Source organism: Dasypus novemcinctus, chromosome 31 (assembly GCF_030445035.2).
Source record: "Dasypus novemcinctus isolate mDasNov1 chromosome 31, mDasNov1.1.hap2, whole genome shotgun sequence".
Lineage (NCBI taxonomy): Eukaryota > Metazoa > Chordata > Mammalia > Cingulata > Dasypodidae > Dasypus > Dasypus novemcinctus.
The window spans coordinates 24,667,938-24,789,833 of record NC_080703.1 but is presented as its reverse complement, the minus strand read 5'-3'; the positions used below and the strand labels follow the sequence as shown (position 1 = coordinate 24,789,833).

The 121,896-nt window shown below is 42.3% G+C and overlaps 1 protein-coding gene and 1 non-coding gene across 9 annotated transcripts; one reads left to right on the top strand and one right to left on the bottom strand.

The window, feature by feature from the left end:
* The first annotated feature begins 4,358 nt into the window (after positions 1–4,358).
* CNOT10 (CCR4-NOT transcription complex subunit 10) lies at positions 4,359–77,485 on the top strand. 8 transcript variants are annotated; one of them, XR_011647819.1, is made up of 20 exons: positions 4,359–4,651; positions 25,617–25,711; positions 26,483–26,644; positions 30,158–30,308; positions 32,860–33,002; positions 35,634–35,714; positions 36,258–36,341; positions 38,648–38,765; positions 40,831–40,980; positions 48,402–48,604; positions 51,563–51,684; positions 53,067–53,243; positions 54,203–54,283; positions 68,015–68,128; positions 70,925–71,055; positions 71,620–71,655; positions 71,852–71,979; positions 74,394–74,533; positions 76,048–76,123; positions 77,042–77,485. XR_011647819.1 is itself a non-coding variant. In XM_004471114.3 (20 exons), the coding sequence occupies exons 1-20, from the start codon at positions 4,630–4,632 to the stop codon at positions 77,194–77,196; spliced, it is 2,310 nt and encodes a 769-aa protein (XP_004471171.1). In that variant the 5' UTR covers positions 4,379–4,629; the 3' UTR covers positions 77,197–77,485. The 8 variants fall into 8 exon arrangements, 6 of the variants coding, with proteins under 6 accessions (XP_004471172.1, XP_058146735.1, XP_004471171.1 ...); XM_004471114.3 differs by lacking the exon at positions 74,394–74,533 and adding an exon at positions 18,891–18,971 and having other exon boundaries at positions 4,379–4,651; XR_009184242.2 differs by lacking the exons at positions 4,359–4,651; positions 77,042–77,485 and adding exons at positions 15,064–15,290; positions 18,891–18,971.
* LOC111767260 (U6 spliceosomal RNA) lies at positions 61,556–61,659 on the bottom strand. The gene has a single exon (XR_002799127.1). It is a non-coding gene; the product is annotated as a U6 spliceosomal RNA (small nuclear RNA).
* Positions 77,486–121,896: the final 44,411 nt, after the last annotated feature.

The window sequence follows — 121,896 nt, the reverse complement described above, 5'->3', positions numbered from 1 at the left end:
ATGATCATTTATGTAAGTCATTTTGATAGCAGGTACTGTCTTTAGAGTTTTATTAACAACCTAGTTTATTTTCCAAGTGTCATACTTTCCCAGCTGCTATGATAAAAACCGCACAACGGGGTGGCTTAAGCAGCAGGAGTTTATTGGCTCACAGCCTTGAAGCTGGAAGTCCAAAATTGAGGTGTCAGCCAGGCGATGCATTCTCCCCAAGAACTGTAACATTCCAGAGCTGGCTTCCAGTGATCCCCGAGGTTCCGTGGCTTGTGTCACTGCCCCCGCCCCCCGTACACATGGCAATGGCCTCTCCTTTTCTTCCAGTTTCCATTGGCTTCTGGCTCCTCCCCATAGCTCTCTCTCTATGGGGCTTCTAGTAATAGCTTAAGACCATCCTGATTCAGAGTCACATCTTAACTAAAAATAGCATCTTCACAAGGCCCTGTTTACAATGAGTTCACACTCACACAGAGGGATTAAGTACATGTTTTTTCTGGGGTGTATAACGTACTTTTTAAAAAAAAGATTTATTTTACTTATATTATTTCTTCCCCCCGCCCCTCATCTTTTAAGCTTGCTTTCTGCTCTCTGTGTGTTTGTTGTCTGCTCATCTTCTTTTTTGGAAGGCATCAGGAAATGAACCTGGGACCTCCCGTGTGAGAGGGAGGCGCCTCATGGCTTGAGTTGCCTGTACTCCTGCTTATTGTGTCTCTCATTGTGTTTCCTTGTTGTGTCTCTTTGTTGCATCATCTTACCATGCCAGCCCATCACATCAGTTCCCTGTCTTCTTGGAGAACCCAGGAACTCAACCTGGGACCTCCCGTGTGGTAGGCTGGCGCCCAACTGTTTGTGTCATATCTGCTTCCCCATAAGTTACTTTTGTAAGACATCAGATGTTCAAAAAGTGCATCTGAACTTAATACTGCAGTGTCCCTTGATAAAGAGTCAGACTAAAACTGGCAATTGTCCAGCTTGATGATAGTGAGTGGTCAGTGGTAAATCATCCTCTACTGAATCACTTTTTTTTTTTTTTGCCAAGTCCTAACGTGATAGGCTTAAGTCAAGAGTGAGATTATAATTTAACTAGGATTTGATGTAAAGAAATCCCTTCCCCTATTCACCAAAGGGATATTGCAGTTGTGTTACACACACAAAAGGCACACAATGAAGAGCAGAGCTTATCCCTAAGGTTTTATGCATACTAGCTCCCCAGTAAATGATAATTTAACAAGAAAATTAGCCATGTCATACGTTCAGAATGGTCATGGCAAAGAATCATTTTGCATTTCTGCAAATAAAATTGTTTTCCACTCTAAGCTGGAGGCAAGTGTAACTTTTTTGGTAATAAAGTTTTTATTTTTATGTGTCATTTATATAAACGTGTATTAGTGTAGAAATCTTCTGGTGGTGTAAAAACTTTGAATTGCACACATTTCAGTACCCAATAGCCTGTATGTTATTCATTTGTTTTTTTTTAATGTTATCTTAATAAACCATTTTAGTATGTTGTATATCAGTTACTGGGATAGCTGGAATATAAAGTGTTATTTAAAATGTGTTAATAAATACTCACTGGACTACATGTAAATGTGTTTTACTGGTTATTGAAACTTACTGACAAAATGAGCATGGGGTGACAAGAATTAGTTCTTGGGTGCTTAATGAAACTCTCTGCCACTGATTCTACATATTACCCTGTGGTTTTTAAAAGTACATCTCCCTCAAATCTTAGCGTTAAGCCCGAGGGCTATGCAAAACATTTATATTTCATCCTAACATGATAAATATTATTGCAGTAAATGGGTAAACTAAATGCAGCCTTTGGTAAAACTGAATCTCCATGTGATCATTGGTGCTGGCATCTTCCAGTGCCAAGGAGTTAAATGATCCCATCAAAGATGGCATTGTTATGCCTATTGGCACTTTATGTCATAACATTTTTTAGGGACACTGTCAAGGTGTTTAAATTATTATGTTGGGGTTTTAGGAAATTTGTTTGACTTAAACAGAACTTGATTGTTTTTGTTGAAAGAGAAATACTTTTGTGAGTTCACAAATGTGTTCTTAAAACATTAAAATATTGTGGAGCTGTGGGTTTCCAAGGCTATTTGGCATTCCTAGTTTGGGGACGTGGGAGGAAAAAACTGACGATATGAAGAAATCGTGAAGAATTGAGGGTTATTCTTAAAGAAGGATAATGTAAACAGGTGGTGATATATACATATTCAAGTGAAATTACTTGACACTGTTCATTTGAATGACTTTTAATTCAAGCCATTATAATTTTAAAATTAAATATCATTTGCACTGTTCTATAACGGGTGCACTTTTTGAACAATATAATCAGAGCCAAATATGCATGTAGTGATTAGTGATGTGAACAATAAATTCTAAGAAGAAATACTAATTGTGGTACTTTCAAACTTAAAATTTTTGCAAAAAACTTTTCGCAGAAAGGCCGAACTATTTCAACAGTGGTCACACCATTTTACAATGTATGAGGGTTCCAATTTCTCTGCATTGCTGTCATCACTAGTTATTTTCAGCTTTTAAAATAATATACATCCTAGAGGGTGTGAATTCTTATCTTGTGGTTTTGACTTACATTTCCCTAATGGCTAATATATTCTGAATATTAAATCCTTATCAGATATATGATTTGAAACTATTTTCTCTTATTGTGTGTGTTGTCTTTTCACTTTCTTGATAATGTCCTTTGATGCACAAAAGTTTTAATTTTGATGAAGTCTAATTTATTTATTGTTTCTTTGGTTGCTTATACTTTTGGTGGCATATCTAAGACTCCATTGGCAAATACAAGGTTCTGAAGATTTCCCTCTGTGTTTTTTTCTCAGAGTTTTATGGTTTTAGCTTTTCTGTTTGGGTCATTGATCCGTTTTGAGTTAATTTTTGTATATGATACGAGGCAGGGGTTCAACCTCATTCTTTTGCATGTCGTTGAGCACCATTTGTTGAAGAGACAATTCTTCTTCCACTGAGTGTACTTCGAACTCTTGCTGAAAGTCAGTTGGCTAGGTATGTGAAAGTTTATTTATGGATTCTCAATTCTATTCATTGGTATAGTAGCATGTACTTTTGATATGATATGATGAAAGAGATGTGTAATCTCTGTAGACTTCCTCCTAAAAATCTATAATCTCAGTCAAACCATAAGAAAAACATTGGATAAAGTCAAATTGATATATTTTTCTGTAACATTTACGTAATCTAAGTATCTTTAAAAAATTAAAAAGTATATTAAAACAATCAAATTGAGGGACAGTCTTCAAAAAATCTGACTAGTACTCTTCAAAACAATCGGGGTCATCAAGCCCAAGTGTAATGGTTAAGTTCATGTGTCAGCTTGGCTAGGTTATGTGAGTATATTTCATAGATTTAAATCATCATTAAGTGGATTGCATCTATGGCTGATTTCATCTATAACCAACAAAGGAGATTGCCTTCAGCAGCGAGAGAAGTCTCATGTAATCAGTTGAAGGCCTTCAAGGGAGACCTGATGATTTCAGCAGCCAGAAAGAAAAAATTTCCATCTCTGTTTCAGACAGACAGCTTTTCCTGGGGAGTTTATTAATAACCTTCATCAGAGTTCCCAGCTTGTAGCCTGCCCTATGGAATTTGGACTTTCCCTTCCCCAGTCATGTGAGCCAATTCCTAGAATAAATCTTGCAATAGATACATTATTGTATATGTGTGTGTATATATATATCCTGTTAGTTCTATCCTATTTCCCTGGGGAACCTAGACTGATGATTATAGCCAAGAATAGCTTAAGACATGAAGAATAAATGAAATGTGGGATTCTGGAATAGAAAATGGACACTGGGGGGGGGGGGGGGGGGCGGGGCGAGAAATGGTGAACCCTGAGTGAAGTTCCGCGATAAAGGTGTCAGAGTAGTTTGATGGAGAGCTAAGAAGCTAACAGTAGGGGATACTAGGTGAGCAGCACACAGGAATTCTATGGCCGATATTTACAAACTTTTTGTAAAATTAAAACTAAAGGGTTGTGAGAAATAAATGAGTCAGTACAGGTCTAGCGCAAGGCTCGGTGCTTGGCACATAAACGTCAAGTGTGGTTACTGTGATTTCCCACAAAACGAGAAACGAAGGCGCTGACTTCGGGAGTCTGAGCAGGGATATGCAAGGGACACTCTTCCCGGGCCGCCTCACGACCCACCCAGCACAGCTCGCCAGGCCCCGGAATCGCGCCTGTGCGCACGTCCAGCCGGGCGCGCGTGCACGCAGCGTCGGGGGCGGAGCTCTAAGGGGACGTCAGCGTGGGGCGGGTCTAGGCCACAGTTCCCACGCCGGCGCCTCCAGGTCCGCCGGCCGCGGCCACCGGAAGTAGTGTTTCCCGGGGCGCGGCGGACCGGAAGCGGCGTATGGCGGGAGGCTGTGGCGCCGCCCCGGCCGAGACGCTGCTGCTGTTGCTAGACGACGCGAACTGACCCTCGTCACTTCCTTAACCTGCCGTCTTCCCCTTCCCTAGGCCGGAACCTAGGGGACCGGAGCCGGGTGGGCACAGAATCGCCGTCCCAGGTGCGGAACAGCGGCCGGCGCCGCGGCGGGAGCCCGGGACGCGCCACCTGCGGGAAGACCCCGAGCCGAGGCGGGAAGATGGCTGCGGACAAGGCGGCAGGTGAGGCGGCGGGCCACGCGGGGTCCCGCAGACCCTGAGCGATGAGGCGGCGTGGCCCCGCGGTGGGGACGCAGGGGCCACCTTAACTTGGGCGTGCATTTTTCTCTCTCATCCCCTCCTTTAGCAGTCGCTGGCGTGAATCTTGAGCCTCAGGTCCGGTCGTTTTTCACTCAAGTGCAGCATGAAATCGCCACCGATCGCCTTTGCCCCGCTTTTCGGATATCTCTGACCTAAACCTTAAATTTATTTTACAGCTTCGTAGACTTTCCGGCCTCCCAGGGGGAAAGGCAGGCGAAGGGAGGGTCACTCCGGAGCACACGGCTGCCTTAATGTCCTATCAAGGCGGGACTCACCTGGGCTGCTCCGGTCCCATCAGAGCAGCCTGGTCAGCGACCTCCTGTAGGAACAACTTTGTAAAAACAACTTAAATGTCATAAAAGTACAGAGTCTCACTGTGTTCTGTGCTTTCTCCTGTCTTGCATTTAGGATCTGTTTTCCTCCGATTCCTCAATATTGAGTAGTGAATATTGATTAATTTCTTTATGGATCGTTGCCTCCGTTCCTAGTATCTTCCCCGTTAAGGAAAACCACATCCTACACTGTTTACCTCTGGAAAGGCCTGGCATATATGTTACCTGCAAGAACATATGTTAATGTTCTTTGTGGCATAGTTGTTCATTGGAAGGAACTTAAGTGACAGGACGTAGAAGTGGTTGACACATACATTTTTGCAGTGACCCTTAATACATTTTTTTTTTCCTTTAATCTCAGTGTGCCGTAGATTTAGTAGGTCCTGATCTCAGTAACTGACAGGTGAACTTTGATTCGAAATTAAAGGGAGCCAGTCCTAATACAGGTACAGATGAATAAGATTGTCCGAATATTTTTTCAGACACTGTCTCCTGCTAAGAAGAAAAACAGAGAAAGGGGTTAGAAAATGAGAATGATAGTGTGTGCTTAGTCAGGTCCCTGGTGAGGGAACCTTTGAACAGAAACCTGAATGAAATGAAGGAGAGCGGTATGGAAAAGAGAAGCGACAGTGGCCTGGAAGAGTGTTCCAAGCAGGGAACAAGCATGGCCTGTCCAAGGCTGGACAAGGAGACAGACCAGTATCCTTCCTTATTTAAGACAGTGTCTCCGTTCCCCAGGTTTACTGTTCCTCCTTGTCCGTACCATTACACTTGCCTGGAGTGATCTCTTCAGGTTGGAAACCCATTCAGTTTTCTAGTCCTGCTTCAGCCATAAAGCCTTCCTCTACTTGTTCATTTGTTCATTCACAGACATTAAGTGTCAGGTGCTGCTTCAGATGTTGAAGAAGTAGGTCTGGCATTCTTCCTGCCTTTGAGGACCAGTCTGTTAGCGGAGAGAGACCTTAGTTGCACTCTCCTTTGGTAAGAGGTGCATAGTATGTATAGTGGAAGTATAAGATCTAGAGTGATTTGGGGGCGGTTCCTTTTGTTGGCATATGTTTATAGGTCATGTGGTAGGAAGCATTTTTCCTCTCTAGATAGTAAGGTAGAATTTGTGTAATGTTGAGGAGTATTTGGTATGGATTCCTTGAACCTCTCTGCCCCTCCTCTCCATCCCCATCTTAACTTCTGTGGGTCTGGCCTTTATCTCTTAATGTGGTCTCCAGGTAGCCTTCTGAGTGGTTTACTGTCCTCAGTGTTTGTCTTTTCCTATCCAGTGCATCCTCCTCACTGTTGCCCTTTCATTTTATTTCACAAACTTTCAAAGACTCTACCATCACTTGGGCATCAAGTCGGCATTCCTTAATGCTACTTCACAATCCATTTCCAGCTGATGTTTCTATACCAGCACACCCAGCTCCTCACACCAAAAATGACTTCTTGGAATTTAAGAGTCTTCTTTTGAGCTTCTGAGCTGCTATGCCCTTTTTTCTCTTATCCATCTGGTGACCCCTCTTCTCTTTCAAAATCTAGTTTATACACTGCTTCCTCTGTCAGCTTCCGAGGTTGGAATCCTTGTCATAGAGGGTCTTGTGTGCTTGCTCTTCCTTAGGGAAGGAGACCAGTGAAAGGACTTCAGAAGGTTAAGTGACCAATCAAACAGACTGTATTAGAGGGTGGATTTAAGCTAAACAAAACTGGAAGCCCAGAGACCAGCTTTCAGTAAAAATCAGTGCTCTGCCAGGCACTTCTTTAGACACTGGGCAGGGAACAAGACAGAAAAAGTCTCTTTTATCATGGCACTTGTAATGAAGTATGAAAGACAGAGAAACCTGTAAACAAAATGAAAAATAAATATGCTTTCAGGTTGTGATAAATACTACAAGGAAAGTAAAACTGGGTAAGAGGATAGAGGATACGAGAGGGCAAAGGTCTTGTTTTGTGTAGATTGGTCAGAGAAGGTCTCAGAGTTGACATGTGAATAGAGACTCAAAAAATAAAGAGCCAGCCATGGGGTTGGGGGAGTGATGATCCAGGTAGAAAGAATAAAAATATACAGACCCCTTAGTTGGAAAATGAGCTTTTCTTGTTTGAAGAGCATCAAGAAGACCACTTGAATAGAAGCTCCTCAAGGACAGGGATTGTCTTTTGTTTTAGTCATGATTCTCTGCATTGCTTAGAACAATGCCAGGCATATAGCAGAACTCAATACATACGTGAGCAAAGGGAGCATGGCAAGAGATCAAGTCAGTTGTGGCAGGAGCCAGCTCCTGTTAGGCCTTGTGGAGCATGGAAGAAGTCTGAATTTATTCCAGCTAATGGGAAAGACACTGGGGTTTTCAGTAGGGGCATGGTGAGAGCTGATTTATGTTTTACCTGGGCCAGGTGAGAAATGATGAAGAGTTGGGAGGCTGGGCTTTGATGTTAGGCAGCCTAAGTTCATCCTAGTACTAGCACTTAGTATTTGTGTGTCGGTGGGCAAATTTTAAGAAACCTTTTTTTAAATCTCAACTTTTCCTATATGCAGAACGATAATTAAGATAATATCTACCTCACAGGGCTGGTAAAGGGTTAGATGAGATGATTTCAAGCCATGATTTAAAAAAAAAAAAAACCTGGCTCTTATTATTATATTAGCATAGTGATAAGATAGAGGAGAGAAGTGAATTGGAGAAATGTTTAGGGAATAAAATCGGTAGAATTTGGTGATTGATTGAATATATTAGGTGAGCAGAAAGTCTTGCTCCTTAGGAAAGTTTCTTAGTTGAGCCTCAGTTTTTTCTGTTTGTAAAATGGAGGAAAAGCTAACAGCTTTCTCATTTCTTCCTACTATTAATAGTTTTAAGTTTATTTACCTCATAGGATGTAGTTTGTGAGGATCAATATAGGTAGGGTGTATGTCTTAGTCCAGGTCCTCTGGGGAATAGAGCCTGACTGAGGCACTAATTTCTCATTTGAAAGGTGTGTAAGCCCAGGGTGTGGAGAGTGAGGTAGAGAAGGAAGGAAGGCAAAGGAAGATGCAAAGCATTATATCTGGCTGCTGCTTCACCTTGAGCTGTGGTGAAGAGACATTGCAGGCCACTCACTTGGGGGATTTTTCCAAAAGTGTTGTGAGAAGAAACTCCACTTTGGAATAGTCCATAGGGGAGAGAAAGGAAGGATGAGTCTTCCCTGTTCCTGTTTCCAGTGGGTCAAGGCTCATCCCATGGAGAGCTGATGTACCTGTGTCTCTGAGTTGCATGACTTCTTTGTGATAGATCAGCCTGCGGTATCTAAACAAATGTGGGGGGGGGGAGGTTGGAGGTGCGGAGTATCCCAGTGTGGGTGGGGTACCACCCAAAGACAAAGATTGAAGGAGGAGTGGAAAGCTCACAAGAGTTGTGTCCCGCATATAAAAGTGCTTGAAACAGTATCATAGTTGACTGAAGAAATACTAGCAGTATTTTGTAATCATTTATTTTGACTTCACTTTTTAGGCCTTTTTGATGAAAGGGAGAAGGGCCTAGAGTAGGACAGCAAAAACCTAGGTTTGAAGGTATCTGAGAATTGGGACATTATAAAGAAGGAAAAGATAGGACCAGAAGACTAGTATGAAAGCAGGAGAAGGGTACTTAGAGACAGCTTCAAAATTGTGTGCCTGGATGACCAGAAAAATGGTCAAAAGAACAAACAAATGGGACCATTTTAAACCAAGTCTATTTTTACTTTGTTAAGACATGGAAAACTTTTTATTGGTAGTAAGTATAAAGGTAAAAAGCCCTTATCCAGTCCCAACTCTCCAGGTACCATTACAAAGTTTATGTATTCCAGGTAACCAATCCTGAGTTTTGTTTGACTTTTTCTATGCCTACCCAGACTCACATTGACTTAAAAATGTCTTTATGCCAATGAAGAGATACATTATATAATACTGTCTTGCCATTTGCCCTTTTTTTCCTTCTTCTTTTAACATATATTATTGTGGACATATTCCAAGGTTAGTAATCAAGATGTTGATTGATTCTTTAACAGCCTCCTAGTTGCTGGTTTTAAAGGAAATATGGTAACATTGAATTAGAGGTCATGAGTGTTCAAGCAGAAATCTTAGCTGTGCAATTGGAGATGAAGGACTGGCGCTAAGAGAGAAGGATAACAGCCAGAAGTACAGATTTGGGAGTTAAATATACAGTAGAAATTGCTGAAGGTAGGAGAATGGGTGAATTATCCAGGAGCGCAGTTGTAATGAGAGAACATCGTACTCAAAGGCTAAATTTTAAGGTATTGTGTAAAAGGAAAACTTAGTCAGAATTCCCTTAGAAAAATTGCTTCAATCACCTATGTGTAACAGTATACTTGGTTTTGTGTGTACAACTCTATGTTAATGTGAAATATATACAATAATGTTCTCGAGGAATTGTATTTCTCTTATCAGCTTTGCCTTTTACTTATTTCTCTTCTGTCTCTTGTCTACGAAGTATTTCTCTCTGGCTCTCAACTAATTCCTTAATTTCTTAAGGTTTATGGAGGAAATTTTCAATACTCAGTTGCCTTTTTACTACTCTCTCAATGGTGGAAATATTTAGTGGTCATTGGTTAGCTATATAAGAATGCTATTTCACTTTATAATCCTTTACAAATATGAGAATGATGAAGACTTTTATATAGCCCTGTTAATCATGGGGCAGATTGTGACAGAACAGTCACAATCATGAAGGATACCCAGAATTGAGTTGGGTATACTTATAATTTGAAAAAAACACTTTATTCAGAGTTAATTTCAGTACCAGAAAAAAGGTACAAAGTAGTATACCCTTCACTCAGACTCATCTCTTGTTAATATCCCATTTACTTTATCATGTACATACTTTTCTGTATGTGTATGTGTACATACAGTACTTTTTTTTTCTGCGCCATTTGAGAGAATTCATGTACATTGTGGCCCTTTACCCTTAAATACTTCATAGTATATTTCCTAAGATTAGGGATATTATATAACTAAAGGAGAGTTATTACCCACAATAAATTTAGCACCATTACAATAATTCCTATTGTATTAGTAAGTCAAAGGAGCACTAATGCAAAAAAAAACCCAGAAGTCTGCCGGTCAGTATAAAGGGTATTTATTTGGGGTAGGAACTTACAGATACCAGGCCAGAAAACATGAATTACTTCCTTCACCAAAGTCTATTTTCATGTGTTGGAGCAAGATGGCTGCCGACATCTGCGAGGGTTCAGGCTTCCTGGGTTCTTCTCTTCCAGGGTCTTGCTTTCTCTCTGGGTTCAGGGTTCCTCTCTTTCCAGAGCTTGCTTTTTCCTAGACTCAGGGTTTCTCCCTTCTAGGGGCTTGCTTCTCTTTCCTCTGTGTGCTTACTTCCCAGGGCTCCAGCCTAAGGCTTCAGCATCAAACTCCAACATCGCAAACCCTCAACTCTATCCTTTGCCAAGCCTTTTATCTATGTGTCCCCATTCACCAAGGGGTGGGGACTCAACGCCCTAATGACATGGCCCAGTCAGCCAATCAAAGCCCTAGTCATAACTTAATCATGCCCGGGTACAGACCAGATTACAAACATAATCCGATATCTCTTTTTGGAATTCATAACCATATCAAACTGCTATACCTATCTAACCTGTCACTCATATCCAGTTTTGCCAACGGATCCAATAATGTCCTTTATGGCATTATTTTCTTCCAGCACAGGATCCTGTCTAAGAGCAGGTATTGCATTTAGTTGTCATATCATATGTCACATGTATCACAGCTTTTTGAAAAAGCATATCCATTTTATTGATACATATTAATAAAGCATACAATTCATTCAAAGTGTACAATCAGTGGTATTTGGTATAATCACATAGTTGTTCATCACTTCAATCATTTTTAGAGCATTTTCATTATTTCAATAATAATAAAAAACAGACAAACAAGAAAATTCCTCACCTCTCAGTCTCTGGATGCTTCCCCCACTGTCTGTAGTTGGTGTTTCTGGCTATTTGATTCAAAGTTTATAATCAATGGCTTTTAGCATAATCACAATGTTGTAATTCATCATCTCAAAAATTCTAGGACAATTTCATTACTCTAAAAAGACTCCACACCCCTTAGCATTCCTTCCTCAGATCTACATAACCATTTATCTCATTTCATTTTTACAAAATGATTTGTATTTACATTTCATATAAATACAGTCATACAATATGTAGTACTTTGTCTGGTCTCCCTCACTTAATATAAGGTATTTATTTTGTCTCATATTAACATTTTATACTATTAACTTACATTTGTTCAGCTTTAAAGAAAAATAGTCATATATGCATTTCTACCTATATTCATATTTCACATAATATATTTAGTTCATAATAGGGTAGTCATACAGTATTTGTTCTTTTGTGTCTGGCTTGCCTCACTCAGTATAATGTCCTCCAGGTGTTGTCATGTTTCATGACTTCATTTCTTCTTACTGCTGCATAGTATTCCATCATGTGTATACTCCACAATTTATCCATTCATCAGTTGATGGACACCTGGATTGTTTCTAGCTTTTGGCTATTGTGAATAATACTGCTGTAAACATCGGTCTGCAGCTACTCAGTTCTTCTGGGTATATACCTAGCAATGGTATTGTCAGGTCCCATGGCAAATGTATATTCCTTAAGAACTGCCAAAATGCCCTCCATAGTGGCTGTACCATTCTGCATTCCCACCAGCAGTGAATAAGGATTCCTATCTCTCCACATCCTCTGCACATTTACAGTTTTCTGACTTTTTAATGGCATCCAGTCTAATAGGTTTGAAATTGTATCTCATTTTAGTTTTGATTTGCATTTCCCTAATTGCTAGTGATGTTGAACATTTTTTCATGTGTTCCTTTGCCATTTGTATTTCTTCTTTGGACAGTTGTCTTTTCAAGTCTTTGTCATATTATTGTTGAGTTGTATGATCTCATATATCATGGATATTAAACCCTTATCAGATAGGTGGTTGCCAAATATATTCTCCCATTGAGTCGGTGGCCTTTTCACCCTTTTGACAAAGTTCTTTTTTGGTTAAGTACAACTCTTTTTATATATATACTTTTTTATTTTTAAAAGAATCTTAGATTACATAAATGTTATATAAAAAAATAATAGGGCATTCCCATATGCCTCACTCCCTAGCCCTCCCACATTTTCCCACATCAGCATCCTCCTTCATTAGTGTGGTACATTTGTCACAATGGATGAACACATCTTGGGGCATTGCCACTAAACTAAGCGAAGATTATAGCTTACATTGTAGTTAACGCTTTCTCCCACACATTTTTGCAAGTTATTACATGATACAGTAGCCTGTATCTGTCATTGAAATGTCACTCAGGATAATTCCCAAGTCCCAAAAATACCCCCAAATTATATCTGTTTTTTCTTCTCCCTCCCCTCAGAACCTCCAGTGGCCACTGCCTCCATGTCCATGATAAAAGTTCTTCCATTGCTAGGATCACAAAAAGTCTACAGGAGACTGCTGTAAGTCTACTCTAGTCCATCATCCATTCCCCAGTTCTGAGGATTCTGTGATGGTGATGCCCACTCCACTCTAATTGAGAGGGGGAAAGCTACAACTTTTAATGTTGAATCATTACGTGCATTTTTTAAAAATAACATTCATTTATATAATCACAATATCATTATCATACTTAAGATTAATTCTTCAGTATATTAAAAATTCCCCATTAGCCCCCATAATGGTCTTTAAAACTGTGCTTTTCAAATCAGGACCTTATCAAGATTCATACATTGTATTGTGTTATGTCTCGAGTTTTTTTAAATTCCCAATATCCTTTTTTTTGGCCTGACACTGATATTTCTGTACGACTGATTAAGTTGTCTTATAGAATGTCTCACGTTCTGGATTTGTCAGATTGTTTCTTCCTGCTGTTCTTTAGTTAGTTCATTTATCTGCATTCTCTGTACATTGAAGGTTATTTCCATTGCTTGATTAGATTTAGGTTTAACATATTTGGCAAGAATGCTTTGTAGGTGATACTGTATATTTTATGTTCTATATAAAGAACATAATGTCATTTTCCCCACAGTTAGCAGTGCTAAATTTGATCAGTTTGTTAAGGTAGTGACAATTAGAAGTCATGTATAGGGTAATTATTTGGCACTGTTTAATTATCCAGTAAGGATGATAATCCATTATATCATTGGGGTTTGCAAAATGGTAATTTTCCTAATTCTCTTACTGGTTCTACATTATTAGCTGGTATCCTTCTGTAAAGAATAGCTTTCACAGATCATCTGGGTATGATCCATAATTCTTCCCAGAAAGGTACTTTAAAAGCTTATTCATACTTTTCAGTTACGAGTTTTCAGAATAAGGAGCTGAAATAATCATGACCTAGGTTTGATATGTTAAGTGTTGATAATATTTAAGAATTTAGAGTAACATATTGGTCTTATAATCCCAATTTAAAATATGTAATTGAGTAATTGATTTATACTTGTGAATTTAAGTTGAAACTTTACTATATTTGTGTTATTATATGGAACATTAAAGAATACCTAAGAGTCTCTGTATTTATACATTTTAATTTTTTAGATTTGTTATTTAAGTTTTCAGCAATTTTTAAAGTCAAACAGTTGTTAAAATTGAATATATTCAATTTCTAAAAGTTGTTAAAATTTATGTCTCGAAGATGTTTACCTTTGTAAAGGAGATCAAATATTCATCACAAATCTTTAAATTTTTTTTCAAGAATTTATTTATTTCTCCCCGCCATCCCCTGCTGTTTTGCACTTGCTGTCTGCTCTTTGTGTCCACTTGCTGTGTGTTCTTCTATGTCTTCTTGTCTTCTCTTTAGGTGGCTCTGGGAACCAATCCTGGGACCTTCCGGAGTGGGAGAGAGGTGCTTAGTCTCTTGGGCCACCTCAACTGCCTGGTCTGCTGTGTCTCTTACTGTCTCTCCTGAGTCTCTTTTTGTTGCGTCATCTTGCTTCATCAGCTCTCCATGTGGGCCAGCACTCCTGTGCAGGCCAGCACTCCTGCACAGGCCAGCTCGTGTGCAGGCCGGCTTGCTGTGCAGGCCAGCTCGCCTTCACCAGAAGTCCCGGGAATCGAACCCTGGACCTCCCATATGGTAGATGGGAGCCCAGTCACTTGAGCCACATCCGCTTCCTGCCCTTTAAAATTAATGAATGCTTCCTAGACTTCCAAATAGAATAAGATGTCCAAGGTGAATATGAAAACCTGAGGAAATACAGGCTTTAATAAATCAGGTATTAAAGTTTAAAGCTTAGAGTAAACCTCAGATTTTTTCTATGCATAAAAACTGCTCTCAGATAGAAAAATGAAAGTACTCATCAGCAGTGGCAGTGGCTTTGTCCATTTTCTCCAAAGCATGCGGCCTTTCTTGATTTGTATTTGTTCCTTTATTTCTGCAATATTGGACAGGGTGTTCAAGTCTGTGGCATTGCTGGTTATGAAGGGGCTATTCTTTGGCCTCTGGAATCTTTGATCTCCCAGCTCTCCAACTCCTCTTGTCCTGGAAGGAGACAGCATGGTTAGGGAATTCTTCTTTTGCAGCAGAAGATATTTCCATTATTTCTCTGAACTATGTAGAGATCAGCCATTTATGTGTGGAATTGTGAAAAGTCAGGTATACTTGTTCAGGTGATAGAAAAACAAATACGAGGTGTGCAAAGCTCTGCTCTATGGTAACTTTGATGAACCCGAGTTATATTTCCTTGAAACGGCATCCTTGTTATGGAAAACTTTTATCCTCAAAGGCATGGTAAATATTTTATGAATGTAAAAGTAGGTTTCATTTCATTAGGCTTTAACATTCCTTTTTTCTTTGGAAAAATTTTATTCACCTATACGTCATTGGGGCTGTGTTTTGACAAGCATAGCTTATAGGGAAGCTCATCCTCCAATCAGATTTGAATTGTTAACATTCTGTATTGGAATGTGTCTAAAGTTTCAGTTAACTGGCTGCTTTCCGTTTTCAAAACGCATTGCATTTCTTTTCTACTTAGTTAAAACCTAAAGGGAATTGTTTGGTTAGAAATGAAGTCTGTTGGCTTAAAGAGTGTCAAGGTTTGTGGGCCAAAGAGCTCTCTACGCTTAGAAAGTCAGCCATGTTCATTAGGTCAGAGTAGAAGGAAAGTCAAGCTTATAGATGAACGGTCATATACTGTTTCAATTGGCAATGGGGACTACTTTTGGACAAACAAAGATTCCTTGTGGAATTACGTGCAGACCCTGTCTGGTAAGAGGTCATCACTTACAAGTAATGAATGTTTAAAAAATATTTTTAAAACTGATTACACAAGTAATATCTATTCCTTAACAGAAAATTTGAAAAATGCATATAGATAAACCAAGGAAAATAAAAATAGTGATTCCATTGAAGTCTGTTTTTAAAAAAAAGGTTTTTTTCATCCTTAAGTAAAAGAATTTAGGTAAAATAGTGGTTGGTTAACACGTAAAAAGGGTTTTTATTTTGTTTTGAGCTTAGTTCTCTAGAATATATGTAAAAATGGTTATTTCACATTTTCTTGTCAGCCTTAGAGACTAGCTTAGTTATGTGTCTTAAAGTTGGCTTCTTTCTTTTTCTAGAGACTATTAGGAGACTTTTACAGTTCATAGGGAATAATGGTAATGGTGGCCACATGAGCCACTCTGCTTTAGTAAAAAGTAGTAGCTTAAACTTCAGCTTCTTGGTGAATTAATGGGTGTTTCCCTCTGCCCTATATTTACTAATATGTAAATAGTTGATAGTCTTGCAATCAAACTTATTTTTACTGCCTTAAACAACTGAAGGTGTTCAACATTGTCTATTAGTCTTTCCTTCTTCCCTTTAAGAGTGAATTTTTAGTATTTATCTGAATATGCTGAGATGGAAATGAAATACTGGTTTTAAGTAAAATGCTGATGCTAACTTTAGTTATAAGAAGTAATACTTCTAATAAGCACTTCCAATTTTTAAAAAATGCCTTTATATAGGGTCGATTTAAGTCTTAAATTAGGTTCCTTAAGCATGGTCATGATTTTTAAAAGGGTTTGTGATCTTTAAGGAGTTTCACAGTCGCCTAAAAAGCTGTTCCATAATCAAGTCACATTAAATTGATTTGTTAATTTGTATGTTTAAAGTGCAGAAATCAGTTCATTTAAAAAGGGTAAGTGCAGTGATCCCTATTTCTGGCAAAAGGAAAGGGGAAAGGGAGCTAATATTTATTTAGTTTTTCCAGTGGCGGACTGGACTGCAGATGTGACTGATTCCAAGGCTTGTGCTCTTAATTGTATCATGTTGCCTTCTTGAGAAAGGGACTAATTACTGATAGATGCCGGGCCAGGATTTCCCTCAACATGCTGAGGATGCTGGTACTTTGAGATGCTCCTAGAATACAGGTTTCTAGATAATTATCAAAAAGTGCCCAAATCATAAGTGCACATGGCGTGTAATGCACTGACCACACCCATGTAATCACTCAAATTGAAAACCAGATCATGAGAAGCCCTCTGCGAGAGTCTTCTGGTCACTAGCCACCTGAAGGTAAACACTCACCTGAGTTTTAAAACCTTACATTAATTTTGAGCAGGTTTTTTTTTTTAACTAATCCATGCTCATTATAAAAATTTAAACATTCAGGATCTTGTACTAGACTTTACACCAAAAGCACAAACAGCAAATGAAGAAAATAGATAAATTGGACTTTTGTGCATCAAAGGAAGTTATCAAGACAGTGAAAAAACAACCTACAGAATGGGAGAAATATTTGGAAACCATTTATCTAATAAGGGTTTAATATCCAGAAGATATAAAGAACTCTTAAAACTCAACACCAACAAAAAACAATGCAATTTAAAAAGTGCAAAGGATGTGACTAGACATTTCTCCAGAGAAGATGTACAAATGGCCAATAAGCACATGAAAAGATACTCAGCATTGTTAGCCATCAGGGAAATGCAAATCAAATGATATACACTTCACACACACTGGGACGTATATTTTTTAATGGGAAATAACATTTGTTGGTGGGAATGTAAAATGATGCAGCCGATTGGGCAGTTCTTCAAAAAGTTAAGCATAGAACTAACATATGACCTGGCAATCTCACTTCTAGGTATAGATCCCCAAAATTCAAAAGCAGGCACTCAAACAGATATTTGTACACCATTGTTAATGGCACCATTGTTTACAATAGCCAAATGGTGGAAGCAACCCAATTGTCCATCAGTAGATGAATGGATAAACAAAATGTTACACATATGTACAATAGGACATCATTTAACTATTAAAGGAAATGAAGTTCTGATCGATGCTACAACGTGGATGAACCTTGAAGACATGTTGAGTGAAAGAAACCAGACACAAAAGTATAAATATTGTATGATTTTACTTAAAAGCAGCTTTGTGTCTTATGTATGTATCTTTTTTAGGGCATATGCTTAGAAGTGGAATTATTTTGGTCAAAGATTATGTGCACTATAGGTATTGCCACATTACTTTCCAGAAAGGTGGTGCCAGTTTGCACTCACACCCAATGGGATTTCTTCACACCCCACCTAAGCTGATTGTTACCAGAAATCTTTACAACCCGATTGCTGATAATTATATATTTTAATTTGCATTTACTTAATAATTAGATTGAATTTCATCTCATGCTATTTTTTAAAGTCAACTTTATTGATACATATTAATAAAGCATACAGTTCATCCAAAGTGTACCACCAATGGTCACCTCATGTTATTAAATTATATGTATTTACTCTTCTTTCAAAGTTTCTGGTGTTTGAGAAAAACCATGAAGTACTGTGGCAGTGAGGCTACCTGTGATGAAAAGGCCAGAAGTTGGTTGCAAATTGAGGGAACGGTAGGCAACTCCTGGGGAGCCATTTTGGAGGTCAGGGTCACACTTCCTGGAAGTGGAGGTACTGCAAATGGGGTTGTCGTGGGTAGAGTGCGGAAGAGCGGGCTATCAGGAAAGAACGCTGGGGGAACATTCTGCTATCTCTAGCTCCAACCCAGGGTCATACAGGCAGTCCTATTGGAAGAAGGGAAAAGTGGGAAGGAGACTGCAGAGCACTCCGGTGACGGGTATGCTTCTCAGTGACCTTCTGGAATGTAGGAAGACTAAGAAAGGCAGAGAAGTGGACTTGGCCCAGTGGTTAGGGCGTCCGTCTACCATGTGGGAGGTCTGCGGTTCAAACCCCGGGCCTCCTTGACCCGTGTGGAGCTGGCCCATGCGCAGTGCTGATGCGCGCAAGGAGTGCCCTGCCATGCAGGGGTGTCCCCCGTATAGGAGAGCCCCACGCGCAAGGAGTGCGCCCCATAAGGAGAGCCGCCCAGCGCGAAAGAAAGTGCAGCCTGCCCAGGAATGGCGCTGCACACACGGAGAACTGACACAACAAGATGACACAACAAAAAGAGACACCGGTTCCTGTGCCGCTGACGACAACAGAAGCAGACGAAGAACACACAACAAAATGGACACAGAGAACAGACAACTAGGGTGGGGGCGGGGGGGGGGGAGAGAAACAAAAAATAAATCTTTAAAAAAAAAAAGAGAGGAGGCAGTTGGACAGAGTGGAAAGAAACCAACTTTAAGTTCAAAGTTCACCTTTGCTGTTTCCTCGGTGACCTTGGGCAAGTTATTTTACCTCTCTGAGCTATAGTTTCCCTGTCTATAAAGTGGCATTAAGGTTTGTCTTACAGGTTTTAATGTAGTGGTAATTTACATATAAAGTTCTTAGTATGTGATGGCATATATTAAATATCTGGTGTTTACTATTGTTACCAATAATAAAGCGAATGTCTAGCTTTTCCCAGGAAGATAAACAAGGGCTCCAAATCTCTCTTACAAAGGTCAAAAGACTGGGGAGCATGAAACTGATGAATATCCAGAACCCTGTCACCCTGGAGATGAGAGCAGTAAACCCCAAGAAGGTAACTGGCACAGTGAGTGATTTGTGCATGACCTTTTAGGAGGGGAACTGACAACACTAATTCCTTTGTAAGTGAAAAGTCTCTGAAGTTGGCCATCCCTTCCTTTAGGGCCAGTCAGAGCAACTTAGGAAGGAGAGGAGCTCGGCAGTGCTGCAGACCCTTTCCATCCCGTTCTAGAGCCTGTGCTGAGGAGGAGCTTCCCTCCAGGGCCGTGCAGTGTAGTGCTCCAGCGTTTGCAAGCAAATCTGCTGGAGTTTGAGGCTGCCATCAGAATTGATAGCTTTGTGACCTTGACTCACAATTGTTACTTATTTGTGTTTTGGTTTCTTCAGCTACAGAATGGAGCTATCCGCCTCAGGATTGATTTGAAAATGAAAGGAGTTAATCCACATGAATTGCTTAAACATGCCTAACACTAGTACGGGCTCAGTAAATGTTAGCTGCTATTACTGTTTTTGTTACAGTTAAGTAGAACTTCAGGTAGTGTAGGAATTGGGGAACAAATAGTATGTTAAGCAAGAATCTTGCCTTCTTATTTCAAATTCCTCAATCTAGAGAGCCTGATAGATATGATAGGGGCCAGAAGGAATGATGGTTATTTCAAAGCTACAAGCAATTTTTACATATACTTAACTTTTTTGTAAATGTATGTAAAATGTTTTTTGGCTTTTGGTTTTTTTTACTCTTCGGCAGTGACTGTACCATTTTACATTGCTGTCAACTGTGTGTGAAGGTCTGTGCCTGACTTCCTCTTGTCACTTAGGCCCTCAAGGTTCTGACCCATCAACCAATCTCACCTCTTGCACATATTCTACTCTCTACCACAGCCTGTTTTATTCTCATAGCATTATTTCAGATCTGGAGTCTTGTTATTTGCATTCTATATGCCCAAGAGTCTTTGAGATTCATGAGTGCTAGATCATTGTCTGTGGTTCACGTCTGTATCTCCAGCACTTACAAAGGCATTTGGTCCATAGTAGGCTCTTAGCTGTTTTTTTTAATTGACTGAATAGCCTGAATTTATCGTACACAAGCCAAACTTAAAACTAAAAACAACTCCCCAGGAAGGGTTGTGTGTTTCAGCACAGCCTAGGTTAAAGAGTGAAGTGTCTTCAGGGAAACTTGGGGTGATGGTGGTGGCGGCTGTAGGAATTATTGGGGGTCGTAAATGTGAGGGGCAAGATGGTTTACTGCGTCTCCCCACATGGAGATTGTTCCAGTGCTACCGTTGTTAGATGTGTTACTAACTTACGATTAAACATGTCAGTTTCTTTACAGTAGCTTGTTGGGGGTTATTGAATTTCTGATTTGGAAGGGGCCCTGAAAGCCACCCAGTACAGACCCTCATTTTAGTAAATATGGAAACTGAGATTTGCTCCAGTTCTACTTTTGTATCATTTATTTAATTTCAAAAGTGGTACTAATAGTCTAATTCTTCTTAGTTCATTTCCACCTCACTGTGTAGGTGCCTCCTGTCTGCATGTTGAGAATGAATAGAATCCTCAAGTCCCGTGCATCACACTGGGGGCTTACTTTCTGCCCACAATTACTTTACACGTATATTCACTAAAGCCTCCAATAACTCCAAAAAGGGATTTTTCTTATCCCCATTTTACATAGGAAGAATAGTCTCAGAGAGGTAAGTGGTTTACCCAGAGGTAAATATTCTGGAAAAAAACAGATTTGTATCCAGTTCAGTCAGATTCCAAAACCCAGATGCTATATTGTGCATAGCAAAAGGTTACTTATTAACACTAGTCCTTCTCAAGATCTGCTGAAGATAGAAGAGAAACACTTCCTAACATTCTTGGAGGCCAGTATTACCCAGATAACAAAGCCAGAATAAGATATCACAAAGAAAACTGGGAAGCAGATGTGGCTTGAGTGATAGAGCTTCTACCTACCATATGGGAAAACCTGGGTTCAATCCCTGGGGCCTCCTGGTGAAAAAGACGAGAAAGCATGCCTGCGTGAGTGCCCACATTGTGAGCCGGTGCCCTACACAAGTGAGTCACACAGCAAGATGATGACGCATCAAAAAGAGAGACAAGGGGGGAGTCAAGGCGAAGCACAGCAGAAACCAGGAACTGAGATGGTGCAATTGACAGGGAACCTCTCTCCATCACAAGTTTCCAGGATCAAATCCCGGTGCATCCTAGAGGAGAGAAAATGAAAAGAGAAGACAACACAGACAGCAAAAACAGGGCAGGAGGAGGGGAAGGGGGAAAATAAATCTTTAAAAAAAAAAAAAGAAAACTACAGATTATTATCCCTTATGAAAACAGATGCAAAAATCCTCAACAAACTACTAGCAAGGATCATATACAATGACCAAGCGGGATTTATCCCAGGAGTGCAGGGATGGTTCACCATTTGAAAATCAATGTTATAAACCGTGTTATCAGTTGAATTGTGACTCCCCAAAAGACAGGTTAAAGTCCTAACCCTGGCTTAATGTGACCTTCTAGGGTGTTAGCAGATGTGATCAGGTTGAGGTGAAGTCTAAAATGAACTAGGGTGGTTCCTGATCCAAAATGACTGGTATCCTTCTAAGAAGAGTAGAAAAGACAGACACACAGGAGAGAGAAGACTGTGAAGATGGATGCAGAAATTGGAGTGATGGGTCTAGAAGCAACAAAGGAATGCCAAGGATTGCCAGCAAACAGCAGTAACTAGAAGAGACAAGAAAGAATATTCCACTACAGTTTTCAGAGGAATTGTGGCCCTGCTAACATTTTGATTTCAGATTCTAGCCAATAGAACTCTAAGACAATAAATTTCTGTTGATGAAGCCACCCAGTTTGTAGTACTTTGTTATGGCAGCCTTAGGAAGCTAAAACACATCATATTAATAGAATGAAGGAGCAAAACCACATGATCATCTCAGTTGATGCAAAGAAATGTTGGACAGACTCCCACACCTCTTCATGATAAAAATGATGCACAAACCTAGGAGCAGAAGGGAACTTCCTCAGCCACACAAAGGGCATCCGGAAAGCCCATAGCTAACAAGATACTTAATGGAGAAAGACCAAAAAATTTCTCCAAAGATCAGGAGCAAGACAGGGATGTCCAACTCAACACTTCTGTTCAGGGCAGTTAGGCAAGAAGGCATCCTACATGGAAAGGAAGATGTAAAACTCTCTGTAATCACAGATGGGAGCAGCATCTCTTTGTGATTTTAATTTCCCTATTCATTTTCTTAACGGTGTCTCTTGATGAGCAGAAGTTTTTCACTTTTATGAAGCCTAATCACTTTTTTCTTTAGTAGTGTGTACTTTTTGTGTTCTTAGAAATCTTTGCCTACCCCAAAGTCGCAAAGATTTCTCATCTCTTTCCTTTTTTACGTTTTAGAGTCTTAACTACTGCGTTTAGGTGTTTGATCTGTTTTGAGTTTAATTTTGTTTATGAGTTAAGTATCAGAGCTCATTTTCAAAAATCAGTTAACATATGTGTGACTCTATTTCTGGACTTTTGATTCTGTTCCATTAATCTATATAGCTTCCCTTACAATACTACCACACTCTCCTGTTTACCATAGCTTTATAGTCTTTTTTTTTTTTTGTATTGAGATAAAAGTCACATACTGTTCATCCTTTTTAAAGTATAAAGTGTTTTTTAGTATATTCACAAGGTTGTGCAACCATCATCCTAACTCCAGAATGTTTTCATCACACCCCTCAAAATACACTGTACTCACTGGCAGTCACTCCTGATTCTCCCTCCACCACCCCCTGGCAACCATTCCGTCTCTGGATTTGCCGACATTTCATATAAATAATACAATATGTTTCCTTTTGTGTCTAGCTTTCACTTAACATAGTATTTTTCAGGTTCATCTACGTTGTAGCATGAAGTAGTACTTGTCTTTTTTAGTTTTTTTTTAGAGAAGTTTTGGGTTTACAGAACAGGCATAAAACACAGGGTTCCCATATATATAGCATCCTCTTATTAACACTTGCATTGCTGTGGTACATTTGTTACAGTTGATGAAAGCACATTTTTGTAACTGTACTGTTAACCTATAGTCCATGGTTAGTGAAAACTACATTTTTAATTGCTCTGTTTATATTTACAGAGAGGAGGTTTGAAATCTGTGAGAACTAAATAGACATCATGTTTTCTATAGAGTATGGCTTAACTATTTAAATTCCTGTCACCCAACATCAGCACTCCAGATCCTAAGAAGACAGTGTAGAATAAGTTTTGCCAAGTCTATTTCCCCACCTCACCCCATCTACCACAATATATTGACTGGACTTAGTCTAGAAAGATCCACTGTGAACAGGAATAGGTTAAATAATTTGAGAGGGGTTTTTGGGAGTGATGATGACTTTCAGGGAATTAGAGAATTTATTGAAGCATTTATCAGAACATGTAAATGTGCTTGTTCCTACGTGCTTTTGTTTTGAGTAGAGTTTTTAATTTTTCAGCTGAGATTTTGCCTCTTTTTGGGGATTCTGTTTCAAATTAAAAAAAAGAATCTAATTTTTAAAACAGTAAATTGTGGGAGTGGGAGATAGTTTACCTAGCCAAACAATGATTTTTTTTCAAGATTTATTTATTTATTTCCCCACACCCCCCGTTGTCTACACTTGCTGTCTGCTTGTTGTATGCTCTCAGGGTCTGTTCATCTTTTTTAGGAGGCACTGGGAACTGTACCCAGGACCTCTTGTGGGAAGGAGGCACCCAATTACTTGAACCACCTCTGCTTCCTGCTTGTTGTGGCTCTCATTGTGTTTCCTCGCTGTGTCTTTTCGTTGCATCATCTTGTGTCAGTTTGCTATGCCAACCTGCTGCATCAGCTTACTGTCTTGCTTGTCGTCTTTAGGAGGCATCAGGAACTGAACCTGGGACGTCCCGTATGGTAGGCAGGAGCCCAACTGCTTGTGCCACATCTGCTTCCCCAGAACAATTAAATTTTACTTAGAATATATATGAACACTTATTCATGCTAAACAAGCTTTTAAGCTTGTTAATTTTTACCCTTTTCAGTTTTGAGCCTATGAAAACATTTATTCTTTGCCTGGAAATTATCCTTGAACCCTTATCAGTGTCATTTTCTAATTGCTAAATGTTATTCTGTTTCATCTAGATTATAAACTTCTTGAAGACATGGTACCTATATACATATATTTTTATTTTTAATAATTTCTGTCTCTTCTTTTTTTTATTATTTGCTTATTTGCTCTTGTTGCCACTCCCACTTCCCCTCCCCCTCCCTGCTATTATTGCTGTCTTTCCATTTGCTGTGTGATCTTCTATATCTCTTTCTCTTTTTGTCTTCTCGTCTTTCTCCTCTCGGATTCGCCAAGATTCGATCCCAGGGACCTCTGATGTGGAGAAAGGCTCCCTGTCAATTGCGCCACCTCAGTTCCTGGTCTTTGCTGCACTTTACCTTGACTCTCCCTTTCATCTCTCTCTTGTCACGTCATCATCTTGCTGCATGACTCACTTGTACAGGCACTGCCTCGCTGTGTGGGCACTTGACTTGCTATGCGGGCATTCAGCTTGCCACGCAGGTACTCGGCTCACCATGCGGGCACTCACACAGGCACTGGCTCATCATGCAGGCACTCACGTAGGCACTCCAGTTGCCACGTGGACTCTCGCGTAGGCACTCGGCTCACCACGTGGCCACTCGGCTCACCATGCGGGCGCTCACACAGGCACTGGCTCATCATGCAGGCACTCACGTAGGCACTCCAGTTGCCACGTGGACTCTCGCGTAGGCACTCGGCTTGCCATGTGGGCACTGGCTTACCGCACAGGCATGCTTCTCTTCTTTTACACCTGGATGCCCCAGGGATCAAATCCAGGTCCTTGCATGTGGTAGGTGGAAGGAAGCCTTATCATTTGAGGCACATCCGCTTCCCCCATGGTACCTGTGTTTATAATTTTCTTGTGTCTCCAGAGCATGGCATTCTTGAATTTGTGGGACTCCCAGTAAATGGCTGGGTGGCAGGTCCAGTATTTTAAAGAGAGCAGAGCCTTCGCAGCCTGGATGGCCTGATGAACAAAGCTGTAGTCCTTATGTAAGTGGTAGGAGATCTTCGCTATGCTTAACTACAGCCGAGGGAAGCATGAGCTGTTGTAGCTGAGAGACTTCATTAGGAAGCAGGCAGTTAAGAGGACCAGGGAAGCAGATTTGGCCCAGTGGTTAGGGTGTCAGCCTACCATATGGGAGGTCCGCGGTTCAAACCCCAGGCCTCCTTGACCCGTGTGGAGCTGGCCATGCGCAGTGCTGATGCGCACAAGGAGTGCTGTGCCCCGTAGGGGTGTCCCCCACGTAGGGGAGCCCCACGTGCAAGGAGTGCGCCCCGTAAGGAGGGCTGCACAGCACGAAAAAAAGTCCAGCCTGCCCAAGAATGGCACCACACACATGGAGAGTTGACACAACAAGGTGACGCAACAAAAAGAAACAGATTCCCGGTGCTGTTGATGAGGATAGAGGCGGTCACAGAGGAACTCACAGTGAGTGGACAGAGAGCAGACAGCTGGAGGAGGGGAGGGGGGAAAGAGGGGAGAAATAAATTTTTAAAAAATCTTTAAAAAATAATAAAAAAAAAAAAAAAGAAGAGGACCAGGAACACATTCACTGCACAACTTCTGTTTCTAAAGCCTGTAAAACTTGTGTGTTTACAGATCAGGGAGCAGAGAAACATGAAGGGACAGGCCAGTCCTCTGGGATCACTGATCAAGAGAAGGAGTTGTCCAGCAGTGCTTTTCAGGCTTTCACAGTAAGAAAATGCTTTCTCTTGATCTGCTCAGTTTTTATCATTCTGTCACATATGAAGCTTTTCATAGTTAATTTTAAAATTTATAATTTTTGTGCTGTAATATTCAAGAGTTAGGTTTACAGAGAAGTATGTTGAGTTTTAAAGTAAAACCATTTTAGAGTTTGTTTTGACTAAATGTAGTGAAAGGAATGGGAGTAACTGAAGCCATTCCCAGTTTTTCATGTTTTCATAAAAATGTTTTAATTCTCCCACTGTTGTTTTTAAATCTTTTAAAAAGTTAGATTTGTAAATATGTGGCTAAGTCTTTTCATTTCAGTACTCTACTCAGATCTTTTTCTTGAATGTACTTTAAAATGGACTCTAAATGTTCATTATCAGTTTTCATTTTCTGACATTAAATGATGTGGATGAAAACCGTATTTGGTTATCAGGTCACCTACCTATGAACAGATCTTGTTACCTGGATAGTCAAAGTGTATTTACTAGAAATTAAAATTTGTCATATTATTGCTTTTATTGGCAAGTCTCAGGTATTACTCCTCTCTAGCAATATATTTTAGTGTCAGAGTTGGGGGTTTAGGAAATAATAGCCACAATTTCTTAGTTGCCAGAAATACTGCTTTCTTATAGTGACTTCAACTAGTATATGTAGAGGGACTATATCTTTCTTTTTAAGATTTTAAAAATAAAGATGAGTAAAATATTTTTGGAAATAAGTGAATTTTTCTTAAAGCCAGTTTGAATTTTGTGTGTCGTGGTTTTTTTTTTTAGGCTGGAAATTACGATGCCTGTCTGCAACACCTTGCCTGCCTACAAGATATAAACAAAGATGATTATAAAATAATTTTGAATACAGCAGTAGCTGAGTTTTTTAAAAATAACCAAACAACAACAGATAATTTGAGACAAACACTTAACCAACTGAAGAACCAGGTGATACTCAAAGTTTGTTTTAAAAATATTGTGGTGGTCTTTAATTTGTGAAATAAAAATAGCTAAATCACAATTTCTAAGATATCTGAAACATTTATTGGTATTAATTTTATTTTTGTAAAATTTAGGAAATGAAATGTGTTTTGGGATTTTATTTTCTGTTGAGTGTTTTATTAACTTGTACATAATAGACTAATGATACACCTTATTTGGATGACCTTTGGAGTTTTGAAAAAGTATTAAAGTAGAAACATGAGGAAGCTTAGCTGCTGAGTTGTAACTGTAAAGATCTGATTATTAATAATGAAGTCAGGTTGTTTTAGACTTTTTGATTATGAGATGATTAATAAATAAAAGATGTTCTGATTTATAGATGGTTTGGGATTTAACATGTCATTGGTCTGGTCATAACAGCAACTTTTCTTCTGTCACAGGAGACCTGAATGTTCAAGAGAGCTAGTAACAATGGTGTAGACAGGATTGGGTAGTGGTCATTTAGTACTTACTATATGATGCGGGCCCTACGCTAAATAAATAAGCACATCTGTAGGCAACATCTGTCCTACTCTTTCCAGCGGGCCCATGAAATAGCTACTATAGCTTCTCTCATTTTATAGATGGGAAAGCTGACGCCTAGAGAGTTGTGTAAATTGTCCAGAGACACAGTGGTTTTAAGTAGTAAGAGCTACACGTAAAGCCTGTATGCTTAATTACTGCTTCTTGCCATAGAGGGTCTTGAGACATTTTCAAGCCCCTTTCCTGTACTCATGAGTACCACTATATCATTGTAGTATCACTCGAAAATGTGGTATAGTTAAATAAATGACTCCTTTAGGCTCTTCATAATTATATATAGAAATAAAGTAATTTTTAAACTCTATTAAAATTCTTTAATGAAAATGATAATATCCAACATTTATTGAGTGCTTTTCTCCGGGTATCAAATTAAGTGCTTTTTATGCTTTATCTCATGATCTTCACATTAAACCTCTGAGGAATAGTAAGCTGTTATTTCATTTTTAAAACTGGGCCTTATGGAGTCTAATAATTTTAACTTACACAGGTAGAGAGGGGAGGAGCCAGGTTTGAGCAAGGCCTTCTGGCTCCTGAGCCTATGCTTGGTAACTACTTGAGTCTTATAAACTTACATTTATAAACATTTCATCATTGCTGTAGTATTATTAGCCCTGAATTTATCTGGAGCTCCAGAATCAAAGGAAAGATGGTGTTTGCTGATAGATATCAAATACATGTGACCTCTGGTTCCAGGGACATTTTGTTTTAGGACAGATTGTTTTGGTCTCGGAGCTGAAGTTCAGTCTTATAACTTCTTTTAGAATTAAGAGATTCCTGCAGACTTCCTGTTAAGCCAAGAAAACAGCTCTTTGAAATCTTTCCACCAGACTTTACTCTGATAAGAGTTGGTTTAATAGCGCCCCCATCCCCCCCCCCCCCCCCCCATATATGCCTTCAACTCGTGAGATTCCTTGAAATATTCGTACTTGTGTCTCTTTCCTTTTTCTAAATCATACTTCTGTCCAGGGCTGTATGTCCTGGGCCAGTGATATACCTTTTCTACATATTCCACTTTCATTACCACTTTATCTCACTTAACAAATAATATTTGTTCTGGCTGGACATAGATTATCTTGGAACTAGATGAATTATTTTACTTATGTCATAAGTTCAAACATACTAAATCTAAAACACCTTAATTTATTCAAAACCCCTCTATTTTCTGGTTAAGGAGTTATCCCTTCTTAGTTCATTCTCTCTCCATTACAGAACTATCAAGAATAGTTGTCTTTTTTGGAAATTGTGTTTTCTCTCTCTTTATTTAAAATAACTACTTTTAATCACTTGAAGACAGTGACTTTATAAGTGAACATTATGGAGTCCCTAACTCATTGAAATGCACATGCTGTCAATTAGGATCATTTGCTAACACTAAAACCCCCCGCATGGGTGATTGAAGTCTAAAAAAGTCAAATTACAAAATCAGCAGGTATCATGAGCCTTTAGGTTCCTTGCCGATAGGCAAATCAAAGTTGTTAAATCCATGTATGTCAAGGTTCCACTGCCTGCTTTAGGGGGAAATATCAGTCTTAGAAAAAAGTTGTTTAACCTTGCACAATAATTTATTACAGTCTTCAAAATGGCTAAGAAAAGTCAGTTTTAATACAGGTAGAAGTCATTTTCATGTCTTACATGAAATTACGGGATGGTTGTAAAACTTGGTTACAATTTATTTTATTTTATTATTATTTTTTATTCTCTCCCCTTCTCTGCCCTCCCCCCCACATGTCTGCTCTCTATGTCCATTTGCTGTGTGTTCTTCACTTATATTCTTGTCAGTGGCACTGGGAGTCTTTGTCTCTCTTTGTTGCGTCATCTTGCTGTGTCAGCTCTCCATGTGGGTGGCGCCACGCCTGCCTTGTTTGCGCTGGATGGCTCTCCTTATGGGGCGCACTCCTTGCGTGTGGGGTGCACCTTCATAGGGGACACCCCTGCGTGGCACGGCACTCCCTGCACACATTGGCACTGTGCGTGGGCCAGCTCATCACCCAGGTCAGGAGGCCCGGGGTTTGAACCTTGGACCTCCCATGTGGTAGGCGGACGCTCTATCCGTTGAGCCAACTCCGCTTCCCCTTGATTACAATTTAAAAGCCTATTGTTACAGTTTACAGAAACATTATATAGGTAGTCATTAACTTTTTTATTTTATTTTTGAAGTCATTAGCTTTAAAATGCAAAGTATTTTGTTGGTTTTTTTTGCTTTGGTGTCAGGTGTGGATGTTAGAGTTATACTAAAGCCTGTAAAAGCCCATTCTGACCAACATTTGTGGCATAGTATGTTTTTGCTATTTACTTTAAAAATTTTTTTTATTCTTTTCTTATTATGGGGATAATGTGAACATTATAGGAAAATCAGAAAATATAATTCCTAGCCATTTGGCCTTGGGCAAGGTAAATTAAGCTCTCTGTGTTTTCTTACTTATAAAATGGGAAGGACAATATTTTTATTCCTTGTGAGGATTAAGCTTGGCACATTGTAAATAGTTAGCTGTTGTTGTTAATGTTTAAATTTTACTTTAGTTTTCACAAAAATGGGATAACATTTTTATGGGAAAACACATTTTTAATTTTGTCCACTTCCATGTAGCCTCTTGAAGCTCATGAGACTGGAAAGTTCGAATCCTGTTCATAAGCTATTTTAATAATTGAAACAGGAAAGATACCTTCACAGTGGCAAGGAAGAGAAGTACTTGCCTTGTCCTGGGTACTTAATAAAGCCCCACCAAAATGTTTTCTTTGTAACAGAATTTTATCTTGAGTGAAACGGATGAAAAAAAAATTTTTAAATATGCAAGATTAATTAAAATATAGAAGTGCTATTGAAAGTGTGGGAAAATGAAGACTAAGGAATGTAGGCCTGTGTTCTGTGTATTCATATTCACTTTTGCTTTTTATTTCCTTCTTGTTAAAACATAGTCTCTGCTGATTGTTTTACAGGTCCACTCAGCTGTTGAAGAAATGGATGGATTAGATGATGTGGAAAACAGCATGTTGTATTACAATCAGGCAGTCATTCTTTATCATTTGCGGCAGTATACAGAAGCGATATCAGTTGGCGAAAAACTTTATCAGTTCATAGAACCTTTTGGTGTGTTATCTTCCAAGTCAGAAATTTCCTTATCTTCTCGTGCTTGCAGTCAGAGAATTACATGTCAGTGTTTAAAGAAAAAAAGCTGTCCTAGGTTTTCTTAATGATTAGAAAAGCTAAATATTATGTAACTTTAAGATGCACTGTGTCCCCAATTTTTTGTTTTTTGTTTTTTTTTTTAAGATAACCCATTTTTCTGATTGGATAGACTTACTGATTTTTGGTTTTGGGGTTTTCTTTATTTATTTATTGCTATTTAAACACTACCTTCAGTTACCTGATGCTTTCTTACTTGGGTAGTGAATTAAAAAAGAAGAGTGCTCTGGAATGTTAGGGATCAGCAGAGCAAATTTTTGTGGTTACTCATAGAGCAGAGAACTATGTTAGCTTTTTTGTTATCTTAGTATTACTGGCTGCAAGTAAGAGTAGTAGGAACGTTAAGGGCAAATTAAAAGAGAGGGAGCGCATAAATAAATCAGCCCTGGGAAAGCTAGCCTGGGAAATGGTTGTTAGAGGGCTTTGTTTTCTAGCCCATAAACAGGTTTCATTTGTGATTCACATTTTTGCCTTTTTCTCAATTACTATTTTAACTTGTAAGGGAAGTGTTCACATCCATAATTCTAAACAAGTAGTATGCTTAAAGAATACTTTCTTTTTAATTAAAGAAAGGGGGGCAGATGCCTAATTTATGAACAACTGATTGCTGATGTAGTCACTGCAGGAGAGGTGGTGCGCTGTGATGATTCCTCTTCGGTACTTTGGGAAATATACAGTGTTTACAGAGTTACAGGGTCCCTTTTTGCTGACACTGGTTGAGCAGCTGATCATAGCAGCTCTGGGAGGCATTTTCAAATTTCTTGCCCTCTTTCAATCTTGAGGGCTTGGTGATGAGGGCAGCAGAGACGTCAGTTGTAAGGGATTTTGTAACTAGTGATCAGTTAATTTCTTCTGCATAGTTAGAAATTGAAATTCTACTTCTGCAATGGTACAGGTCTATTTTTCTATAAAGTTACCATTACTAATGGTTTTTAGAGTCCCAGAACAATTCACAAAATCCCCTTGCAAAACTGTGACCGAACATTGTAGAGAAAACTCTCTAGTCAGTATTCAAATCTGTTTTTTTTTCCTTCTTTGAAAATTACTTTTTTTAAAACTTGGATTACTTGGATTCTTCATATACTATATTTATTGAGGATGTGCTTTGGACCAGGTACTGTTCTAGGTTCTTGGAATAATGGAGTGAACAAAAAAGAGAAGGTCTTTATTCTCGTTAAGCTTATTATCCTCTAACGGGAGAGAAGGCAACATAATAAGTATATAATGTGAGGCAGTTAAATGCTATGAACTAAATCTAAAATGGGTAAGATAGAGATTGACCGGGGGTGTTATTTTTAGATAATGTCAGGGAAGGTCTTGGATGAGACAGCATTTGAGCCGAGATACGAATAAAGGGAGGAAGTGAGGATGGACTCTTGAGAAGGAAAACATTCCAGCCACAGGGAGTAGTATACGCAAAGGTCCTGAGGTGAGAACGTGTTTGGTGTGTGAGAGGAACTGGAGCTGGGTGGGAAGAATAGCAGGCAAAGAGAGTCAGAAGCAGCCAGTGGTGGAACAGGTAAAGCCTGGCCTAGGAAAGGACTTCTTGGTTTAAGTGTGGTGGAAAGCCATTGGTGATGTGTGACCTTTGCACATCAACTGCGTGGCTTTCTGTTTTAAATGGCCCAGAGCTCTGGCTGCTTAGGAGTAAGTACAGAAACAGCAAAGCCCTTTAGGAGGCTCTTAGGCTTTTTGAAACTTTTCTCTTCTTGGACATGAAAGCTGATTGTAGCCTCCTTTTAGACTTGTTTTTCCTTTATCTTCTTTGGTGTAAGAAAGGATAGTAGTTTTATATCATACCAGGTCACCTTTCCTCTCTCTGTTGGGTCTTTCTCCCTTTGAAGACCTCTCCTCTATAAATTTCCCTCTTGCCCGTCTTCAGTTTTCTCATATACGCATATCCACATCTTGCTTTTCTTTACACAGATATGTAGTCTCTATAATCAAATTGATTCTTTCCCCCTTCTCTGTGGCCTAGAAAGGAAGTCTATTTCATAGAGTCACAGACCTTTCTAAAGTTAGAGATTACCTGGTCTAGCTCCTATCTTCAGGCAGGTAAAAAAAATTCTCCCCATTTTATAGATTAGGCATCTGGAGTCTAAAAAGTTAAATGATTTGTAAAGCCCATGCATCTAGGCAGAGTGGGACCTAAAATTCAGATTTCCTTCCCCCTAAAGTAGTACTCCTCTTTGTGTGCTGGTGTTTGGTAGATATTTTGCCAAAGGAGGTTCAATCACGGGAATCCTTGAAAGGAGAGACCTAGAAGTTCCTAATGAAATGACACAGTTGGCATTGCATGTTGCTTCCGTTCATGGCCCTAGGTGATGTGCGTTTGCTTGAGTGAAAAACTTAAGCTTTCCTCTTTAGAGCTTTGCTTCCTTTTTGTTGCGGGTGGTCTGAAATGTTTATTCCACTTCAGATTATGATTTTGCTTTCTCTGTGTTTTTTCCCCCAGAAGAAAAATTTGCCCAAGCTGTGTGTTTTTTGCTTGTAGACCTGTATATATTAACCTATCAAGCTGAGAAATCTTTGCATCTTCTTGCTGTTCTAGAAAAAATGATTTCACAGGGCAACAATAACAAAAATGGAAAGAATGAGGTGAGTGTTCTGAGGTAATCAGACTAAACCTGAAAATATGGTCAATATTTATCGTTATGAAATTGTTATTTTAACAGCTTTATTATGAGATATAATGCATATACCATAAAATTTACCCTTTTAAAATGTATATTCAGTGGGCTTTGGCATATTCACAGAGTTGTGCAACCATCATCACTGTTTAATTCCAGAACATTTTCCTCACACCAAAAAGAAACCTCATACACATTAGCAGTCACTCCTCATTTCCCCCTCTCCCCCAGCCCCTGGCAACGACTAATCTACTTAGTGTTTCAATGATTTGTCTATTCCAGACCTAGCGTATAAATGTGTGACCTTTTGTGACCGGCTTTTGTTTAGTTACCATAATGCTTTCAGTGTTCATCCATGTCGTAACATGAATTAGTACCCATTCCTTTTTATGGCTAAACAATATTCCATTATATGGATATACCACATTTGTTTATCCATTCATCAGTTGAAGGACATTTGGGTTGTTTCCATCTTTTAACTATTAGGAATAATGCTGCTATGAACATTTGTGTACAGATTTTTTTGTGTGGACTTGCTTTCATTTCTCTTGGCTTTCATTTCTTATGAGGAGGATTGCTGAGCCATATGGTAACTATGTTTGAACTTTGTGTTTTCCAAACTTGCTGCACCATTTTACCAGCAATGTGTGAGGACTGGTTCCAGTTTCTCCACGTTCTTGACAACACTTATTATTGTGTGTAGTGATATCTCATTGTGGGTTTTTTTTTTCATTGTGGTTTTAATTTGCATTTCTCTAAGGACTAAGGATGTGTGTTGAACATCTTTTCATGTGTGAAATATTATTTTTATAGAATGTAAAGATTAGCATTGAGACAACAGAGTTCCATAATCTAGATAAACAGTGTAGCTTCCACTAGGGAAAATTTTATCCATAAAGGTCCTTAAAGAGTCCCTGAATACTGTAAAGATACTTGGGCATACTAAGAATACGTCTTGGGGAGTGAGTGTGGCTCAAGTGGTTGAGCACCCGCTTCCCACATGGGAGGTCCTGGGTTCAGTTTCCATGCCTCCTGAAACAACAAAAACAACAACAACAATCAATCAGATGAAAAAACACCAACTCAGGGGAACCGATGTGAATGTAGCTCAGCGGTTGAGCACCACCTTCCTATACATGAGATCCCGGGTTCAATCCCCAGCCCCAGTACCTCAAAAAAAAAAAAAAGGAATGCGTCTTGGTTAACAGTACACATATGAGAGTGTTCTCTCATGAACTATAACAAATGTACAATACTTATACATGGTGTTAATAATAGGAAGGTATATAGGAAAAATATACCAAATGTAAGCTAAGGACCATTATAGCGAATAGTCATATTTTGATGATGTTCCTTCATAATCTATAACACATGTTCCATAACAATACAAGGTGTTGGTGGAGGGGTGATATATGAGGATTCTGCATGTTATGCATGATTGTTTTATAAGCTCACAACTTCTTTAATAATGTAGATATATAAAGAAATTGAATATACTTTAAAGGTAGAAAAGAATACATTTTGGGTATTATGTTTTTCCTTTTGCTTATGTTCCTAATTGCCATTGGATGGCGCTTCTTCCTTCCCATTCCTGCCCCTTTGTTGTTTTTTTTTAAAGAGGTATATTTGCAGAAAACATTGTCAGTATTGTTGGTTTTGCCTGTATACGTTTTCCAATGTTAAAAATGAACATGTCGCTATTTTTTCAGTTTAATAAGTGTGTGTATGTAGGGGATTTCAATTGAATAATCTTAATATTATTCCTAAATACTTTGTAGTAAAGCATTTCCTTTTTATATTCAGTACTTGCTATTGTTGATGAAATATAATTCAGTTCTACAAATGTTTGTGTGCTCGCCAAAAATCAGAAATTCTGCTAGATACTGTGGTGACGAAATTGAAAAGTTGAAAATGTAGTCCATGGGAGGGGATGTTGAGCAATATTGGAAGAAGGGAGGGTAGGGCTGTTTCAGAGGAGCGTCAGTGTTTAAATTGGTACTTAAAAGATGACAGTGTTTGGACAAACCAGAAAAGGAGGGATGAGCAGAATAACCATCCTGGCTGAGAGACTAGCACAAGCAAAGCCTAGGAGTGTGAGTGCCAGGTGTGCCAGGAGAATTTCTGGTAATCTGGAATGGGTATATAATGTAACATAATGGAGAACAGCAGGAGAGATTTGGCAGCCTGGGTTTGAGTCATATTGTGAAGAACTTTGAATAATAGAAATTTAGGACTTGATCTTGTTGGTAGTGTCTATACCAGAGGAAGTTTTTTGTTTGGTTTGGTTTCGGTTTTGTTTTTTTCCTGAGAAAGTTTTAAAGAAGGGAATGACATGATCTGAGTAAAGAAAGTCTGAATTTTGCCTGAGCAGTATCTGTGCTTTTTAAAACCTGGCCCAGTGTTATGCCCAGTGGTGAGCTTTTCTTTACTAAGTAGAGTTTCCTGTCACTCCAGACTCCTGAACCTCAATCTCTGGGAGTGAGTGAGACCTGGAATTGCAAATTTTGAAAGTGCTCTCTAGTTGATTCAGATTAGCTCAGTTGGAAATCACTCATTAAAAATATTTAATTTTGGTTAATTTTGTTTCACCACCCTACAGGCTAGTAATAACAAAGACGGATCTAACCATAGGCCTGAAAGTGGAGTTCTAATAGAAGCTGCAAAATCAAAGATACATCAGGTAGGGTAAATATTAAAAGGTTATATACATCTTCTGTATTTACTTGTAGTTGTGAATGAGGAAGCAATGCCATAGATCACTGAAAGCAGTAAATCAAGATATGTACGTAAACATTTGGCTTTGATGTGTAGTTTTAGCTGTATATTTATCTTTATAAATACAGTTTGCCTAAGATGATAATGCAGTGAGATTTATTTTATCACTATAGAAGGTTAAGAGAAATGGCCTGGGAATATATTAGATGATGAAATCAGTTTGTGGAATTTAAAAGTTCATTTTTAATTAGCCATATGCATGTAAGAATTGATAGGATTTTGCTTGAAACTCAAGTATAAATTTTATTCTATATTTTTAACTTTTTAGAGTATATTTCAGGAGTACTATCAAAATAGAATATTTAAGATACTTGTAAACTTGCTTTTGCAATTAACTGGTATAAGTTGTAAATAGATTTGATTTAATTTCTTTAACTAGAAAGTAAAACTACTGCATCATGTGTAAATTCATAATAGTTCTTATGTGCTTTCATTTTCCCTTTAACAGTATAAAGTGAGAGCTTATATCCAAATGAAGTCCCTGAAAGCATGCAAAAGGGAAATCAAGTCAGTTATGAATACAACTGGAAATGTAAGTTCCTTCTAGACTTTCTCTTGCTTTTCAGTTTGTGACTTTTATGCCCTAAAACTCGTTTTGAATGCTGAGTACTTGTGAGCTTTAAGTAATTCATCTTAGGCCATTATAGTATACTACCAGATAGAAACCTTGATATTATAGAATTGTGAGGTAGTGATTATACTGTATCTATGATTTAATACACTGTTTCTCACTTAAAATTATAAATAAGCATTTCCTTTGGTACATAGCCTTCAAAACCATCATTTGTAAAAGCTACTTAATAGTCTTTGAGTGGTTTATCACATTTCACTTTGACATTTTGTTGTTAGACATTTTGGTTGTTTAGGGTTTTTTAGTATTATACTCAAAACATTTATTAAAGGGAAACGGACTTTGGCCCAGTGGTTAGGGCGTCCGTCTACCATATGGGAGGTCCGCGGTTCAAACCCCGGGCCTCCTTGACCCGTGTGGAGCTGGCCATGCGCAGTGCTGATGCGCGCAAGGAGTGCCGTGCCACACAAGGGTGTCCCCCGCGTGGGGGAGTCCCACGTGCAAGGAGTGCGCCCGTGAGGAGAGCCGCCCAGCGTGAAAAGAAAGAGCAGCCTGCCCAGGAATGGCGCCGCCCACACTTCCCGTGCCGCTGACGACAACAGAAGCAGACAAAGAAACAAGACGCAGCAAATAGACACCAAGAACAGACAACCAGGGGAGGAGGGGAAATTAAATAAATAAATAAATCTTTAAAAAAAAAAAAACATTTATTAAAGATTAGCATTTAGGTCATAACCGAAACCTGCCCCTTCCAAATCATTTTTGGCTTGCCAGTACCTTCACTTTGGCTAGTGGTAGTGTTTTTGAGATAATTCTCCTTCCATCTGAACCCCTATTATTAAATAATTTTTAAGATGGTATAGGGAACAGATTTGTGATTGTGATCTATCTTGATGCTTTTATGTAAATTAGATGTATGAAATTATGAGGAGATAAGGTTATAGTAGAGTAGTTCAGGTGAATTGACCCAAGAAATCTCAAGCAGAATCCACAATAGCCATTGGGACAGTACTCAAGTGATTTTTTTTTTTAGGAGGTACCAGGGATTGAACCCAGGACCTCGTAAATGGGAAGCAGGCGCTCAACCACTCCCCAGCGAGAGTTGGTTTTTTCATTTGTTTTGTTTTTAGGAAGTACTGGGGATTGAACCCAGGACCATGTATATGGGAAGCTGGTGCTCAGCCACCTCAGCTACATCCACTCCTCTCAAGCAATTTGTGAAGAGAACAGTTGTGGCCTAGACCTGAGAGATTAAACCTGAGGCTAAGAGGGTATGGGCTAACTAACTAGCCAGCCAGCTAGTATGATACCTTTTTTTGAGATAAAAGACATAATCCCTGCCCTAATGGAGGTCAGAGTCATGGGGGAGGAAAAACAGGAAAGCAAATCATGATCGTACATTGTAACAGTCATACCTAAATCAGGGCAGACTTCAGGGGAGAATACTGCCCCCTGCGGGAAGCCTTGAAAGACCTTGTGTCCTGAGTGAACAGAAGACCCTCTGGGGGATGGTGGCAGCACAGAGGGTGAATAAGATTTGGAAGGAAAGCCTGTTCCTAAACTGAAGTGAGTAAGGGACGAGACACAGATCCTGAGAGCCTGCTGGCTGGCTTTCAGATCCCGCGCTCTGCGTCCTTTTGCACTCTGATAGGTGCTGCTTAGAGGACCCTCCACCGTGAGGATCCTCAGAACTGCAAGGTGCTCTGTAATCCGAAACATCTTTGGAACAGCAAGATTAGCTCTTGCCAATAAGGCATTCTGTTAGAAAATTCTTCTGTTTATAGAAGAGACTTTATTTCCTTACTTGGAAGAGTATTTATTATTTGTATCTCTTCAGTGCGTTCTAATGAAAGTGCTTTTGTGGCCTAAAAAATAAGGAAAATCACCAGTCTTTCCAATAATAGGGTAAAATGAAGAACCTAGTTTGTGCTTGTTAACTTGGCTTGTAGTTAGTAGTATAATAGATGAAGACAGATCATTTGATACTGTATAAATTATATTCCTATACATAAATGTTGTGTGTACTTTTTTAAAGCAAACCCTTACTCAAGGTGCTCTCTGACAGGTTCATTTTTTTAGTTTGTGAGAGCAGTGAAAAATTTAGAGACTTAAGATTGAGTGTTAAAATGTGTGTATTTTAGTTTCTTGTGACCAAGACGTAACTGATTCGTGTATGCTCTTGAACACATGCCAGTATACCAGTACAGTTATGGTCCCTCACTAGGCATCTGAAAGCAGATTATAAGTAACTTGTGCTTTCTTTACAGTCCGCACCCTCTCTGTTTCTTAAAAGCAATTTCGAGTACTTAAGAGGCAATTACCGAAAAGCCGTGAAGCTATTAAATAGTTCAAACATTGCTGAACATCCAGGATTCATGAAAACAGGTAAAAGCAGATTGTGAAGTTTTAGTTCTACTCCTTGTTGTTTGATTTATTTCCCGGACTGTTCCTCAAAATTACTGATTTTGGTGATTCATGCTAATTTTTTAATGGGACTGTTTTAATATTTCTGCTGCAGAAAAGTCTTAGAATTTTAGTTTGTGGCTTATGTGCACTTTAGAAGATGCCTCAGCCTCACTCTTCCTTCCCTCCTTCCCAAGTCCAGGGATAAGGTCCTTGGGCTTCTGTCTTGTGAAGTGAGACCTTTTAAGCAAATTTAATGATAATGTTTTATACTTTTTCCCATTCTCCCATAAAAATAGTGAAAAGTAGGATCATTTCATTAACAGCATTAACTATATAAAAATATCTCTATAAAGCTAGGAACGTAACGATTATCTGTTCTTGCTGCTGTATAGAAAGTCTTAAGGAATTGCTTGATGCTAGCTGTAAAGTTTATGGCTGTCATTTTAAGTTTCTGTCACTGCTGTTTTATGAGGAGGGAGGAGGAAAATAAATGTATTCAAGAAATGAAGTTAAGTGACTCAATAAGTTTTTGTTTTTGTTTTGTTTTAGATTCTATTATGGTACATGCTTGAGCACACATACAAACCTAACTTAAACCAAACCTTCCTCCATTTACTCCTTCAGTTTATTGTACTCTTGGAGGATGGAGAAGGGCAGTTTGTTCTAATTATAATTCCTTCTGGGGCCTTTTTTGGTACATAGTATCCATTTTTAATTACACTAAATTTTTATTTTTTATTTTTATTTTATTTTATTTTTACTGTCATACTTTTCCTCAGAGGAAAAACACCCAAACACTGAAATCTCTCAAACTAAAAAGATAATTTGCTTTGAGAAGATTTTGCTTAGGATTGTCTTGTTGTAGATGTAAGAATTGATATTGTCAATCTAAAATGTAGGCAGGAACAAGGAATGTAGTTGACTAATCAGCAGTTACAATTATCTTAGAAATAAGTTATGATATATATTGATATTTTTCATAGCTATTAATTTTCAAATCCTTAATTTGCTTCCCATATATAAACTTTATTTTTTGCTGTTGATAAAATATGCTTATTAGAAAAAATTTGGAAAATTGTATTTTTCTTAAATTGTCTGCAATGTCACCTCCAAAAGCAACCTCTGTTCAACATTTCAGTACATTTCCTACGATCTTTTAAGTGTAGTTTTTCTTTTTTAAAAATAATATCATTGCTTAATTTTAAAAATTTATCAGAAGCCAACCTTTAGCTTTCAGTATTAATCAAATATCCTGATTACTAATTTTGTCCACCTAGTCAGGCATATTATATCATTGAAGGAAAGATGGAATATTAAATAAATTGATTTGGAATGTTTCAGAAGGTATTTAGAAAAATGAAAATAAAGTCACAAAAACAGCAGTAGAAAACTTGGATTTACATTTTAATTTATTCATCATGGAAGGCTTGATTAAACGTGATCCAGAGTCCAAGATCCATAGGGTTGAGAAAAGGTGTCTAAATTTGATCACATAAAAATGTAAACCTTTTCCAGATTAAACATGTACCAAGTCACAAGGCAGATGAATACTGGGAATACTTGATACATATGTGACAAGTTAATATCTATAACATGCAAGTCAACAGATAACCAGTAAGAAAAACACCTTTAACCAAAGGAAAAGATGGGTAAAGGATCGGAAGAGGCATTTCACAGGATAAATGCTCAGCAAACATGAAAAGATGCTCAGCCACACTAATATTTAAATAAGTGAATTTTAAAAACAATGGAAACTTACAGTATATCAAATAAAAACAAGGGTCATTTACCTACAAATATTTAAGTTTAAAAATGGTCTAACAAAATCGGAATACAGAGTTGGTTTCTTTAATATTACCACCATCAATAATAGAAATTTAAAATGAAAAGAACTACTAAATATTCGGATATTTCCTGAATTCCAAATGTCTCATGAACTGTTCCATAGGGATTAAGAACTTGTAAATAGAAGTAATTAATGCTAGATAAGCATGATTCTTGTGTAAGGTGTGTCAATGGAAAAATGTATTTGTCTTTTTCTCAGGTGAATGCTTGAGATGCATGTTCTGGAATAATCTTGGTTGTATTCATTTCGCCATGAGCAAGCACAATTTGGGGATTTTCTACTTTAAAAAGGCTCTTCAGGAAAATGACAATGTCTGTGCACAGCTCAGTGCAGGCAGCACTGATCCAAGTAAGCCTAGCAGTGGGGGCAGTTTGTTCTACTACCTAAAGAAAGCATGTATTTAGAGAACAAGCACCCGGTCAAAATGCATGCCTCGTGTACCTACATACAATACATACTGATGCTGGCCAGCTAGTTTAACTCTGGGAATTTTTGTTACTTTGAGAAGCAAGGTGTTAGGGTGATTTTGAATTATCAGAGGAAACTGAAATAGCATTTAATTTCCCATGGATTTCATCAGAATCCCATGTTATAAATCAGAATATTTGACCAGTCAAAACTAAGATTTCTTGACTATGCCAAATAGCTCCTTTTCATTCAGCATGTAGCAATTTTTTAGCAAATGCTTGAATTTTTTCTCTTTAATAGTCATTGTATATTGATCCTTATATTGAATACTTAAAATCAGCAATTGTTGAAATTTATAAAATATGAGGAAATTAGAATATCTAGACAGAAGATCAGTAAGGAAATAGAAAACTTGAACAATACTATAAGCCAATTAGACCTACCAACATATATAGAACATTTAAACAACAATAACAGAATATACATTCTTCTCTAATGCACATGGATCATTCTCTAAGATAGACCATATGTTAGATCACAAAACAAATCTCAGTAAATTTAAAAAGATTGAAATCATACACATTATCATACACAATGGAATGAAGCTGAAAATCAGTAGTTGAGAGAGAACTGGAAAATACACAAATATGTGGAATTAAACAATACACTCTTAACCAGTGGTCAGAGAAGAAATCACAAGTGAAATTAGGAAATGACTTGAGATGAATGAAAACGAAACACAGCATACCAAAACTTATGGGACACAGCATTGGCAGTACTGAGAGGGAAGTTTATAGCTCTAAATGCATACATTAAAAAAAGAAATCTCAAATCAGTAACCTAACCTCACAAGTGAAGGAACTAGAAGAAGAAGAGGGCAATCAACGCAAAGTGAGGAGAAGGATAAAAATACAAAGATTAGAACAGAGATACAAAAGAGTGAGGAAAGAGTAACTAAAATCAGAAATGAAAGGGGGGGGATCATTAATACTGATGTATGAAATAAGGATTAAAAGAGAATGCTGTGGGGAAGCGGACTTGGCTCAACCAATAGAGCATCCACCTACCACATGGAAGTCCAGCGTTCAAACCCAGGGCCTCCTAACCCTTGTGATGAGCTGGCCCACATGCAGTGCTGATACGCGCAAGGAGTGCCGTGCCATGCAGGGGTGTCCCCCACGTAGGGGAGCCCCATGCACAAGGAGTGCGCCCCTCAAGGAGAGCTGCCTCACACAAAAGAAAGTCCAGCCTGCCCAGGAATGGCACTGCACACATGAAGAGTTGATGCAGCAAGATAACACAATAAAAAGAGACACAGATTCCAGGTGCCGGTGACAAGAATACAAGCAGACAGAGAAGAACACACAGCAAATGGACACAGGGAACAAACAACCTGGGGGGGGGGAGGGGAGAGAAATAAATAAAAATAAAAAGAGAATGCTATGAACATTTGTAGGCTGACAAATTGGTTAACCTAGATGAAATGGAACAATTCCTAAAAACCCACAAGTTACCTATGCTACATAAAAAAATAGAGGACCTCAACAGAACAATAACAAATTGAATTAATCAGATAATCTCCCAACAAAGAAAAGTCCAGGGCAAGAAAGCCTCACTAATAAAATCCGGTAAACATTCCAAGAAGAATTAACACTAATCCTGCTCTAACTCTTATAAAAAAAATTGAAGAGGAGCTAAGACTTCTTAACTTATTCTTAACATTAAAGCCAGAAAAAGACACAAGAAAAGAAAATCACAGACCAATATCCCTTCTGAATATAGATGCAAAAATCCTCAACAAAATATTAGTAGGAAAACTAATGTGGCTTAACCAATTGGGCTCCTGTCTACCATATAGAAGGTCCAGGGTTCAGTGCCCAGGGCCTCCTGGTAAGGGCAAGTGCCCATGCGGCAAGCTGGCCCACATGGAGCGCTGGCCCATGTGGGAATGCCGTCCTGTGCAGAAGTGCCGCCCTGCATGGGAATGCCGCCCAGCATGGGAAAGCCACCCCATGTGGGAGTGCCGGCCAATGCTGAGAGCTGATGCAGCAAGATGATGCAACAGGAGACACAGGAGAGAAAATAAGATGTAGTAGAACAGGAAGTTGAGGTGGCGCAAGAGAGTTATCACCTCTCTCCCTCTCCAGAAGGTCCCAGGATTGATTCTTGGAGCCGCCAAATGAGAATAGAAGCAGACACAGAAGAACACACAGCAAATGGACACAGAGAGCAGACAACCGGGGGAATGGGGGTGGGGGAGAAATAAATAAATCTTAAAAAAAAAAAGTAAACTGAATCCAACAGCACATTAAAAGGATTAGTATATTATGTGGGAGATCTCAGGGATGTAAGAGTGGTTGAACAGAAGAAAATCAATTAATGTAATACACCTCGTTAGTAGACTTAAGGAAAAGAAAAAGCATATACCATCTCAATTGTTGTATAAAAGGCATTTGACAAAATCTAGCACAACTTCTTGATGAAAACACTCAGAAAACTAGGAATAGAAGCAATTTTCTCAATATGATGAAGGGCATATATAAAAACCCACACCTAACATAAACATACTCAGTGGTGAAAAAGTCAGAGCTTTCCCCCTAAGAACAGGAATGAGACAAAGATGTCTACTTTAGCCACTCCTATTCAGTTTCGACTGGATGTTCTACCTAGAGCACTTAGGCAAGAAAAAGAAATAAAATGCATCGAAATTGGAAAATAAGAAGTAAAACTTTCCCTATTTGTCAATGACACGATCCTATACATAGAACATCCCAAAAAATCTACAACAAAGCTACTACTAAAGCTAATAAACAAATTCAATAAACTGGCAGGGTAGAAGATCAACACGCAAAATTTAGTGCTCTTTCTACACACTAGTAACAAACAATCTGAAAAGGAAATCAAGGAAAAAATGCATTTACAGTTGCAGCTAAAAAAGTCTAGGAATAAATTAACAAAAGTACAAAAACATTTATCCAACTTGTATGTGGAAAACTGTAAAACATTACTGAAAAATTAAAAACTAAAAAAATGGGAGGACATCCTTTGTTCATAGATTGGAAGACTAAATATTGTTAAGATGTCAATCCCACCCAAAGTTATTTATAGATTGAACGTGAGCCCAGTCAAAACTTCCATAGCCTCTTTACAGAAAGAAAAACCAATCATCAAATTTTTCTGGAAGGGTAAGGGGCCCTGAATAGCCGAAACCATCTTGAAACCATCTTGGAAAAAAAAACAAAAAAACAAATTTGCAGGGCTCACTTCCTGATTTTAAAATTTACCACAGGAAGATGGAAGATGAGAGAGACATGAGATTCCCTCCTAAAAAAGTAGCTATAGTTAGGATAGGCAGAAACAGCTTGGAAAAAAATATTCTAGAATTTAGGACAGCAGGGGAAGACTGGACTCTACCAAGGAGAGAGGGGCACAGGAAAAAACACCTCAAGGGAAAGCCTGCAAGTAGAAGCCACAGCCACCAGTGCACTTCCCCCACCCTACAGGCAGACAATTTTGAATTTTCCGGCTTCCGGACAGCAGGGCCCACGGGGATCCACCTCCTCAGGAATTGGGGGATGGGCAGCTAAGGCTGATACAGCTTTTGGACTGCCGCGTCGCATAAGCACTTCCAGGCCAGTGGGGCTGGGCCATTGTTCACCGTGGGAGCCTGCAATGACTGAAGAGATCTGACCCTTTCGATCATCCTCCCTACTGACTGGGATAAGTTGTTGAGGATGCAGAAGAGAGTGGAGTCTTCTGCTCAGGAAAAGGGAAGGGGCTGCCAGCAAGGCAGGATCCTCAAGGCAGGATCCTCTCTCTCATGCTGTCTGTGTTGCAACAGACTCTTCCACCAGGCTTTACATTGAGAGGGATGTCGAAGATCACCATCTGCTGGCCACTGAAGGAAGCACATGAGAGAAAACTAAAAGTAAACACAGGATAGGCTTTTTCTGGCCTTTACGGCTTCCCTTCCCGCGGCCCTTGAAAGTGGGTCTGCAACTCCTTACTGGGTCCATGACCCAGATTTGAGCAACTAATAAGGACAGTCCTAAAGACCTAGAACAGGTTGAACTAAGAATCAAAGAATGGCAGTAATATACAGCCTCCAGCCACTAAATCCCTACAAAAGAGAGAGAAATTGAGCATGAGAGTAAACTCACCATCCTAATCAGATGCATAGACATCAGCAAAAAATTACAGGTCATACTAAGAAAATGGAAGAAATAGCCAAAACAAAGGAATATATCAAAGCCTCAGATGAGACACAGAATTTGAGCCAGCTAATCAATGAGATGCACACAAAGTTTTAAAGTCAAATTAGTGATTTGAAAGACAGTACAGCTAAAGAGATAAAGGACATCAAGAAGACACTAAGCAAGCACAAAGATGAATTTGAAAATCTGAATAGAAAAATAACAGCTTATGGGAATGAATGACACAATAGGTGAGACTTTAGAGGGAAGCGGATGTATGGCTCAAGCAGTTGGGCCCCCATCTGCCATGTGGGAGGTCCGGGTTTTGATGCCCAGGGCCTCCTGGTGGAGGCAAGCTGGCCTGTGTGGTGAGCTGGTCCACACAGAGTGCTGGCCCACATGGGAGCTGGCGCAGCTAGATGACACAACAAAAAGACACACAAAGGAGAGACAATGGGAGGTGTGGCAGATCGCGGAGGTGGGTTGGCACAGAGAGTGGTTGCCTTTCTCCCACTCCAGAGGGTCGTTTCTCGGGGCTGCCTGGTGAAAATACAAGCAGACATGGAAGAGTGTGCAGCAGATGGACACAGAGAGCAGATAATGGAGAGAGGGGGTGAAATGAATAAATAAATCTTTTAAAAAAGCGTACAACAGCAGACTTACAATGACAGAAGAAAGAATAAGTGTTACAGAAGACAGAACAGCTTAAGTTGAAGACAGAGAATAGGGAGGAAAGAACGGGAAAAAATTGAGGAAGGGCTCAGGGAGTTGATTGATAACACAAAATACAACATACGTGTCATGGGAGTTCCAGAAGGAATAGAGCAGAAAGAGCATTTTTTGGAAATAATGGTTGAAAACTTAACCAAATCCCATGAAAGAAGTGAATTTACATGTCCAAAAAGCACTGCATACCCCAATCAGAATATATGTGAATAGACTTACTCCAAGACACCTGCTGCTCAGAATGTCAAATGCCAAAGGTAAAGAGAAAATTCTGAGAGCAGCAAGGGAGAAGCAAACCATCACATACAAGGGACACCCAGTAAGACTCAGTGCAGATTTCTCATCAGAAACCATGGAGGCGAGTAGACAATGGTTTGATTTAATTAGGATATTGAAAGAGAAAACTGTTATTCGAGAATTCTTTATCTGGCAAAATTGTCCTTCAATGAGTTTAAAATAGTCACAAATAGAAACTAAGAGAGTTTGTAAAAACGAGTTTGCCTTTGCAAGAACTACTAAAGGGAGCCTTACGGTCTGAAGGAAAAAGACAGAGAGGGTTGGAGGAGAGTGTACAAAGCAAAAAGGATAACCAAAAGACTAAAAAGACAGAGGCAAGTAAGATGTGACATATGAAAGCCAAAGAATAAAATGGTGGAAGTGAATAATGCATTTACAGTTAATATTGTTTAACTGAATGGGACCTCAAACTGGAACAAAGACCTAAATATAAGAGCTAAAACTATAAGACTCAGAGGAAAACATAGGGAAATATCTTTAGGACCTTGTGGTAGGCAATGGATTCTTAGACTTTACACTGTAAGCACATGCAACACAAGGGAAAAATGGATAAGTGGGACTTCATCAGAATTTAAAACTTTGTATATTAAAAGACATTATCAAGAAAGTGAAAAAACCTATAGAATGGGAGAAAATATTTGGAAACTATATAACTGATGAATTTAATATCCAGAGTATATAAAGGACTTCTACAACTCAACTTGAATAGACATTTTTCCAAAGAAGATATTCAAATAACCAGTGAGGACATTAAAAGAGGCTCAACATCATTAGCCATTAGGGAAACGCCTATCAAAATCACAAGATACCACCTCACACCTACTAGAATGGCTACTATTTTTAAAAAAAAGGAAAATAAGTTTAGAGACAATTTGAAGAAATAGGAACCATCATACATTGTTGGCGGGAATGAGGATTGGTACAACCACTGTGTAAAACTATTTGGTGGTTCCTCAGAAAGTTAATTAAGAATATGATGTTGCAGTGCCACTTCTAGACATAATCGCAGAGGAAATAAAAGCAGGGACTCAAGGCTATTTGCACAGCGATGAACTTAACAGCATTATTCTCAATTGTCAAAAGGTGGAAGGATCCCAAGTGTCCCTCAGTGGATGGATGGATAAACAAGATATGATATATATGTACAATGAAATATTACCTGTAAAAAGGAATGAAGCTCTGATATAAGCTTCAACATAGATGAACCTTGAAGACATCATGAGTGAAATGAGCCAAACAAAAAGGGACAAATATTGTATGACTTCATTTATATGAAAGACTTAGAATATGTAAATTTGTAGAGCCATAAATTAGAATATAGGTTACCAGGGACAGGGGTGAGGGTTGGGAATGGAGAGTCAATGTTTCACTGATACAGAGTTTCTTTTTGAGGTGTTGGAAAAGTTGTGGTAAAGGATGGTGTTGATGGTAGCACAATATTGTGAATGTAACACCATTGAATTGCATACTTGAAAGTTATTAAAATCAGAAATTTTATATTATATATATGTTACCACAATAAAAATGAAAAAAAAGATAAAAATAAGAGTGACACACATATACAAAAATATACGATGAATCTATTGATGAAAAATATATCTAAAAATCCCAAGTTGACTCATTAAGGAATGTGAAACATTTGAATAAATGAGTAAGTGAGCCTTCATTTTAGATAAGGTACATTAAATTTTTATTTCCACAATAAAGTCCTCTAACATTACTGAATACTTCTAATTAAGATGGCACATCCTAATAACTAAAATGGTTAACCAAGCTGAAAGTCAAAAAAGTAGACTCTTAAGGCCTGTAAAAATGTGCAGATGGTGGTGGCAGGTTCCCAGGAGTGAGAGTGGGTCTTCCCTCTGATCATCGCTTTGTGGAACATTGCTGCCTGAAGAACCGGCAAATGAGAGGAGACTTGTCTGGCCACGGGCACAGACAACTGGGAGGATTCTACTAGGAAGAATATTTGTGGGCTTAGGGATGGTAGCATCACTGGTGAAAGCTATTACAATTTCTGGTAGGGGTTATTGGCAGTAGACTGGGTAGCTTTATAGCTTTTAAGTTCTTTAGTGGAATAAATGTTTTCAGCGTAACTGCTATTTTAAATCCGAGGATTTATTCTCCTTTAATTTTTATCGGTAGGCAAGAAATTTTCAGGAAGACCCATGTGTACATTACTCACCAACAAGAGGTACGAGTTGCTGTATAACTGTGGAATTCAGCTTCTTCACATTGGAAGGCCGCTTGCTGCCTTCGAGTGTCTCATCGAGGCTGTCCAGGTTTATCACGCAAACCCCCGTCTCTGGCTACGGCTGGCTGAGTGCTGCATTGCTGCCAATAAGGGGGTGAGTGCGGCTTCTTTGGGAATATCTTTCTGAAATCCGCCCCCCCTCAGCCTGTTACATGGAAAACAAAAACTCCTTGGGAATGTAGAAGACCTCATCCCCTTTTTGAACCCTGAGTGCATTTATAAAGATAGGTGTTCTTTAACATTTGGACAAAAACTGAGTTTCGTAAAGTCATTTGTTGATGTTCTGGCTCTTGGTAAGTATGGCCACATGTATCAGCTGTCACAATGAGGAGATGAAGCCAGAAGGGTCAGATCTGTTGAAGAGGGTCTGCTCACTGCTGGGGCAGGGGCCATGCCTGCTCCTCGCGTGAGCCTGGGGTGTGCACCAGGCAGTTAGGGAGAGACTGCTGGTAACATGGTGAGTGTGGAACAGCACTGAACTGCATTTCCTTTGGGGTGGGGGGTGGAATTTTTGTTTCAGTAAGTGATTTAGAGTCCATGGATTATGAGCCTAATGCTCTCTGACACATGTTTATCCACAGTGGCTGTGAGAAACAGGCTAGGCTGCATCTGTGTCCATGCCGAGATTATCTTCAAATGGCAGTAAGCCTTTTGGATCTTCAGTGGGAGGGATGGGAAAGACAGGCGGTATCAGGATTCCCAGATGTCTGTATCACCCATTTCCTACCCACCCATCCCTTGCTGTACTGCTTGGTTGTGTAGGGGTTGGGGAGGTGTGGTGTCCTGAGGTTTTGCCTGGCATGCCTGCGGTTGATGATTTAAGGTGCTGGGAGTCTTTTCCTGCTGCTAAACAGCATTTTCTGAAAAGCAGCTACAAAAACTAAGGGATTTAAAGAAGTGTGTTTGCCTGGAGCTTTCACACATGGTACTTAAGCAGTTTATAATTTGAGTCCATCAGTAAGGGATGTCTTTGCAGAATGTCTTTGAAAGTCTTTAATGGCTTATTTAATTGTGCTTTGCGTTCTAAAAGCTTACTTATTGTATAAGCTTACTATTGTATAATTCCTACATTAACTGATAATCAGCAATTCTGGGCAGAATTTATATTTTTTAAAATAAAAGGATCACTAGAAATTGCTTATTTTCTTTAATTAATCCATTTGTGAATTTACTAAATGTTGGGCTCATTTCTTTTGCACAGTTATTGGAAATCAGAGAGTTACCACTTCCTTAGAGTAGAGAAATATAGTGAGATGTAATATTTCCTTTTTAAGATTATATTTAGAACTATTACTTTTGTTTTTTGTGGGGGGGGCAGGATTGTGGTCTTCATTGGGCTTGTAAGCATTTCCCTCCCCCCTCACATTTTTTTTCTAGAAAGTTCTAAATTTCTAATTTGGAAAGAATGGTAAAGATGACTTTTGGTTGCCATAACGTGGACACGAGAACACAAAATAGGAAACTTGCTATAAATAATTATGTATCTCTAAACTTCTCCTCCTTCTAAAAATGATTTGAAGTAACCTGAAAGATAGTGAAACCAACCCAGAAATACCCCCACATCACACGAGAGAGTAAAAGCCCAATAGAATAAAACTGTAAACTCCAAATAAGATTTTTACAAGTTTCTTTTGTATTGTGAGGAAAGAAGGGATGCTGAACGAATCAGTTTTTACCTTTGTTAAGTTGTTGATACTAATAAACTCGTTTTGTTCTGTTCTGTTTCTGTGGTGCATATTGTTTCAGACCTCTTAACCGAGGCCAGGCTTGTGCATACTTGGGCAGTGTATAATATGTGAGAAAAGATTTGCTGAACAAAAAACATAGAACTAAAATGTAGGGAGGGTATTTAACCAACTTAAGAGAAGGCTATGAAAAAGCACCTACAATGTTCTATTTATTTTGCTGAAAAAACTTCAGATTTGTTGAGTGGTACTAGTGCCAATTAAATAATGATTTAATTACTTATGATCTTTTTACGTGACAAATAGCTGGCACACTTTCCAGCTATTTTTGTATTGCTGAAGGTATGGTTTATTATTGTGGGTGTTTGAGGACTTTTCCATCATGGGTCAGTTGGTTTTCCTCTATTTCTCTAAATCTAGCCATCTCAATCAGTTTGCATGGCCTCAGGGATCAGGGAAGAGAGGATTGGCTGAATCATTGTGAATTTCCACCACTAGGAAAAGAACTTGGAATGAAGCTACTTCCAGCAGTGGGTCAGAGTGTTCACCTTTTCTTATTTTTCATTGATACCGTTTGGCTGTCTCCTCAACACAAAATTAGTGCAAATTTTGCTAGAACAAAATTAGAGCAGTTTTTATTGTATTTTGAAGGTTACTAGTTGGGATTCCACCAACAGGTAAATCAGAGTCTTTGAATAAGAGAGCAAGATAAATGCAGTTGGCATCATCAGACTCCTATAGTGAGATTATAATCTTAGTGAAATATCCTAAAATATTAAATGTATGTACGTAGCCTTTACTGTTTTCATATCAATGATTATAGAATTTTTGGATTTTAATTTCCCCAAGGAGAAGAATTGTGTCGATATAAATTCTTAAAATATGTTCCTTGTTAGAGTTCATATGTTGTTAATAATTAATACTTTCAAATAAAGAAGGAAAAGATCTGTGTTTTAGCAAGTGAGGTGAAACTGCTTGCCTTTTCTTTTACACTGTATTTTTGTGTCTTTCTTACACTTCACCCTTTTCCACAGTGCCTGTAATACACAGCATGGTGCATGGATTATAGAATGTTCTAAATGAATCATTCTAAATAAATCCTTGAGTTTTACTTTAATTGCTGTTTTTTTTTAAATGACCTCAGGTCTCACTGTAATGAAATGCAGTATATATCACACTTCTACCTCATGTGCTCTTCCCTCTAATACTAAACATATTTCCTTTGTCACCAAAAACTCCATGTTGATGAATCTTAAGAAATTTCATCAACTCTCTAAATTTAGAGTAAGTATGAATGGCATCCAGTCGTTTTTCATGCCCCATCTTGTAATTCCCTTAAATTTATTGGGAATTATTTTATTTTATAGAGTTCTGAACAAGAAACTAAAGGTCTGCCAAGCAAAAAAGGAATTGTGCAATCTATTGTTGGTCAAGGTTATCATCGTAAAATAGTTCTAGCATCACAGTCCATACAGAATACTGTATATAAGTAAGTATTTTGCAGAGATAAAGTGTGTACGTAATTAATACTGTTTTACACAATGTTACTTATGTATAAAAGTGTGCTTGGAATTTATTACTTAATAGGAGGATCCACTTTATTACTAGGTTTTATTTCTACTTCAACAAATTGGCCCACATATATTTGTCCACAGTGAATGTTATCTGACACATTGTGATTTTTGTTTATTAATTGCATGGGTGCTGAAACATTATTCAAAATGTCCAGAAGGGGGCATCTTGATGTTCCTTTTTATATAGTTTTGGTTATCATTGATGCTTTTCATTTGGGTATATTCTCAGTTTTGAGGAATGAAAATGCTTAAAATCTAATTCCTAGCGTTAGAGCAGAAAAGTACTAATATGTAAAGCAACCAAAGCAATATAGGGGAGCAGATGTATCTTGAGTAGTTGAGCACCTGCTTCCCATGTAGGAGGTTCTGGGTTCAATCCCCAGTACCTCCTTTAAAAAAAAAATGCAGTATATAAGCCATCATATGTAGCCCCTTCAGCTGAACAAATACGAACATCTATAAAGATTCTGACTGGGAATTGCTGCTATTTCTCAAGCAGTAGACTTGGTAAATAATTAGCTTTTTTTTCTTTTACAAAAATGAAAATCTGGTTAGTGCCACCTTTTCCAAAGTTTACATAGAATCTAGTATATAACATTTTGGTCTTATCTGGTTCAACTATAATGCAAGAATTTTTAAAAGACGATTATAAAAAAGGAAATTTTCCTTGTTTGAGTTACCAGGGCCGGGGATTGAGTCGAACCCAGGACCTCATAAATGGGAAGCTGGTGCTCACCCATTTAGCCACATCAACTCCCCTCAGTTTTGGTTGTTTGTTTGTTTGCTTGTCGTTTTTGTTTTTGTTTTTGTTTTTTTCAGGAAGCCCCAGGAACCAAACCTAGGACCTCCCATATAGGAAGTAGGCATATCTGCTCCCCCTACACTTTCAAAGTTGTTAATACTTTTCAAAATTTTATTTTATCTTTCATAATAAAACTGACTCAGTTTGGTATATCAAACCAATAGAAAAGAACATAAAATGCCAAAAAATTCTAATTTTCCCATACACAGTCTCTCTGTTGCATTAACCTTGACATTGACACATGTACTCCGAGTAGTCTCCCCTTCTTGTCTAGGTCCTAGCGACACAGTGTATAATATGTATAGACTGGCATTACTTCCTGTATGTAGTGTTCAGGATTTGGGATCTTCATCATCTTCTTATGGTACTTTAATTAAATTGTCTACCTGTCAAAGGGCAGGGTTTTCGTTTACAGTTATATTGGTTTTACTATGGACAGAAGAAAAGTCTTATTTATTTTTATGCTCTCAGCTAATTCAGTTTTATTCTTTGAAGTGATGGACAGTCTTCAGCCATTCCTGTAGCCAGTATGGAGTTTGCAGCCATTTGTCTCAGAAATGCCTTGTTGCTGTTACCCGAAGAACAGCAAGATCCAAAGCAGGAAAATGGGTCTAAAAATAGTAATCAATTAGGTGGGAACACGGAAAGCAGTGAAAGCAGTGAAACGTGCAGGTATTCTGATCCCTTTACCCTCCCTCAACAAATGCCTTTCAAGAATTGGCTAACAAGCCTCCTTTGTCTTTTAAATAAATTTCTAAAAGCCTCAACCTGAATCTCTAAAATTCCAAACTTCTCTGCTTTGAATAAGAAAAGTATGCATACTTAAGTATTTCTGTAAGAGAAAAATAAGGCGAAATCTATATGAAAGAATCTGAAAAAGAAAAGTGGAAAGTAAAGTAATACCTCTTCATTGTCAGGAAGAGTATTTTCAAGGACTCCTGTTCTTGCTAGAAACAGTGGGGATTTTTTTACTTTTATTAAAATAAATACTTAAATCCTGAAACGTCTCATTTCTATTATCCTCTTCCTTTTCTCTTAACATACTATAAACCACTACTTCAAGAATATTTCTAGATGTTTCTAGTTTTCTCATAAATTAAAACTGATGCCATTCTCTAGTAATTGGAAGAGTTTAGTCGGAACTAACAAAACAAACACTATTAAATATAGAAAGTGCTGCTTTTCACACATGGTATCTTTAAACTCACGTCTCCAATCCAAGCATTTTTTTCCTTGATTATAATACAAATGCATGATTATTATAGAAAATTTGGATCAAAATTGTGATTTATTTTTTCCCATTAAGGGGTTTTAATGTAGTCGATAAAAGACAATTTAAAAAATGAGAAATGTGGGAAAATGGGCGGTTTCTTCCATATGATGGAGATATTGTTTTTAGGTAAAAATTTTTATTGGAGAAAAGAAACCAATATACAGTATAAAGACCTGGGGAAAAGCAATAGATATACCATACTGCTTTAACATGTTAGTGCTACTGAATTTCTAAGCATTTGAATTGTTTTGACTCTTCTAAACTTTTGTCATAAAAATTTGCATGGGAGTAGGGATAGGGAAACTAAATTAGATGTTTAATTGCTAATTTTTTCTTCATTATTAATAATCTATTTCAGCAGTAAAAGCCACGATGGAGATAAATTCATTCCAGCTCCACCTTCTTCTCCATTGAGAAAACAGGAATTAGAAAATTTAAAGTGAGTATGTAAAAAAAATACCACTGCATCTATTGAAGTAAGCACCGTTTTTTTCCCTTTATTCCATTAATACTATGAATTAAGTTTATTGAATGTCAGATGTTAAATTGGCCTTGCAATTCTGTGATAAACCCTGTTAGTATGGTCAAAATGTATTATCTTTTGAATAAATTGCTCGATTCAGTTCGTTAATATTTTGGGATATTTGCTTCTGTGTTCACAAGTAAGGTTGGTCCATACTTCTCTTTGTAATATCTTTGTTAGATTTTGGATTCAGAAGTATGCTGACCATATAAATGAGTTGGGAAGTATGTCCTTCTCTATTTTCGAAAAGAGTTTGTGTTATTTCTGAAAGAGATAGATGTTTTTTCTTTCTCAGATGTTTGATAGAATGCAGCAGTGAAACCATCTGGTCCTAGGGTTTTCTTTATGGGGGTATTTTTTTTAATGAATTCAAAATTTTAAATAGATCTAGTGCTATTCAGATTTTCTGTTTCATCTTGTGTCAGTTTGGGTAAGTTATATTTTTTCAAGAAATTTTCCTTTTCAAATAAATGGCCAAATGTATGGCATAATATTATTCCTAATATTCCCTTATATATTTTAAGTGTATAGGATCTTTCGTTATATCTCCATTTTCATTTCTGATATTGGTCGCTTATATTTTCCCTCTCTTTTTTTCCTGAGCATTCTACTAGGGATTTATCAGTTAGGTTGATCTTTTCAAAGAACATTCTTTCACTCTATTGACTGGCTTTATCTGTTTCCTCTTTCATTGTTTCTGCCCTCTGTTTTGTCCTTTCTTCTTCTAACTTTGTATTTCTTTTGCTTTGCTTTTAGCATCTTAAGATGGAGCCTTAGACCATTGACTTTAGATCTTTCTTCTTTTATAATAAGATTTAAAGCTATACATTTCCCTTTAAGTCCTGATATAACTACATCCCACAGAATGTTTGTTATTTTGTTTGTTCGGGATGGTGTAGTTTTGTGTGTGTATGTGTTTTAATTAAATTTTTTATTTGGGGATAATTATAGGTTCACTTCTAGTTGTATGTGAACTGCTATACTTGACAACAAACTAGGAAATGATTCATAACCATATATGCCTTAAGTTCTTCTTTAGTGTTTCTTATAATGCAAGCCTTAGTTTTCTTTTTTTTTTTTTTTAATCAAAAATTGTCTTTATTTTATCTTCATTCTCAGGAGATATTTTCACTGGATATAGAATTCTGGGTTGGTAAGATTTTTTTTTTTTCATTCAACTTTTCAAGATTGCTGTCTTTTAGCTTCCATTTTTTCTATTTAGAAGTTCGGTCATTGTATGCAAGGTGTCATTTTCGTCTCAATTAACACAGATTGCCTCTTTTGGGGCATTTAAACTCTGAGGAGTCTAAGTGTGGTTTTCATTGTATTTATATCACTTGAAGTTAAGTGACTTTTTTGAATCTGTAAATTTATCTTTTAACAAATTTGGGATTTTTGACCATTATTTCTATTTTTAGGAGGTACAGGGGATTGCATCCTGGACCTCATACATGGGAAGCAAGCACTCAACCACTGAGCTATGTCAGCTGCCCTTGACCGTTATTTCTTTATATTATTTCCACTGCCCTCTTTTGGAGGCACCCATCTTTTCTTATCAGTATAAAATTGGGACTTTTCAGGAATTCTCGAGTGATTCTTAATGTAATAATGACTTCATAGGTTAGATGATTATTTTGCTGCTGCTTTTTTCTTAAATATGTATAAAGCCATATCCAAAGAATCACTATATAAAGTGCTAGAAATATTACCTGCTTAATTTTTTTTTTCTTTTTCTTTTTCTTTTTCCCTGGTTGTGTCATCGTCTTTGGTGTGTTGCTTTGCTGCGCAGCAGCCTGCGCCTCTCCACATTGGATGGGTCTGGAGTGCCTTTTTTCTTTTTTTATGAGGAAGTCCCAGGTTTGGTTCCCAGTGCCTCCTGGAGGAGACCAGCAGACAGAGAGCTGGCACGATGGGCTGGCACAGTGAGCTGACACAACAAGATGACGCAACAAGGAGACACAAAGAGAAAAAGACAATGAGAGATGCAACAAAGCAGGGAGCTGAGGTGGCTCAGGTGATTGAGTGCCTCTCTCCCACATGAGAGGTCCCAGGTTCAGTTCCCAATAGCTCCTAAAGAGAAGGCGAGTAGACACAGAGAGCAGACAGCGAACGCAAGCTGCAGGGATGGGAGGGAGAAATAAATAAAAATAAATCTTTAAAAAAAATAGAACTAAGCTGAACAATAAAGCGTTACTTTTAAGAGAGGTTTCAATAATAGAGCTGCAAATGAATATAGAAAGAAAGAACGTTTTATTTTTATTTCTTTGCCTATTAAATTGCAAGAGTGTGCCAAGAGTACAGGAAAATATTTATTTATTGCTGGTGCCATTGTAAATTAATATGTTACTTTTGGAAAGCAATTCATTTACCTTTTTTTTCTTAAAGAAACAGTACCCTTATGGCCATAGCATACAGAATTGAGTGGAAAAGAGTATAAACTACAATGTAGGCTATAATCCATGCTTAGTGGCAGTGTTCCAAAATGTGTTCCTCAGTTGCAATGAATGTACACCTCATTTGCAAAAGCAAAATATACACAAAATTGTTGCTCCATTGAGTGAAGTAAAAGTGAATAATTTTTAAAAAGCAACTACTTTCTTGGGAAGCGGCTATGGCTCCATCAGTTGGGCTCCCGCCTACCATATGGGAGGCCCTGAGTTCACGTCACAGGGCCTCCTTGTGAAGGCAGGCTTGCCTGCGTGCTGCAGAGAGCCAATGGCCTACAAGCACTGCTGAGTGCCACCAACTTGCAAGCACCACGGAGAGCAAGGTGACGAAACAAAAAAAGGGAGACAAGTAAAAACACAGAAGAATGGACACAGAGAGCAGACAGCAAGCAAGCCGTGGGGGGGGCGGTAAATAAAATAAATACAGACACAGAAGAACGCACAGCGAATGGACACAGAAAAGCAGAAAGCAAGGAAAAAACCACAAGGGGGGCAGGGATAATTTTTTTAAAAACCATCAATTTCTGACATATAAAATTAGCTCCCTGTGCTAGGTTTTTCTCCTGATTAGAAGTGGGTAAAGGAAGCAGATTTGGCTCAATGGATAGAGTGTTCGCCTACCACCTGGGAGTTCCAGGGTTCAAACCCAGGGCCTCCTGACCCATGTGGTGAGCTGGCCCACACGCAGTGCTAATGCGCTCAATGAGTGCTGTGCCACGCAGCGGTGTCCCCCGCATAGAGGAGCCCCACATGCAAGGAGTGCACCCCATAAGGAGAGCCACACAGCTCAAAAAAAGCACAGCCTGCCCAGGAGTGGCGCTGCACACATGGAGAGCTGATGCAGCAAGATGACGCAACAAAAAGAGACAGAGATTCCTGGTGCTGCTGACAAGAATACAAGTGGACACAGAAGAACACACAGCAAATGGACACAGAGAGCAGACAGTGGGGGGGGGGGGGGGACGTGGGCAGGGAAGAGGAGAGAAATAAAAAATCTTTTTAAAAAAAGTGGGTGAAAACAATGTTTGGGAAAATGGCTTCCACTTGCCAAAAAGAGTGTCTTTCCCCCATATGACTAATGTTTTCTAGAATAGAATGTGTCTGTTATGAAACTACCTGCATTTAATTATTTATCTAAGAGTTCATCTGTTTTTAATAGGTTAATATGTATGCTAAAATTGCTAATAGTGTACATAGTGTAAAGCAATTCTGGTCCCATCCCAGTCCTCCATTTCCTCTTACCTGAGGGAAACTGCTTACTGATTTCTTTTATGTTCTTCCATCTCACTTATTCCTATCCCAGCATGTACTTATATATTTTTTTACACAAGTGATTGCATAGTCTCCACTGCTCTGTATCTTACTTTTGCTGTTTGACAGTATAATATTAGAGATTGTTCCATAGCATTACACGGCTCTGTTTTGTTCTCTTAATGGGTGCGTAGAATTGCAGTATGTGGATGTGACATAATTAACAGTGCTTTATACCCATGATCTAAACAACTATTTAGAATATTTTCAGTCTTTGCTGTTAGAAATAATGCAGTGAATATCATTGTATGCAATTTTAAGGAGAGTCTTCAACAAAAAGGTACTTAAAATAATTTTCAAAATTGATCTGATTTTTATTAAATGTCTTGAATGAATATTAATCTTAAGATTGTTTTAATTATGTGCACAGTTTAATAAGTACATTTTTCTGAACAGCTGCAGAGTTGTGTGTTAACACTAGCATCCAAGGATGGCCTTAAAGAGATGGGGGCCTGCAGGACAGGATACCTCTCAGAGTTTTATTCCTTTCGTGGCACAACTCTTTGCCTTCCATATGTCCTACTGCGAGGACTGATGATTCTCAGAGAAAATAAAATTACTTTCCTATTTTTGTGAAGCAAAGATTGGTTCTTAAGGAGCAGATGTGAGAAAGGAAGTAGAACAAGATGGAAGGAGCCTTAGGGTAGATTTATAAAAAAGAATTGCTACAGAAGACAGTAGTAATGGTAATGTAAAAACAAATGGGGCTGGGAAGGAATCTTAAAAAGATATGTGTCACAAATTTCAAAGCTATAAAAACTCACAGTTGCAACTGGGTATATTAAAAAACAATTCTGTGGCAGAAGCAAGCTCTAGTGAGAGGAAGGAGCCTGTTAAGATATGGAATTCTTAGAGAGTTCATGTATTTCTGACCTGAATTGAAAGTGTATAGTTTCGTTTCTATGGCCTGTTATATTTGATCCCTTGAGCTCAGTAATACCCAAGACACCAATGCAAAGCCCCGTTTCCTACTTGCAGCATAACTAATGTGCAGTCAATTATCATGACTGATCTACTGGCCACTTCCTGTGATAAGAGTTCACAGCCTCTTGAGTATTTTCAATTTTTTTCACTTGTACATAAATGAAGATGGATCTAAAAAATACTCTAACCAAGTTACAAGTAAGTTTTCAGAAAGCAGATGACTTCTGAAGCAATTGTCAGGTTCTATATCAAAATTAAGGAAGTCTTCAAAAAATACTCTCACAATTGAAACGAATTCAGGAAAGTGTCCCAGATAGCAGTTAAACAGCTCAATTGTGAGGCTTGGGAAAGGTTAAAGGTACTAATATAATGGGCCAGGAAAAGCTATATATATATATAATGATACTGCTAGATGATTGCATCAGTTCCTGAATCACTCAAAGCTGCGAGTTTCACTTAGGGGGAAAAATACACATTCTGTGGCCTTGAAATAAGTAAATGCTATGACTTTTACAATATAAGGTGATTCTACTTCTAGATATTACCCCCCCCCCAAAATGAAAATTTGTCCACAGAAGAATTTCATAGCAGCTCTACTCATGATATCCAAATATTAGAAAGAGCCTAAATACCATCAATAGGTGAACAACACTTGTGTTTTTGGTGTCATATCTAAAAATCCCTTGGAAAAAAACAAGATAATGGAGATTTATAAACCCCTATGTTTTCTTCAAAGAGTTTTATGGTTTTAGCTCTTATATTTAGTTCTTTGATCCATTATGAGTTAATTTTTGTATATGATGTGAGGTAAGGATCCATCTTCATTCCTGTGTATACCGGTATCTCTTTTTAATTAAAATTTTTATTGAAGTCTTGTCATTCATACATAAACAATAAATATATAGTAAGTTGTGAACTTACAAAACAAATATGCATGACATCAGACAGGGCTCTCATATATCACCCCACCACCAATTCCTTGCGTTGTCAAATATTACTGCTAACTATAGTCCATATCTTACATTTGGTGTATTTTCCCCCAACCCATCCTATTTATCTAAATTGTATGGTTTATGAATAAATGAATACTTATATTTTATAATATAATAGTCAAGAAATAAGTTCATAGGATTAGTCACATATTAACATTTCAGTGTTCCAGGACATTTTATTAACTGTCATGGTATGTGCTAAGTCTTTACATGTTAGTCATTACAGGACATCTTTCTTATTCATTCTGAGATTGTGATATTAGCCGAACTTTTTATTTTCCAAAACTTAAAATGGAGAACCTAAAAGAGTATAACAGAAATGGAAAAGGGTAGAAAACAATGGTCAGCACAACATGGGAAATGTCTGAAGGAGAAATTAAAATGAAAGCATACAAATAAAAAATTTCAGTTTAATTTGTCATTTTTTAAATAATAAGCCCCAAAATGGATAAAGGAACTTTTCAAACCAAATTTAAGCCCAATTAAGTTATTCCACAAGTCTTAATTGTGGAAGTTTAAATTAGTTCTTTTAGGCTCCATTGTTGACATGGAATGAATTATTTTTAATACAATTAAAAGAGACCTGCTATAGTCTAGTGTTTTGTTTTGTTTTTTCTTTCCTTTAATAGAGAAATTGTGGGTTTATGGACATGAATAAAATACAGGATTCCCATATACCACCCCACCACCAACACCGCATTAGTGTGGAACATTTGTTACAATTGATAGCACATTTTTATAATTATACTGTTAATTAGCTTCCCTGGTTTAACTTAAGGTTCATTGTGTAGTGTAGATCCATGGATTTTTAAAAAAATTTCGTTATGTATACAAGCTAACATTTTCCCTTTTAATCATATTCAGATGTATTTTTCAGTGCTGTTAATGGCATTCACAGTGTTGAGCTACCATCACCACCATTGCATTACCAAAACATTTGTCATTCCAAATAGGTACCCTGTACATTTTAAGCACTAACTTCCCATTTCCTGTCCCCACCCTGTTCTCTGGTCACCTATAGTCTAGATCTGACTCTCTGAGCTTGCCTATTCTAATTGTTTCAAATCACTGAGACCATAACAATAATTATCCTTTTGTGTCTGGCTTGTTTCATTCAAAATGATGTCTTCTGGGTGCATCCATACTGTCACACATATCGGGGCCTCATTCCTTTTTATGGCTGAATGATATCCCACTGTATGTCTATACCACATTTTTATCCATCCGTCAGTTGATGGACACTTAGGTTGCTTCTGTCTTTTGGTAATTGTAAATAATGCTGCCATGAGCATTGGTGTACAAATATCTGTTTGAGCACCTACTTTCAGTTCTTTTGAGTTTATACCTAGTAGTGGGTTTGCTGGGTCATGTGGTAGTTCTGTACTTAGCTTTCTGAGCAGTCACCAAACTGTCTTCCGCTGCAGTACTTCACCATTTTACTTGCCACCAGCAATGAATGAGTGTCCCTATTTTTCTGCATCTCTCCAAAACTTTGTATTTTGCCCTTTTTTTTTTTAAATGTGGAATGCTTCACAAATGTGCGTGTCATTCTTGTGCAGAGGCCGTGCTAATCTCTGTATTGTTCTAATTTTAGTATATGTGCTGCCGAAGTGAGCACTATTTTGCATTTTTTAAATAGCAGCCCGCTCTAATGGGTGTGAAATGGTATCTTATTTTGATTTTTTGTTTGCTTGCTTTATTGAGGAGGACCAGGGATTGAACCCACGACCTTGTACCTGGGAAGCTGGCACTCGACTTGACTGAGCTACATCTGCTCCCAAATGAGAGGGTTTTTTTTTTTTCATTTGTTTTGTTTTTTTAAGAGGTACCAGGAATCGAACCCAGGACCTCATACATGCAAAGCAGGTGCTCATCCACTTGTGCAACCACCTGCTCCCATTTCATTGTGCTTTTGATTTGCATTTTCCTGGTGGCTAATGATATTGAGCATATTTTCATGTGCTTTCTGGTCATTTGTATATCATCTTTCATGGTATCTCTGTTCAAGTCTTTTATCTGGTTTTTAAATTGGGTTGTTTGTCTTTTTGTCACTAAGTTGAAAGATTTCTTAATATATACTGGCTATTATCTTTTATTGGATATGTGGTTTCCAAATATCTTCTCTTATTGTGTAGGTTGTCTTTTTACTTTCATGAAGAAGTCTTTTGAGGTCCCACTTACCTATTTTTTCTTTTGTTGCTTGTGCTTTCAGTGGAAATTCTAAAAAACCACTGCTTAACACAAAGTCGTGACGATACTTCCCTCTTTTCTTCCAGGAGTCTGATAGTTCCGGCTTTTCTATTTAGGTCTTTGGTCCCTTTTAAGGTGATTTTTGTATATGATGTGAGGTAGAGGCCTTCCAATTTTTTGCAAATGAAGATCCAGTTTTCTCAACACCATTTCTTTTTTCTTTTTTTTTTTTTTAAAGATTTATTTTTATTTATTTAATTCCCCTCCCCTCCCCCGGTTGTCTGTTTTCTGTGTCTCTTTGCTGCGTCTTGTTTCTTTGTCCGCTTCTGTTGTCGTCAGTGGCACGGGAAGTGTGGGCGGCACCATTCCTGGGCAGGCTGCTCCCTCCTTCGCACTGGGCGGCTCTCCTTATGGGTGCACTCCTTGCGCGTGGGGCTCCCCTACACGGGGGACACCCCTGCGTGGCAGGGCACTCCTTGCGCGCATCAGCACTGCGCACGGGCCACCTCCACACGGGTCAAGGAGGCCCGGGGCTTGAACCGCGGGCCTCCCATGTGGTAGACGGACGCCCTAACCACTGGGCCAAAAGTCCGTTTCCCTCAACACCATTTCTTGAAGAGATTATTCTTTCTCAATTGAGTAGTCTTGGACACCTTGTCATAAAATCACCTGGCCGTAAATGTAGGGATTGATCGCCATTAGTCTGCATGTCCTTGCGCCGGTTCCATGCTGTTCTGATGGCTGATAATCTTCTGAATTTCCTGTTGCTCTTGGGAGACCCAGCCCCTTTTCAGTCTCCTAAGTGAGTGTGGTTCTGCTGCAACTGGTCTAGCTATAAACATTACCACGGAAGGAATCTCCCTGTGTGACCTTTCATTCACGTTATTAGCCGTTTCTGTTCACCTGGGCATGATTCCCATCTGCCTCTGAGGATTCCATTTAGATGAACTAACGGGTGATCAGACTGACCGCCAGTCAGGGTCAGAGTAATTCTTCAGTAGTTGCCACTCTCTGGACACCCCATGGGGCCACTGTTGACGCTGGACAAATCATTTCACTTCTCTGGGCCTTGCTTTCCTCTTCTGTCAAGTAAAAGGATTGGGTTGGGTGATGATTAAGATCCTGTCCACATAGAAAATGCTGTCTCTGGGACTGGTTGTACATTTATTTGCTGCCTGAGTTGGACTGAGTTCTTCAGCATGCTAAATTTGCAAAGAAAGAAAGTTCTTCAGATTCTTTGTGATGAGATTCTCACCTTGTGTTGAATTTGGGGTGTTTTTTAGTAAAATTCTGTTGGCACAAAACTATTATGAGAAAGCCAAACATTTATGAGGCAGGGTGTAAAAAAAATAATATAGTTTTTAAATTATGTTAATAAGAGTTCAGAGTTGACAAGTTTAATATTTTCTGAATTGTGGCAGATAAATGGAAATAGCTTGAAAAATTTTTTTCTGAAAATTTAAAATCCAGTACCACATTCAGTTTGTTGGCAAAAAGAACATTATTACATTTTTGAGCTGGTTTTGCAAATAATGTTTGCTATGATATTGCTTTATAAATTTATTTTCCTCCAACAATAAGGGTTAAAACTATTTCAGATTCACTTAACTCATAGACTGTGTGGCTTGACTTAGTCTTGCATAGCTTTTAATACTTCTTAATAATTTGGTTCTTTAAGAAAAGTTATTTTCTTCCTTTTTCCTTTCCTTTTTTTATCTGCCCCCCCCAAGGGTTGGCATTCTGCCCCCCCCCCCCCCCCCCCCCCCCGCAAGGGTTGGTCGTGGAGCTACAGCACGTGAAGACTGTGGGGTTTTGTCCCATCTCCGCGGGGGGGAGCAGCTAGTGTGTCTCTTCCCTTGAGGTATAGTTCTTCCAGTCTGCTGACCTGTCGGATCCGCTGAGTGGCTGGTAAAGCAGACTGGACAGTGGCTCAAGGAAGTAGTGCTGGGGGAGGTGGGGCAACATTTTCAGCAGCAACTATCAAAAGTAAAGTGATTTCCAAGCTGCTGTTGTGGGCACGTAGAGTAAGACTAGTTTCATAGGTCTTAACCATCTCTAGGACTGGTTTCATTCTCGATGAAGCCCAGCTGAATATTAAATAAAGTATATTCTTTGCTTTTTTTTTCCTGAATAATGGAGTTTGGTGGCAATACGTTTTTCTATTGTTTCAAATTATTACAATGGTCATGTTATTTTAGGAAAATCCTTGAAGTGTTTTAAATAAAGGACAATTTATGTTATAAAAAAGAAGTAAAGTGATTGCAGCGGGCTTGGTAGATAGAACTATATGTTTCTAGTGTTACCCTTCTACAGGAGTTATGCGATGAGAGTGGAGTATTGTTTTCTGAGAGGAAAGTAGGATGAGTGAAAGAAAGGGAAAAGAGGGGTGAGACAGGGTGGATTTTAGGGCATCGGGAGAAGGGGAGCATAAATATCGGCTTGCTTCTCAGGCACTGAAACTTGCTGAATCCCTACAGCTCTCGACTAGAATGCCAGTCACTTGTAACCCGCCATTCTGCGTTCTCATACTTCAATATTTTTTAATATAAATATTATTTTATTATTAGAATATTTTGCCCTATTGTAATTTGATAAAGAGGTGAAAGAGATAAAAGTTGAGGAAAACAAACTTTCAGCTTCTACATATTTACAGTTTGGGCCTCCTAAGAAACGGAATCTCTCTGCAGCTCCCATGACTGATTTCTGGACCCAAAGTGGGCTTGACAGAGGGCTGGAGCAGTGACAGCCCACCTACTGTCGGGAGAGGCCAGGGCAGGCTGTTCTCAGCAAGCCTGCCTGAGGTGGGTTCTGCCCTAGCCCCTAGGACCTGGAGCATGCAGCAAGATTCCCACGTCTGGGCAAGCTGGGAGCGTCGGCTGCTTCAGTGCGGTGGCCTCGCGGGCAAGGCGGGGGTCTGGGTCCCTGGGGAAGTAACCCTAAAAGAGTGAAAGCCGTGGTCTTCAGCAGGTAGGTAATAAACCTCTTGTGGATGGTAAGAAATGGCTCTCGTCTTCGTAGGAAACACACGAGATGCAGGCTTTGGCTTTTAAGGAGCTTATATTTTGCCAGACCTTTGTGAAGGTCACAGATGAAAATGAATATAAAACTTTGTGGCTGTCCTGCATGGACACCTTGGGCTGATGGTCTTCTCAGACCTCTGGAGCCCCAGGCCTTTTTAAGTCTTATTTTTCCCTTCATAAGCCATACATTCCTGGCTCATGGTTGGTACTCGGTATACTGGATGGCCATAAGGAAATTGTCGCCTTAATCTCTCTCCTCAGAGCGCCCTCTGAAGTGCCTTCTGAAAACAGGAGCTATCTAGCCAGTGCTTGGTCCTCGGGCTGGTCCGAGTCCTCCGCCAAGGGGGAGGTCGCAGGTCGCCCCCGGGGCTGTGGCTGAGGCCCTGCCTGTGAAGCCAGCTCCTGGGGTCCTAGCCATTCCACAGCAGGCCTGTCAGGAAAACCCCTGGAGGTGGCACTACTCGCCTGCTTGCAGATTACCCTTCTATGAACAGGGGTCAGATTTAAAACAATATAAACTGGTAATGTTTGGATGAGGTTTGTTTTCTTTAGAAAAAAGATAGGTGAGAGTGCCTAGGTCGTTTGTACGCCGGGAACTTAGAAAACTCGTAACATAACCTTTTCTTTATGCTTTATTTTCAGGGAGGGCTTGGGAATTCAGAGATGGGAAAAGCCTTAGGTGGAATGTTAGTTGTGATTAATCACAGACTAAAGAATGCATTTAATCACTTTGGCTCTTCGTTTCTACATTGAACACACAAGAATTTGCATTAGGCAGTCTTTCATCCCTACCATCGTAGCCGTAAACCACATACCTCAGTTTCCCTGAGCCTCCTCCAGGACCAGTCTACTTTCTGTTTCGAGGGGTTTCTTTTCCTTTAGTAGATAATTTTGTGAGATTGCAGCAACCAGAAGTGAGCCAATGAAGAGGAGCAGCAGACTACTTTTGAATTTGGCCAGCTGTCCTTTTACTAGAAGGGCGATTTCTACTAAGAAGATTTTATTTATTTATTTTTTAAAGATTTATTTTATTTATTTCTCTCCCATTCCTCCCCCCCGTTGTCTACTCTCTGTGAACATTCAGTGTGTGTTCTTCTGTGTCCGCTTCTATTGTCAGCAGCACAGGGAATCTGTGTCTATTTTTGTTGCGTCATCTTGCTGAGTCAGCTCTCCATGTATGCAGCGCCATTCCTGGGCAGGCTGAACTTTCTTTCACACTGGGCAGCTCTCCTTACGGGGCGCACTCCTTGCACGTGGGGCTCCCCTACGTGGGGGACATTCCTTGCGCACATCAGCATTGCGTGTGGGCCAGCTCCACACAGGTCAAGGAAACCCTGGGTTTGAACCCTGGACCTCCCATGTGGTAGGTGGACGCTCTAACCGTTCGAGCCAAGTCTACTTCCCTACTAAGAAGATTTTAGAGCATGAGGAAGCTATAGTACTATCATGGTTTTTTCTTTCTTGGATTGAAATTGCAACCTGGGTCACTTAATGATATACATATGTACTGTAATTTATAAACAACTCAGAATGCTATATCTGAGTCAGGTCTTTCATGATCAGCCATTCAGACCTCATTTCTGCTTGACAATGGTTTATTTTGAGATTGCTTTGTGGCGCGGTTGTTTACCATTCAAGTGACCTATTCCCATCAAGTCTTTTAGTCAGGCCTGTTTTAAGTGAGTGGCCTTTTAAGTAGAAAACCAAATAGATATTTAGGTTTCCAGCCCAAATTAGAAAAATCATTGCAACAAAAAAAATTTTTTTTAAAGATTTATTTTTATTTCTCTCCCCGTCCCCCGCCCTGACAGTTGTCTGTTCTCTGTGTCCATTTACTGCGTGTTCTTCTTTGTCCGCTTCTGTTGTTGTCAGCAGCACAGGAATCTGTGTTTCTTTTTTTTTTTTTTTGGTTGCATCATCTTGTGTCAGCTCTCCATGTGTGCGGCACCATTCCTGGGCAGGCTGAACTTTCTTTCGCGCTGGGCGGCTCTCCTTACGGGGTGCACTCCTTGCATGTGGGGCTCCCCTACGTGGGGGACACCCCTGTGTGGCAGGGCACTCCTTGCACACATCAGCACTGCGCGTGGACCAGCTCCACACGGGTCAAGGAGGCCCGGGGTTTGAACCGCGGACCTCCCATGTGGTAGATGGATGCCCTAACCACTGGGCCAAGTCCACTTTCCCATCGTAACAAATTTTATCTTCACAAATGTTTATTCAGTTTAGGCTTTGTTCCTTGAATATTCATTTAGGATAATAGTACCTATTGGAATTAAATTTTTTTAGTTGCTCTTGATACTTGCTTAGTAATAACTATAGATTCAGAGGAAGAACCACTGTACAATCAGCTAAGCTTCATGGGTTTTTTAGTAAGCTCATTTTATTTCTTAGGAAAACCATAAAGATATATAAAGAAAGAATAAAATTTTGCCTCTCTAGCTTTATTTCCAGGATATTAAATGTTCTCTGGAAGTAAGTTCTCACTGTGGCATTAACTTCAATAGTATTTTTTTTATGGGCAAAAAATATGTTACAACTCCATGTGACTATTGTGGGGATGAACTGGATGACGCTAAAGAGGATTTAGGTAACTTCAGGTGGAATGTATACATCATCCTAGTTTGTCCCAATAGTATTGTGGCTTCTCATCTTTCTTGGTGTCCAGCTTGTCACAGCTGTAACTGGGGAGTCTTTCCTCTTTACAGGTCTAACCAGTGTCAGCTTTGGACCCCGGTCTTCAGCCCCTTGCCATTTGTGTTCCAGGTGCTCCATACTTGCCTGCAGTGCTTATGTGGCCCTGGCTTTGGGGGATAACCTGATGGCTTTGAATCACGCAGATAAGCTTCTCCAGCAGCCCAAGCTGTCGGGATCTCTTAAGTAAGTGGGACTTGTTGGGGTGGATGTTTTCAGTTTGTTTGTGGTGTGTGTTGCTGCTTTTATACTCTCCCCAAGTGGAATTTATATTTCATAGGGAGAGCAACTGATTAATAAATTTTTTAACTCAAGTCTTGATAATTGAAAATTTTGTTCACTTGTTGCACTTCAATCACTAAATGGAGATGGATTCACTCTACTGAGTGTTAGAAGGCTAATGTCCACTACCAGATCTGACTAGGAGCGTATTATATCATATGTCCCAAAATAAGGTGAGTCCTCAGGGAGAAGACCCCGGTTTTAACACTTTGGTTAACATTACAATCACAAAGCTCAAATTGTCCCAAGTAGATTCTTTGACATTTTTTGGAGAGTTTTTAACCTTGTCAACCATCTGTTAACTTTTTTCCTTCTGAAAGTCAAACATAATTCCTAGATTATATGATTTCTTAGCTAACTTCTGAGGGATTGGTCAAAGCCAATCTGGAATTTTTTAAAAGTTCTCATACCCATTCTGTCCTCAGCATTGATTCCTTAGTTAACAAGTTACTGGCCTTCCTTCTCAGGGAGGGTAAGCAGGCCTTGAGCAGCTGGCTGTGCCTGTGTACCACAGCAGCATCTGCCCTGATACTTGCTGCTTTCCACACACCTGGACAGAGGTTTGGTGCGTTATATGTCACAAAGACATTTCATTTGTTTTTTAAAAATGTTTTTAATTAAATTCACAGAAAGCAATTTGAAGTAACTCTCTGAATTAAAGGTTTGTATTTTGTAATGATTGTTGGTTTTGTAGATACTGCTTTAATGAAATTTTGAAAATACCTTTTAAAAAAAAAAAGATTTATTTATTTCTCTCCCCTTCCCCCCTCGCCCCCCGCCCCCTCCCCAGTTGTCTGTTCTCTGTTCTCTGTGTCTTTTCACTGCATGTTCTTTGTCCGCTTCTTTTGTTGTCAGCGGCAGGGGAATCTGTGTTTCTTTTTGTTGCGTCATCTTGCTGTGTCAGCTCTCCATGTGTGCGGCGCCATTCCTGGGCAGGCTGCACTTTCTTTTGTGCTGGGCGGCTCTCCTTACAGGGTGCACTCCTTGCGTGTGGGTCTCCGCTACGCGGGGGACACCCCTGCATGGCACAGCACTCCTTGCGCGCATCAGCACTGCACATGGGCCAGCACCACATGGGTCAAGGAGGCCCGGGGTTTGAACCATGGACCTCCCATGTGGTAGATGGACGCCCTAACCACTGGGCCAAGTCCGCTTCCCTGAAAATACCTTATTTCCAAATATATTTGCAGTTTCTGTTTCAGTTTTTTGTGGGTTTTGTTTTTGTTTAAGTATCATCTCTGTCAGGGCATATGGTGGAAAGACAAAATAAAAGGTCTTTATAGCCCCTGCTAGTTAGAGGAAATTGCTTAATAAAGAGCTCTTAGATGACTGATGTTCATAAATCTCAGGAAGTGGTCAAATTATAAGGAACTTAAGCTTTGAGGACCCATGATCCATGTGGACACTCAGGGGAGGCTAGCCAGAGGTGAGACCTGCGTGTGGGTCCTTTCAAAGGACGGGTAGGACACTGACGTGTGGAGGTGAGACCAGGTTTTGAGCCCAAGGAGACAAGGCCACAAGGAGCAATGGGGATTCTCTGCCCAAGAAACTGCCGTGAACAGAGGAATCTCTGGGGAAGTGAGAAGATTGGTTGGTTGGATATAGGAAAGTAAACCAAATTGTAGAGAGCTTTAAAACTATAAAAGTTGGGGAAGTGATTGGGCTTCCGCCTACCATATGGATGGACCTGGGTTCGATCTCTGGGGCCTCCTGGTAAAAAGAAAAAAAAAAAGGAGAAAAGCGTGCCTGCGTGGTGAGCTAAGTGCCTGCAGGGTCAGCCAGAACCCGCGCAAATGAGTCACGCAACAAGATGATGATGCAGCAAAAGGGAGACGAAGGGGAGAGTCAAAGTGAAGTACAGCAGAAACTAGGAACTGAGGTGGCATAGGTGACAGGAAACCTCTGCACATCAGAGGTCCCCAGATTCAAATGCTGGTGAATCCTAGAGAAAAAAAACGAGAAGACAAAAAGAGAAATAGATACAAAAGATCACACAGCAAATGGACACAAACTACAAAAACAGCAGGGCAGGGCAGGGCACGGGGGAAATACTATAAAAGTTTAGTTTTGTTTGTTTTGTTTTATTCCTGCGCAAATACTGTCATTAAGATTTTGAGAGGCTGGGGGTATTATGTTTAGTTTAAGGCTATTTTAATTTTAATCAGATGATCAAAGAGATTGGAAGAAGCAGGGTGTGGTAGAGCAGAGGAGGATGTGGGTCTGGTCTAGAGTTGGTGGTGTGAAAAGTGGGAAACCTTTGGAATAGAAGCGAGATTGATCCAACCGGAATTTGGTCTCACGCTGGTGCCTTTTGACTGTCCAGCAGCGGAGACTGGAGGAATCTGACTCTTAGACCCACAAGTGGGCTTCCATCCCGGGACTAGTCCTCACTTTAGAGCCTTCATCCCTTCATGGTGGTAATATTATTCTTTACGTACATAGAGAAGCATAACTTTGCCAATTTTGAACTCTTTTCTTAATATGTGTAATTTGTTCCACTTAGCTAATATAAATTATTTTTTGCGTATTATAAGATACTTTTAGAGATAAAATATAGGGGACTCTTATTAATTGTTCCATTTCAACTAAATAAATTTAGATTTCAATTCAAGGACCTGAAATGCATGAAGTATGTAGTTCCACTTGTGGTGTTTCTGTGATGACATATATTTCAGTGTGGAATCTGTCTTTTCATTTTAGGTTTTTGGGTCATTTATATGCTGCAGAAGCCCTCATCTCTCTGGACAGAATATCTGATGCCATTACTCACTTGAATCCAGAAAATGTCACTGATGTCTCCTTAGGGATCTCTTCAAATGAGCAGGACCAAGGTTAATGAGGGCACATTTGATCAAAGCTGGTCACCATTTCCACTGCCTTCCTGTCATAATTCAGGATGTGTGAACATTTAAGAGCACAGCGTAAAGGGAAGGAAGTTGTAGGTTGGCTTTCCATGTTTGGGGCTTCACTTGTTTTATAGTGATTGCTTGCTATGTAGACCTGGGAATACGATTGCATGGTCTAAATTCTTACTTTTGAAAGCTGATAGTGTTAAGACGATTCATTTTGGTTCTAATACTCTTCTCTTTGGAGTGGTTCTACAATCCAGGGGAGAGTAAAATATTGCATTCAAAAGTCAGTTTTATATCTTGGCTGACGTTTTGGAAGAGGGAGACTGTGTGGCACTCACTTTATTAAAATGGAATTTCCAGGCTTACAGTAGTTTTAGGGTGGTAACATTTTGATGTCTTTTAATAGAGCTCCCACTTCATAAAAAGTAAATATGATGACAAATTGCTTTGATATTTGATACCCATTTCATAAAGAAAATTAGGTTTTTAGAAAATACGCTCTGTTGTCTCACCCCCTCAGATTTATTTTTCATGTCTTTGTAGGATCAGACAAAGGTGAAAATGAGCCAATGGAATCCTGTAAGTAAGGAGTTTTGTAAGTTCACAGTAAACATTTCAGTAACCTGGCCTGCATCCCCAGGTTTAGACTGGACCTTGAGTGTCCTTGTTGCCAGCCTGAGCAGCAGTGCTGTGCTCTACCCTGAGCAGCTCCCGGGAGAGGGGTGCTCCCTTGCCCGGGCCTGCCACCTTAACACCCTGTGCCCTTTCTCCCCAGCCGGGAAGCGCGCCCCTCAGTGCTACCCAAGTTCTGTCAACTCTGCCAGGACCGTGATGCTCTTCAACCTGGGCAGCGCCTACTGCCTGAGGAGTGAGTACGACAAAGCCCGCAAGTGTCTCCACCAGGTGAGGCCGGGGGCTGAAGCCCTCTGGAAGCAGCCCGCCAAGGGTTTGGCTTTGTAGTTTGTGAAGCTTCTGACTGGTTTGTTTAGCAGTGGGACCTTACCTTTCCAAGGTTCAAAATATTCTTGCAAGGTAAATCAGTGTTGCAAATGAACTTAGACATTTAATGGAGAGGTTTTCCCAATGATTTTAATAAATCAAGCTTTTTAAACAAAATACTGGAAACCATCGAAATAAGTGATACTGAAATAAATTATGTTGTATCCATACAGTGGAACACAGTGCAGCTTTAAACTCTATGTATTTATAGGGAAGGACACCTAAGACAAGTGGAAAGAGCAAGGTATAGAATAGTTTCTGTGTAATCGTGTGTGTGCGTAAAAGATCTCTAAAGAATACACCAGAAAGAGCTAACACTGGTTGCAGGGGTGGCAGGATGAGTGCTGTGTAGCTGGAGGGACTAGAATGGAAGACTTTCCATTGGATACTCCGGACTTTTTACTTTGGAATTGTGACACTCTTATCTATTCAGAAAGTTAAAGATTCATCCTTCAAAGGACAGGGTTCAGAAAGCTGGTACCAGAAAAGCTCCAGACACACTAAAGAAAGTCCTGGTAGTATGTCACGGAAGTAGGCTTTGGAATTCTACCACTGAAATGATGCGTCTTCCAATCACTCAGTTAACAGAGAGGTTAGAGAGCTGACTTCAGGTTGGCCCAGGCTTGGGAAAACAGGACGCCGTGGACACGGACATGGCCTTCGGGCCTGGTCAGGGCTGAAGACAGGCGGCCAGCCGTGATTATGGGTGCGGCTCCAGCATTCGGGGGTGACAGGTCTCTGCAGCTTTGCCAACACCATCAGTAATATACATGCACAGTTGGACACACTTCAAGGCAATATGGACCCACAGACTTCTATTAATTGGGATTTTCCCCCCTACTTCTAGTTCATGCTCAATGCCAAAAACATAAAATCATGTATATATACCCTTCACACCAAAATCCTGAAACTAACACAAACCTCCTTACCTAAAACTTTTAAAGATAATCACTGTTTACGGTTTGGTTTGTATCCTTCCAGGTTTTTTCCCAAATACATGTATAGTAATACTGATTTTTTTTTTCCCCCAAAAATAAAATTCTTTTTTGAGGGAATTGCTTTTTTTTACTTACTTGTTCAGGTGAACATTTTTCCATATCATAGGTAAGGGCTGATAAGTTTTCTTCACTTTTGAGCTTAACCAAAGTTGGATATTTCAAGTCTTACTCTTCCTTTTCCCTTTCCTTCCTTCCTTCCTTCCTCCTTCCCTCCCTCCCTCTCCCACTCCTGCCCACCCCCCTTCTTATGAATTTCTCATGAATGACATCCCTCCAGATATCTTTGTGTACCTGTAAGGGTCGGATGGCACCTTTCTGGTAAACGCAAAAGCTTAGCTCAGACTAGCTGAAACACAGAAAGCTATTTACTAGGTAACATCGTCAGGAAGTCTCGGGGCAGATTCCAGCAAGAGCTCTAGGAGCAGGAAACTCAGCTCTTGGCAGTCCCAAGGTTAGTTGAGAATTCCAAAGAGGGATCTATCTTTCTCTCATCTTCAGGTCTTAAGGAAGATTCTGATTTGACTTCTTTGGGTCACCTGCCTGTCCTTGACTATTTGTGGGCAGAGACCTATGCCTTTAGTGGAGGAGGGGTCCCACAGCGGGCAGCCCCAGCAGGATTTCACAGAAGAGGAGAATGAAACGATCCTCATTCCATTGATGCTCCTTCAGTAGCTATCTGTTGAGCACCTAAACCAAAGAGATCAGAGAGTAAATAAGCAGACATGGTACAGCTCTGTCCCCATGGCTTTCCTCAAAGGGGGATTGCAAGTTCAGAGGGTGTGCAGAATTTTAAGGCTTCCAACACAGAATGTTTGTGCCAGATGGTACATTCACCAGCAGCCGGTAAGGGAGCTCACATTCCACATGCTCACCAGAGTAACTGAAATGGAAATTAAACCTAATCTTAGGAGGCACGGTGGCTTCCAGAAATTGCCACCTATGAAGGGTGACCTTGTTGTGTCTAGAAGTGATGAGGCTTGCCATGTGGAGAGTAACAATTCAGCATCTGTTCAGCATTTCGAACCCAAAATTAGAAATGTTAAGTGATGGACTGGTCTAGGAACTAACGGGAACCTGTTTGCTATTTTCTAGGGATTGGGCTTACAAGTAAGTTAAATGGGCGAGAGTTGAACTGTTTCACTGTTCCCAGACACCAGTCACTGCAGCACAAAGGGCTTTTGATCTAAAGTGAAGTGTGCACAGTCCATCCCAGGTTCTCATACAGCAGGTGGCCATGATGGCTGCCACGCTGAGGAGACAGATGGGGTCAGGCCTGGCGCGGGGTCTGAAGGGGGTTTTGTTTTGGTCCTTGGTTTTTAGGTTAATCCAGTGCTGGACCTTTGTTAATTGGGAGGCCCACTCTGCCTGGGAGGGCGGAACAGTGATGTGAAGAGTTGGCAAGGGCTCCGAGTAGATGTTTCCGAGGTTGCCTGACCACCACTAACCATTCTGAACAGCCAGTAAGCAAAATGCCATTAAATCTCATAAAGTTGTTGCCATGAATTCTTCTATTTCAGAAAAAGCTGCAGACTAAGTGGTCAATGCAAAGAATAATACATGGCCTATGTTTACTATTCGGTTGGAGGGAAAATGGAGATTTTAATACCCACAAGATGACAATTTTACCTATGTAAAGCTAGGCCTAGAATTTTCTGAACTAGTTGTTATACCTCAATGATGTAGTGAGAGGAATAAAAGCCCTGCACCTCGTTCATGACAGACTTCTTCAGAGCAAGTGTTCCAGACAAGAAGTCCCCACTAGAATAGATTTTTTTCCTAGTGCTGCCAGGAACTGACCTTGGCCAAGACAACCTCCTGCAGTCACGCCTGGGCCTGCAATGGCATTTCCCCCCATTTTCTGCCTATCAGATATCGACATTGCAAGGACTAAGGAGAGCCTGTTGGCTCCAGAACTTTCCAAAAGAACATCTGTCTTACTCTGCATATTCATAGTACAGTTACTCTCCCCTATCATTTAGGTAAATTTGTTGGGTTATTTAATCATTTGCATGCTTGCTGATTGTCAGGTTAAATCCCTGTCCTATAGCCACACATACTCCCGGTCGATAAATATTTGTGAAAGTACACATTCTAGGTGCTTTATGATTAGATTCAGGAAAGAGGTAAAGCAGTCTGGAAGTAGTGGGCACCTGACACTGTATGGAAAAATAGGAGTTGAGGGGAAAATGGGGAAAAGACGGACAGACAGAGGAAATAAACCTCCAGTCTCAGCCCCTTTGGCAGAGGCAGCCAGGCTTCCTTTCCCCGGGCCTGGATCAGAAAGGAGCTGCTTCCTGAGGCTGTGGCTCTTAGTCTCATCTACAGAAGGGCAGCATGTAGCCTAAACAGCTTATTTTATTTGACTAAATTGTATTGTTTCAGTCCTTAAGAATGGGGAGATCAAATGTGCTGATTAGTACGTTTTTCCTGTATTACCAACTTTTTAAGTTTGAATTCTTGTTCCTGACATTGGCAAGTTGCAGTTTATAATACTAAGATGTCCCTTAGGAAAAGAAAATGGGCATGCAGGTTGATATAAGTCCAAGAGGACCTGACAGGTGGCTAGAGAGCAGGCTCAGGGTCTCCAGTTCCCCGTCTCAACCCCAAAAGCAAGTAGAACCAGCAGATGGACTAAGAACCCCAAAAAGCAAGAGGGAAGAACAAGTTACTCCATTAAGGATTCATTACAGATTAGGCAAGGGAAAATCCCTGCTGAATGACCTCCCTGAGAGCTTCCTGTCCAGCTTCACTGGTCAGCTCGAGGCGGAAGCAGCCGCGCGCCGTCCCAGCAGAACCACAGGTCGGCCGAGGGGGGGTCGTGTGCGAATGAGTCAGGTTTGCGTCTGTCATTGGTGGGCTGAGGAGTCGCCGTGTTTTGTTTTGTTTTACTTATTTTCTCTGCGTTACTGAACGTGGAGGTTTTGTGCCTTACGCTGTGGGTCTTCTCACGGGTGTCTCTCTGTTCTGTGCGAAGGCGGCCTCCATGATCCATCCGAAAGAGGTGCCCCCGGAGGCCATCCTGCTGGCGGTCTACCTGGAGCTGCAGAACGGTATGTGGTGCGCCTCACACGGCCCAAGGCCTTTCGTGTCCTGTTTCTCTCTTTGAAGTCAATTTTTGCCTTCCTTGAAGATATCACCCACCAAGAGTGTTCGAGCCAAAAATGTTTGTATAGTTCTTGGTATCTTCCAAATTCCCACTACTTGCAAGTTAAGCATATTTCCTTTTATCTGTGAAAATGCTAACAGCCTAATTACTGATGCCTAATTCATAGCTCTTAATTAACTTTTCTCTTAGGCAGCCAAATAACTCTGAGAACATGAGTCAGAATTCCAGTTGCTTGTGAGTTGTAGTGTTTTGAACACAAATGTTGTTAATGCGTTTTACAGTAAGCCAGTTCTTGTGGAGATTGATTGATTTATCCACACCTACATCCAGGCCATGGCTCCGGGGCCTAATAGAAGGCTCTAGGCCTTAAATAAGAGATGGTGCGGAGTAGGAAAGAGAAGTGAATGGGAGAAATGAGAAGGGACAGAAATATTAAGAGTTGTGAATCATACCTTGTTGATGAAGGCTCCCCTCTTTCTTAAGATGAAGAAGGGACACGCGGTGCCTTGCGCCCAGCAGGCCTCCTGAAAGGCACGGTCAAGGCTCCTGTGCGGTCCTGGATCCCACAGTATCCTGCTTCCGTGTGGCTCGCCTCTGCACAGTTAGGCAGCCTGGCCTGTACTTTGGAATCAGTGGTGGGCTTTTAAAAATCCCGTTGCCCCGGCCACACCCCAGATGACTGAAGTCACCATTTCTGAGGCTGGGACACAGGCATTCTGTCTGTGATTGCAGTGTACAGCCAAGGTTGCAAACCATGGCTCTTCTAGATGAGCTTTTCCCTCCCTCGCCAGATTTTGATGGCTAGCCTTGTGTGTGGTGGTATTGTCATGTGCTTTTCTTTTAATGGGAAGTGTTGTTATAGGTAACACCCAGCTGGCCTTACAGATCATCAAAAGGAATCAGCTGCTCCCTGCAGTGAAAACCCTCTCTGAAATGAGAAAGAAGCCAGTGTTTCAGCCTGTCCACCCGATCCAGCCCATCCAAATGCCAGCCTTCACCACCGTGCAGAGAAAGTGAGCTTTGGCTCTTGGGGAACTGTCCCCTGGACCCAGGGGAATTTTTACTGGCCTTTTTAGTTGCATCACAGCAAAATGAGTAAAAGACAGAAGGTGAAGGGTGCTAATTCTGAAGACATAATTTCGAGACAGTGCTACCCCTGACTTTTTTTTGCCAGAAGCTTATTTAAAATGAAGGATTCACAAATTTACCTCCAGCCATTTCTCTTTAACCTTTGCCAGACTATTAATTTTGAGACATAATGTGATGTATCTTTGTCATAGGCAATTAAAACGTGATCTTACCAGAACAGTCTTGTATAATAATTTTGTCTTTCTCACAGTTATTTTGGCATCTGAGATTTAGTGTTTTAATAGTTACTTGTAAGAGAGAGCAAGATCAGCAGTAGGTGAGTGGCCAGTGCAGAGGCTGGCGTGGAGGGTGGGGAGAAGTTGACGCATCTTAGGTCTAGTTAGGACTAAAAGGACCAGGCAATGGGTAAAGATTCATAGGGCTGCTAAAATCAGGTTAAGAAGAGATAAGTGATCTAAGGGGAATTATTTGCTTAGAAATTGCAAATAGGGCAAACCTAGTTCAGTGCATTTGTCTGGTTCCCCCTCCTATACCCTTAGGCAGAAGCCGTGGTCCTGGAGTCTGTTAGCTGGGAGTTCAAGGTCCCTTGCTAACCCCTTTGCAAATGCAAACAAGAATTGAAGAGCCTCTTGCCAAGGGGGAGGTATGTGTAATGGTTGTCAAAATTTGCCAAGAGGACAGACGCCATCATTATTTATTAGAGAAAAATCCCACACCGATCTGCTTTCCAAAACTTGGGTGACCCCTAGTTAAGATTTGGTAGATTCGTCACAGCTTACCACAAAGGAGCATCCCTGTCACCTAAGGCTTTTCCTTTCCTTGGTTGGAGGCCAGGTTCAGTTAGGGAGTATAACACACTGGCTGAACCCAGGAGGCGTCGGTGTTCCACAAGGAGAGAGGTGAGCGTTGGGAGAACATGTGCTTTATCTGAAACTTTATCAGAATTTATTCTGTTGTCGAAATCAAATGAGCGTTCCGATAGTGGTCTGTGCCTGGGCGGCACAAGGGGAGGAGTCCTCCACGCAGACTTGGAATGCCTGTGCACGGGCTCTGTTGCTCACTGCCACTCTGCGGCCGCTTTAGACACGGAGCAGATTCTTCCCACGTGGATGCCGAGAGCAGAGGTGGCCCCGCTTCTCGGGCCTCCTGACGCCAGCTGAGATGAGGCGGGGCCCCTCCCTTGCCTGGTGTTGGTCCCGGTTGGCAGCCTCTGCGTCCAGACTCCAGGCCAGCAGCAGTGCGGGGCCACACGGGGGCAGGGGCGGTGCCGGTGCGGGGCCACGCGGGGGCAGGGGCGGTGCCGGTGTGGGGCCACGCGGGGGCAGGGGCGGCGGCGGTGCGGGGCCACGCGGGGGCAGGGGCGGTGCCGGTGTGGGGCCACGCGGGGGCAGGGGCGGTGCCGGTGCGGGGCCACGCGGGGGCAGGGGCGGTGCCGGTGTGGGGCCACGCGGGGGCAGGGGCGGCGGCGGTGCGGGGCCACGCGGGGGCAGGGGCGGCGGCGGTGCGGGGCCACGCGGGGGGCAGGGGCGGCGGCGGTGCGGGGCCACGCGGGGCAGGGGCGGCAGCAGTGCGGGCCACACGGGGGCAGGGACGGCGGCGGTGTGGCCCACGCGGGGGCAGGGGCGGCGGCAGTGTGGCCGTACGTGGGCCTTTTCTGGAGAGAGAGCCCGCAGACTTCATGACCTGCTTGAGGCCACTCTATCTTTGGTGAACTCTCAAGAAATTAGAACTTTCCCTGGTTGCTGAGAACTTTCCCTGGTTGCTGGCTTGTCTATGAGAAAGCAGTAGTCATGGGTGACAGACAGGATGAGGCATTCGGCTGCACACAGGAAAAAATGCACCTGTGATATCCTTTTTTTTTGTTTTTCCTACCGCTTGAGAAGTGGGGAGGTGGGCACTGTGGGCCTTGGTTCTGGTGCTCATGTCCTCAGGAATTCTTTTTTTCTCTTTTTCCACACCACTGTCCTTAGCACTGGTGTTGCCGGATTCTATCTAGGTTCTTGGCTGTGCTGTAGAAATGAATTTCAAGAGCACCCTGGGTGAGTTAGGCCAGTAATTTATTCAGGTAGGGAGGGAAGAGAAATGGGAGAAAGTAACAGAGCAGGGGTCCCAGGTAGTGAGCAAGGGGATGAAAAGGGGTGAAGAGGGCTGATGTACAGGCTACAATTCCCCGTTACAGATTCTTAAGTCCCCAGGGTTACGTGCACGACCACATGGCAGAGGAAAAATGGCGACAGCGGCATACAGAGGACAGGACCGGTCCACAGGCAAGAGAGTAAGGCGAGAGTAGAGCTCAAGCCTCGAGGTTTGCTTTTAAATTACTAATTATTCCGCCCCTTGCTCATGGCAGGGGAGGGGGCTCCAGCTGTTTGCTGAGTACCCCACCCATCGATCCCTTAGTGAGGACCCCGTGATAAAGTTCCTAGAGAGCATCCGGGCTTTTCCTTGTTCCCAGGAAGAAGTCTTTGTCCCGGATGGCAGAATCCCGGGGCTGGGGGTCCTCCAGCAGCCCTCTTGGGGGTTACTGATGTCCACGTGGACTCTGCCAGGTTCCAGATCCGTCTAGTAATTCCGTCTTATTAGCCTGCCTCACTTGGTCTTCTGTCTCCACGGTCACAAGATGTTCCAGTATCATGTCTATTGAAGACAGTAAGAAGAGGGCAAGGGCAGCCAAAAAGCTTTTCCAGAACCCCCCAGCAGACCTCGCCTTTCCCCAGCAGCCATCCTTAGCTGGGGAAAGACTAGAAAACAAGTCCCTATCTGTGTAGGGCAGTGCTGCACCTCCTAGGAGGAAGCCAGGTAAGTATTTAAACAACCAGGTGAACTATACCCGCTGCCTTGTCAAGTTAATGTGCCAGCCTTGACCTGACAGCCCGTCTTTGACAGATACAAATTCCTCACCTCTGTGACGGCTCATATCATTCTGTGCCAGAAAAGGACTTCTTCCCACCCATTTCTCTGCCCCAATTTGTTAAAGCCACCTCTGATCATTGAAGCGATCTGACTTTTATGTTCAGAGGGTTTACCTGCCACTTCCCTGAAGCTTTTCTTCGCTTCCCCAACCTCTTCCTCGTTAGTGTCTCTCCTGGAAATACGGGTTCTTCTCCTGAGCTCACGGTGTGTGGAGGGCGTGGGCATCGCCCTCAAAGGATGGCATCTTACTTGCTGGGGTGTCCGGTTCTGAAGAGCGAGCCATGGCTTCTCTCATCCACCCCTTCAGTGGTACCAGCCATTCTGCTGCACCGTTTGCGAAATGACACCAGGTTAACTTCATGTCCCCTTCAGGGCCCATAGGGTGGCCCCGTGCAGACCTCTGTTCAAGCCATGTCCTTGGCTGGCACCTAGGCCCAGCACCCTCCAATGGCCTGTCCTGAGCCATTCCACCCGTGGACACCACCCGCCACCCCAAAGGGCCACCCCGCTCTAACATGGCCTGATAGTCCACCACTTAGGGTCCCTTTTCTGACCATTCACCTGGGAGCTCTTCCACTTACTCAACCCAAGTGATTTTGAGCAAATGATTTAACCTCTCCGCAGGGGTTCTGACCCGTTCGTAAGTGTTCAGCTGCTGCACGTGCTGTGCAACTGGTGGACATTTAACACAGGGGAGTTCTCTTGGCCTCGTTGCCTGCAGCACCTGCTCGACCCAGTCACCCTCTCCACCCCTTCCTTCATCTCAGTATCAACCTCTCTGGGGTTCACCCATGCAGCCCCATCTTGGGAATCGCCTGGAGAAAAGTGACTGGTGGCATCATGGACCCTGGGGCCAGGCTGTCTGGCTTCAAAACTTGGTTCTCTCACTTCGCGGGGCAAATGTGATCCAGGCCAGGGTACGTGGCTTCTTTGCCTAAGTTGCCTCATCTGTAAAAGGGGGGTCACTGATAGTACCTACTCACAGGGGTGCAGCAAGGTTTGAGGGCTCAGCCATGGTGACTACTGCTTGACGTGCCTTGAACTCAGAATGTCCAAATGGCATGCCAGACTCGGCTCCTGGCCACTGTGGAGGTAGTGGGGGGGAGATGGGGGGGGGGGGCCGTGGGGAAGGAGGGCCTCTCGAGGTCAATGCCTCCTTCAGCTGTGTGTCTCCAGGGCCCGTGCACGACAGTTGCCCCATAGAACCCGGCATCCTAGGTTTCTCTTTCCACCTGCCTTGCCTTGCCCGGGCCCGCATTCTCACCGCGGCAAGTACCCGGTCTCCCTGGCTCAGGTCCCTTCTCCCCGCCTTCCCCCCTCACCACAGCCTTTCACTCCCACCCAGGGGCTCCCCAGCTCGGGGGCCCCCTCCTCAGGGGTCCTCCCCACACCGGGCTTCCTCGCCCCTCACAAAGGCCCCACAAGTCACCTTTTCACAGCCCCAGGACTTAGCTTCCGCCTCCTTCTCCGCCGGGAATTTTCTCCCAGTTCACGTGCCCACCTCCGGGCGCCTCCTGCTCTCACTGCCTCCCCAGGGCCCTGCCCTCCTCCAGGGGCACCTCGGCCCCAGCCGCTCCTCCTCTTCCCACCCGCTCACTGAGGGCGCAGCGCTCCCCCCGGGGCCTCTTTGGCCGAGCCCCTGTAACCGCCGTAATTGGAGGCCCACGCAGTCCACGTTCGTCTCGCATGACAGGGTCTGTGTCCGCTCTTCTTCCCCCTGCTGGGGTGCAGGCGCCGTGGCCCACGGGCTGCCGGATCGCGCGGTCTGGGGTTCCCCTTTCTCGGCCTAGCAGTGGCCCTTCTCCCACGTCTTTCCAGGTGGGCACGACCCGACGCCGTGACCCCAGGTTCACAGGCGCTCGGCCGTCCTCGGGCCTGTGGGCCTCGCCGTGAGGGTTACGTGGTGGCCCACGAGGCGGGGGCTCGTGACCAGTGCCCACGCGAGCCGGCCCAGCCGAAAGGAGCCAGATGCCCGCAAGAGCCACCTCCACGCCCGCTGGTCCCGGGAAAGGAGGGGGCAGCAAAGTAGGACGGGGGGCCGGCGCGGGAGAGGGGGCCCCGGGGGGCGGCGGCCCAGGGGACTAGCGCCCTCGCCTGGGGCACAGGGACTCCGGGCCCGGGGGGGATCTGGAGGGATTTGGCCAAGTGTCCCCGAGGGCCCCCGGCCTCGCCCTAATCCCGTCCACATTTCAGGCCACTTAGGATCGCATCAAATGTCAACGCCGGCGTGTAGGGACAAAGTCGCTACGGCGCGTGGGCAGCGCCCGGGTCGCAGGAGCGCAGGGGGCGCCCCCTGTGGCCCCGGCGGAGGCGCCCGGAGGGCGGGCTCGTCACGGGCAGGCGACGCCCGCGAGTGGGCCCCCCAGCGCGCCCCCGGCCCCCAGCACGGCCCCGCCCCGGCCTCCCGGGGGTCCCCAGCGCGCCCCCGGCCCCCCAGCACGGCCCCGCCCCGGCCTCCCGGGGGTCCCCCAGCACGGCCCCGCCCCGGCCTCCCGGGGGTCCCCAGCGCGCCCCCGGCCCCCAGCACGGCCCCGCCCCGGCCTCCCGGGGGTCCCCAGCGCGCCCCCGGCCCCCCAGCACGGCCCCGCCCCGGCCTCCCGGGGGTCCCCCAGCACGGCCCCGCCCCGGCCTCCCGGGGGTCCCCCAGCGGGCCCCCGGCCCCCCAGCACGGCCCCGCCCCGGCCTCCCGGGGGTCCCCAGCGCGCCCCCGGCCCCCCAGCACGGCCCCGCCCCGGCCTCCCGGGGGTCCCCCAGCACGGCCCCGCCCCGGCCTCCCGGGGGTCCCCCAGCGCGCCCCCGGCCCTCCAGCACGGCCCTGCCGCGGCCTCCCGGGGGTCCCCCAGCACGGCCCCGCCCCGGCCTCCCGGGGGTCCTCCAGCGCGCCCCCGGCCCCCCAGCACCGCCCCGCCCCCGCCTCCCGGGGGTCCCCCAGCGCGCCCCCGGCCCCCAGCACGGCCCCGCCCCGGCCTCCCGGGGGTCCCCCAGCGCGCCCCCGGCCCCCCAGCACGGCCCCGCCCCGGCCTCCCGGGGGTCCCCCAGCACGGCCCCGCCCCGGCCTCCCGGGGCTGCTGCGGAGACCCCCGTCTCGAGGCCGCGCCCGCCCAGGGGGGCGTCCAGGAGCCCGCGGCGGCGGGGACCCCCGGCCCTCAGGGCGGCGCGGGGAAGGGGTGCGGCGGGCACGGCGTGCGCAGCGCCACCTGCCGGCGGCACCGGGAGCGCGGGGCGAGGCGGGGGGCAGCGCGGCCCGCGGGGTCCCCGCCGGCCAAGGACGTGCAGCCCACCCCCGGGGGCTCGGCCGGGGCGCCCTTCGTGCGCGGGAGCCGAGCTGTGGCATCCGGGGCGGCCGGCCAGGGGCCCGAGGGTGCGGGAGAGGAAGCGGGGAGCTGCGGGAGGAAGGGGAGCCCTGGCGGGGTGCGCTCTTGCCAGCAAACGCGCCCACGATTTCCTAGAGCGAGCCCGGGTTCCTTCCGTGTGTGTCATTCCCTTTATTTCGTTTCCTTTACTTAATTCTCTTTATTTTACTTATTTCATTTTAGATTTGTTTCATCTATTTTACTTATTTCATTTTATTTTACTTATTTCAGATTTATTTCAACTACTTTACTAACTTCATGTTTTACTTATTTCATTTCCTTTTGGACTTCTTTCATTTATTTCACTGATTTCGTATTTTACTTATTTCACTTTATTTTAGATTAATTTCATTTCATCTAGTTCCCTTCGTTTTTCTTTTCCTTTCATTTTATTTACTTTTATTTCTTTTCTTTGATTGTAACTTCATTTCATTTTACTATTTTTTTTATTTCATCTTTTAAAATTTGATTTCTATTTCATTATTTCAATTTCTTTTGATCTCATTTTATGTATTTATTTCATTTGATTTTTATTTTATTTGTAGGTGGGAGAAAAGGGTGGGTGCCTATTTCGCCCTGTTCTGAGGCTTGTGTATTTTGCTGCCTCCACATTTTAAGAAATCGTGAAACACATACTTTCTTAGCTAATCATTCAGGGGGTGTTTGGGTGTGTCATCTCCATAACTAAGTCCACAGCACCTTAAAGGCAGGGTTTTAAGTCATAACTGGCACAGGGCAGTATTTATGAGTTGACTGGAAGTCAATGAATGCTTCTTCAGCTGGCACAACGTATATATTTCAATGAACTTGTGAGAGTAAGCTGCAGACACGGTGATACCCCACCCTACAGACTGCAGCCTGTGTCTCCAAGAACAAGACAAGTCTCTGCCCAATCATAACCCAATTATATTAAATTATAGTCCCCAATACACAGTCCAGTCCATATTCACATTTCCTTCACTGCCCTTAAAATGCCCCTTATTGCCCTCCTCCCCCTGAGCCAGAATTCAATTCAGAATCACAGGGAAGCGGACGTGGCCCAGTGGTGAGGGCGTCCGTCTACCATGTGGGAGGTCCGCGGTTCAAACCCCGGGCCTCCTTGATCCGTGTGGAGCTGGCCCATGCGCAGTGCTGATGCGCACAAGGAGTGCCCTGCCACGCAGGGGTGTCCCCCGTATAGGGGAGCCCCACGCACAAGGAGTGCGCCCCATAAGGAGAGCCGCCCCATGCAATAAAAGTGCAGCCTGCCCAAGAACGGCGCCACACACACGGAGAGCTGACACAACAAGATGACGCAACAAAAGAAACACAGATTCCCGTGCCGCTGACAACAACAGAAGCAGACAAAGAAGAACACGCAGCAAATAGACACAGAGAACAGACAACTGGGGCAGGGGGTGGTGGTGAAGGGGAGAGAAATAAATAAATAATCTTTTTTTTTTAAAAAAAAGACTCACACATTGCATTTGGTTGTCCTAACGCTTTGGTCTTCTTGAACTGGGAACATTCCCTGCCCCCCACTCCTCCTTTTTGGTCTTTCATGGCATTGACAGTTGTGGCAACTCCAGGCCAGAGGTCTGGGAGAACTTTCCTCCAATCGGATGGGTTTTGTGATGACACATGCAACTTTTACAGGGAGGAAGGCCCATCATTTTCATTCACCACTGAAGCCCCATCCCCACCCAAACCACAGGACTGCGGGACTGTGGTTTCTGGAAAGTTCTCCACTCTTGCTTTCCTGTTTAGATTCCAGCATCCCTATCCCCACACTAGCAGTTTAGTATAGTGATGATTATGTTTGTAATCTGGTCTATTATGGGGCGTGATTATGATTAGAGCTTTGATTGAGCCACAGCATTAGAGCATTGAGTTCATACCCCTTGGTGGGTGGAAACTCACAGATAAAAGGCATGGCAGAGGACAGAGTTGGAGCTTTTGATGCAACGGTTCTTGATGTTGGAGTTTGATGCTGAAATCATTTTTTTTTTAAATAATTATCAGCAAATGAGGTTTTTTTTAAAGATTTATTTATTTATTTCTCTCCCCTCCCCCCGCCCCCACCCCCCACCCCAGTTGTCTGTTCTATTTGTTGCGTGTTCTTCTTGGTCCACTTCTGTTGTTGTCAGTGGCACAGGAATCTGTGTCTCTTTTTGTTGCGTCATCTTGCTGTGTCAGCTCTCCGTGTGTATAGCACCATTCCTGGGCAGGCTGCACTTTCTTTCTTACTGGGCGGCTCTCCTTACAGGGTGCGCTCCTTGTGCCTGGGGCTCCCCTACACAGGGGACACCCCTGCGTGGCAGGGCACTCCTTGCGCGCATCAGCACTGCGCATGGGCCAGCTCCACACGGGTCAGGAGGCCTGGGGTTTGAACCTTGGACCTCCCATGTGGTAGGCGGATGCCCTAACCACTGGGCCGAGTCCGCTTCCCAATGCTCAAGTCTTAAGCTGGAGTCCCAGGAAGAGAGGAACCCAGGAAGCCTGAGCCCTGGCAGACGTCGGCAGCCTTCTTGCGCCAACACGTGGCCACAGACTTTGGTGAGGGAAGTCACTTACACTTCCTGGCCTGGTCTCTGTAAGCTCCTACCCCAAATAAATACCCTTTCTAAAAATCAACCGATTTCTGGTATTTTGCAGCAGCACCCATTTGGCTGACTAAATACACCACCCCTGCCTCCAAACCAACCCCATAAGGAAAATACCAAGACACCCACGTGTCCCAGCTCTGCCACTGCTCGGCGGTGTCACTTGGCAGGGTGCAGGGGGGAGGAAGAGGGAGACGCCCAGTGCTTCCTCGGGGCGCCCTGCGCGGCGGACGGCGTCTAGCTGTTGAGGAGCGGGTTCTCGGAGCTTCCAACCCCTGCCTGGCCAAATCCATTCATCCCGAGGCTGCAGGGGCCTGGGTGTCAGGAGCAGGCCGGGTGAGCCGCTGCCTGCCCGCCCCTTCCTGGACCCCGGCTTCTCCAGGCTCCCTCTCTCATAGACTCTTCCTTCCGTTCTGATCTCGCACAGAACAGCCTGGAAAGCCGGGCGGCGGCTTCGCTGGCCAGGAGTCAGGCCATCCGTGGCCCCTCGTTCGGCTTCTCTCGGTCCCCCGCAGGCCGCAGAAGCGGGGCAGCCGTTGTCCAGCCTGGGGCTTCGGTGACAATTGTCCATGCCACTAAAGGCAGGCTGTTGATGGCGTTGGCGGGGTGGGGGGGTTGGTCGATTCAGCTCTGCCTGGGCTGATTGTGGAAAGGGAGACGGCAAGGCTGTCGTCCCTCATTCATTGACTCATTCCGTGACATTCATCGAGGGAAAAGATTCCAGGCCTCTGGGAACCCTGAGCCCGCCGAGGCAAAGCGCCCCGGGGCCCGGGCTGCAGGAGGGAAGGCCTAGAATGTTCTCGTGTCCCGTTTGGAATTTTGAAGCATGTTGAGCGGCGCAAAAATTTTGTTTTCGAGGCTAAGACGTTGTTTTGGTGGTGGTGTTTTTAAGAGCGTGAAGTGCTGAAAGAGTCGGGAACAAAATGAGGAAAATGTCACCCTCGACTGGCCCCAACGGTGGCTGGCGTCGCTGGGGTCCCCGGGGCGGGGGAGAGCTGTCAGGCCAGCAGCCCACGAAGGTGGGAGAACGGGGCAGACCGAGTCAGGGAAAGCTGAAAGGGTAGCTTTCCTTCCTTAGGCCATCCGGGTTTTCCTTCGCTGAGAGGGCAAAAGGGCTTTTGTTTTTTTCCATCAAGATCCAGAAGAGAGATGAGGGACCCACTCCAGACAGGAGTTTAGGATACCCCACGGCTGGGTTTCCCACCCCTCTGAGTTCCACTGAGCTTGAAAGAGGCCTCAGTTCGCTCTAGGGCGCCCCACTCCATCTGCACGGCCGTGGTTTCATTTTTCAGAGGATGATCCTGCTGAATTAAAAGTCAGTTAATGCCCACTTTAAGAGCAAGAAAAGCTATTTGGGAAAAATCATTAAATAGCACATAAAATCCTTTGAGGAGCGCTGGAAACTAGGAGAAAGCGCAGCCTGGCTTTTGTTAAAGGTTACTTTGGGTCCAATGAGTTAACTTTTTAAAGGAATTTTAACAAGACGGTGGTCAAAGGAGAATTTGTTCACGTCGTTTATTTAAGGTTTTTACGAGGCCCTGCAAAGAGTTTCTCCTCTAAGTTTAGAAAAGAGGAGAATTTGGTAACAGCGTGGTGGGAGATGAAGTCTTGGGAGGCAGTTTTGAACCTGTGAGGAAACAGAACACTTGGTCTCACGGCCTCTTCAAACCTGTCAGGGTCCCCGAGGACAAAGGAGGGCTGGGAGACTGTCCGAGTCAAAGTCACATGATGGCCGAATGTGACATGTGACCCGGTACTGTATCCTGGAAAGTGCGAAAGAAACTTGCCCATAAATGACATTATTGGGACAACTGTTGAAATGTGAACAAAGCCGGTGGATTAGATAATGGAATTGTCTCAAAGCCAGATTTCCTGGTTTGGATAACTGCACTTTGATTATAGAAGATAAAATGTTCCTGCGCTGAGGAAATGCACACGGAAGTAATTAGGAATAGAAAGGCTTCGTGCCTGTAGCTTTGCTTCCAAATGGTTCAGAAAAAAACAATAATACGTGTATGCATGTGTGACTATATATGTTCCAGATATACATAATAATGTATAGTTCGTGTGTGTGATATAGACATACTATAGAAACATCTATAATATGTACTTATATACTCACATAAGTGGGGGAGAGAGAGAGGGAGAGATAACGCAAACTGGGCAAAATGTTATCATTTGGGAATTCTGGGTGAAGAGCATATGGAGTTCTTTGTACTTTCTTTTTTTTAAGATTTATTTATTTATTTCTCCCCCACCCCCATTCCCCCCGTTGTCAGCTGTCTGTGTCCATTCGTTGTGTGTTCCTCTGTGCCTGTTTGTCTTCTCTTTAGGCAGCCCCGGGAACCGATCCTGGAACCTTCTAAAGTGGGAGAGAGGCAATCACTCTCTTGCACAACCTCAGCTCCCTGGTCTGCTGCGTCTCTTATTGACTCTCCTCTGTGTCTCTTTTGGTTGCATCATCTTGCCGGGCCAGCACTCCTGCATGGGCCAGCACTCCTCTGAGGCCAGCTCGCCTTCACCAGAAGTCCCGGAAATCGAACCCTGGACCTCCCATATGGTAGGCGGGAGCCCAATCACTTGAGGACATCTGCTTCCTTCTTTGTACTTTTTTTTTTTAAGATTTATTTTTCATTTATTTCTCTCTCCTTCCCCTGCCCCCCACTGTCTGCTCTGTGTCCATGCGCTGCATGTTCTTCTGTGTCCACGTGTATTCTTGTCGGTGGCACTGGAAGTGGGTCTCTTTTTGTTGCGTCATCTTGCTATGTCAGCTCTCCGTGTGTGCAGCGCCATTCCTGGGCAGGCTGTGCTTTTTTCGCAGAGGGCAGCTCTCTTCCGGGGCGCACTCCTTGCATGTGGGGCTCCCCTACACAGGGACACCTCTGCGCAGCAGGGCACTCCTTGCGCGCATCAGCGCTGCTCACAGGCCAGCTCCACACGGGTCAGGGTTTGAACCCTGGACCTCCCGTGTGGTAGGTGGACACTCTATCCATTGAGCCACATCCGCTTCCCAGTAGGGATCTTACTCCTCTTAATGGAGCAGTCTTAAGAATGGAGACCTCGATTAGTGGGAGGGCCATTCAGACAGAGACACCCGCAGGAAGCAAGAGGCTGGACATCAAGTGGACCTGGAAGAGGAAGCAGAGACCAGGAGAAGCCACCATGTGCCATGCCATGTGCCAGAGGAGCCAAGGCTCGCAGGAGAGCCAGCCCCCGAATGCCCGTCTTTAGGAAGAAAGCATCCCCGGGCGAGGCCCTGACGTCACCTCAAAGCCATGAGCAGATAAATCCCTCTCGTTGAACCAGACTCACCTCATGGCATTTGCCTGAGCAGCCCAAGAAACGAAACCACGTCCTCAGCGCGGCCTTCCTCTCCACCTAACCCACACCCCAGCCCGCTGTTCTGTCTACTCAGCTTTGCTTGGCTTTACGGGACAGAGCCCCAGAAGCCCTGCTCCATGTCCACTCACCTCGGCGTTGTCTCCCCTTCGAAGGAGGGCCTCCGGTTTGGTCTCTGCTGAAGTCCCACAGGATGGCGCATAGTAGGTGCCATTCAATATTCGTGAAGATGATTCACCTAATGCCTCATTTCCTGACTGTGACATTGGACACGTCCCTTCTCTGGTCAGGTGGCAGGTGGGCTGGCAGCTGCTGGTCCCGCACAGCCACCTCACATGTTCGGGGGTCGGCCAGATTTGAAATAAATCTCGAAAAAACATTGTTTTCAGAAGGAAGTAGCACCTAATGTTCAAGGGGATAAGAGCTAGCTCGCAAAGAGGAGAAATGACTTCAGACTTAGGATTCTAGAAAAAGCTGGGGACGTGACTCGGACGGAGACGGCGGGTGGAGAGTCAGGGCATCGCAGATGGTGTGTGATCAAAGTACACAGAGGGAACAAGGGTTATTGATAATAAAACAGATTCCTACCTCTTTCTAAACTCTTACTATGTACCAGGCTCTGAAATAAATGCTTTAAAAGCATTATTTTGTTTAATTCTCATAATCACTCAAAGACACTCTATTTTTCATTTTATGGAAAAGCAAAAGTATAGAAAAAGATGGTTTAAATTCAACCAAAAAAGGACACTCCATAAAAAAAAAAATCACACAATAAATTGATAAATCTGACATTATCAAAACTTAAAACATTTCAGTCAAAAGAGAATGAAGGAAAACATACACAGGCTGAGAGTGGAGGAATTTTCTTGTTTGTCTGGTTTTTTTGTTGTTGTTTATTACTACTGAAATAATGGAATGCTCTAGTAATGATTGAAGTGATGTATTTGTTACAATCCACAACTGTGTGATTATACCAAATACCTATGATTGTACACTTTGGATGAATCGTATGCTTTGTTAATATGTATCATAGGGAAGCGGACTTGGCCCAGTGGTTAGGGTGTCCGTCTACCACATGGGAGGTCCACGGTTCAAACCCCGGGCCTCCTTGACCCGTGTGGAGCTGGCCCATGCGCAGTGCTGATGCGCGCAAGGAGTGCCGTGCCACGCAGGGGTGTCCCCCGCGTAGGGGAGCCCCACGTGTAAGGAGTGCACCCCGTAAGGAGAGCCGCCCAGCACGAAAGAAAGTGCAGCCTGCCCAGGAATGGCGCCGCCCACACGGAAAGCTGACACAACAAGATGACGCAATACAAAGAAACACAGATTCCCGTGCCGCTGACAACAACAGAAGCGGACAAAGAAGAACATGCAGCAAATAGACACAGAGAACAGACAACCGGGGTGGGGGGGAGGAAGGGGAGAGAAATAAATAAATCTTTAAAAAAATGTATCAATAAAGTTTTTTTTTTAATTGGTGGCCCTGGGAATCTGGATGGGTGGGAATATGTTAGAGTTCCCTGAATAGGTTGGTAGTACTTTGAAAATGTCCTGTAAGTTTGAAATTGTTTCTAAAATAAAAGTTTTTAAAATTAACTCTACAAAACAAGGAGTAAACCTTCATGTAAACTAGACTTCAGTTAATATTAGTAGAAATTATAGATTCATCAACTGTAACAAATGTATATCACATTAATGGCAGATGTTAATAAGAAGAGAAATTCTGTATGGGAACGGGGTAGAGAGGGTACGGGGGAAAGTTCTGTACTTTTGGTTCAACTATATTGTAATCTGTAAGTACTCTAAAAAATAAAGTCTATGAAAAAAAGTAATACAAAAAAAAAATTAAAGGGGAGCAGATCCAGTTCAGGCAATTGGGCGCCTCCCTCCCACAGCCCAGTCCAGGTCTGGTTCTAGGCCTCATAAAAAGAAAATGCACAGACAACGAGCGAAAGCACAGCGAGCACCAACGAGGGGGGTGGAGGAAAGAAAGAAAAATGAATCTTAAGAAAAAGAAACCCTGACCTTTCTCCACGCCCGGGACTTCGGGGTCTCACATCCCTCGTCCCCACATCTCCCGCCCCGCTCCCCCCCAGGGCTGCCTCCCCCCCAGGACAACCTCCCATCCCGCAGGCAAGAGGCGCCTGTGCCTGGAGGCGGCGGTGGGGGCTGGGCTGGCTCCTTCCCCAGCGCCCTGAGCACCCGGAGCTTGGTGGGACCTGGGAGCGCGCAGCAGGGGGAGCAGAGGACACCCAGACCAGGACCCCAGCCCACGTCCTGCAGGGCCGGGTGGGGGGAAATGCTCCACTGCAAGTCACCAGTAGGGGACCTAGTGACAGCCCATCTCTAGGCGGTGAATTCTTTTGGACAGTTCATTTTCCTCCAGACCAGCCCTTGAAGCCAGCTAAGATGGCCTTTACCAGGAGAGTTTATCATCCAAGTATTAACAGTAATTTGGCTCCACATTCTAAGATGACAGTGCTCTTGTGCTTGAGCTATTTCGAAAGTTCTTTGATGCATTTCTTCACTGCTATGTGAGCTGAACCCAGATGGTCCCTTACTGCCAGAGATTGTAGGGATTTATGAAACAGAGATAAGTCCAACAGTATAAATCTGGAAAGAGGGCAGAAGTATGACACGTGATGCTACTTTGACGTCAGAACAACCTGCATTAGAGCTGGAATAAACTTTAAAAGACTGCTCCTTTTTTTTGATTTTCTTACCCAGTGTACTTTTGATGAATTCCAAAAAGAAATGTTGGATCATGTTTGTAAACTGGTCTTTTCCTCTGGGCATATGAGATTATATTGGATTTAGAAGTTTACTAGATTACTTAATCAAGTAGACCTCTTGGGTCAGTAGGGCGTTGAGTCCCCGCCCCTTGGTGGTTGGGGACTTGCAGATAAAAGGCATGGCAAAGGACAGAGTGGAGGGTTTTGATCTTGGAGTTTTGATGTTGGAGTTTGATGCTGAAGGCTTAAGCTGGAGCCCTGGGAAGACAAGAACCCAGGAAGCCTGAACCCTCGCAGATGTGGGCAGCCATCTTGCTCCAAATAGACTCTGGTGAGGGCAGTAACTTATGCTTTATGACCTGGTATCTGTAAGCTCCTACCCCAAATAAATACCCTTTATAAAAACCAACCAGTTTCTGGTATTTTGCATCAGCACCCCTTCGTCTGACTAATACCCAGCTACTCCCGTATCAAAACCACATCTTTTTAAATTTAATTTTTTTTGTTTACCCCCTCCATTCATGCACATGCTCATCTGAGAAGACTTAAGTTCTTCCAACTTTGGACAATAACTGCTTTTAGAAAGTGTAAAGCTGATACAAGAAAACAGTTGCCCATGACGGAGAATTTTTTTAAAAAATGGAAGACGTGTTTATGTGGCCAATATCTTCACTCTAACTTGGTTATGAGACTAAAGCCGTTCCTCACTGCTCTCACGTGCTGAGGAAGTCCTCCGAGGGGGCAGGTCCAGTTGTCACATCAAAGGAAGCAGCGTTTCTCTATAACAGCATCCACTCTTTAAGCCTCCACTGTTAGAGATTAGAGAATTTGTGATATACTTTATGCTGTAACTGATGTGACTGGAGAACTGGTATTGAATTTTTAACAACAGAAGAACAGAACATGCGATGTATTTTATGCAAGTCAATAAAGGAATGGCCTGTTCTTCTACAGAGAATGGAAATTGAAAGTCAAACACCCTTTGAATTTCAAAATAGGATCGCAAACATTTTGTAATTTTCATTTAAATTGTGAGGAAGCTTGGAGCTATTAGTTAATCTATCTTCCAGGACACTGAATAAATGAAGGAAGTTGTCACTGTACATGTGATGAACTAGTAGCTCTGCTAGTAATTGATTTATTTTTCTTCAATAAAGTTGCATAAATCAATGGGGAGGGGGTGGGAGGAGACTGAAAAGACAAGCTACAGACTGTGAGAAAAATCTTTGCAAGCCATATATCTGAAGGAAAGGTCTTATATCAAAAATAAATAAAAACTCTCAAAACAAACAAAGAAACACTATACCAACACTCATGGTATGCAGCAAAGGCAGTGCTGAAAGGAAAATTTATAGCTTTAAATGCTTACATTAAAAACAAGAATGATCTCAAAGAGACCTAACCTTAAAATTGGAGGTCCTAGAAAAAGAAGAGCAAATTAAACCCAAAGTAAGCAGAAGGAAGGAAATAACAAAGATTAGAGTGAAGATAAATAAAATAGGAATTTTTTTTTAAAAGCAGGGGATTTAACAAAAGCAAAAAGGTTTTTTCCTTAAAGAACAAAAAAAATTTTGACAAGTAAATGAAATCAGATATGAAAAGGGAGCCATTACTACCAGCCCCGAAGGAATAAAATGTACTATAAGAGGATGCTCTGAACAACTGTATGCCAAAAAATGAAATAATCTAGATGAAATGGAAAAATTCCCAGAATGTACAAACTATACACACTGACTAAAGGAGAAACAGAAGTTCTTGACAAAGGAATAACCAATAGAGAAACTGAATCAGTAATCAAAAACTACACCACAGGGAATTGGATTTGGCTCCAGCAAATGGGCTCCCACCTACCACTTAGAAAGCCCGAGCTGGGTTCCCAAGGCCTCCGGGAGAAGACCTTCAAGGCAGGAAGCTGAGGCACCCAGATGACACACTTAGAGGATGAAACAAAAAGGGAGCGGAGGTGGCTCCAGTGTTTGGGTACCACCCTCCCACGTGGCAAGTCCCAGGGTTTATTCTTGGTGACACCTAAGAATAAAAAATAAAAGATGATGATGAAAGGAAAGAAGACTGAAAGCACAAATAATGGGGGTGGGAAATAAATAACATAAATGGTTAAAAAACAAAACCACCACATAGTATGTTATAATCATTAGCTCTCAGACTCCATAAAATATGGTATTTTGGATTCGACCACCCTTTACAGCCTCCACTCCTACAAAGCTATCATCACCTCCGTTTTCTCTGTGCTTCTAACTTTAGCTTCTTACCATCTATTCCCTACACAGTAGGCAGAGCAATCCTTCTAGAACATACCTCTGACCATGTGATTCCCTTCACTTCAACGTTTCATTGTTTCTTTATCCAAATTAACCCAAAGTTCTAAGTTTAACTTATATGGCCTTACATAAGAATTTCACTTCTGAACTTATTTCCAAAAGGTTTCCCTCAAGGTCATGGCACTTTACTTTCACGGCCACATTACTGTTTCTCAAACAAGTCTATCACATTCCCACCTCAAGTCTTTTGTCTACAGTTCCCTTTGTTACTGTGTTAGTCAGCCAAAGGGGTGCTGATGCAAAATACCAGAAATTAGTTGGTTTTTACAAAGGGTATTTATTTGGGGTAGGAGCTTACAGATACCAAACCTTAAAGCATAAGTTACTTCCCTCACCAAAGTCTATTTGGAGCAAGATGGCTGCCGACATCTGCGAGGGCTCAGGCTTCCTGGGTTCCTCACTTCCAGGGTCTTGCTTCTCTCTGGGGTTCACGGTTCCTCTCTTCCCAGGGCTTGTTTCTTCCTGGGTTCAGCTTTCCTCTCTTCCTGGGGCTTGCTTCTCTCTCCTCTGTGAGCTAACTTCCTGGGGCTCCAGCTTAAGGCTTCAGCATCAAACTCCAACAATAAAACTCCAACATCAAAAACCCTCAACTCTATCCTTTGCCATGTCTTTTATCTGTGAGTCCCTACACCCTAATGACGTGGCCCAATCAAAGCCCCAATCATAACTTAATCACACCCAGGTACCGATCAGATTACAAACATAATCCAATATCTATTTTTGAATTCATAACCATACCAAACTGCTACAGTTACTATTTCCCCTAGATATCTACAGGGCTATTTCTCTCACATCTTTCCTATTTCACTCAGATGCTATTTACTATGGTGATCTGAAGCTGTACATACCCCACAAAAATATATTCTTAAATTCAATAGATTCCTGTGCGTATGAAACTCATTGTAAGTAGGACCTTGCTATGAGGTTACTTTAGGTAAGAAGGTATGTTGCACCTCAACCACTATGGATCTTACTACTATTAATGGAGTCCTTTATAAGTGGAGTGACATTCCAACAGACAGAAATCCACAGGAAGCAAGAGGCTGGACATCAAGTGGACCCAGAAGAGAAAGCAGAGATCAGGAGAAGCCGCCATGTGCCTTGCCATGTGACAGAGGAGCCAAGGACCACAGGAGGCAGCCCCACAATGCCAGTTTCATGAGCAAGGCATCCCTTGATGGGGCCTTTGTGTGGACTTTCTCTTAGCCTCAACACCAAGGGCTCATACATCTCTATTGTTTAACTCAACCCATTTCATGGTTTCTTTGAGCAGCCCAGGAAACTAGAACCCTTCTCAGAAAGGCCTTTCTTGGTCTAACCTAGAACAGCACCCTCTCTCCCATGGTTCTCAGTCTATTTCCTTAGCTCTGCTTAGCTTTATACTGCCAAGCAGTAAAAACCCCTGCTCCATATTCATGAGCCTGCACATTGTGTGTCTTCCTCTTCAAAGGCAGGGCCCAGTTTGCTCACTGCTGCTGTCCCACAGGCTGGCATGTAGTAGGTGCCAGTAAGTATTAGCAGGGTAAATTCACCTAATGCTTCATTCCCTCGGGGTGACGTTGGACAAATCACCTCTCAGGTCAGGTGTCAGGTACGCTGTCAGCTGGCTGGTCCTGCACAGCCTCATTCACATGTTCACTGGTCGACCAGATGCTCGTGGGGTGAGAGGGAAAATAAAGCCACATATCTCTTGTCCTCCAGCAGGTTAATCCAGGCATTCACAGTTGTCAAGAGCGCCAAGAGGGCAAGCTTCAAATGCTCAAGCACCTTCAGTGTTCTGCCTGGCCATGTTGGGGACTGGCCCATTGGCCAAAGCAAGTCACATGGCCCAGCCCAGCGTCAGTGTGAGAGGACACTCTCAAGAAGCAAGAAGCAGGGGGCATGGACACGTTGGGGCCATTACGGCAACGATCTATTCCTATCAGTGAAAGTGATAAAATTCAGATGGAAGGAGCACCGAACGTTCCAGGGGGTGGGAGCTGGCAAGTTGGAGAAATGATTGCTGATTTAGGGTTCTAGAAAAAGCGGGGGACTTGGACTCAGATGGATGGAGCTAGAGATGAGGGCAAGGCCTTCACAGAGGGTGTGTGATTAAAGTGCACAGAGGAAACAGGTATTATTAAAAATAATAACAGATTCCCACCACTTTCTAAACTCTTACTATGCACCAGGCTCTGAACTAAAAGCTTTAAAATACTGTGTTGTTTAATTATCATAGCCTCTCAAAGAGAGTCTACTTTTTTGTCCCCATTTTATGTAAAGGGGGAAAAAAGCTTAGAAATATGTTTTATATTCAACAACAACAACAAAAAAAACACACGCAAGAAATGAATAAACTTGACATAATCAAAACTTAAAACTTCTCATTTCAAAAGAGAATGAAGGGGACTTAAAATAAGACTGAAGAAGGGAAGCCAACGTGGCTCTGGCGATCTGGTGCCTCCCTTCCCTGTGGAGGACCCGGTTGGGTTCCGGGGCCTCCAAAACAGAAGACACACAGAGGAAGGGACACAGAGAAGAGGTAGGGGGCGGGAACAACGAGGGGGCAGGAAGTACATGAAATGGAATCCTTATGATGCCTTCCTACACGCCCCGGGACTTCTGGGTCTCACGTCCCTCTCCTGCATCTCCTGCCCCGCTCCCCCCCAGGACTGGCCTCACCCTCCCCTCCCAGGACAATCTCCAGTCGCCCGCAGGGAAGAGGTGCCTGTACCTGGAGGCGGCGGTGGGGGCTGGGCTGGCTCCTTCCCCAGCGCCCTGAGCACCCGGAGCTTGGCGGGACCTGGGAGCGCGCAGCAGGGGGAGCAGAGGACACCCAGAGGAGGGCGCTGGGGATGTTGCCGGGACCCCAGCCCACGTCCTGCAGGGCCGGGTGGGGGGAAATGCTCCACTGCAAGTCACCAGTAGGGGACCTAGTGACAGCCCATCTCCAGGCGGTGAATTCTTTTGGACAGTTCATTTTCCTCCAGACCAGCCCTTCAAGCCGGCTAAGGTGGCCTTTACCAGGAGAGTTTATCATCCAAGTATTAACAGTAATTTGGCTCCATAGTCTAAGATGACAGTGCTCTCCTGCTTGAGCTACTTCTAAAGTTCTTTGATCCATTTCTTCTCTGCTATGTGAGCTGAACCCAGATGACCCGATAGTGCTGGGGAGGGCAGGGGTGTATAAAACAGAGATAAGTACAACAGAACATCCCAGAAATAGTCTCAGAAGTATGCCATGTGATGCTACATTAAAGTCAGAATATCCTGCCTTATAGCTGGCATAAACTTTAAATTATGATCCTTTTTAAAAATTTTCTTATCTTGTTGCTCCCCATCAGACCTCGTCTTCTTTAATTTTTTTTTTTTGTTTGTTTACCCCCCTCCACTCATTCAGAAGCTCATTTGAGAAGACTTAAATTCTTCCAGCTTTGGACAATAACTGCTTCTAGAAAACGTAAATTTGTTACAAGAGAATAGTGGCCCAAGACGCAGAATTAAGGGACCGATGTCTTCGCTGTAATTTGGTTATGAGACTATAATCTTCCTCACGGCTCTCACGTGCTGAAGAAGTCCCCAAGGTGGAGGGAGAGGCAGGCTCAGTTGTCACGTCAAAGGAAGGAGCATGACTCTACAGCAGCATCCACTCTTCAAGCTCCACTGGCAGAGATCTCCGTTTCCATGATATACTTTATGCTCATAGCTGATGTGTACTTTACCCATGTCAATAAAGGAATGGCCTGTCTTGTTCTACAGAGAATGGGAGTTAGAAGTCAAATACCCTTTACAATTGAAAAAGGGTCCCAACTGGGAAGCAGACTTGGCCCAATGGATAGGGTGTCCGCCTGCCACACCGGAGGCCCGCAGTTCAAACCCTGGGCCTCCCTGACCCGTGTGGAGCTGGCCCATGCGCAGTGCTGATGTGCGCAAGGAGTGCCCTGCCACTCAGGGGTGGCCCCCGCGTAGGGGAGCCCCACGTGCAAGGAGTGCGTCCTGTAAGGAGAGACGCCCAGTGTGAAAGAAAGTGCAGCCTGCCCAGGAATGGCGCCACACACACGGAGAGCTGACACAGCAAGATGACACAACGAAAAAAAGAAACACAGATTCCTGTGCCGTGGACAAAGAAGAACACGCAGCAAATAGACACAGAGAACAGACAACTGGGGTGGGGGGGAACGGGAGAGAAATAAAAAATAAATAAATAAATCTTTTAAAAAAAGGGTCTCAAACATTTTGTAATTTTCATTTAAATTGATAGGTACTTTGAGCTATTAGTTAATCTATCTTATAATACAATGTTTAATATAGACTGAATACATGAAGGAACCTGTCAATGAATGCCTAATAACCTAATAGTTCTGCTAGTAATTGATTTCTTTTTCTCCTAAAGTTGCATAAACCAATTTGAGGGGTGGGGGTGGATAAAAGAGAATGAAAAGACAAGCTATATCTTGAGAAAAAAAATCATTGCAAACCATCTGTCTGAGGTAAGGAATTATATCCAAAAGAAATAAAGAACTCTCAAAACAATCAAAGAAACACAACAGAGCAAAACTCATGGGATGCAGCCAAAACAATGCTGAGAGGAAAATGTGTAGCTCTAAATGCTTACATAAAAGAGAAGAAAGGTCTCAAAGCAGAGACCTAACCTTGAAACCAGAGGTTCAAGAAAAAGTACACACTAAACCCAAAGCAAGAAGAAGAAAGGAAATAACAAAGATTAGAGCAAAGATAAATGAAATCAAAATTTTTAAAAACACACCCACCTCAGGAGAAATAACAAAACCGATTTTTTTTAAACATCAAAGAAACTTAACATGTCTTTACATAGACTGAGAAAGAAAAAAAGAGAAAGAACACAAATGACTAAACACAAATATGAAAAGGGGGCTATTACTACCTACTCCAAAAAAATAAAATGTATTATAAGGAGATGCCATGAAAAACAATATACCAACAGCTTTAGTGCCTACATGAAAAGGACAAACACCCACAACTAGAAATAGAAGTTTTCAACAAAACAATAACTACTAAAGAGATTGAATCAGTAATCAAAAACTACCCAGCAGGGGAAGTACATTCGGCCCAATGGATAGGGCATCCGCCTACCACATGGGAGGTCCGTGGTTCAAACCCCGGGCCTCCTTGACCCGTGTGGAGCTGGCCCACGTGCAGTGCTGCTGCGCGCAAGGAGTGCCTGCCACATGGGTGTCCCCTGCATAGGGGAGCCCCACGCACAAAGAGTGCTCCCCATAAGGAGAGCCACCCAGCGCAAAAAAAGTGCAGCCTGCCCAGGAATGGCACCGTACACACAGAGAGCTGACGCAGCAAGATGACGCAACAAAAAAAGACACAGATTCCAGGTGCCGTGGACAAGACTACAAGTGGACACAGAAGAAGACACAGCGAATAGACACAGAGAGCAGACAATTGGGGGTGGGGAGGGGAGAGGAAAAAAAAAAACAAAACCAACTACCCAACAGGAAAGTTGATGTGGCTCCAACTGGTGGTTTCCTTCCTTCTACACGTGACGTCTCGGGTTTGGTTCCCAACTCCCCTAAAGAGTACGAGCAAGCTAGCAAGCGGATGCACTGAGACAAGCCAACAAGCAGGGCGTGGATGGGACTCGAGTGTTTGGGTGCTTCCCTCCCACATGGGAAGTCCCGGGTTAGATTCCCATTGCCTCCTTAAAAAATAAAAATAAAAAGAAGACGACAAACAGAAAGGAGACAGCGAGAGCAAATAACGGCGGGGGAGAGGGGGCAGGGTGAGAAATAAATAATTAAATATTTTTTTAAAAACTACCACAGACTATCTGATATACATTAGATCTCAGGCTCCATAAAATTCAGTATATTGAGTGCGACTGCACTTTACCGCCTCCACTGCTGCAACCCTGGTTCAAGGTCATCAGCAGCTCCATCGCCTCTACGATTCGCTTTCACTCTCCTGTCATCTCTTCTCTCCATAGTACCAACAGTGACCTTTCTTTTTTTTTTTTTTGTATCCCCCCCACCCCCCTCCCCCCACTCCTCCCCCCATAACAACCACCTCCTCCATCATCATGAGACATTCATTGCATTTGGTGAATACATCTCTGAGCACCACTGCACCTCATGGCCAATGGTCCACACCATAGCCCACACTCTCCCACAGTCCACCCAGTGGGCCATGGGAGGACATACAATGTCCAGTAACTGTCCCTGCAGCACCTCCCAGGACAACTCCAAGTCCTGAAAATGCCCCCACATCACACCTCTTCCTCCCACTCCCTACCCCCAGCAGCCACCATGGCCACTTTCTCCACACCAATGCCACATTTTCTCCGATTACTAATCACAAATATTTCATGAATAGAATATCAGTAAGTCCACTCTAATCCATACTCTATTCCTCCATCCTGTGGACCTTGGAATGGTTGTGTCCACTCCACATCTAGATCAAGAGGGGGCTTACATTCCACATGGATGCTGGATGCACTCCTCCTGCTTTCAGTTGTCGGCACTCTTGGCTCCCTGGTGTGGTGGTTGACCTTCTTCACCTCCCTGTTAGCTGGCCAGGGTAAGTCCAATAAACCAGAGTGTAGGAAACAGTGACCTTTCTGAAACATAAATCTGATCATGGGATTCCCTTGACTTGAGCCCTTTATTGGTTTCTCATCCAGAATGAAACCAAACTTCTAACTTTGACATACACGGTCTTAAGTACGAATTTCATTTCAGACCTTATTTCCTGAAGTTTGCCCGCATGGCCACTGCCCTCTCCTTCCACCGGCCACACGACCGTTCGTAAGACAGCTCCACCTACGCCCACCGCAGGGCCTGCTCACGTGCAGTTCCCTTTGCAGGCTTTACCTTCCCTAGTGACCTACCTGGTGTTTCCTTCACATCCTTCCTGCTTCTGATCCCGCGTCACCTGTCGTGGTGATTTGAGGTTGTATTTACCCCAGAAGAATATATTCTGACGTGTAATCCGTTCCTGTGGGGTGAAGCCACTGTAAATAAAACCTTTTGAGGAGGTCCCTTTAGGTAAGCAGGTGTGCTCCCACTCAGTGGGTCTTACTCCTGCTCACGGAGTCCCCTGTAAGTGGAGGGATGTATAAACAGACAGAGAAATCTGCAGGAAGCGAGAGCCGGGACACGAACAGAACAATCAGAGAAATGAGAGACCGGGAGATGCCGCCACATATTGAAGCATGTGGCAGAGGAGCCACGGATAACAGACAGTCAGCCCCCAGATGCCCGTCGTCAAGAAGAAAGCATCACTTCATGAGGCCTTGATGGGGACTTTTTCTCAAAACCAGGAGTTAATAAATCCCCGTTGTTTAAACCAATCCATTTCACAGTATTTGCTTGAGCAGCCCAGGAACCTAAAACATATCCTCAGAGGCCTTCCTTGATCTACCTAAAACAGCACCCCCTCTCCCACGGTTCCCTGCCCTGTTCTTGGCTTTATAGTACCGAGGAGGAAAAGCCCATACTCCATATTCATTTATCTCATTGTGTCTCCCCCTTCAAAGGAGGGACTCCATTTGTTCTGTGCTGCAGTCTCCCCAGGCTGGCGCATAGTAGGTGCCAATAAATATTACTGGGTAAATTCACCTAATGCCTCATTCCCTCACTGTGATACTGGACAAGTCACTTCTCTTCTCGGGTCAGGTGGCAGGTACGCTGGCAGCTGGCTGGCCCTGTATAGCCTCACTCACACGTTCACTGGTTGACCAGATGCTCGTGGGTGGGAGGGAAAATGGAGCCACATATCTCTCATGTTCCAGCAGGTTAATCTAGGGGGTCAGAGTTGTCCAAGAGCACCAAGAGGGCAAGCTTCAAATGCTCAACACCTTCAGGGTTCTGCTTGGTCATGCTGGGGACTGACCCACTGGCCAAAGCAAGTCACATGGCCCAGCCCAGAGTCAGTGGGAGAGGACAGAGGAGAGTCTCCAAAAGCAAGGTTAGGGAAACAGATGTGGTTCAACCAACTGGGCTCTCTCATATAGGAGGTCCAGGGTTTGATGCCCAGAGCCTCCTGGTGAGGGCAAGCTGGCCCACGTGGAGTGCCGGCCCATGCAGGAATGTGGCCCCATGCAGGGGAGCTGCATTACATGGGAATGCCACCTTGCGCAGGAAAAGTCACCCCATACAAGAGTGCCAGCCTACACAGAGAGCTGGCGCAGCAAGAGGACGCAACAGGAGACACAGAGGAGAGAAAATAAGAAGACGCAGCAGAACAGGGAGTTGCGGTGGCGCAAGAGAGTGGTCGCCTCTCTCCCACTCTGGAAAGTCCCAGGATCGGTTCCCAGAGCCGCCTAATGAGAATACAAGCAGACACAGAAGAACACACGGCGAATGGGCACAGGGAGCAGACAACGGGGGGACCTGGAAGAAGGAGAAATAAATAAATCTTTAAAAAGAAAAAAAAAGCAAGGATATAAGGAGGCATGAACAGATTGGGGCTGTTACTACAACAATCTATCCCAATAGATGAAAATGTTAAATTTCAGAAGGAAGTAGAAGCTAATATTCAAGGGGGAGGAAGGTGGCAAGGAGGAGAAATGACTTATGACTCGGGATTCTACATAAAGCTGGAGACTTTGACTCGGTTAGATGGATGGAGATAGAGATGGATGGCAAGGGCTTCACAGATTGTATGGGATCAAAGTGCACAGAGGGAACAAGTATTTTTTAAAATAATAAGAGATTACTGTTACTTTCTAAACTCTTTCCATGTACCAGGCTCTGAATTAAATGCCTTAAAAGTATTATCTAGTTTAATTCTCATAACTACTCAGAAAAACTCCATTTCTAATTCCATTTATGGGAAAGAAAAACAAAACTTAGAAAAAGATATTTTAGATTCAACAACACAAGTACCCATCATATGGGAAATGGATGTGGCTCAACCAATTGGGTTCCTGCCTACAATATGGGAGGTCCAGGGTTCGATGCCCAGGGCCTCCTGGTGAGGGCAGCTGGCCCATGTGCTGAGCAGCCCACTGAGTGCTGGCCCCTGTGGGAATGCCACCCCACGCGGTTGTGCTGCCCAGCACGGGAAAGCCGCCCAGTGCAGGAGTGCCAGCCGATGCAGAGAGCTGGTACAGCAAGATGACACAACAGGAGACACAGAGAAGAGAAAATAGGAAGACGTAGCAGACCAAGGAGCTGAGGTGGCCCAAGAGAGTGATCGCCTCTCTCCCACTCCAGAAGGTCCCAGGATCGGTTCCCGGAGCCGCCTAAAGAGAATACAAGCAGACACCGAAGAACACACAGCAAATGGACATAGAGAGCAGACAGTGGAGGGAGGGGGAGAAATAAATTAAATAAAATCTTTAAAAAAAAAAGTATACACCATAAAAAGAAAAAATACAACAGACTGATAAAGTTGACATCACCAAAACTTAAAACTACTCATTCAAAAGAGAATGAAGGAAAGAGAGACAGAGAGGGAGAAAGAGGGGATGAAGGGAGGCCAAAGTGACTCTGGCGATCTGGCGCCTCCCTCCCCCATGGAGGACCCCGTTGGGTTCCGGGGTTCCGGGGTTCCGGGGGCCTCCAAAACAGAAGACACACAAAGGAAGGGACACAGAGAAGAGGTAGGTAGGGGGCGCGAACAACGAGGGGGCGGGAAGTACATGAAATGGAATCCTTATGATGCCCTTCCTCCACGCCCCGGGCCTTCCGGGTCTCACGTCCCTCTCCTGCATCTCCTGCCCCGTTCCCCCCCAGGACTGTCCTCGTCCCCCCTCCCCCCAACAACCTCCCGTCCCCCGCAGGGAAGAGGCCTGTGCCTGGGGGCGGCGGTGGGGGCTGGGCTGGCTCCTTCCCCAGCGCCCTGAGCACCCGGAGCTTGGCGGGACCTGGGAGCGCGCAGCAGGGGGAGCAGAGGACACCCAGACGAGGGCGCTGGGGATGTGCCCGGGACCCCAGCCCACGTCCTGCAGGGCCGGGTGGGGGGAAATGCGGTGAATTCTTTTGGACAGTTCATTTTCCTACAGACTAGCCCTTCAGCCAGCTAAGGTGGCCTTTACCAGGAGAGTTTATCACCCAAGTACTAACAGTAATTTGGCTCCATAGTCTAAGATGACAGTGCTCTCCTGCTTGAGCTATTTCTAAAGTTCTTTGATCCATTTCTTCACTGCTATGTGAGCTGAATCCAGATGATCCCTTACTGCCAGAAACTGCACAATTTATAAAACAGGGATAAGTACAACAGGATAAATCAGCAAAGGAGTCAGAAGTATGTCCTGTGATGCTCCCTTGAAGTCAGAATAACCTGCATTAGAGCTGGAATAACCTTTAAATGACTGCTCCTTTTTTTTTTTTTTTCCTTATCCAGCTGCTCCCCTATCAAACCTCATCTGTTTAAATTTTATTTTTTTGTTTACCCTCCTCCATTCATTCACATGCTCATCTGAGAAGATTTAAGTTCTTCCAGGTTTAGACTGCTTTCAGAAACGGAAAAGTTACGAGAGAACAGTTGCCCAAGATTCAGAATTTTTTTTTAAAAAAATGAAACATGTATATTATGGGGCCAGTGTCTTCACTCTAATTTGCTGATGAGACTAAAGCTCTTCCTCACTGCTCTCACATGCTGAAGGACTCCTCTAAGAGGGAGGGAAGTAGAGGCTCAGTTGTCACTTCAAAGGAAGCAGTGTTTCTCTATATCAGCATCCATTCTTTAACTCTTCCACTGTTAGAGATTTGAGCTTTCATGATATACTTTATGCTCTGATATGGCTAGAGAATTGGTACTGAATTTATGGCTTCAGAAGAACAGATCATGTGATGTATTTTATGCATGTCAATAAAGGAACGATCTGTTCTTCTACAGAGAAGCGAAATTTGAAATCAAACTCCCTTTGTATTCCAAAATAGGGTGTCAAACATTTTGTAATTTTCATTTAAATTGTTAGGAAGTTTGGAGCTATTAGTTAATCTATCTTCCACTACGCTGAATAAAAGAAGGATGCTGTCAATGGATGCATGATGAACTAATAGCTCTGCTAGTAACTGGTTTATTTTTCTTCAATGAAGTTACAAAAAACAATTGGGGGTGAATGGAGAATGAAAAGACAAGCTATAGACTGGGAGAAATATCACTGCAAGCCATGTATCTGAAGGAAAGGACTTATATCCAAAAGAAATAAAGAACTCTCAGAACAATCAAAGAAACACAATGGCAAAACTCATGCAGCAAAGGCAGTACTGAGAGGAAAATTTATAGCTCTAACTGCTTACATTTAAAAAGAAGAAAGATCTCAAAGGGGAGACCTAACCTCAAACTCTTTGCCATAGAAAAAGAACAAACTAAACCCAAAGCAAGATAAAGGAAGGAAATAACAAAGATAAAGCAAAGATAAATAAAATGACAATTATAAAAAACAAAAAATCACATAGTAGGAGGATTAATAAAGTCAAAAGTTTTTTTTTCATTAAAGAACAAAAAACTTTGACAAACCTTTAGCTAGACTGAGAAAGAAAAAAAAGAACACAAACATATAAAATCAGATATGAAGAAGAAGCCATTACTACCAACCGCAAAGAAATGAAATGTTCTAAAAGAGGATGCTCTGAACAAATGTATGTCAAAAAAATAAATTATCTAGATGAAATGGGCAAATTCCCCGAACATACGACCTATACACACTGGCTTAAGAAGAGATAAAAAAAAAAAAAAAAGAAGAGAGGTTCTCAACAAAGCAATAACTAGTAAAGAGATTAAAATAGTAAACAAAAAGCACCAAACTGTGAAACAGATTTGGCTCAAGCTGTTGGGCTCCTGCCTAACACGAGGGAGGCCCCAGGTTCGGAATCTGGGCCCTTCTAAAGAAGACAAGCAAGACAGCCCTCTGAGGCACCCAGACAACACACCTAGATGACACAACAAGCAGGGAAGGGACGTGGCTCAAGGGTTCGGGGGCCATACTCCCACATGGGAAGCCCTAGGTTTGGCTCCTGGTGACTCCGAAAAAGAGAACATAAAAAAGAAAATGACCACGACCAGAAAGGAGGCAGTGAAGCGCAAACAATGAGGGGTGGGAGATAAACAAATAAAATAAATGGTTAAAAAACAAAACCACTGGGAAATGGACGTGGCTGAAGTGATTGGGTCCTGTCTACCATATGTGGGGCCCCAGGTTCGATTCCCGGGGCCAGCACTGAAGGCGAGCTGGCCGGTGAAGTGGAGAGCCAGCGGCCCACGCTGTGGGGAGCTGGCGCAGCTAGAGGACACAACGAAGGGAGACGCAGAGGAGAGACAGTGAGAGAAACAGCAGACCAGGAAATGAGGGGGAGTCAAGCAAGTGAGTGCCTTCTCCCACACCAGAGGAACGGGGATGAGTTCAGGGTGCCTCCTAAAGAGAAGAACAACAAGGAGGATACGCAGACACTGAAAAAACACACGGCGAATGGACCCACAGAGAAGACAGTGAGCATAAAAAGAACAAGGGTGCAGGGGAATAAATAAATGTTTTTTTGAAAATTAAGAAAAACAATACCACCATAGAGTATCTTATAATCATTAGATCTTAGAGTCCATCAAATATGGTGTATTGAATTCAACTATCCTTTACTGCCTCCACTCCTTCAATCCTGGTCCGAGGCCATCATCACCCCGTTGTCTCTGTGATTCCACTTTTGTCCCCCTACCATTGATTCTCTGCACAGTAGCCAGAGTGATCCTTCTATAATATAAACCTGATCATGTGATACCCTTGACTTTAACCCTTCATTGGTTCCTCATCCAGAATGAAAGCAAAGTTCTAACTCTGACTTACATGGCCTTACATTAGAATTTCACTTCTGACCTTATTTCCTAAAGGATTCCCTCACGGTCGCGGCACACAACTTCCACTGGCCACGTGATTATTTCACAGACAAGTCTATCACATTCTCATCTCAGGGTATTTTTGTCTGCAGTACCCTTTGTCTGTTCCTCTTCCCCTAGTTATCTACAGGGCTATTTCCCTCATAGCCTTCCTTTTTGCACAGATGGTCCCTTCTCTGGTGATTTGAAGCAGTATGTACCCCACAAAAATATATTCTTAAATTAATCCATTCCTGTGAGTATGAAACCCATTGTAAGTAGAATCTTGTGATGAGGTTACTTTAATTAAGAAGGTGTGTTCCACCTCAATCACTATGGATACTATTTCTATTAATGGAGAAGTCCTCCTAAAGGAGTCCTAATAAGTGGAGTGATATTTGACAGAGATATCTGCAGGAAGCAAGAGGCTGGCCATCAATAGCATGAGAAACCAGAGAACAGGAAATGGCACCATGTGCCTTGCCATGTGACAGAGGAGCCAAGGATCACAGACAATCAGCCGTAAACAGTCTCATGAAAAAAGCATCACTTGATGAAGCCTTCACGTAGACCTTTTCTTGGCCTCAAAACCATGAGCTAATAAATCCTTATTGTTGATCCCAACTCATTTCATGGTATTTGCATGAACAACCCAGGAAGCTAAAACAATTCCTCAGAGAGACCTACCTTGACCTGCCCAAACTGGCAACCCCAGTCCTACTGTTCTCTGTTCCTTTACTTAGCTTTGCTTAGCTTTTTTTAAAAAAAATTTGTCTTTAAAAAAAAAAAAGATATATAGATCACACGAAATGCTTAGCTTCATAAGTACCCAACACTTAGAAGCCCATACTCCATATTCATTTGTCTGTACATTGTCTGTCCCCTCCTGAAAAGGAGGAAATTCAGTTTGCTCACCGCTGCAGTCCCACAAGCTGGCCCATAGTGGGTGCCAAATAAATATTCGTTGAGTGACTTCACCAATTGCCTCATTCCCTCACTGTGACATCGGACAAATCTCTTCTCGGGTCAGGTGGCCGGTACGCTGGCAGCTGGCTGGTCCTGTGTAGCCTCACTCACATGTTCCCTGGTCGACCAGATGCTCGCGGGTGAGAGGGGAAATGAAGCCACATATCTCTCATCCTCCAGCAGGTTAATCTAGGGGGTCAGAGTTGTCAAGAGCACCAAGAGGGCAAGCTTCAAACGCTCAACACCTTCAGGGTTCTGCCTGGCCATGTTGGGTGCTGTCCAATGGGCCAAAGCAAGTCACATGGCCCAGCCCAGAGCTGCTGTGAGAGGACACTCTCAAGAAGCAAGGAGCAGGGGGCATGGACACGTTGGGGCCATTACGGCAACTCTCTATCCCAGTCTGAGAATTAAATTTCAGAAGGAAGTAGCAGGTAATGTTTAAGTGGGTGGGAGCTGGCAAGGAGGAGAAATGACTGCTGACTGAGAGTTCTAGAAAACGCAGGGACTTTGAGTTAGGTGGATGGAGATAGAGATGGAGGGCAAGGACTTCACAGAGGGTGTGTGATTAAAGTGCACAGAGGGAACAGGATTATTATTAAAAACAATGTCAGATTCCCACCACTTTCTAAACTCTTACTATGTACCAGGTTCTGAACCAAATGCTTTCAAAGCATTACATTATTTAAAACTCATAGCCACTCAAAGAGACTGTATTTATTGTCCCCATTTTATGTAAATAAAAAAAAAATCTTAGAAAAATGTTTTTGATTCAACAACAACAAAAAACACACACGACAAACTGATAAACTTGACATCATCAAAACTTAAAACTTCTCATTCAAAAGACAATGTATGGGGGGCAAAAATGACAGAATGAAGAGAAGCCAACGTGGCTCTGGCGATCTGGCGCCTCCCTCCCCTGTGGAGGACCCGGTTGGGTTCCGGGGCCTCCAAAACAGAAGACACACAAAGGAAGGGACACAGAGAAGAGGTAGGGGGCGCGAACAACAAGGGGGCGGGAAGTACATGAAATGGAATCCTTATGATGCCCTTCCTCCACGCCCCGGGACTTCCGGGTCTCACATCCCTCTACCCGCATCTCCCGCCCCAGCTTCCCCCAGGACTGGCCTCACCGCCCCCCCCCCAGGACAACCTTCCGTCCCCCGCTGGCAAGAGGCGCCTGTGCCTGGAGGCGGCGGTGGGGGCTGGGCTGGCTCCTTCCCCAGCGCCCTGAGCACCCGGAGCTTGGCGGGACCTGGGAGCGCGCAGCAGGGGGAGCAGAGGACACCCAGACGAGGGCGCTGGGGATGTGCCCGGGACCCCAGCCCACGTCCTGCAGGGCCGGGTGGGGGGAAATGCTCCACTGCAAGTCACCAGCAGGGGACCTAGTGACAGCCCATCTCCAGGCGGTGAATTCTTTTGGACAGTTCATTTTCCTCCAGACCAGCCCTTCAGCCAGCTAAGGTGGCCTTTACCAGGAGAGTTTATCATCCAAGTATTAACAGCGATGGCAGCGTTTGGCGCCATAAAAGATGACAGTGCTCTCCTGCTTGAGCTATTTCGAAAGTTCTTTGATGCATTTCTTCACAGCTATGTGAGCTGAACCCAGATGATCCCTTACCCCAGAGACTGTAGGGATTTCTAAAACACGCAGATAAGTACAACAGAGTATCATGGGAATAGACTCAGAAGTATGCCATGTGTGGCTATCTTAAAGTCAGAATAACCTGGATTATAGCAGGAATGAAGTTTAAGTTACTGTTCCTTTTTTGCTTTTCTCTTCCAGCTGCTCCCCATCAGATCTCATCTTTTAAAACTTTTATTATTTTGTTCCCTCCCAACCCCCCATTCATTCACATGCTCATTTCAGAAGACATAAGTTCTTCCAACTTTGGGCAATAACTGCTTTTTGAAACTGGAAAGTGGTCAGACATGAGAACAGTTGACCAAGAGGCAGATTTTTTTTTAATGGCACATGTGTATTATGTGGCCAGTGTCTTCAGTCTCACTTGGTTATGAGACTATACCTCTTCCTTACATCCCTCACATGCTGAAGGAGTCCTCTTAGGGGGCAGTTCTGTCGTCATATCAAAGGAAGCAGCAGGACTCTACGGCGTAACCATTCTTCAAGCCTCCACTCGTACAGATTTGAGCTTTGACGATATATTTTATGGCCATAACTGATGTGGCTAGAGAATTGCTAATGAATTTTTAGTATCAAAAGGACAAAACATGTGATGTGTTTTATGTATATCAATAAAGGCCTGACTATTCTTGTTCGACAGAGAAAGCAAATTAGAAGTCAGACACCCTTTGTATTCAAAAATAGGGTCTCAAACATTTTGTAATTTTCATTTAAATGTCTAGGAAGCGAAGCAGATGTGGCTGAAACGATTGGGCTCCCACCTACCACATGGGAGGTCGCGGGTTCGGTTCCAGGTGCCTCCTGGAGAAGGGAGACTGGCACAACTGGCAGGTGTGGTGAGCTGAGGCAACAGAGAGACATGAAGAAGAAGGAGGACAGTGAGAGACACAACAAACCAGGTAGCTGAGGTGGCTTGAGCGATTGAGCACCTCTCTCCTACATGGGAGGCCCCGGGTTCAGTTCCTGGTGCCTCCTAAAGAGAAGATGAGCAGACACAGGCAGCACACAGCAAATAGGTGCAGACAGTAACCATGAACAATGAGAGGGGTGGGGATAAAATAAATCTTAAAAAAGAAAACAAAATAAATAAATTGATAGGAAACGTGGAGATATTAGTTAATTTATCTTCTAATACAATGTTTTAGTATATCACTGAATAAATGGAGCAAGTTTTCAATGGATGAGTGATCAACTAAAAACTGCTAGTAATTGATTTCTTTTTCTTCAATAAAGTTTCATAAACCAATGGAGGTAAAAAAGGGATGAAAAGACAATCTACACACTGGGAGAAAAATCCTTCCAAATCATGAAGTAAAGTAGACTGATCCAAAATGAATAAAGAACTCTCTAAAATCAAAGAAATACACTATAGCAACACTCATGGGATGCAGCAAAGGCAATACTGAGAAGAAAATTTATAGCTCGAAATACTTACATTAAAAAAGAAGAAAGTTCTCAAAGCAGAGACCTTACCTCAAAACTAGAGGTTCTAGAAAAAGAACCCAAAACGAGCAGAAGGAAGGAAATAACAGAGATTAGAGTGAAGATAAATGTAATAAAAATAATTTAAAAAATACACCATAGGAGAATTAATAAAACCAAGTTTTTTTTTTTAAAAGAAAAAATGGACAAACCTTTAGGTAGACTGAGTGAAAAAAAACCAGAAAGAGCACAAATAATTAAAATTAGACATGAAAACAGGGCCATTATGACCTACCACAAAGAAATAAAATGTACTTTAAGATGATGCTCTTAATTACTATATGCCAACAAATGAAATAACCTACATGATATGGAAAAACTCCCAGAACTTACAAACTACATACCCTGACTCAAGAAGAAAAGAAGTTCTCAGCAAAGCAATAACCACTAAAAAGATTAAATCAGTAATCAAAAACTACCCAACAGGGAATCGGATATGGCTCAATAAGTTGGGCTCCTGCCTATCACATGGGAGGTCCCGGGTTCAGTTCCCAGGGCCTCCTAAAGAAGACAAGCAACACAACGAGCTGATGCACCTCCAGCAAGTACCTGGACGATGCACCTAGATGATGCAACAATCAGGAAGTGGATGTGGAGCAAGTTTTTGGGGGTCTCCCTCCCACATGGGAAGTCCTGGGTTCAGTTCCCTGCACCTCCTAAAAAAAAAAAAAAAGAAGATGAGGAACAGAAAGCAGACAGCTAGCACAATGAGGGGTACAAAATAAAATAAATCTTTAAACATAAAAACCACTATAGTGTATCTTATAATCATTAGCTCTTAGAATCCATAAAATATGGTATATTGAATTCAACCGCCCTTTACTGCGTCCACAGCTATAATGCTGTTCCAAGGCCATCAGCAGCTCATTGTCTGTGTGACTCTCCTTCTGCCCCCTACCATCTATTCTCTACACAGGAGCCGAGGAGCTGGACAGATCCTTCTGAAACCTAAATCTGATCATGTGATTCCCTTGACTTTAACCCTTTATTGGTTTCTCATTGAGAAATAAAACCAAAGCTCTATCTTTGACTTATATGGCCTTACATAAGAATTTCACTTCTAACCTTACTTCCTACAGGTTTCCCTTATGTTCACTGCACTTAATTTTCACTGGACACATTCATGTTTCTCCAACAACTCTATGATATTCCCAGCTCGGCGTCTTTTTGTCTAAGTTCCCTTTGTCTGTTCCTCTTCCCCTAGTTATCTCCAGGGCTTTTCCTCACATCCTTCCTGTTTCTGCTCAGATGTCGCCTACTATGGCAATTTGAAGCTGTGTATACATGAGAAAAACATGTTCTTAAATTTAATCCATTTCTATGGGTATAAACCCATGGTAAGTAGGACCTTGGGATGACGTTCCTTTAGTTGAGAAGGGGTGTTCCACAATCAGGATGGGTCTTTTTTTTTTTTAAAGATACATAAATCACACAAAAAGTATGGGACTTAATCCTAATAATGGAATCCTTTCTTAGTGGAGTAACATTCAGGCAGAAATCTACAGGAAGCAAGAGGCTGGACATCAAGTGGACCCAGAAGAGAAAGCAGAGACCAGGAGATGCCACCATGTGCCGTGCCATGTGACAGAGGAGACAAGGACCACAGGAGGCAGCCCCACGATGCCAGTTTCATGAAGAAAGCAGCCCTTGATTAGGCCTTCAAGTGGACTTTCTCTTAGCCTCAACACCAGGAAATAATGAATCCCCATTGCTTAACCTGACCCATTTCGTGGCATTTGCTTGAAACTCAAACACTTCCTCAGAGAGGCCGTCCTTGACGTACCTAAAACAGCGACCTCACTCCCATCGTTTTCTGTCCCTTTACTTAGCTTTATAATACCAAGCATCAGAAGCCCAGACTTCGCATTCATTTATCTGTACCTTGATGGTCTCCCCCTTCAAAGGAGAGACTCCATTTTGACTCCACAGGCTGGTGCACAGCAGTTGTCATTAAATATTTGAGCAGTAAACCTTACCTAGTCTTTCGTTCCCTCACTGTGACATTGCACAGATCACTTCTCTTCTCGGGTCAGGTGGCAGGTACACTGTCAGCTGGCTGGTCCTGTGTAGCCTCACTCACATGTTCACTGGTCGACCAGATGCTCGTTGGGTGGGAGGGAAAATGGAGCCACATATCTCTCATCCTCCAGCAGGTTAATCCAGGGGGTCAGAGTTGTCCAAGAGCACCAAGAGGGCAAGCTTCAAACGTTCAACACCTTCAGGGTTCTGCCTGGCCATGTTGGGTGCTGTCCCATGGGCCAAAGCAAGTCACATGGCCCAGGCCAGAGACAGTGTGAAGGGACACTCTCAGGAAGCAAGAAGAAGGGGCATGAAGAGACTGGGACCATTACTGCAACAATCTATCCCAACAGGTGAAAGTCTTAAATGTCAGAAGGAAGTAATCACAAATATCCAGGGGGTAGGAACTGGCAAAGAGGAGAAAGGACTTCTGACTCAGGATTCTAGAATCAGCCGGGGACGTTGACTCAGTTAGATGGAGACAGAGGCTGGAGGAGAAGGGCATTACAGAGACTATGTGATTAAAGTACACAGAGGGAACAAGGACTGTTAAGTAACAATAACACGAATTACTGCCACGTTCCAAGCTCTTACTATGTACCACGCTGTGAGCTAAATGCTTAACCTCCTGTCACAACTCAAAGAGAATCTATTTTTTCAATCCTTTTAAGGAAAAGAAAAACAAAACTTAGGAGAAGAGATTTTAGATTCAACAACGAAAGCACACTCTCTATAAAGAAAAAAAACAAATTCGTAAATTTAACATCATTAACAATTAGAACTTCTCATTCAAAAGAAAATGAAACAAAAACAAAGCAGAGAGAATGGAGAGACGCCAACGTGGCTCTGGGGACTTGGCGCCTCCCTCCCACGTGGGAGGACTCATAAAAAGAGAACACACATAGCAAGCGACAGAGGGAGGGCATAGGGGGCACAAACAAGGGGAGGGGGTAACAAAGTAAAAATAAATATTAAAAATAAAGAAAAAGAAACCCTGACCTTCCTCTCACGGTCCCCAGCCCTTCTGGGTCTCATGATTAACAAATATTAACAGTAATGACAGCGTTTGTCTCTATATTCAAAGATCACAGTGCTTTCCTGCTTGAACTACTTCTAAAGTTCTTTTATCCATTTGTTCACTGCTATGTGAGCCAAACCCAGATGACCCTTTAGTGCCAGAGATCGCACAATTTATACAACAGACAGAGATAAGTACAACAAATATCTTGGGAATAGACTCAGAAGTATGCCATGTGTTGCTACATTAAAGTAATAATAACCTGCAATACAGCTGGAATAAACTTTACATTACTCTTTTTTTTTTATATATCCAGCTGCTCCCCTATCAAACTTTCGCTTTTTTTTTTTTAAAGATTTATTTTATTTATTCCTCTTCCCTTTCCCCCTGTTGTCTGCTGTGTCCATTCACTGTGTGTTCTTTTGTGTCCGCTTGCATTATCTGGTGGTGCTGGGAAACTGCATCTCTTTTTTGCTGCGTCATCTTACTGCATCAGCTCTCCCTGTGCAGAGCCACTCCTGGGCGGGTAGTGCATTTTTCACACGGGGTGGCTCTCCTTATGGGGTGCACTGCTTGCGTGTGGGGCACCCCTCCGCGGGGGTGCCCCTGCGTGGCCTGGCACTCCTTGCGCACGGCAGCTGTGTGTGTGGGCCAGCTCCACATGGGTCAGGAGGCCCTGGGGATCGAACCCTGGACCCTCAATATGGTAGGCGGATGCCCCATCAGTTGAGCCACGTCCATTTCCCAAACCTCAGCTTTTTAAATTTTATATTTTTGTTTACCCTCTTCCATTCATTCACATGTTTATCTAAGAAGATTTAAGTTCTTCCAGGTTTTGATATTAATGGCTTTCAAGAACTATAAAGCAGTGAAAAGAGAAGAGTTGCTCAAGAGGCAGAATTTTTAGAAAAGGATCATATGTATTATGTGGCCAATGTCTTTACTTTACCTTGATTATGAGACTAAAGCCCTTCCTCACTGCTCTCACGTGCTGAGGAAGTCCTCTGAGGGGGAGGGGGGGCGAGATTCAGTTGTCACATCACAGGGAGCAGCGATACAGTATAGCAGTATCCACTCCTTAAGCCTGCACTGTTAGAGATTTGAGCTTTCATAATATACTTTATGCTGATAACTGTTGTGGCTAGAGAATTTGTAATGAATTTATAGCATCAGAAAAACAGAACATGTGATGTATTACGCATGTCAATAAAGGCATGACCTGTTCTTCCACAGAGAATGGAAATTGGAAATCAAACACTCTTTGTATTCCCACATAGGGTCTCAAACTTTTTGTATTTTTCATTTAAATGGTTACAAAGCTTGGAGCTATCAGTTCATCTATCTTCCAATACACTGTTTAATATAGCACTGAATAAATGAAGGAATTGTCAATAGACTCATGATCAACTAATACCTCTGCTTGTATTTGATGTGTTTTTCTTCAGTTAAGTTGCATAAACCAATGGGGGAAAAAAGAGAATAAAAAGACAAGCCACAGACTAAGGAAATATCTTTCCAAACCATGTATCGCAAGGAAAGAACTTATATTCAAAAATGATAAAGAATCTCAAAAGAATCAAAGAAACACAACATAGCAAAACTCATGGGATGCAGCAAAGGCAGTGCTGAGAGGAAAATTTGTAGCAATAAATGCTTACATTAAAAAAGAAGAAAGATCTCAAAGCAGAGACTTAACCTCAAAATTGGAGGTTCTAGAAAAAGAAAAGCAAAGTAAATCCAAAGCAAGCAGAAGGAAGGAAATAACAGAAGAGACTGAAGATAAATAAAATAGAAATTAATAATAGAAATTAATAAAATAGAAATGAGGCAGCTGTGGCTCAAGTGGTAGAACTTCTGCCTACCATATGGGAGGACCTGGGTTCAATCCCGGGGTCCTCCTGGTGAAAAAGAAGAAGAGAGAGCGTGCCCATGCGGCCAGTCAGTACCCGTACAAGTGCCTGCACAGTGAGCCAGTGTCCTGCTCATGTGAGTCACACAGCAAGATGACAATGCATCAAAAGAGAGACAAGGGGAGAGTCGAGGTGAAGCGCAGCAGAAACCAGGAACTGAGGGGACACGATGGACAGGGAACCTCTCTCACCATCAGAGGAATCCAGGATCAAATCCCTGTGAATCCTGGAGGAGAGAAAATGAGAAGAGAAGACAACACAGACAGCAAAAACAGCAGGGTGGGAGGAGGGGAAGGGGGGAAATAAATAAATATGTGTTTTTTTATATATATAAAAGGAGAACTAACAAAATCAAAAGATTTTTTTAAAGAACAAAAACATTGACAAACCTTTGGCTTGGCTGCAGAAAATAAAGAGAAAGAACACAAATGACTAAAATAAGATATGAAAAGGGAGCCATCACTACCAACGCCAAAGAAATAAAATATAGTATAAGGCGATGCTATGAACAACTACATGCAAACGAATGAAATAACCTGGAATAAACGGACAAATTCCCAGAACCTACAAACTACATACGCTGACTCAAGAAGAAACAGAACTTCTCAAAAGAAAAAAAAAAAAAAACTAGTTAGGAGGTTGAATCAGTCACCAAAATCTGTCCAAAAGGGAAGCGGCTGTGACTCAGAGTTGGGCTCCTGCCTTTCACAGTGGAGGCCTGGGATTTGGTTCCCAGAGCCTCCTAAAGAGCCCGAGCAAGTGAGCGAGCTGACGCACCGAAGAGATGACGGAATAAACAGGGAGCGGGTATGACTCAAATGTTTGCGTGCCTCCCTCCCACATGGGAAGTTCCACGTTCTGTTCCCTGTGCCTCCGACAGAAAGCAGACAGTGAGTGGAAAAAGTGGAGGGTGGGGCAGAAATAAATAAAATAAAATGTAACAAGTCAAACAAACATCATAGAGCATCTTGTAATCATTAGGTCTTAGAGACCATAAGACATGGTATACATATATACTTTTTAAAGATTTATTTATTTATTTCTCCCCCTTTCCCCCTTCCTCTCCGGCCACATCCTGCAGGTCCAGTTGGGGGTCATATGCTCCACTGGCAAGCCACAATTATGGGACCTAATAACAGCCCATATCCGTAGTGTATTCTTTTTGACAATTCATTTTCCTACAGACCACCTCTTCAGACCACCTCCAGTTGCATTTAAAATAAGAGTTTATCATCCAAATATTAACAGTAATGGCAGCATTTGTCCCCATATTCTAAGATCACAGTGCTCTCCTGTTTTAACTATTTCTAAAGTTCTTTTATCCATTTGTTCACTACTATGTGAGCTGAACCCAGATGACCTCTTAGTGCCAGAGACTGCACAATTTATAAAAAAAACAGAGATAAGTAACACAGAATATCTCCAGAATGGATTTAGAAGCATGGCAAGTGATGCTACCTTAGTCAGAATGAACTGCATTATAGCTGGAATAAACTTTAAATTGCTGTTCCTTTTTTTGATTTTTGTATATGGCCGCTCACCTACCAGACTCCATCTTTTAAAATTTTATTGTTTTGTTTACCCCCCTCCATTCATTCACATGCTCATTTGAAAAGACTCAAGTTCTTCCAGCTTTGAACCATAACTGCTTTCGGAAACTCTAAAGTAGTTACAAGAGAACAGTTGCCCAAGAAGCAGAGTTTTTAAAAAAATGGAGCATGTGTATTGTGGGGCCAGTGTCTTCACTCCACCTTGGTTTGAGGCTAAAGGCCTTCCTCACTGCTTTCATATGCTGAGGAAGTCCTCGGAGGGCAGGAAGAGCCAGGTTCAGTTGTCACTTCAAAGGAAGTGCAGTACTCTACAGCAGCATCCACTCTTCAAGCCTCCACTGTTACAGAGCTCTGAACTTTCATGATATACTTTAAGCTCATATCTGATGTGCCTGCAGAAATGGCACTGAATTTATAGCATCAGAATAATCGAATATGTGGCTTATTTTATCCATTTCCATAAAGGAACGACTTGCTCTTGTTCTACCGAGAATGGAAATTGGAAGTCAAATGCATATTGTATTCCAAAACAGGGCTCCGCACATTTTGTAATTTTCATTTAAATGGATAGGAACCTTGAAGATAATAACTTATCTTCTAATACTCTGATTATTATATCACTGAATAAATAGAGCAACTTGTCAATGGATGAGTTATCAACTAATAGCTCTGCGAGTAATGGAATTATTTTTCTTCAATAAAGTTGCATAAAGCAATGGGGGAATAAAAGAGAATGAAAAGACAAGCTACAGACTAGGAGGAAAATCTTGGCAATCCATGTACCTGAAGTAAAGGACTCGTATCCAAAATAAATAAAGGAGTCAGAAAAAATCAAAGAACTACAACAGAACAAAACTCATGGGATGCAACTAAGGCAGTGTTTAGAGGAAATTTTATAGCTCTAAATTCTTACACTGAAAAAGAAAAAGATCTTAAAGCAGAGACCTAAGCTCAAAAGTGGAGGGTCTTGAAAAAGAAGAGCCAACTAACGCCAAAGCAAGCAGAAAGAAGGAAATTACAGAGATCAGAACAAAGATAAATGAAATAGAAATTTTTTAAAAAACCCACACATTAGAAGAATTAGTAAAAACAATTTTTTTTAAAGGAGGAAAAAAATGAACAAACCTTTAGGTGGACAGAGAAAGAAAGAAGAGAAAGAACACAAATGACTAAAATAAGATGTAAGAAGTGAAAACCAACTCCCCAAAATAAAATATACTATAAAAGGATACTATGAATAAGTATATGTCAAGAAATTCAATAACCTAGGTAAAATGGATAATTTCCAAGAACCTACAAACTATATACACTGACTCAGGATGAAATGAAGTTTTCAACAAAGCAATAAGTAGTAAAGAGATGAGATGATTAATCAAAATCGATCTAAAAGGGAAGCGAATGTGGCTCAAGGATTCGGTTTCCGCCTTGCACATATGAAGCCCGGGGACTGGTTCCTGGTGCCTCCTAAAGAAACTGAGCAAGTGATGGACCTGGGGCACCTAGAGGAGGCAACAAGAAGCGAGCAGGTGTGGCTCAAGTGTTTGGTTGCCTCCTCCCACACTGGAAGTTCCAGCTTCTATCCCTGTGCCCCCGACGGAAAGCAGACAGCAGGTGTGAACCATTTGTGTGTGTGTGCAGACATAAATAAAATGAACCCTAAAAAAACCACGCCACCACCATAGAATATCCTATAGTCTTTAGATCTTACAGCCCATAATATATGGTATATTGAATTCACCCACCCTTTACCACCTCCACTGCTACAATCCTGGTGCAAAGCCACATCACCTCCGTTTTCTCTGTAATTCTACCTTTCCTCTCTTACCATCTAGTTCCTACACAGTAACCAGAGAAACACTTCTAAACCATAACCATGTGATTCCATGGATTTAACCCTTTATTGGTTTTTTGCCCAAATAAAACCAAAGTTCTAACTTTGACTTATCTGGCCTTACATAAGAATTTCACTTCTGATCTTATTTCCTAAAGGATTCCCTCATGGTCACTTCACTGTACTGCCACTGGCCACATTACTGCCTCCAGCCCATGCCAAAAAAGCATAGCCTGCCTAGGAGTGGAGCCACACACACGGAGAGCTGACCCAGCAAGATGATGCAACAAAAAGAAACCCAGACTCCCGGTGCCGCTGATAAGGATAGAAGCAGTCACAGAAGAACACACAGCGAATGGACACAGAGAGCAGACAACTGGGGGGGGAGGGCAGGGAGGGGAGAGAAATAAATAAAAAATAAATCTTAAAAAAAAAAAAAGAGACATAGATTCCCAGTGCCGCATGACAAGAATGCAAATGCTCACAGAACACATAGTGAATGGACATAGAGAGCAGACAATGGAGGGGAAGGGGAGAGAAATAAATGAAATAAATCTTAAAAAAAAAAAAATCACCCAAAAAAGAAAAGCCCAGGACTAGATGGCTTCACAGAGGAATTTTACCAAACATTTGAAGAAGAATTAACACAAATACTGCTTAAACTCTTCAAAAAATTAAAGAGGAGGGAATACTTACTAATTCATTCTACAAGGCCAACATCATGCTCACGTCAAAGCCAAATAAAGATACCACCATAAAAGAAAATTACAGACCAATATCTCTTATGAATACAGAAATAGAGATGCAGAAATCATCAACAAAACATGAACGAATTGAATACAACAGCACATTAAAAGCGTATGCATCATGATCAGGTGGGATTTATCCTAGGTATGCAAGGGTGGTTTGACATAAAATCAATTCATATAATACACCACATAAACAGAATGAAGGAAAAAAAAAGAAACCAACACATGATCATCTCCATTGATACAGAAAAGGCATTTAATGAAAACCAACAACGTTTCTTGATAAAAAGTTAGAAAACTAGGAATAGAATGAAACTTTTTCAATATGATAAAGGGTATATATGAAAAGCCCACAGCATCCAGCTTCATCAAGAGAATGAAGCTTTCTACCTAAGATCACGCACAGAACAAGGATGCCCACTGTCACCACTTCTTCGATGTTGTACAGGAAGTTCTAGCCCGGGCAATTATGTACATGTTATTCTGAAAAACTCCCAACAAAGCTAACAGAGCTAATATGTGAATTCAGCAAAGTGGCTTGGTGCAAGATCATCACCCCAAAATCAGTGTTTCTAAACACTAGTATTGAACAATCCGAAGAAGATGAAAAAAGGAAAATAAATTCCATTGATAACAGCAACTAAAAGAACCAAATAATGAGAAATAAAGCTAACTAAAGGGAGCTGTCGAGTGCCTGTTTCCCTCATGGGAGATCCTGGTTTAGTTCCTGGTGCCTCCTAAGACAACAACAACAAGGAAACAAATGAAAAAACCAACTCGGTGGAGCTGATGTGGCTCAGTGGTTGAGTGCTGGCTTCCCATATAAAAGGTCCCAGATTCAATCCCTAGCCCTGGTACCTGGAAAAAAAAGAAAAGCTAATCAAGGGATGTAGAGAAATTGTATGCAGAATAGAAGAAAAACATTGCCAAAAGAAAAGAAGACCTAAATAAATGGAAGGATAGTCCATGTTAATGAATTTGAAGACTAAATATTGTTAAGACATATTCCACCCAAAGATATTTACAGATTCAATGCAATCCCAATAAAAATTCCAACAGCCCTCTTTGCAGAAATGGAAAAGCCAGTCATCAAATGTATACAGAAGAATAAATGGCCCCAAATAGCCAAAGCCATCATGAAAATTAAGAATGAAGTAAGAGAGCTCACATTTTCCCATCTTCAAGCTTATTACAAAGCCATGGTAATCAAAACAACATGGTACTGACACAAGAACAGACACAGACCAAGGGAATGATCTTATCAAAAAACCAACTTTTGGTTTTGTTGATTCTGTTTGGTTTTTTATTCTGTATTTCATTTATTTCTGCTCTAATTCTTCTGTTCACATTGGGTTTAGTTTGCTTTTCTTTTTCTAGTTCCTCCAGTTTTGAGGTTTGGTCACTTATTTGAAATTTTTTT

Excerpts from the sequence above, each read along its gene's own strand:
- CNOT10 (XM_058290748.1), top strand. The coding sequence starts at position 15,089 with ATGAAGTCTGTTGGCTTAAAGAGTGTCAAGGTTTGTGGGCCAAAGAGC. Across the intron at positions 38,766-40,830 it reads TCCAGGATTCATGAAAACAG|GTGAATGCTTGAGATGCATG; the intron begins GTAAAAGCAGAT and ends TCTTTTTCTCAG. Across the intron at positions 68,129-70,924 it reads AAGCTGTCGGGATCTCTTAA|GTTTTTGGGTCATTTATATG; the intron begins GTAAGTGGGACT and ends TTTTCATTTTAG.